General features: G+C 44.2%; 5 protein-coding genes and 1 long non-coding RNA gene across 16 annotated transcripts in view; 2 read left to right on the top strand and 4 right to left on the bottom strand.

Annotated features, from left to right (window-relative positions):
- adamtsl3 (ADAMTS-like 3) overlaps positions 1 to 20,899 on the bottom strand; it is a 184,959-nt gene extending 164,060 nt beyond the window's left edge. The window contains exons 1-2 of one of the 2 annotated variants that reach the window (XM_031812497.1): positions 20,558 to 20,899; positions 19,547 to 19,662 (exon numbers count right to left, since the gene is read on the bottom strand). In XM_031812497.1, the coding sequence (XP_031668357.1) occupies positions 19,547 to 19,615 (69 nt within the window). In that variant the 5' untranslated portion in view covers positions 19,616 to 19,662; positions 20,558 to 20,899. The remainder of the gene's footprint in view (positions 1 to 19,546; positions 19,663 to 20,557) is intronic. The other variant, XM_031812498.1, reaches the window with a different exon arrangement.
- Positions 20,900 to 27,509: 6,610 nt separating this feature from the next.
- Positions 27,510 to 29,898, bottom strand: LOC116359601 (uncharacterized). 3 transcript variants are annotated; one of them, XR_004206709.1, is made up of 3 exons: positions 29,769 to 29,898; positions 28,576 to 28,620; positions 27,510 to 28,195 (listed from the first exon to the last, which is right to left on the bottom strand). It is a non-coding gene; the product is annotated as an uncharacterized LOC116359601 (long non-coding RNA). The 3 variants fall into 3 exon arrangements; XR_004206707.1 differs by lacking the exon at positions 29,769 to 29,898 and adding an exon at positions 29,093 to 29,544; XR_004206708.1 differs by lacking the exon at positions 29,769 to 29,898 and adding an exon at positions 29,161 to 29,543.
- Positions 29,880 to 47,752, top strand: LOC109884223 (lamin-L(III)). 6 transcript variants are annotated; one of them, XM_031812485.1, is made up of 13 exons: positions 29,880 to 30,083; positions 30,460 to 30,850; positions 35,237 to 35,393; positions 35,878 to 36,003; positions 37,080 to 37,250; positions 39,449 to 39,583; positions 39,862 to 39,987; positions 41,875 to 42,095; positions 42,912 to 43,134; positions 44,085 to 44,192; positions 44,348 to 44,464; positions 45,135 to 45,239; positions 46,433 to 47,752. In XM_031812485.1, exons 2-13 carry the CDS (start codon positions 30,486 to 30,488, stop codon positions 46,469 to 46,471), a joined length of 1,893 nt encoding a protein of 630 aa, XP_031668345.1. In that variant the 5' UTR covers positions 29,880 to 30,083; positions 30,460 to 30,485; the 3' UTR covers positions 46,472 to 47,752. The 6 variants fall into 6 exon arrangements, with proteins under 6 accessions (XP_031668345.1, XP_031668346.1, XP_031668348.1 ...); XM_031812486.1 differs by adding an exon at positions 45,424 to 45,493 and having other exon boundaries at positions 29,880 to 30,850; XM_031812487.1 differs by having other exon boundaries at positions 29,920 to 30,850; positions 39,503 to 39,583.
- LOC109884225 (E3 ubiquitin-protein ligase MARCH3-like) lies at positions 46,065 to 56,424 on the bottom strand. Of its 2 annotated transcripts, none has more exons than XM_031812495.1 (5): positions 56,191 to 56,423; positions 54,447 to 54,656; positions 53,844 to 54,048; positions 50,924 to 51,130; positions 46,065 to 49,618 (listed from the first exon to the last, which is right to left on the bottom strand). In XM_031812495.1, the coding sequence occupies exons 2-5, from the start codon at positions 54,629 to 54,631 to the stop codon at positions 49,460 to 49,462; spliced, it is 756 nt and encodes a 251-aa protein (XP_031668355.1). In that variant the 5' UTR covers positions 54,632 to 54,656; positions 56,191 to 56,423; the 3' UTR covers positions 46,065 to 49,459. The 2 variants fall into 2 exon arrangements, with proteins under 2 accessions (XP_031668355.1, XP_031668356.1); XM_031812496.1 differs by lacking the exon at positions 46,065 to 49,618 and adding an exon at positions 49,772 to 50,617 and having other exon boundaries at positions 56,191 to 56,424.
- Positions 56,425 to 62,335: 5,911 nt separating this feature from the next.
- On the top strand, positions 62,336 to 64,341 carry LOC116359600 (gap junction delta-2 protein-like). The gene has a single exon (XM_031812491.1). The coding sequence runs from the start codon at positions 63,089 to 63,091 to the stop codon at positions 64,331 to 64,333; it is 1,245 nt and encodes a 414-aa protein (XP_031668351.1). The 5' UTR covers positions 62,336 to 63,088; the 3' UTR covers positions 64,334 to 64,341.
- An 830-nt stretch (positions 64,342 to 65,171) lies between these two features.
- On the bottom strand, positions 65,172 to 124,540 carry LOC109881711 (endophilin-A3). 2 transcript variants are annotated; one of them, XM_031812492.1, is made up of 11 exons: positions 124,296 to 124,540; positions 95,231 to 95,299; positions 92,700 to 92,772; positions 90,683 to 90,826; positions 89,417 to 89,550; positions 88,958 to 89,116; positions 70,978 to 71,081; positions 70,137 to 70,258; positions 69,933 to 69,971; positions 68,737 to 68,796; positions 65,172 to 68,375 (listed from the first exon to the last, which is right to left on the bottom strand). In XM_031812492.1, the coding sequence occupies exons 1-11, from the start codon at positions 124,338 to 124,340 to the stop codon at positions 68,173 to 68,175; spliced, it is 1,152 nt and encodes a 383-aa protein (XP_031668352.1). In that variant the 5' UTR covers positions 124,341 to 124,540; the 3' UTR covers positions 65,172 to 68,172. The 2 variants fall into 2 exon arrangements, with proteins under 2 accessions (XP_031668352.1, XP_031668353.1); XM_031812493.1 differs by lacking the exons at positions 68,737 to 68,796; positions 69,933 to 69,971 and having other exon boundaries at positions 68,173 to 68,375; positions 124,296 to 124,521.
- Between the last annotated feature and the right edge of the window lie 19,639 nt (positions 124,541 to 144,179).

The following is a 144,179-nucleotide window of genomic DNA, read 5'->3' as shown; positions in this document are numbered from 1 at the left end:
CATGGGGCAATTGACAAAAATCCAATTCCCCTAGAAAGAACACTTGAAAGGGTACTACTAAGGGTACTGAAGGGCTGGCTGGACCCAAAAGAAAATCCCAGAACAGAAGCATAGATTCCAACGAGGCCCGACTTGGCCCAATTGGGACCACTTTGGACCCCTTTGGCCTAGCTTGGCATTATGGATGGACCGTCTTATCTACTTCGCTGTTCAGAGAGGGTAAGGTTTAGGGGGAGTACACACACAGTATTAATAACAGTGCTGTTAAGAGTTCAAAGCGTTCCAATTATATACAGTTGCTTATCAGAACGAAGTTGAAAGCTAAACTAAAGCCACCCCCTGAGTTTAAGAAAATGTAAAGAGCCCCTCTTGGAAGAAACCATTATTTAGAGGTGTTGACCTCTTCAAAGTCATATCTATCTCCCCCCACCTGAAATACTTTGGTTTCAACTGGTTTCAATGGAAATTGTTGCTGCCTAGAAGGCTTCTTCAAGGGAAACACTGCCCCTTGACTATGAAGCATAAGTCTCTGAAGTTGCCATGTAGACAGTCTATGAGTAATTCTGATTGTGGGAAACTCTGGGAGAAACTTTGGAAGAGGGAACGCATTCAGTTCATTAAACAATTTGCTACTTCCATGACGGTTTGTTGGGTGTAGCAGGGTGTGACCATATGAGAGTGTCAACATTTGGAATTGAAAGACTTGTGCAGCAGCTGCAGTACACTCGGACCCAGGCACATGCACAGACAGGCTCTACCTGTGCAGTACACTCGGACCCAGGCACGTCCACAGACAGGCTCTACCTGTGCAGTACACTCGGACCCAGGCACGTCCACAGACAGGCTCTACCTGTGCAGAGCACATGACCCTTTGCCCTTCCTGTCTCCAAAGTGCCCTTTTTGTGGTGTTAGGACTTTTTTGTATAGCTCTTTTTTATTGTTGTTCGGAACCCACTGCCCGCAAGTCATTGTCAAGTTTGCCCCCCCCCCCCCCCCATGCCCGGTTGCCCCTTTTCCCCATTATGGCCTGTACAGAGATTGCGCGTGCTCGCTATCTAAACATGCACAGCTTGAGAGATGCGGTCACCAGTCAAGTGTCTGTCTAGCTACCTAGTTTAAATACAACAGTACTGCCACAGCAGCATAACATTTGATTATCACTTGATAACATTTAATTTAGCGTACATCAATATTCAGTCTGGTTGGCTGATGCGCAGCAGAGAGAGACAGAAATACATAGAGAGGTACATCACAATCAGTCAAATAAATGGAGATAACTAAGTAGCATATTTACATCAATCAACAACATCAATGATCAGCTGATAGCCCATCCTATTTTCCCCATGTCAATCATGTCTTTAGGAGGCACTGTAACTAGATATCTTACACTTTGTGATGATGAGTGAGTGTTGTTGCAGAAATAAATATGCAATGCAACAACAATAAATCTGGTTTGTTATGAATTTCGAATTAATTATAAATGTATTCATTTTTTTCAAGCGGGGGGAGGGGGTTCCTTTTGAGCATCTGCCCCTGAAAGGTCTGTGCACGGCCCTGCACTCGCCGCCTGAGCCGCTATAATCACAATGTTCTTCAACAACCTTTTTCATTCAACTGAACGTTGCACAACGTTGTGCCCTGTTGAACAAAGCCCTGCTGTTTTCCCACGTTAATGCCCTGCTGGAAGTGTGGTATTCCTGATCTGTACTCCCGACTGGCATCCCTTCAGAGCGCTACGTCATCTCTAGCTCATCTCTCCAGAGGCAAATAGCTCAGACATCCACAGATTCCAGAATGCTTCCCTCACCAAGGTAACACTTCCTGTCACTATCGCCGTGATGGATGGTTGTTATGAGAGATAGACCAATAGCAGGGAATGTTAATGGAGTGTGAACCAAAGAGGAAGAGGTTTAATGGCGTGTGTCGCCCATTGCCCGTCACATTTAACGGAAAGATCTGGGTACCAGGGGGAAGAGGGCAAGTTGATAGGAGAGGCATCTACTCCACACCTAACCTAGATGTGACTACAGAGCATGGATATGCAAAGACATTCCAAAAACCAAAGACAAAGTTGTCCTGCAGAACAGGCTACAGGGTGAACAGGGTGATACAGATACCAGTTTGGACTAAAGGCCTCAGGCGAGAGTGATATCATGAGGCATCCCATCCAACCCTATGACAATCGGATTATAAAGGTTTGAGGGACATGTGTCGATCAGATGAGGGGGAAACTCATTGGGAAAAAAATATTAAGAATTACCATAAATAATTAGGGCTGTCAGAGTTAATCACATAACTTAAATTAACTTCTTGTAATTTCTGTGCATCATTTTTTTTTACGCGATAACTTGCATTGCCTGAAAGCACTCAAAATACACTGAAAACATCCCAAATACATAATATATACAGCTTAAAACCAACAAAGCAATCTAAAAACAAGTTGACATTGAGGTTAACAAAAGTGTGCTTTCTCAATTTACCTAATGTTGCTAACCATCACTTCAGAAAAATCAGGACGTCAATATTCTTTTAATGCTTTTTTGTAAGAAAATCTTAAATTACAGCTTAATTCGAGCAAATTAAGAATTTGAACATTGCAAATCCTGCGATTAACTCTATTTTTTTATTTATTTTACATCCCTATAATATATATATATATGTAGTTTTTGTTGTTGTTGACTTTGATCAATTTAAATAAAAACTATTATTAAAAGGTTTGCTTTCTGTAATGACGCCCTACGCTGTGCTCCTCCCAAATGTGTGTTCTGTGCTGATTGTTAGTTGTGGGAATAATACAGTTCTATTCTATTCTACATGATGATACTTCTTTAAAATGTTCATTTAGAAGTTTTAAAGTGGCAATATATAACTTTTTGGGAACACCAACCAAATTCACATAGAAATTGAGTTATATAGCAAGTCTAAGAAGCGGTAGATATGTTCTACGTGTGCCATTTCCATGCTTCCCATTTTGTTTTTGCATTTTTTACTTTCTGTTTTGTACACCAGCATCAAGCAGCTGAATTAACAATATTTTTGGTTATGGAAAATATACTTCACAGCAGTTTAGATGGTACAATGATTATCTACAGTATACTTTGTTATTTTGTCACATAAACTGAAGTGCAACTGTAACTTTAAATCATTGATTTAATCATTCTGGAGATTGCATACGTGGCCGAATCGGTGGAATCGGTGGGGGGGGGGGGGGGGGTAGAGTGAGATAAATCAGATAGACAGTGACAGAGAGGAGAGAGAAACAGATTCCAACCAGCTGATTGGCAGAGAACCCAGAGTGGAAATGGAGCCAGTGTGTTTGCAGCTGAGAGGAGACTGAATGGATACACTGTCCATGTGAATGAAAGAGTCTTTCACACAAGCCTGTGACTTGCTCCTCACACACACACCTCACATACACCACACACCACACACACACCTCACATACACACACACACACACATTGGCCCATGCAGGCCACACACACACACCTCACATACACACCACACACACATTGGCCCATGCAGGCCACAGGGTTGGCCGTAGAGCAGTCCTCAGTAGAGGTTCAGCTGTGGGGTGAAGAGGTGACTGGTGCCTGAGGTGTGAGGACAGAAAGTGATCTTTTCACTCTTTGGTATCACAGCTTTGGCTCAAATACCAGGGCTGCTGACATTGAACCTGCATTAGAGAGAAGATGAGGGAGCAGGCAGAGCAGCCTAGTTTGGTACCATACTAGATGTGCTGTAATAACTATTCTATAGCAGAGACCTGCAAGTAGGGTTGCATAGGGTTGGAAACTTTCCGGGAAATGTTAGGACATTTTCTGGAAATGTTCCCCAAAATATTGCTTATAACAGTGAACCTTTTTTATGGGATACACATAAGGCAATTCTAGGTCTTGTGGCATATTTTGGTTAAACTATCCCTAATTCAATGGAATTTACAACCCTCTGCATGCACAGTGCATTCTTCCATCACATGTGCAGTGCACTCTTCCATCACATGTACAGAGAGCTTATTCTCAAAATCTTGCACACTAATGAGATGCTATTGAACCCACACTACTACACTGTCTAATCCAAGGACTACATGCTTTCTGGTAAGTTTTGATTACAATACTGGGTGGGGTGAATATATTTTATATGACATGATTTTTTGTTATCTAGTAAATAGTAGCCTACAGCAAAGTGTGTTTAAATTATTTCTAACTTGTTAACAATTTCTGCTAGTTAGTTTTTGCTACCATGTGGATTTTAACTTGCTTGAGCTTCTTAACTGAGGAGTGTTAATTCACCTGTTTCCATACATGTTTCATTTTAAAAGATTTATCTTATAAAGAAAGTTGTTAAATCTATCTGCTTAACTATTTATCTGTACATGGAATTTTTTACTTATTTTTTTTTCTTCTAATCTTCACAGGAAAATGCCACGGGCACTATCTGATGTGTGGAGACATTTCACTGCAGCTAATGTAGAAGGAAAAGCTGTGTACATTTGCAAATACTGTGGCAAATAATTTGTGAAGAATGCAACAAAGATGCAGAATCATCTAGCCAAGTGCATAAAGTTCCCTCAGCGCTCACAACAAGCAACCTCTGACAAAAGTCCCTCTACTTCTATTCAAGGTGAAAATGATGAATCAGACACCTTATCGATAGCAACAGCTCATGGTCCTCCTGGAATCAGAAGTTTTTTTGACTCAATGGAGGAACGTAGTCAGAGAAATGCTGATGAATATCTTGCTCGAGCTGTGTATGCAACTGGTTCACCTCTGATGCTCACAGGCAATGTGTATTGGAAGAGATTTCTGAATGTTCTTTGCCCAGCATACACCCCTCCAACAAGACATGCTTTATCTACACATTTGCAGGATGCAGAGTTCAACAGAGTTCAAGTGAAGGTCAAGCAAATCATAGAGAAAGCAGACTGTATTGCAATCATCTCTGATGAGAGGTTGAATGTTCATGGGCAAGGAATAATTAAACAAGTTGACATTGAGGTTAACAAAAGTGTGCTTTCTCAATTTACCTAATGTTGCTAACCATCACTTTCAGAAAAATCAGGACGTCAATATTCTTTTAATGCTTTTTTGTAAGAAAATCTTAAATTACAGCTTAATTCGAGCAAATTAAGAATTTGAAAATTGCAAATCCTGCGATTAACTTTTATTTTTTTATTTTACATCCCTATAATACAGTGCAAATGTGTGTCTTTTTGAGCCTGACAACGAGCCATCCTCAACAAGGTTGGAAAGTGACAGTGAAGATGAGGTCTCAGAGTCTGATGTTCAAGAGGTGGACATTGAGGAGGTCCAGGGAGAAGACAAGGAAGCCTGAGGAAGACAACCAAAGTTGTAGTTCATCATTTTACAAATGTATGTTGAAAACATTTTTGGGAGATGCGATGGATCATTGGGGTTCATTCAATATTCCCTTTCTTTTGTTGTTCAGTGAAATCACCAATGTGAAGAGTCAACTCATTTAATTCAAGTTCAATTCGTAACAAAAATGTTGTTTTTATTTCTATTGTAAGGGTTTAATCATTTTAAATTATGTCTACTTATGATAAGGTAAAAGGTTTATGTGTCGGTCTCTATATGATATGGTAAATATAGCCAGTGCAAAAAAAAAAAAACATTTAAATGGTATTAACAATTAATTTGCATATATTTCTGTTAATTCCCAGGGAAAGTTTCCACCTCTGAATATTCCCCAAAATGTATAACCCTACCTGCAAGGGTATTTTCTTCTTGGAGGAGGCATTTACATACAGTGAGGGAAAAAAGTATTTGATCCCCTGCTGATTTTGTACGGTTGCCCACTGACAAACAAATGATCAGTCTATAATTTTAATGGTAGGTTTATTTGAACAGTGAGAGACATAATACCAAAAAGATCCAGAAAAACACATGTCAAAAATGTTATAAATTGATTTGCATTTTAATGAGGGAAATAAGTATTTGACCCCTCTGCAAAACATGACTTAGTACTTGGTGGCAAAACCCTTGTTGGCAATCACAGAGGTCAGACGTTTCTTGTAGTTGGCCACCAGGTTTGCACACATCACAGGAGGGATTTTGTCCCACTCCTCTTTGCAGATCTTCTCCAAGTCATTAAAGTTTCGAGGCTGACGTTTGGCAACTCGAACCTTCAGCTCCCTCCACAGATTTTCTTTGGGATTAAGGTCTTGAGTCTGGCTAGGCCACTCCATGACCTTAATGTGCTTCTTCTTGAGCCACTCCTTTATTGCCTTGGCTGTGTGTTTTGGGTCATTGTCGTGCTGGAATACCCATCCACAACCCATTTTCAATGCCCTGGATGAGGGAAGGAGGTTCTCACCCAAGATTTGACTGTACATGGCCCCGTCTATCGTCCCTTTGATGCGGTGAAGTTGTCCTGTCCACTTAGCAGAAAAACACCCCCAAAGCATAATGTTTCCACCTCCATGTTTGACGGTGGGGATGGTGTTCTTGGAGTCATAGGCAGCATTCCTCCTCCTCCAAACACGGTGAGTTGAGTTGATGCCAAAGAGCTCCATTTTGGTCTCATCTGACCACAACACTTTCCCCCAGTTGTCCTCTGAATCATTCAGATGTTCATTGGCAAACTTCAGACGGGCATGTATATGTGCTTTCTTGAGCAGGGGGACCTTGCGGGCTCTGCAGGATGTCAGTCCTTCACCGCGTAGTGTGTTACCAATTGTTTTCTTGGTGACTATGGTACCAGCTGCCTTGAGATCATTGACAAGATCCTCCTGTGTAGTTCTGGGCTGATTCCTCACCGTTCTCATGATCATTGCAACTCCACGAGGTGAGATCTTGCATGGAGCCCCAGGCTGAGGGAGATTGACAGTTCTTATGTGTTTCTTCCATTTGCAAATAATCACACCAACTGTTGTCACCTTCTCACCAAGCTGCTTGGCGATGATCTTGTAGCCCATTCCAGCCTTGTGTAGGTCTACAATCTTGTCCCTGACATCCTTCGAGAGCCCTTTGTCTTGGCCATGGTGGAGAGTTTGGAATCTGATTGATTGCTTTTGTGGACACTCTTCAAATAAACCTACCATTAACATGATAGACTGATCCTTTCTTTGTCAGTGGGCAAACATAGAAAATCAGCAAGGGATCAAATACTTTGTTTCGATCACTGTAACAAGTATAGAGATTGTCAGTCTACCATCTGAGGGACCGATGAGTACCATCCCTGCGACATAAACTGTCCACAGATCGGAGGTTGAGAAACAGACATGGGCAGATATTTCAATAAACAGGCAGAGAGGGAGTTAGCTAATCTGCTATGAACTTCTACACCTCCTCACCCACTGATCCATACACAAGCCCTACAAACAGTATGTGAGAACCACTACCTCTGCCTCGCCTCGTATCCCTTCACTATGTGTCTTTTATTAGGGAACATTAGTTTGCTATCCTCCAGAGTTCATAGTTCTTTGCTGAGTCCCAGATGTCACTCTATTCCCTATATAGGGCACTACATTTGACCAGGGCCCACAGGCAGCTGGTGTGTTAACTGTTCCACCACAAGATGTAAAAGCAATCTGTGTCCCACATGGCACCCCAAATGGCATTTTCCATGCATGCAACATTTTTGCACTTTTCGTGACTTGACCTAAATTGCATACTCTATGAATATGAAGGGGGGGGGGGATTCTTATGACATTGCCAGTAGTAAGGTTTGAGTTTCATTATCAAAAAGACAAGTGCTGTAGCTTTTAAATGATATGTCCCTTTCTATTTACCGACTGAAATGAACAGAGTGGGTACCACAGGTGTACTGTACATCGTCCAAAACAACCACTCACAGTTTAACAGGCTACCCCGCTTACCCCTTTAATGTAGGAGGACACATATGCAAATAATCAGAATAATCAGGTGTGATTGTGATGTCATGCTGTGGGTCAAAAATTCCCTCCCCTCAGGAACAGGCTAAAATTCCAGGTGTTTTTCTTTTTAAAGCTCTTACACTAAAAGTGCATTGTCATAATTTTCATGTGTGGAAATATCATTAAAAAACAGGAGAATTGACTGCACTGTCCCTTTAATAACACCCACACGTGAAAATGATTTTGTTCCTTGGCCGGGAAAGAGTTTTGCTAAATGGATGGCTGAAACACACACACACACGTACGTACACATGCACGCACATACACACATGCACACACGCAGGCACACATACAGCTGTGAGAGAGAGTCAGCCGGGGCTGGAGTAATATCAATAATAAACCACAGAAAGGAAATTCACCAGCAAGACTCGTCTTGATAACGACATTCCGAGACGTAATGAATCCACTACCGAAAAATAAACAGGAGCCAAACTGTGAATAAACAAGGACAACGGCGATAACACAAAACACGCTAAGACACGCTAGGCTAGCCGCCGTCACTAGCCCAGCCACATGGTCAAAATTACATTACTCCAGATTGTACTCCAGATTACACTTACTATTATCATCCTGCGCCAGGGTTTTGGGTTTCCCCTTTGAACAGAGCTGTGAAATCCATGCTAATCATTGACACTGAGAGACTGGCTAGCGACGACGCTAGCGCTAATGCTATCGCCTGCAAGGATCTAATGGAGTCCAATTTGTGAAGGACTGGTGCCTGTGGCTGCCAGGGCAGTTTGCATGGCAGAATCAAAGATGGATAGCTTCCAAGGGAATCAAAATTGGGTTATAGGGGCCCCTGTAGAAGATTGACAACATGCTAACACTGAATTGTGGTGTTAGGGGCCTCAGCACAAGATTGACAACACACTCCAAGCTTGCATAGTAACACACAAATACACTGTAGACTAACACACACACTTGTGGTGAATCAACAACACTACACCCTAACACACCCACTACACCAAGTGTACCCCTACTATAAAGAGTAGGTCTTATGGCCCCAGTGCAATACCATGAACCCATGGTAGAATCCACCCAAACCAAGATAAGAGTCACAACAGAGTCAGCTAACAGCACACGCGATGTTTCTGTGAACTGCTAAATCTCCTCATCAGTGAGTTTCCTCCCATGTTAAGAGGAAAAGAGGTAGAGAGGAAGGGAGAGGTTGACATGGTGAGAGAAAAAGTGGGAGGGACGGAGGGATGGAGAGGTTGACATGTTGAGAGAAAAAGTGGGAGGGACGGAGGGAAGGAGAGGTTGACATGTTGAGAGAAAGAGAGGGAGGGAGGGGTTGATATAGGGAGATTCACGCTGAGACTGCTTTGAAAACCTGCATTAATGGATAATAACAAGTTAACATACTATTCCCTCTATAACCCACACAGAGACCATCTCCCTCAGGGATTTCCATGGTTTTTATTGTGAAAGCCATTTCTCCTTTGTGCCTTTATCACAGTATAGAGTGACATCAAATCTACCCCTGACCACTTCCTCTTCCTGTTGACCTCCCAGGTGACTTCCTGTCATCACTCAGTCTGTTGTTTGTAACAGACAGCTGTTCAAACACAATGTGGTTACTGTGTGCCCCCTTAACCCCTCTGTATCCAAACAGGAGCCATGGGAACACCACTCCCACCCCACCCTCCTCTGCCTACAGGGCAGCTACAGTCTCTAGCACACATACTGTGTATCCTTCACTGGATTGCAATGAAAATCTCTGTGGTGCGACAACGTGGATACCTGCTCACCAGAAAGTAGTCTTTGGAGAAAACGCGTTAGCAGTGCTAATACCCTCTGAGTGTTTTGAGTCTCCCTCCACTACAGAGAGAAGGTGTTGATGTCAGGAAGGCTCCTAGAAGAACACCCTGTGATTACGTAGCTGTTACCCCAACACCATCGTCAGAGGGAGATAACAGCCATGTGCCCGTCTATTAGAGGTCGACCGCTTATAATCTTTCAATGCCGATACTGGTACCGATTATTGGAGGACCAAAAAAAGCCGATACCAATTAATCGGACGATTTTTAAAATGTATTTGTAATAATGACAATTACAACAATACTGAATGACACTTATTCAAATGAATAAAATCAATTTAGCCTCAAATAAATAATGAAACATATTCAATTTGGTTCAAATAATGCAAAAACAAAGTGTTGGAGAAGAAAGTAAAAGTGCAATATGTGCCATGTAAGAAAGCTACCGTTTAAGTTCCTTGCTCAGAACATGAGAACATATGAAAGCTGGTGGTTCCTTTTAACATGAGTTTTCAATATTCCCAGGTAAGAAGTTTTAGGTTGTAGTTATTATAGGAATTATAGGACCATTTCTCTCTATACGATTTGTATTTCATATACCTTTGACTATTGGATATTCTTATAGGCACTTTAGTATTGCCAGTGTAACAGTATAGCTTCCATCCTTCTCCTCGCCGCTACCTGGGCTCGAAACAGGAACACATTGACAACAGCCACCCTTGAAGCAGCGTTACCCATGCAGACTCAGAGCAAGTGACGCTATTGAAACGCTATTGAAATGCTATTAGCGCAGACCTCGCTAACTAGCTAGCCATTTCACATCGGTTACACCAGCCTCATCTCGGGAGTTGATAGGCTTGAAGTCATAAACAGCGCAATGCTTGAAGCATGGCGAAGAGCTGCTGGCAAAACGCACTAAAGTGCTGTTTGAATGAATGCTTACGAGCCTGCTCGTGCCTACCACCGCTCAGTCAGACTGCTCTATCAAATCATAGACTTAATTATAACATAATAACACACAGAAATACGACCATTAATATGGTCAAATCCGGAAACTATCATCTTGAAAACAAAACATTTATTCTTTCAGTGAAATACGGAACCGTTCCGTATTTTATCTAACGGGTGGCATCTCTAAGTCTAAATATTGCTGTTACATTGCACAACCTTCAATGTTATGTCATAATTACGTAAAATTCTGGCAAATTAGTACGCAATGAGCCAGGCGGCCCAAACTGTTGCATATACCCTGACTCTGCATGCAATGAACGCAAGAGAAGTGACACAATTTCACCTGGTTAATATTGCCTGCTAACCTGGATTTCTTTTAGCTAAATATGCAGGTTTAAAAAGATATACTTCTGTGTATTGATTTTAAGAAAGGCATTGATGTTTATGGTTAGATACACGTTGGAGCAACGACAGTCCTTTTTTGCGAATGCACACTGCATCGATTATATGCAATGCAGGACACGCTAGATAAACTAGTAATACCATCAACCATGTGTAGTTATAACTAGTGATTATGATTGATTAAGTTTAATGCTAGCTAGCAACTTACCTTGGCTTCTTACTGCATTCGCGTAACAGGTGGGATCCTCGTGAGGCAGGTGGTTAGAGCGTTGGACTAGTTAACCGTAAGGTTGCAAGATTGAATCCCCGAGCTGACAAGGTAAAAATCTGTCTTTCTGCCCCTGAACAAGGCAGTTAACCCACTGTTCCTAGGCCGTCATTGAAAATAAGAATGTGTTCTTAACTGACTTGCCTAGTTACATAAAGATGGAATAAAAAATAAACGTCATCTGCAAAAATCTGCGTCCAAAAATACCGATCTCCGATTGTTATGAAAACTTGAAATCGTCCCTAATTAATCGGCCATTCCGATTAATCGGTCGACCTCTACCGTCTATTCTTCTATTCCTGAGTCTATACACACACACACACACACACACCACACACACACACACACACACACACACACACACACACACACACACACACACACACACACACACACCACACACAGTCTTCTCACTATTTTCTGTTGCCAATGAACACAACAACAAAGTGTTGACCTGTTGACCTGAGCTAAATCTGTCAAAATGGATGCCTGACTAACAGCGCAATACCAGTAGTGAACTTTTGTACTCAGTAACCTCAGAGAGAGAGAAAAAGGGGGAGGGAGAGAGAGAGAGATACAGGAAAGACAATGACAGAGACAGGAAAGAGATTACAGAGAGCGAGAAAGGGGGGATAGAGAGATAGAGACAGGGAGAAACAGGGGAAGGGAGAGATACAGGAAAGACAGAGACAGAGACAGGAAAGAGGTTACAGAGAGAGAGAAAGGGGGGATAGAGAGATAGAGACAGAGAAAGAGTGACACTGAAAGAAGGAGAGAGAGATCGAGAGAGAGATCAAGAGAAAGAGAGAAATTGAAGAGGAGGAAAGCAGAGCTCTAAGTCTTACAGCACCTCTAGAAAACCACGGCAACAATAAAAGCCAATCAAGCGTGAGTCTAATCCCACATCTGCTTGTCATAATCCAGGCGGACACCCAGCCAAGCATGGACCTACTAACTACAGCCCCCATAACTCCCCACCCTTCCCTAACTACAGCCCCCATAACCCTCCACCCTACCAATCCTCATTTGACCTGACTGACTGGCTATCTGGCTGGCTGGCTGGCTGGCTGACTGACTCTACTGTCCAATGCCCAAAACATTCCACCACCAAGTTGAATCTTTCCCTCACGCTTCAACAGAAAAACACTTTCAGTGGACATTCTCCATTGAGTTTACATTATAGTACAGGTCAGGAGTAGATTACAGCGGGCCACACAGAGATTCAGAGATTTTGTATCAGTCACGAATTCCGTAAAAAATGGAGACTAACATTGAGCCCAAGACGGTATGGGGCTCATACGTTGACCGGCAACAGACCATCCGTAATTAGTCTGTTTTTTGTGTGGTTTTTTTAAAGAAAAAAGTTTAAATGAGTTAAACTTTTGAAGGATAAATAGATGCCTTCTTCAATTACTGCAGTGGGCTAAATCAGGGCCACACAGAGAGATTATTTGTAGTGTTACGCAAATCTACTTTGAAACAAAAGTATACACCTCACACACATGGTTATGGACTAATAAAAAATAAAAATAAAAATGTACCATGTCAGATATAGTTGAAATGTATAACATCCCAATATTACACTTTATATAGATCACAGAAGACTGAAATATAACAAAACTGTTTGACATTGACACACCAGATGTCGTAAAAAAAAGTATCTTCAATAATTATGAAATTATGAAAAAGTAATAACATTCCACCCATGAGGCCAAAGAGGGCGCTTTTGGTCATTGACTGCTGGAAAGGGCTACTCTGGGTCCAGGAAAACAGCGTTTAGGGGAGAAAGAGAAGTGTTTTGAGGTCTAACTCACAAATCACTGCAGCATTCTGGAGGCCGGTGCTCTGACTGAGCAAGCTGTGTCCCTTGCTCCTGTCAGCAGCAGTATTTACAGCGACACGTGATCACAAATGTGGTGAAATCAGCACTTTTAAGAGACTTTAAGGAGTTTAGCACGTCGTTTTATGCAGTTAACTCATTACTGGGGCGATATGCAGCTAAGAGAGAGGCACAGTTGGAGTGTGTGTGTGTGTGTGTGTGAGAGATAAAGTGGGGGAATGGACAACTGATATATTATGGAGACATGAACTCAACAGAATTACAAATAAACCTGGACATGCTATCTGCTAAAGCACTCAGCTGATATAATGTGTTCTCCTCCATCTGTTCCCTAGGAGACTCTCTCTCTCTCTCTCTCTCTCTCTCTCTCTCTCTCTCTCTCTCTCACTCTCACTCACTCACACTCACACTCACACACACAGAGCCTGTGTGAGCCTCTGTTCCACTGGTCACAGAGGGAGGCTAAGCCACAGGTGTGGCCGGTGAAAGACCCCTGGCAGCTGTGTGTGAGAGAAAGAGAGAAGAGAGAGAGAGGGAAAGAGAGAAGGAGAGAGAGGGAAAGCCTACCTGAGTGCATGTGCCTGCCTATGTGAGTATGCATCCGTGTGTGTGTGTGTGTGTGTGTGTGTGTGTGTGTGTGTGTGTGTGTGTGTGTGTGTGTGTGTGTGTGTGTGTGTGTGTGTGTGTGTGTGTGTGTGTGTGTGTGTGTGTGTGTGTGTGTGTGTGTGTGTGTGTGTGTGTGAGAGCAGTCATGTGTACATATGTATCTATCCATATTATTATTTTTTATTTAACCTTTAGGGACAACATATTGAGATGTGGGTCTCTTTTGAAAATGCAATGTATTTACAACAACAAATTACACCCAAACTATACACATTCAAATAAAACATCACAAATCACCCAGAAAAAAAAGACATTCCTCCACAATAAGTCCCCAATCAGAACGGCACCAGAACATCAAGATTAAAAGTATTTAGAATTTTGTTCCAGCCATACGGTGCATTAACACTAAAAGCAGATTTACCTCGCTCTGTGGAGACCCTAGGAACCTCAACAGTTAACCAATCACATGAAAGGATTAGGCAACTCAGGTGTCTATACTTCAAAAGCAAAGTTAGATAAGATGGAAGTTTATGAATTTGGGCCTTGTAAACATAAAGGGAGTAATGTAGAGACCTACGGGTCTTTAGCCAAGTCCAGCCAACCTTTTGATACAGGATGATACAGTGATGAGTATTAAAACCTTCACCTGTAACAAAACAAAGGCACTACGGTAGATGATATCCAAAGGTTTAAGTGTAGTAGCAGCTGCATAAACAAGAACTGATAAAAAGGTTGACTGAATGATCTGCTTCCTACTGCTTAGAGAAAGGCACCATCTGTTTCTGTAGAAAAAGACAACTTTAAATCTTAGCTTCTTAACCAGTTCATCTATGTTTTTAAAATTTCAAAGACATAAGTATTTATATGCGGGAACACGTTTGATTGGAGAAACATCTAAAGAGTGAACATGTAGGTCTTCTGAAACATTCTGAGAGAGTTTCAAAACAGTATGTATTTAGTTTTCAAGTTTTAAATCAGCAAGGGATTCCTGCATAGCTCTAAAAGCTGACTGTAGTTTAGATACAGCCAGATACACAGCCAGATCAACAGTCAGATCAACATTCAGATCAACAGTCAGATCAACAGCCAGATCAATAGTCAGATCAACAGTCAGATCAACATTCAGATCAACAGCCAGATCAAACAGCCAGATCAACAGCCAGATCAACATTCAAATCAACAGCCAGATCAAACAGCCAGATCAACAGTCAGATCAACAGCCAGATCAACATTCAGATCAACAGCCAGATCAAACAGCCAGATCAACAGCCAGATCAACATTCAAATCAACAGCCAGATCAAACAGCCAGATCAACAGTCAGATCAACAGCCAGATGAACAGCCAGATCAACATTCAGATCAACAGCCAGATCAAACAGCCAGATCAACAGCCAGATCAACATTCAAATCAACAGCCAGATCAAACAGCCAGATCAACAGCCTGATCAACAGCCAGATCAAACAGTCAGATCAACAGTCAGATCAACAGTCAGATCAAGTCGGGCAGTAGCAGACATAATACTATCATCTGCATATAGATGAAGTTCACCATTTTTAACAGACTGACCAATGGTTTGTATACAGTAAATAGTGAAGAGAGCAGGACCCAAAATCAACCCCTGTGGTACAGCTTTACATACTTCAAGAAATTCAGACTTAACCGCATCAATCACAACATCCTGAGTTCTGTCACTAAGATAATCCTGAAACCATGAACAGGCGACAGAGCTCAGGCCTATTGAGGAAAACGTATATAATAGCATGATCAACAGTATCAAAAGTGTTTGACGGGTCCACAAACAAAGCAGCACATTTCATTGTAGTGTGTAAAGCATTGACAAGATCATTCACTACTAGAGTGGTTGCTGTAATAGTGCTCTGTCCAGGCCTGAACCCTGTGAGGTTTACATTCTAAATTCATTTCTCAGACAAAAAAGAGCAAAGTTCTACATTTACCAAGGATTCAATAATCTTAACTAGAAAAGGAAGCCTTGAAATGGGGTGATAATAATTAAGATCACTACTATCCCTGCCCTTATGAAGTGGCAGCACAAGAGCTGATTTACATACTTTTGGAATATTTCCTGATAACAATGTTAAATAAAAAATGGGGGTTATTGAGCCAACAATGATGGTGCTGCACACTTAGACCAGGATCCAATTGGTCGACTCTGTGGATTCCTTGTTGTCTATTGCATCCATGTGTGTGTCTGTGTGTGTCCATGCGTGCAGGTGTGTGTGTGTGTCAGGGCCGTGGTCACTAAGAGGTTAGGCACCAGATTCAGGGTCTAATTGTATGAGCAGATGAGTGAGAGGGCTGGGAACTAGGAGAGAGCCTTAGCAGACACGCCTGTCCTCACGACACTGGTGGCTTTCATTGTTCTGACTTACTACCCACGCAACGGCTCTACGTGTTACACTCACATACAGACAGAAATGAAATGCAGGACTGGACCTATAAGACAGACACATCTTTCAGAAACCAGACAATTACAAGTGCTGTAAAGGGGCCCTACATTGGGCTATTGGGAAACCTGAATCAACACTAGAGAGGAGAGGAGACTCAAAGTTATTCTAATCTCTATAGGTAATTCCCTTTACTACATACAGACAACATGTAAATACAAATACCAGCATGTTATACAAACAAATCATCAAACAGACTTCCAACTCTATTTTGGTCTCCTGTAGAAGCCTAAAGCAGCGTGTCCAACATCACAGTCAACTAGCAGATTCAGGTTTCAGTGTGCTCCATCTGTTTTCAGACACTAGCTTACTACATGTTAACTAGCAAGCCTTGTCTGCATGCCAAATGGTACCCTATTTTATAAAGTGCACTACTTTTGACCAGTGACCCATTTGGGATGCATCCCTTATCCTAAATAAAGGCCTCACCACTCAGTGGCAGAGCCCAACAGATCTCTGTTATCACCTGGCCCTCAGCAGCCTGTGTGTGTGTGTGTGTGTGTGTGTGTGTGTGTGTGTGTGTGTGTGTGTGTGTGTGTGTGTGTGTGTGTGTGTGTGTGTGTGTGTGTGTGTGTGTGTGTGTGTGTGTGTGTGTGTGTGTGTGTGTGTGTGTGTGTGTGTGTGTGTGTGTGTGTGTGTGTGTGTGTGTGTGTGTGTGTGTGTGTGTGTGCGCGCGTGTATGTTTATGTGTGTGTATTAGACACCACTACAACCCACTAGTATAATCACTATATATATATATATATCAACCTTAGGGCTTTAGAGGGTTGATCCTCATAAAGAGAGGTGACATTCAATTCAGCTGGCTCCAAATAGACACATAGCCAGGCAGACGAACATCCTCCAACTGTCCCATAGCGATGTACTACACACATCTACAATAATATGTACTACACACATCTACAATAATATGTACTACACACATCTATAATAATATGTACTACACACATCTACAATAATATGTACTCCACACATCTACAATAATATGTACTACACACATCTACAATAATATGTACTCCACACATCTACAATAATATGTACTCCACACATCTACAATAATATGTACTCCACACATCTACAATAATATGTACTCCACACATCTACAATAATATGTACTACACACATCTACAATAATATGTACTCCACACATCTACAATAATATGTACTACACACATTTACAATAATATGTACTACACACATCTACAATAATATGTACTACACACATCTATAATAATAGCCACACACCTGTATAGGCTGAAATAGCCAGGAACAAGAGCTTCGAGATGTGACCATCTGTGTGTCCCAAACGGTACCGTTTTCCCTATATAGTGCACTACTTAGTAGTGTAAACTATATTGTGCATTACTAAGTAGTGTAAACTACATAGGGAACGGAGTGTCATTTGGAAGAGAGGCACACCCCCACATAGTTGACAAGGTGCAGACTATATACTGACCATCAATTTGAAAAAACAAAGAAAGTGAGACAATCTACGGGTTAATCTGGTCTTTGCTTGATTTCTCACATCCTTGTCTCCTTTTCAAAACGCATTGCAGAAGATCTGACCCACTGGGCAAGAACTGGTTGAATCATTGTTGTTTCTACATCATTTCAACCTCAAATTGCAATTTGATGACGTTGACTCACACTGATTGGATTTGTAAAAAGTCATGAATGTGGGGAATTTCATCATTTTTTCACCCAACTTTTAACCTAAATACACTGAGTGAATTTGAACATTGAATTGACGTTAGTTGACAACTCAACCAAATGTAAATCAAAACTAGACGTTGAACTGACATCTGTGACCAGGGGGGAGGTTCTCCCCTCAGACCTTCTCCTCCAACATGCTCCGGCCCTTCTTTGGACACTGTGTTAACAACCCTCCAGGCAAGCTTCAATGCCATACAACTCTCCTTCCGTGGCCTCCAATTGCTCTTAAATACAAGTAAAACTAAATGCATGCTCTTCAACCGATCGCTACCTGCACCTACCCGCCTGTCCAACATCACTACTCTGGACGGCTCTGACTTAGAATACGTGGACAACTACAAATACTTAGGTGTCTGGTTAGACTGTAAACTCTCCTTCCAGACCCATATCAAACATCTCCAATCCAAAGTTAAATCTAGAATTGGCTTCCTATTTCGCAACAAAGCATCCTTCACTCATGCTGCCAAACATACCCTTGTAAAACTGACCATCCTACCAATCCTCGACTTTGGCGATGTCATTTACAAAATAGCCTCCAATACCCTACTCAACAAATTGGATGCAGTCTATCACAGTGCAATCCGTTTTATCACCAAAGCCCCATATACTACCCACCATTGCGACCTGTACGCTCTCGTTGGCTGGCCCTCGCTTCATACTCGTCGCCAAACCCACTGGCTCCATGTCATCTACAAGACCCTGCTAGGTAAAGTCCCCCCTTATCTCAGCTCGCTGGTCACCATAGCATCTCCCACCTGTAGCACACGCTCCAGCAGGTATATCTCTCTAGTCACCCCCAAAACCAATTCTTTCTTTGGCCGCCTCTCCTTCCAGTTCTCTGCTGCCAATGACTGGAACGAACTACAAAAATCTCTGAAACTGGAAACACTTATCTCCCTCACTAGCTTTAAGCACCAACTGTCAGAGCAGCTCACAGATTACTGCACCTGTACATAGCCCACCTATAATTTAGCCCAAACAACTACCTCTTTCCCAACTGTATTTAATTTTAATTTATTTATTTATTTTGCTCCTTTGCACCCCATTATTTTTTATTTCTACTTTGCACATTCTTCCATTGCAAAACTACCATTCCAGTATTTTACTTGCTATATTGTATTTACTTTGCCATCATGGCCTTTTTTGCCTTTACCTCCCTTCTCACCTCACATTGTATATAGACTTGTTTATACTGCATTATTGACTGTATGTTTGTTTTTACTCCATGTGTAACTCTGTGTCGTTTTATCTGTCGAACTGCTTTGCTTTATCTTGGCCAGGTCGCAATTGTAAATGAGAACTTGTTCTCAACTTGCCTACCTGGTTAAATAAAGGTAAAATAAAATAAATAAAAAATAAATGCTTTGAGAAGGAGGTGAGGACATCAGACTCAAAGAATTAAGGAAATACAACTGAGATGCACCCTTCATCACTCCCAATCATTTATAACAGAACCAACGTTCTGGAACCCAGGGCCTTTTTCAGGGTTGAACAAGCATCACACTTTACATTAAGTTTTACAACTCCACAGTGGGTGGCCTCCTCGTCCAATTAGCGGGCCCTACCCACAATTTCGGAAACACTGTGCCATATCAAATGGAATCAAACGTTTATTTACATGCCACCATGTGAATGGTACAGTACCTGTGCAGTCGAGTAGAGCAGAGAGAGAGCTATCCCAGTCTCCCAGAGCAGGAACAGGAGTGGTTTCATCTTAGCTCCGCGGTTAAACGTGCTGTTATGTGTTGGTGAGGTGCAGCCTGGGATAGGGAGCACATGTTTCAGTCAGTGTCAAGACAGGGGAGAGAAAGGCAAAAACCCAGAAGGTGCACCGCTCTTCCCATCAAATCAAAATATTATTATGGCCAGTCTAATACTTACACAATACAGTGATGTTGCAAAAACATGTGTGAAAATACAGGAATAGGCGATCAGCTGTCACCGATGATAAAGTTAGATTGTATAAATTAGCCTAAATAGAAGGAATCAGATTGAGATTGAATGTATAGCCTATAACAAATAGAGATATTGGCATATATGCGTCTGTAAATTACTATGAATGACACTAGGTAGGTAATTTCTTTGGGTATCAGGGTTCAATATTGCATGAATGTGATTATAACGATGTACTGAAAAGTTGTTGGATAACTGACACATGTAACAGCACAACCGCTACATGGATGGAATCCTAGGAGAAGCACTTCCCTCCGCTGGAAATAGCATTGGCCAATTATTGATTTCTAGCTAATTCATTCTACTTGTCAGATAGGCTCCCGCTTTCTCGAAAGTTCATTCTAGACAGTGAAGGATGCTCCCGCAGGGTAGGGGTAGCTCTAATGACACAGTTCAGCGATGTCTAAGGCAGTATAGCAGGCAGTTCATGTGTCTATAAAACGTATTTAAAATAATAACGATATTGCCAACAGCGACAGAGAAGGTCTACCGTGTCAAAAAGATGACGCGGAGCATTTCTAAATGTAAACGGTGTTCTGTAAACATAAAATGCCAGAACAACAACAATATTTAGGCTGAAATAATCAACTTGCACTTGGTTAAACTGATTATGTGGCGCGATAGAGACCATTCACAGGCACCAAATATTTCACAGACATCTGGACAGAATGACAGTACGATGTAACAGATATATAATGTTACCTTCTTTCGGAAGAATGCGCTGCGCTCATGTACAGATCAACATATCCCACCGATTCCTCAAACCTGATTTCCACCCGGCGCGACACTCCCCGATTTCAGAACCGCAACCAAAACTCGCAGTCAAATATGATGTATCAAATCGATACACAACTAATTCGCACACAACAACTAAATATCCCGTTGTGCTGTGGCCTACTACGGAGTCACAATAAAAGTCTGAATTCTCTCCCTCTTTCTCTCGCTCTAAATGTAGCGCGACTGGGAAGTAGCGATATGGAGCTCAAATAATGACCCGACAAAGTTAGAGCGCTGCGCAGCTGATTGCCGCCCTCGTCCCATCGCCAATATGGATTTGAGAATCGGCTACAGGAGAATAGGGGTACGTGATTATGTTGATTTGTTCGAGCTTCACGTTTACTCAGTAGATTTCAACATCGTTATCATCATCATGATGATCATAATATTAATCTTCGTCACATTAATAATAACTATAATAACAACAATCCTCCTCCTCACCATCATCATCATTCAGATCATTATCCTAATAATCATCATGGTCATCATCATCATGATTAACAATCATCATGCAGTCATCATCATCTCATTTATTACAAGGGGCAAACAGTAAAGAATGAAGATAATGGAAATATTATCAGTACACCAGTTTCCAACCGTATGAACTGTAACTAGTTCCATAGGTCTTTTTCCTTGCGTACCCCAGGCACATTTTCATTCTCAAACTAATATAACGTTTCAAGACCTCCCTAGTAAACTTGTGTGCCACTGTCACACTGTGATTTTGGGCCTTTAATTAATCAACCCAGATAGGCAAACTCCAGCACAGTTTTGTCTACATCTAAAATGACACCCTATCTCCTATATAGAACACCACTTTTGACCGGAACCCTATGAGCCTTGGCTAAAAGTAGTAGCGAATAGGGTGCCATTTTGGACTCATTTATGCTGTTGCTGTCACCGCTGCTCACTCGCCTGGCCCTAATACAGGCACTGTAGAGAAGTGGTGTATTACAGCCATCCCTCACCATGCCCTGTGGTGTGGCAGATCAAAGTGGCTATTACAACATGCTGGGGAGGTTCTCCTTTATTATGAGGTGAGGAATAGATGTTGGCAAAGCATAGGGGAGATACAGGGGGAGATAGGGCAGTGAGAGGGGGAGGGGGAGGGAGAGATGAGAGAGTGAGGGCAGTGAGAGGGGGAGGGAGAGATGAGAGAGTGAGACGAGTGAGGGCAGTGAGAGGGGGAGGGAGAGATGAGAGAGTGAGACGAGTGAGGGCAGTGAGATGGGAGGGAGAGATGAGAGAGTGAGACGAGTGAGGGCAGTGAGAGGGGGAGGGAGAGATGAGAGAGTGAGACGAGTGAGGGCAGTGAGAGGGGGAGGGAGAGATGAGAGAGTGAGACGAGTGAGGGCAGTGAGAGGGGAAGGGAGAGATGAGCGCATGAGGGCAGTGAGATGGGAGGGAGAGATGAGAGAGTGAGACGAGTGAGGGCAGTGAGAGGGGGAGGGAGAGATGAGAGAGTGAGACGAGTGAGGGCAGTGAGAGGGGGAGGGAGAGATGAGAGAGTGAGACGAGTGAGGGCAGTGAGAGGGGAAGGGAGAGATGAGCGCATGAGGGCAGTGAGATGGGAGGGAGACGAGTGAGGGCAGTGAGATGGGAGGGAGAGATGAGCGCGTGAGGGCAGTAAGATGGAAGGTAGACGAGTGAGGGCAGGGCAGGGCTTTGGACATGGATGAACTGGGGTATTACAAACTCACTTCACTTTCAACCAATGATCCTATTGTCTTTGTAACTCTGGCGTGCTTACCTGTAAACTCACAGCTTGGATAGATAGGGGGATGGATGGATGGACAGACAGATGGATCAAATGGATTGGTAGGTGGATGGATGAATGGATGATTCCACAGTACAGGTGCCCCTTTAGTATTGACCCTAGGCATGACAGTCAGGAGGTAGTCAGCTTGCCAGTAATTGAGAGGTCAGGAATAAAGGCTGAGACAGAATTGGGGGCTTTTGATTGAACTAGGACATTACAAACCCTCTGTTCCTATACTGTATTGGGCTTGCCACAGTTTTTGTGGTATGCTTTTCTAGTTTTTGTGCGAGTCATTCTACTAAGATCACAGCTGGTGCAGGGGGACAATCTGAAACATACTTTCTCCTTTACACTCGATTGCTGCAGAGCTATTTTCTGGAGATTTGTCTCCCTCTGCTGTTTGATTAACCAAATGACCCAGAATTTTCCCACTGTCAAATTATTGTCAAGTGGGACTGTGACTGTTCTCATCCTGTCACAATCTCATAGAAATGATAATGAATGCATAGGTACTATGTCATTGTTTATTGAGTACCGTGGTGTAAGATGTTCAGCAGTGTTTGGAGCTCGAGGCCAGACACATAGTGGGCACACAGTATGTAATGATCAAACTCATTTCACCGATCTCTTGTCCATTATTACAACGACCAACTAATATTGTTTAGAATCGTTATGTTGTGCTCGGTATATGATTAGCTGCGCCACAAAGTTACCACATCAAACTCACCCCAACCCTCATGCTCCTACAGAGCTCCACCCGAATACCAGACTTTTATTAAACAGGCATGACAGAATGGAAGTGACATAATCAAATAATGAAAAACACAGATACTATAAAAGTCTAAATAGTGATATAAATTCTAATTTGGGTTCGTTTATGCAGTTGTGAAATTAGCTAGGTCCATGTTTTCTACAAAAGATAAGAAAAGTTGCCAGATATCATACAATTGAATTGCAGATAATTTTAGGGAATAGTGCCTTTTCTCTAGCTTGAGATGACCATGACTTCCTTTATCCAATGGCTGACAGTGGTTAGAGCATTGGACTAGTAACCGGAAGGTTGCAAGGTCAAATCCACGAGCTGACAAGGTACAAATCTGTCGTTCTGCTTCTGAACAAGGCAGTTAACCCACCCACTAGGCCGTCATTGAAAATAAGAATTTGTTCTTAACTGACTTGCCTAGTTAAATAAAGGTCAAATATAAAAAGATATAACTGTCCAGAGGGGAATCCTGTGGTGCCACTCCCAATAATAGAACAAAGCAGTGGCCCATTGGTGCAGTTAAAGATGAGGGAGATTATACCTTTTTTTATGAACATGGCCTTATTTCTATTACAGCATATTGGATGACTGTTATTCATATTCCATTCACCCAGTTCAATGTAACATCGATAGGTTCAGGCGACTACATGATACTGTTATTTTCCCTATAACGATCATGAGGTTGCTAGAACCTAGCCTGAATCAAAGTTTACAGGTCGATAGTATTTTGAGTAATCTAGGTGACAGAGAGCGACACATTCAATACTGACTTTCACACTCTTGCCTGCATCTAGCTGATCTAGGGTGTAAGCATTAGTCTAACAGTTGCAAACGAGAGTTTCTATTGGACAAATTCAGATATGTTTATCCGGTTTCGTCCTGTTTGCTTCCGTTTAAGAATAGTTTTTCAAAATAATTGGTGCAATGAATACAGCCCTGATTACACGCGAACAAAGTCCACTTTCATAGCAGCCACATACAAACAGCTCATTGTATATATATAATTCCATATATATAATTCCTTCTCGCATCTATCTACGTGCTCTCCTCTCACTTTTTCCCTTCCCTTTTGGACTTTAAATCAGCTGTCTGTGACCAGGCAAAAAAAACTCCTGCTAACCTCTACACACACCCTACATCCATGCCATGTCATAGTCAACGTAGCTCCACTACAATCATGCAGTACAGTGTACAATCAGCAGCAAGCAGTTTAGCCGTTACACCCCGGTGCAGTACAGTGTACAGTTTAGCAGTTACACCCCGGTGCAGTACAGTGTACAGTTTAGCCGTTACACCCCGGTGCAGTACAGTGTACAGTTTAGCCGTTACACCCCGGTGCAGTACAGTGTACAGTTTAGCCGTTACACCCCGGTGCAGTACAGTGTACTGTTTAGCCGTTACAACCCGGTGCAGTACAGTGTACAGTTTAGCCGTTACACCCCGGTGCAGTACAGTGTACAGTTTAGCCGTCACACCCCGGTGCAGTACAGTGTACAGTTTAGCCGTCACACCCCGGTGCAGTACAGTGTACAGTTTAGCCGTCACACCCCGGTGCAGTACAGTGTACGGTTTAGCCGTCACACCCCAGTGCAGTACAGTGTACAGTTTAGCCGTCACACCCCGGTGCAGTACAGTGTACAGTTTAGCCGTTACACCCAGGTGCAGTACAGTGTACAGTTTAGCCGTTACACCCCGCTGGCAATAATAAAACCAAAAGCTTATGTTGATTTGGAAGAGTTCCAGTGTTGGACAGCCATAGCCAACTAGCTAACATAGCCTCCCTCTCTGTTGATTAGCCATAGCCAACTAGCTAACATAGCCTCCCTCTCTGTTGAATAGCCATAGCCAACTAGCTAACATAGCCTCCCTCTCTGTTGGACAGCCATAGCCAACTAGCTAACATAGCCTCCCTCTCTGTTGGACAGCCATAGCCAACTAGCTACCATAGCCTCCCTCTCTGTTGTATAGCCATAGCCATCTAGCTAACATAGCCTCCCTCTCTGTTGTATAGCCATAGCCATAGCCAACTAGCTAACATAGCCTCCCTCTCTGTTGGATAGCCATAGCCAGCTAGCTAACATAGCCTCCCTCTCTGTTTGAGCCTGGTGTTGGAGTAGGCTAAACTAGCTAGCCAAGAAAGTGAAAGTGGAAAAAAAATACACTCTCACTCTCCTTTGATATGGTGGACAACATGTCAGTTTATTCTGCAAGAGCTCTGACCGGTTTGGAAGACCTCCTCCGGGAAGTTGTCATAACTACTGTGTAAGTCTATAGAACGGGGTGAGAACCATGAGCCTACTAGCTTTTGTATTGAAGTCAATGTACCCAGAGGACAGAAGCTAGCGGTCTGCTGGCTATACCATGGTGCTACCCTACAGAGTGCTGCTGAGGATTCTGTAGACCTTCATTGAAAAACAGTGTGTTTTAATGAATTATTTGGTGACGTGAATAAATATTTAGTATTGTCTTATCTAAAAATAATGACTTTTGAAATGTATTTTTATGAAATGAACTGTGGAGGATGGTCCTCCCCTTCCTCTTCTGAGGAGTCTCCACTGCAACAAAGGCAGAAGGTTCTATAGGCCTCTCCAGTACCTTGGAAAACATCTCAGAAATGGACTTACAGAAATCAATACATTTCATGTATGTCCAAAGCATGTGAAATAAGGTAGCAGGAGCCTGCTATAATACATAGGTCACAAGTTTAGACCATTTCTGGTCTAAACTTGGATCATTTTGCCTTTGACCAATGCACCCGAATGACTATTTTAAATTGTATTATAGCATGTCTCAGACATATGAAGAAGAAGAATGTATCTCTGAAGCATACTCTGCCAAATTCCTAAATCCTCATCCACTGGTCTGTCTGTCTGTTTAACAGGGGCTCACATCCTTTCGAGAGGAGTACCTCAAAATCCCTTCTGAAAGAAGTATAATTTCAGCACCCGTCCTGATGCTCACTAGAAGATGGCCGAGTCCATTGAGCGCATGGACCGCTCCATGAGCTCCGTTGAGATGATGACTGTTCTTCCTAGTCTGTGATTGTGGCTACTTCCTCCTTTATTAGTTATAGCTTATACAGTGCTGTTGTCCAGCCCATGATTGTGAAATTATTGCATGTTTCATTGTCACATGTTCCATGATGTGGATGCTACAGTAACTATACAACTGGGCTTGTGTATCATCAGATCCAAGACTGACCCAAAATCTAACTGTCCGTCCATAGCATCAACATCATAGTTGAGGGGCCATGGCTGGTGGATAAATTGAGAGAAAGTGGCAGAGAAGAGGTCAAGGTCATAGTGTACTGCAGATTTGTTGAGTCCAAGGGAACCTACACCCTTTTTGAGGCACTGAAATGTTGTGTTATGCAGCATGCAGTACAGTACATCCACTGTCGTAACTATAAATGATGCAATTGGCAATTCCTTCATGTAAAAAAAGACATGTAGGAATGTATGTAGGAATGAATTATTAACAAATCAGTACCGATATTACTTGTCTTTGATGACTGCAGGACCATTAAACGGGTCACAGAAGTTTACTTCCGCCTTCGGGAAGCACTGGATCCTTATGCCTGGACGACATCAGGTGTGTGGTGGCCACAGTGGCATTCGGTATGGGCATCCAGGTGGACGACATCAGACGGGTGGTGCATTTGGGGGCTTCCAGTGACTTCCTTTCCTACTGGCAGGAAGTTGGGAGGGACCACAGGGAAGGATGTTTCCCTAGGTGAGGAAGGTGATCCTGTCCTTTGGTCTTAACAACAAGGACAAGGGCACGACTCAGCCCCACAACAAGCGTGTTGGCCTTTTGTTCAACACGGTGGCTCGAGTGTTCCCCAGCGCATCAATCTGGGTGCCAAGGGGCCCACTCCAGTCACTTCTGCCTGACATTGGCTCAGATTACTTTACCACGAGGTTTGTCATTTATTCCAACGCTGGGCATTACATGGGGCTGCAAGACACAACTACGCATAGATAAGTTCCTACCACAGACAATAGAAACTGGCTGCATTTTTTGAAGATGACGAAACTGATCTGTCTAACAGGCATCGTTTCATGCCCAAATCCGTCTGGGAACCTCGGTTCAACAAACTACCTCCTGTCATCCTGTGCCTGATTCAAATCGGATAAAGATTCCATATCCAGACTGCCTATCGTTGACAAAGAAACATCACACTCAGGCTGGTTAAAGGGTTATACTTTTCACAAAGTGAAAGCAGCATTTTAGAAACAAGTTTACCATCTGCATGTCTGCTGTTAGAGGTGTTCAATGGTTACACCATAAAGGAGATGAACACTCCAAATAGACATAATGGGACAACACCTGGGATAGTGAAGACAGACCAGAGGGAATGTCAAGCATCATTTATTTTCCTTTTTCAACAGTGTAACCCTTTCTTTCTGACTTATAAGCATCTGCTGAAGAATGTGCTGCATGGCAGCCACTCCCTCCAGCATTGAGGTCTCGAACCACCTTCTCCTCTGAGTTCAAGTGTTATTGTCACATGCACAGGAACAGTGAAATGCATAAGAATAGAGCCAACCATCTCAATTTCAGTATACCGGTAGATGTTTTTCTTGGTCCTGTTCAGACTTTGTAAATCAAACAAATACATGTGTGAACACCAAAACATGTTTTTTTTTGTTTAAACTTTTGTTAGAATAAATAGTGAATGATTTATAAACTGTATGTCATTCATTACCTGAGGGGAATAAGAAATCCTGAAGATCATATTGTGTTAATCATAACCCTATGCACCAGAGAGACATTAACCTCAAAACACAGCCAAGTGGTTCTCCCTTGGCCTGTCTCCCGGCAACGTTCTTTGGCCTGTTTGTAAGTCCTTAGCATGTTTCCCAATTTACGTCTGAACTTCTCAGTTCTTCTCATGGTAACCATGATCCGCAAAGATCCCCTCCATCTTCTTGTAGAAGGCATTTGGAGGGACCCTGAGAGCCAGCATGTTGAGTCAAGTGAGTTTGAGAGTTGGAGGGATCCATGAGAGACAGCAGGTTTAGTCGGGAGAGTTTGAGAGCTGTGACAAATGACAGTAATCAGATGGGACATATTTTCATGTATTTATATTGTACAAGTGCTTGATTATTTATTGCATGAAGCACTTTCAGTGTTTACAACATTGAGACCCTTTTGGAAATAGGCCCCTACCTTACAAGACCTGTTGTGTGAAGTTTGCTCTGCTGAACTTGATATCTTGACATTTGCTGTGCCTAAGCTACATTACTGAATAATTGAATATCTCATGTTACACTGAAATTATTATATCAGCCTTTTGTATTGAAAACACTGAACCTGCCATTCTAAGCCCGCCAGCCCCTACAGCTTATGTACTATTTTAAACATCTTTGTAATAAAATATATATTGTGTGATAATCCTGTGTTGTGTGATTCCATTACCAGCATCCAGGTGTGGTCTCCATTGATCCTGTCCCATCATAAAACCTGTGGATGTTACAATGTTCTATTCAGATTTTTGCATATGTCACAACAGAGAGAAAGAGGAAAGAGGGTTTACTCCGCACAAAATCTGTCCACAAAGGAGGTCAATGAGAGGGTCGAATTTGGTCAGCAAAAAATGCAATTGCTAATTTGCTACATGAGGCTTCTTTGATCGAATAAAAGTTTCGTTATGGTTAGGTTGTTACGAATGCACTGATATAAGTGGACGCATGTGGAATTTCGGCAACTTTGAAAAAAACATGTTATATTAGAGTTGTGCCCGTTGTTCACACACATATCTGCCCTCTCATTGGCTAGAATGGTCCCACCTGATCTCGCCTGCCTTCCATCTTTGAGGACATGCGTTAGAGTGGTCACTCGCCTATATTGTCAATATAATGAATAATAGTTGGTTACAACCATCCGACAGTGGCGTCTAAATAATTACGCTTTTGTACAATTACACAATAAATACCTTTGCTGGCTGTCTCCATGTCCGCACAATTACCAAACACAAGTTGTACTCAGGATAAGACTACTTACAATTAACACATTAACAGAACACAGAGACTGGATAGAAGCCCTGTCAGCTGTGAATCGTCGGATTTGATTATGCTGAGCCGTGGGGCATCGGTCTATGGCCCATGACTTGAACGGGAAAAAGCGGTGAGGGAGGAGCGCCTTTCTCAAATGGAGCAGTATTCTGCGCTGATCGGCCATGATGTCAAAATAAAGGCAGCATGGTGCATCTTCCAGAAACATACAACATATTTTTTCCGTAAAATATACGTTTGAATTTTCAAACTAGTTTTCATTGGGGAGGCACGTAAAGCATTTTTATCAAAACGAATCACTTTTGCATGTGAAAACACAGAATCCTACTCATAATTATGTCACTTTTTTTAGATGACTTCACCGTGGGATTTGAACGGGGCACCTGGCTCACGCCCAGGAGGCAGCTCGGTTCCAAAACGAATGCAATCAACTTTCACTCGAATCGAATCGAATCAATGGCCTTAAAATTCACAATCAGATGACTACAGTAATGGCACCTCCACACTCTTAGAACATTTAATTGTGTAGGATGTCATGTGAAATCTCTAATAAGTGTAATGCACGTTTCTTTTGTCATTGATAGGCTTTACACGTACCTGCGTATTCCACGTTCTTCTACGGATGCCCTCCATTTATTTATAACATTTAACATACACTGATTATTCATTTATTCTCCATTCCTCTGCGCCACCACCTCCAGCACAGTAGGTGTCAGCATTCACCTCAAACGCTTGTTTGCGGACCACCATTATACCAAAGAAGAAGAAGAAGAAGAAGAAGAAGAAGAAGAAGAAGAAGAACTCAGTGCAAACCAATAATGTATAACATCCTGGAATGTAATTCTATCTATTGGCCATTGAGAGCACACCCCAGTAGGAGCAGTCCTCCACAGGAATGAATGGAATTCTACAGTATTTCAATTAATTGTTTCAAGGACAAAATGACATGTATTTAAGTACTTATTTTGTAATGTTGGGGACAGTAACATTAGCTATATCTAAAAAGTATACTTGTTTTACTTGTAATGTTTATATCTTTTTTGTCATGTTTTATTGGTATGTTTAGCTCACATAATAGTAATGTAAACGTATGCATTAAGGTGTATGTAATATAATGAATGTGGCAAAAACGAATGTAGACATTAATACATGCATATCTATAGCTTCCTAAATTTTTACAACGTTGGGGGAGTGCCAAGATGGAGGCACGGTGGCTTCAACACAGCGCCCCCTAAAAGTCATCTAGTTGTATACATAAATTATTGGTGCAAACTCATCCCAAACCCAGCGCATGCAGTCACATGAGAACGCGCCATGGCTTCAGTTACCTCAACCACTCGCTCAACTCGCTCCTCCCGACGAAGCGGCGCCGGCCCGTCCAGCTCCAGCCCAACCCGGCTCTCCAGAAGCCAGGAGAAAGAGGAGCTTAGCCACCTGAACGACCGCCTGGCCGCCTACATAGAGCGGGTCCGCCAGCTGGAGAATGACAAGTCCTCAATGCTGCTTCTCCTGGAGGAGAAAGAGGAGTCCACGACCCGGGAGACGGCCAACGTTCGGCGGCTGTACGAGACCGAGTTGGCCGACGCGAGGAAGAGCTTGGACGTGCTGGCTAACGACAGGGCCCGGCTGCAGATAGAGATGGGTCATCTTTCTGAAGAGCATAGCAACCTACAAACCAGGTAACGTTAGATATAATAACCTACAAACCAATCTATGTTTGTACTGTGTATTCGCGCTGTTGTCATTGAGTGTTGAGATCCATAGTTTAAAAAAAATAAAAATAGCATAAATGGTTAGTTTGCAATTAGGCCTAAATTGTTGCAGTAAAAAGTTGTATATTTTGGGATAGGGTACGAAAGTTGAACTAAGCTAATGATGCATTTCTAAGTTAAATTCTTCAAAAATCAATGTCTAGCCTTTATCATTAATTAAACAATCGCAAATTCTCCATTTAAATAATACTAATTAGGTGGGTGCTTATTTGTCCTATTTCACCTATGTATAAATGTGTATTATACACGTGTGAATTGTTAGTGTTTTTGGCATATCCCAACTCCCCTTAGACACTCTTGGAGTATGTGGTTCCCCATTTATGATCATATTGTTTGTCTTTGCAAGACATGATCTACAGATAGTAATGATTACCTTTTTGAGGAAGAGACCTCAGATAGATTTGGTTTGTCATCTTTCTTTCCTAATAAGAAGCATGAGAATATCCTCCTGTTATTATTATCCTTCTGCTATCTCTTGTTTGAATAACCACAATATCATTATAGTAACCTAATATCATAATAGTAGCCTAATATCAATAGAACCATATGCCGTGTATTAACATCCACAATTAAAGTAACAATTGAATTATACCCAGAATAAAAAACGATCTCTAAAATCACTCCCTTCAGGAAGTGAAGCATATAAGCACTTGACTTCTGTCATCTCTATTCTATCCTAACAGGAACCATAGTAACCATCAGACTTCTGTCATCTCTATTCTATCCTAACAGGAACCATAGTAACCATCAGACTTCTGTCATCTCTATTCTATCCTAACAGGAACCATAGTAACCATCAGACTTCTGTCATCTCTAGCTTACCCTACAAGTAACCATAGCAACCACCTGTCTTCTGTCATCTCTTTTCCTCCCACCAGGTGTTTGTGTAGTAATAATGGCAAAGAGTCGGAGCTAAGATTTAAAGGGCGACTGAACTCAGTGATTCCCTTTGTTTTTCAGTTGCTCATTTAAAGGCCTAATGCAGTCAAATGTGATTTTCCTGAGTTTTATTTACATTTTCACACTGAGGTTGGACTAATACTGTGAATTTGTGAAAATGATAATGTACTTTTAGTGTAAAAGCTGTTTGAAAGACCACCTGAAATGTCGGCCTGTTTTGGTGGGATGAGGGTTTTGTCCGTAGTTACATCACCATGCTGTGAATTAGTTAATATACCAATCAGAAAGAGTTCCAAGCCTCTCTGCCAGTTTTGTCAGTTTTCCCCTCCCCATTCAGACCACTCTGACAGTCCTAGCAAAATTCTTGCTTGAGAAATTACTCTTTGCTAAGAAGCTATTTTAAATATATATATATTTATTTTTTATTTTTTACTGTTTTCAAATAAAATGTTCACAGTAAGGTGCTTAATTGTTACCCAGAAATGATTTGATATTGAGGTAAAAATGGCACCCGTGGACTTGTTAAAAAAAATATATATATATAAGAAAAATTTGATTTCAGTCTTGGGGGTGTGGTTTGATAACACGCCCACATCGAACCACGCCCACAAGACTGAAATCTTGTTTTTCTTAAAAGGTCCAAGGGAGCTGTTTTTCTCTGAAATATTTTCTCTTTTTATTTGTCGCTTTTGACACACCGTAGCAACAACAGAGCCACTAGCTTACCACCTCCCCAAAATAGTCACAATTGATCTAAGATGAATCAAGAAATCTGTAATTAATTTTGATGTTTTTGCAGAGGACATTTTTTGTTGTGCAATTTTACATCCTAGCTAGGTGTTTGGTGCAGTATTTCTCAAGTTCAAAAATGTGCATGAAAACTAGCATTGCAATGCAGATGAATATCCTGTCTGCTGCTGCACACACAGAGCTGTTTATTTGGTATTTTATTCGGATCCCCATTTCACTGTTGCAAAAGCAGCAGCTACTCTTCCTGGGGTCCATACAGAACATGAATAAACAACAGCTGCACAGGACTGATTCGTTCCAACCTTAATCAGCAAGCTGACAAACAATTGTAAATAAAGCATAAGCTACACGCTGTTTATCAGCGCTCAAAATCACTAGCAGGCTAAGTTCCATCTGTGTTTGTCAATGAAGCTAGCTAGCAGGCACATTGAGCAGGAAAGCCACGTTAGATAAATCAGCCTATCAAATCAATGGCGGGTGTGACGTGTGTGCCTCGGTGCCGTTATGGTTTTTTCAACTTTCTCTCTATTAGTATGCGTCTTTCTGGCACTGTTTCATAGTGAATCATGTAAAGCGGCAGGTAGCCTAGTGGTTAGAGTGTTGGACTAGTAACCGAAAGGTTGCAAGATCAAATCCCAGAGCTGACAAGGTATAACAAATATTTTGTTCTGCCCCTGAACAGGCAGTTAACCCACTGTTCCTAGGCTGTCATTGAAAATAAGAATTTGTTCTTAACTGACTTGCCTAGTTAAATAAAGGAAAAATAAATAACAAAGCAAGTCATGGCAGGATACAAGATGCTCACTACTGGGTTCAGAATGTTGACAAGTGGCAGTTGGGATATAAGATGCTCACTACTGGGTTCAGAATGTTGACAAGTGGCAGTTGGGATACAAGATGCTCACTACTGGGTTCAGAATGTTGACAAGTGGCAGTTGGGATACAAGATGCTCACTACTGGGTTCAGAATGTTGACAAGTGGCAGTTGGGATACAAGATGCTCACTACTGGGTTCAGAATGTTGACAAGTGGCAGTTGGGATACAAGATGCTCACTACTGGGTTCAGAATGTTGGAATGTTGACAAGTGGCAGTTGGGATACAAGATGCTCACTACTGGGTTCAGAATGTTGGAATGTTGACAAGTGGCAGTTGGGATACAAGATGCTCACTACTGGGTTCAGAATGTTGGAATGTTGACAAGTGGCAGTTGGGATACAAGATGCTCACTACTGGGTTCAGAATGTTGGAATGTTGACAAGTGGCAGTTGGGATACAAGATGCTCACTACTGGGTTCAGAATGTTGGAATGTTGACAAGTGGCAGTTGGGATACAAGTGCACACATCATCTCCAGTCAATTCTCAGACTGGTTGACTTGGGCAAGAGGTCAACTGCTTGAGTTCCTGCACCTCAAATAGAATATTAGCTCCAAAGTATTATGGAGTTCCTGCACCTAAATATAAACAGTACCTGCACCCAAAAGGAGTAGGCTACCGGCACCTATCAGTCCAAGTCAACCACTACGCAGACTATAGTGATCCCTATCAAACACCTCAGCAAGTGGCCACTTCATAAAGGGCTTCTGGGCCAAGTTTTCTTTCAACATAATAATGGTCAAGTTCATTTTGCTTGGCCCGGTGCCCCCAGGTAGGCAGAGTTTGCTCATTTTAGACCATTCCATTGGTTCTTAATGTGAAATCTCCACCCACCCGGGGCATCGGTCCCTGGCGCCATGCAAAACCAACTCCACCATTTGGCAATGTGTTGTCTTATGTAAACAAGTCCGAGGTGCAAGTCTCTAACTCTACGTGTTCTTCGGTATGATTAGACCGAGCGCAATCTGCACAGCTGTTTCTCGGTGCATGACAATTCGCCATAGGTGCTACAATCCCTTTATAGTGGGCATGATCGAAATCAAAACCCAACCCCAAATAACTCGTTAGACAAATATCCCACTACTTTGTTTTGGAATAATACTGATTTTATGCCCAAGTGTCAATTTTGACATTGGAATAAATGTTTGACTAATGCCACATTTCAACCAGAGAAGTTGGTTCTTGCATTCATTTGCACTTTAACTTCAGTCATGTTCATAATAGAACGCTAGGATGGATAGACAACAATGCAACGTCACATACTCTAGGTGCAATACACATGAAGGCCACTAGATGGGGACCTAGTCCCACTAACAGGTAGTCCCTGTAACACCATAGTTGGCTAACCTGAATTTTGTAGTCATGAAAGGTTGCCAGTTCGTATCCTGAGCTGACTAAATGAAAAATTTGTCGATCTGCCCTTGAGCAAAGCACTTAACCCAAAATGCTCCTGTAAGTCACTCTGGATAAGAGCATCTGCTAAATTACTCAAATTTAAATGTGATCTCTTTTTCCTCCCACCAGGAACAATGGAAGCCATATCTTCTCATCTCTTGTCATCTCTTCACTCCTTCCAGGAATCATACTAACCTCCCTGACCTCTCACTTCTTTCTATCACTTTTCCCTTCTTCCTGGAACCATAGTAACCACCTGTCTTCTCTCTGCTCTCCTCCTTCTAGGAACCATAGTAACCACCTGTCTTCTCTCTGCCCTCCTCCTTCCAGGAACCATAGTAACCACCTGTCCTCTCTTTTTCATCCTACCAGGAACCAGAAGAAGGAAGCAGAGTGTAACATGGCCATGGGTCAATGGAGGAACTTGGAGGCGGTCCTCAACTCTAAAGACGCAGAGCTGGCCAATCAACTGGCAGATAACAGAAGACAAGCGGATGACGTCACTGACCTACAGGCCCAGGTGGCCAATGTAAGGACTAGACTGCCATCTATAGGCCTTCTAGTGAGGTTAATTTAATGTTTTGTTTAAAGTTAAATACAATTAAACCAATACCACATACAGATGTTTTTGCAGCATTTTGACAGTGTTATGCATCAGGTTCTGTGTCGGCTGTGAACGCAGCTCTGAGAAGGAGTGGTTGACAACGCAAAAGGCATTAAACAGCATCAGACAAAACAAAGTATATTCTGCCTAGAGATGCGCTGATTCAACCTTTTGATTCTCATGTTATTTAAAAAAAAAAATCATAGTCTAAAGCTAACTAGTTCGGTTAGCCATAGGTTTAAGCTGGTACTAGTGTAGGGTGGCTAACATTAGCTTGCGAGCATCTACAGAGAAGACGCTTATGGGCTGTTATGAGACGTGGCTAGGTAATTTGAGGGGAGTTGCTTCGTTTTGGCTAAATGTTAAGTCCTTGAATTCAAAAGGTGATCTCTTTGACTCCTTGTCTCAGTTGGAGTGTGCGCTGGCGGAGACTAAGACCCAGCTGAACTCTGAGATGTTGAGGAGGGTGGACCTGGAGAACCAGGTGCAGACGCTACGGGAACAGCTGGAGTTCCAGAGACACATTGGCGAACAGGTAACACACACACACTTGAAACCGGACACACACACACTTGAAACCGGACACACACACACTTGTAACCCGGACACACACACACTTGTAACCCGGACACACACACACTTGTAACCCGGACACACACACACTTGTAACCCGGACACACACACACTTGTAACCCGGACACACACACACTTGTAACCCGGACACACACACACTTGTAACCCGGACACACACACACTTGTAACCCGGACACACACACACTTGTAACCCGGACACACACACACTTGTAACCCGGACACACACACACTTGTAACCCGGACACACACACACTTGTAACCCGGACACACACACACTTGTAACCCGGACACACACACACTTGTAACCCGGACACACACACACACTTGTAACCCAGACACACACACACACTTGAAACCGGACACACACACACTTGAAACCGGACACACACACACTTGAAACCGGACACACACACTGCAGTAACTGCTGCCATAAGAAAGGCCCACTATTGCCACAGAAGCGACACAGAAGTCAGATTGATTGGTTGTTGAAGTGGGTAACTATTTACAAATACTAATAATAGTAAGATATCAAACTCAATGTTGTCTCTGCCTGTTTTTCTAGGAGGTGTGGGGTATCCACAGCATGCAGGAGGGAAGGGGTTAATGAAGTTGCTAGGGGTAGGAGGGTGAGAAGAAATGGTTAAGAGCTGGGGATTGAATTGGAATGTGGCCCATGTCGTTTCCTCCATGTTGAGTAGAAGGGGTGGTGGTGGTGGGAATAGGGTCTGGGAGAGGACTAGGGGTTAGAATGGAATGTGGCCCATGTCGTTTCCTCTATGTTGAGTTGAAGGGGTGATGGTGGTGGGAATAGGGTCTGGGAGAGGACTAGGGGTTAGAATGGAATGTGGCCCATGTCGTTTCCTCTATGTTGAGTTGAAGGGGTGGTGGTGGTGGTGGGAATAGGGTCTGGGAGAGGACTAGGGGTTCGATTGGAATGTGACCCATGTCGTCTTCCTGCGGTAGACGTGTGTCTCTGTTCATGTCTGTGTGTGTGTGCGCACGTACGCGTGTGTGTAGGAGGTCAGGGAGATCCGGAGCAGACATGAGAGTCGCCTGGTGGAGGTGGATTCTGGGAGACAGAAAGAATTTGAGAGTAAGTTGGCTGAGGCCATGCAGCAGCTACGGCAGGAGCACGACGGACAAATCCAGCAGTATAAAGAGGATCTGGAGAAGAATTTCAATGCCAAGGTACACACTCTCTTTCACTCTCTCTCTCCCTCACTCCCTCCCTGCCTCTCTGCCTCCCTCCCTCTCTGCCTCCCTCCCTCTCTGCCTCCCTCCCTCTCTGCCTCCCTCCCTCTCTGCCTCCCTGCCTCTGCCACCCTGACTATTTTTATTTTTTAAATATATACTTCCCCCTAGTTGGAGTAAACTAATGGACAACAACAGTTAGGCTTCTACTTCCAGCGTATTGTTTTTGGGTTAAGTGCTTTGCTCAAGGGCAGATGGTTTTAGTCCCACCCAGCAATCCTCAACCCATCCCATCTATCTGAAGACCATTCCGTTGTGATTTCTATATGCCATGTATTGTTCAACTATGCTGTGATGTTTAACTAAGTTCTGAACCTATGTACATTTTACAGACACAGTATATGTTGGATTATGTTGAGGTTTGTGTGTATGTACAGTACCAGTCAAAAGGTTTTATTTTTTACTATTTTCTACATTGTAGGATAATAGTGAAGACATCAACACTATGAAATAACACACATGGAGTTATGTAGAAACCAGAAAAGTGTTAATCAAGATATGTGATATTCTTCAAAGTAGCCACCCTTTGGCTTGATGACTGCTTTGCACACTCTTGGCATTCTCTCAACCAGCTTCACCTAGAATACTTTTCCAACAGTATTGAAGGAGTTCCCACATGCTGAGCACTTGTTGGCTACTTTTCCTTCACTCTGCGGTCCAACTCATCCCAAACATCTCAATTTGGTTGGGGAATTGTGGAGACCAGATCACCTGATGCAGCACACCATCACTCTCCTTCTTGGTCAAATAGCTCTTACACAGTCTGGAGGTGTGTTGGGTCATTGTCCTGTTGAAAAACAAATGATAGTCCCACTAAGCGCAAACCAGATGGGATGGCGTATCACTGCAGAATGCTGTAATAGCCATGCTGGTTAAGTGTGCCTTGAATTCTAAATAAATTGCAGTGTCACCAGAAAAGCACCATCACAGCTCCTCCTCCTCCATGCTTCACGGTGGAAACCACACATGCAGAAATAATCAGCTCACCTACTCTGCGGCGGTTGGAACCCAAAATCTCAAATTTGGACTCCTCAGACCAAAGGACAGATTTCCACCGGTTTAATATCCATTGCTCCTGTTTCTTGGCCCGAGCAAGTCTCTTATTATTGGTGTCCTTTTAGTAGTGGTTTCTTTGCAGCAATTTGACCTTGAAGGTCTGATTCATGCAGTCTCCTCTGAACAGTTGATGTTGAGATGTGTCTGTTTCTTGAACTCTGTGAAGCATTGGACTGCAATTTGAGGCTGGTAACTGTAATGGACATCCTCTGCAGTAGAGGTAACTCTGGGTCTTCCATTCCTGTGGCGGTCTTCATGAAAGCCAGTTTCATCAAAGTGCTTGATGGTTCTTGCGACTGCACTTGAAGAAACTTTCAAAGTTCTTTCAATTTTCCTCTGACTGATGTCTTAAAGTAATGATGGACATTTCTCTTTCCTTATTTGAGCTGTTCTTGCCATAATATAGTCTTACCAAATAGGTCTATCTTCTGTATACCAAACCTACCTTGTCACAACACAACTGATTCGCTCAAACGCATGAAGAAGGAAATAAATTCCACTTTTGAACTTTTAACAAGGCACACCTGTTAATTGAAATGCATTCCTGGTGACTACCTCATGAAGCTGGTCCTGAGTGGCGCAGCAGTCTAAGGCATTACATCGTTGTGCTAGAGGAATCAATACAGACCTGGGTTCGATCCCGGGCTGTATCACAACCAGCCGTAATCGGGAGACCCATAGGGCGGCGCACAATTGGCCCAGCGTTGTCTGGGTTAGGGAAGGGTTTGGCCGAGGGGGCTTTACAAGTAGGCCGTCATTGTTAATAAGAATTTGTTCTTAACTGACTTGCCTAGTTAAAACATAAAATAAAGCTGGTTGAGAGAATGCCAAGAGTGTGCAAAGCTGTCATCAAGCCATAGGGTGGCTACTTTGAAGAATATCAAATATATTTTGATTTAACACTTTTCTATTGGTTACTAAATGCTTCCATATGTGTTTCATTATTTTGATGTCTTTACTGTTTATTCTACAATGTAGAAAACAGTCAAAAATAAAGAAAAACCCTTGAATGAATAGCTGTGTCCAAACTTTTGACTGGCACTGTGTTGCTGGTGTATAACTGTATGTGTTTCTCTCAGAGAGAGCTGTGTGTCAGGGATTCTCTGTGTGTGTCGTGCACACTGTTAGAGCAGGAGTGCATGATGACGGAAGAGAAAAGAGGAGTGAGAAAGATGCCAGTGCAGATTAGGGAGAGCTTTGTCCAGCTGATCAAGGTATTCTCACCGGTCCAGCCCGTGTTAGGTAGAAGTGTCCTCATATTCTAGCCAATAGCAAACACTTGAGGTACACCTTATTTGGCTTGCTCTGTAAAATGGAACCAACCGACTTGTCCCAAAAGTGCAAACCCAGTTCACCATATGTACTGGTCAAATCAAGTTCACCTCAAGTATTCAACATGTATGCAGTTGACTCTGGTATGTTATGTATCTCCACACATTAACACATTGCTTTTCCTTTGGTGTGTACGTAACATGGGTGTGTGTTTTGACAGCTGGAGAACGCCCATCAGACGGCGCTGAAGAGTAGTGACTTTGCCTCGTCCACCAGAGAGGAGCTGTCTGCCACCAAGCTCCGCATCGAGACCCTCTCCTCACAACTCAATCACTTCCAAAAACAGGTACTTGCTGTATGTGTGTAGGGCTAAGGTTGCCCATAGATGCTGTTCTTGGGTCAGTTTTGCATTTCCCCCACTATGGTTATGCTTAAGATTGGGGAAGTGAAGCTGATCCTAGATCTGTAGCTAGGGAACACTTCACCCCGGCGGTGTGTCTGAGTGACATTCCAGAAACCTGTACCTACCAGGCTGCTGCTAGGGCTTTATTATAGTACCGGAATATTTGACTGGTTTCAGACTGAAAAACAACAGACTAGAGATGTATGTACAGTCGTGGCCAAAGGTTTTGATGATGGCAATTTGCGTATACTCCAGAATGTTATGAAGAGTGGTCAGATGAATTGCAATCAATTGCAAAGTCCCTCTCTGCAATTGCAATCAATTGCAAAGTCCCTCTTTGCCATGCAAATTAACTGAATCCCCAAAAAACATTTCCACTGCATTTCAGCCCTGCCACAAAAGGACTAGCTGACATCATGTCAGTGATTCTCTCGTTAACACAGGTGTGAATGTTGACGAGGACAAGGTTGGAGATCACTGTCATGCTGATTGACTTTGAATAATAGACTGGAAGCTTCAAAAGGAGGGTGGTGCTTGGAATCATTGTTCTTCCTCTGTCAACCATGGTTACCTGCAAGGAAACCAGTGTCGCCATCATTGCTTTGCACAAAAAGTGCTTCACATACAAGGATATTGCTGCCAGTAAGATTGCACCTAAATCGACCATTTATCGGATCATCAAGAACTTCAAGGAGAGCGGTTGAATTGTTGTGAAGAAGGCTTTAGGGCACCTAAGAAAGTCCAGCAAGCGCCAGGACCGTCTCCTAAAGTTGATTCAGCTGCGGGATCGGGGCACCACCAGTACAAAGCTTGAATGGCAGCAGGCAGGTGTGAGTGCATCTGCACGCACAGTGAGGCGAATACTTTTGGAGGATGGCCTGGTGTCAAGAAGGGCAGCCTAGAAGCCACCTCTCTCCAGGAAAAACATCAGGGACAGACTGATATTCTACAAAAGGTACAGGGATTGGACTGCTGAGGACTGGGGTAAAGTTATTTTCTGATGAATCCCCATTCTGATTATTTGGGGCATCCGTAAAAAAGCTTGTCCGGAGAAGACAAGGAGAGCGCTACCATCAGTCCTGTGTCATGCCAACAGTAAAGCATCCTGAGACCATTCATGTGTGGGGTTGCTTCTCAGACAAGGGAGTGTGCTCACTCAAAATTTTGCCTCCGAACACAGGCATGAATAAAGATTGCTACCAACACATCCTCCGAGAGGAACTTCTCCCAACCATCCAGGAACAGTTTGGTGACGAACAATGCCTTTTCCAGCATGATGGAGCACATTGCCATAAGGCAAAAGTGATAACTAAGTGGCTCGGGGAACAAAACATCGATATTTTGGGTCCATGGCCAGGAAACTCCCCAGACCTTAATCCCAGTGAGAACTTGTGGTCAATCCTCAAGAGGCGGGTGGACAAACAAAAACCCACACATTCTGACAAACTCCAGGCATTGATTATGCAAGAATGGGCTGCCAACAGTCAGGATGTGGCCCAGAAGTTAATTGACAGCATGCCAGGGCTGATTGCAGAGGTCTTGAAAAAGAAGGGCCAACACTGCAAAAATTGATGTAATTGTCAATAAAAGCCTTTGAGACTTATGAAATGCTTGTAATTATACTTCAGTATTCCATAGTAACATCTGACAGAAATATCTAAAGACACTGAAGCAGCAAACCTTGTGTAAATTAATAATGGTGTCATTCTTTAAACTTTTGGCCATGACTGTATGTTGACTGGTGTCAGGGAGTCTGAAAGTTGTCTGTGTGGAAGACTTTCTCACAACCCCTATTTCTCTCTGATTCTTCTCTCTGTCTCCTCCCCTCAGAACGGGGCCTTAGAGGGGCGAGTGCGGGAGCTGGAGCGGACCCTGGACCGGGAGCGCGAGGTGTGGCAGCAGCGACTGAGCCACAAGGACGAGGAGATGTCGGCCATGCGGGCCCAGATGCAGAGCCAGCTGGAGGACTACGAGCAGCTGCTGGATGTCAAGCTGGCCCTGGACATGGAGATCAACGCCTACCGCAAGATGCTGGAGGGAGAGGAGCAGAGGTACGTACACCTCAGACCTGGTTCAAATACGTTTTGAAATGGGGAATTCTACTAAATCAAATCTGAGTAAAGCAAATCTATTCTGAATTATTCAAATCTTTGGGGCAACCTTAATTTCAACCCAGGTTTGGCACACACACACACACACACACACACACGGTTACAAGGTCCTTTCACCAAACATAAAAAACTAAGGGGACCAAGACACTCTTCATGTAATTAGTTAAAAAGCCTTTATTTAAACTGGCCTTCATCAGGGAGTAACAACAAACCATCTTCTTAACCCTGATTTGAAGAGGAAGTGGTTACAGAATAGTCATTGGTGGACACAACATAGTAAACGGCATTTCCATTTTAGTCATTTAGCAGAGCTCTTATCCAGAGTGACTTACAGTAGTGAGTGCTTACATTTTCATATTTGTTCGTACTGGTCATCTGTGGGAATCGAACCCACAACCCTGGTGTTGCATGTGCCATGCTCTACCATCTGAGCCACACAGCAGTAGGATATATATATATATATATATATATATATATATATATATATATATATATATATATATATATATATATATATATATATATATATATTCAAAATTGTGATGTAGATATATTATCCAAAATGCATGTTAAGGTTAGAAGTATTAGAAAAGACAAAGTAGTCGTGGTCTTGAATAGGGGAGGGTACATTTAGTGAGAACAAGGGAGTCATACATAAAACAAGTCACTAGATGGCAGCAAAGATGGAGCACAGTAGATAAAACAGAGAAACCAGGGTTTCCCAAACATCTCCCTGACGTTGTTCTGTGTTTCCAGACTCCACCTCTCCCCGAGCCCCTCCCAGCATGGGGCCGTGGCACGCACACACGCACACGGCCCCCGCCGAGTTGTCCGCGGGAAGAAACGCAAGAACGAAGGTGGCACGGGGTCCTCGCCAGCCTACAAGGTCTCGCAGCACGCCAAGGCCCACAGTCACATGATGGTGTCGGAGATAGACCTGAAGGGGAACTACGTCATGCTGAAGAACAACTCTGAGAAGGTACCTACCTACTGCCTTGCTCTGACCAATTAGGAGAGTCTGTGAACTTACCACCCACTCTGACCAATTAAAGATGGAATCCGCAGTAGGGAGAAACTGTGCCACTGGCCGCCCCACCAGCATTGTTGTTGCTGAGCTGAGGAGCGTTGTGCAGCATGGTTATGAAATGCAGTACATATTGTGTTCTTCTATTGTGCAGCATGGTTATGAAATGCAGTACATATTGTGTTCTTCTATTGTGCAACATGGTTATGAAATGCAGTACATATTGTGCTCTTCTATCGTGCAGCATGGTTATGAAATGCAGTACATATTGTGTTCTTCTATCGTGCAGTGCGATGATGTCAGAGATGGAAATAAGTGTTTGTAATTTCTTTGTTGTAATATCACAAAAGGACAAGGCAGTTTGACCATTAATAAGGATTCAATCTTGAAGTACCTACCGCCTGGCTTCGACCAATCAAGTGTTGAGTGAATCTGAAGCTCTACGTCTCTACTTAGTGTACTACTTTGAGACTAAAGTCACCCAGGCCACTGGTTAACCAGTAGAGTACTAGATGAGGGATAGGGTGTCATTGAGAGTCTCTTTAAGTCCAGTGTTTTGTGTTTACGAACCTGTGTTTTGTGTCATTGCAATGCAAATGTATCCTGACAACGATTCCAGTCTCTGAAACTGTGTGAAAGATCTGGGTTGTGTTCAGTAGGGTGAAGCGTTTTTAAACCGGAGGTGCTACTTGAACTTGTCCAATTTAGAAAAGAGACCATTGTTTTCCATTGCAAAACATTTTGCTCCAGTACACCCAGCTGAACATGCCGCTGTCCCCAATCTGAATTTCAACTGGGTTGTATTCATTCGGGCTCACCGCTGTAAATGTTTTGTAACAGAACAAGCAGTCCTTATTGGAAATGCCTAATGAATAAGACCTGGCTGTTTTTTTCTGCTGTTCCAGGAGCAGCCACTAGGGGGCTGGGTGGTGAGGAGCAGTCACCTGGACTCTCCTGAACTGTTCTTCCAGATCCCCCCTTCCTACATACTGGCTGGGGGCAACACCCTCACTGTGAGTACACGCATGCACCTAATACACACATGTACGTATTGGGGGAAACTAATCAGGCCTCCATATACAATGGTCCTCATCTCCAAAACTGAAATAACATTTAAAACATGCATTGTTGCCAGCTGACCGTGTGGGACTGTGATTGTGTGTGTCAGATCTGGGGTTCGGAGGCAGGCGTAGAGGTCTCTCCAGGTGACCTGGTCATGAAGAACCAGAGGAACTGGGGTCCGGTCAACAACGTGATTGTCACCCTACTGAACCCAGATGAAGAGGTGACCCATTCTTACTGGCCACCACGACCCAGTCTACTGGCCCAATCTACTTAATACATTTCTACATTTTTGTGCACCAGGGGAAATCAAGTTAATTTCATTCATATCCTTGTACACGGGTGACTATATAGTTCATTTGATTTCTATCCTTGTGCACTTGTCTAATAGCCATCTTGCAAAGATCTTTAAGCTCCTAAGCTCGCAGAGATGTCTGTTGCATTTCAGGTTGTCTTCAATGCAGCTGTGCTGCGTAGATGGATCTGGGGCCATATGTATCAAACCTCTCAGCCTTTTACATCACAATGAATAAGATGACATGGACAGGGGGGACCTGATCCTAGATCAGCACTCCTACTCTGAGACGCTTGATATCTCACAAGACCCAGAGAAGTGTTTTGTGTCTCACGAACCACACAAATGATTTAAGCACCCTGCAAATAAGATCAACTGGAATGCAACCATTAGTGTAAGGAATTTGCAGCAGAGTGAAGTTTTCTCTAGGATGTTTAGATCTAGGATCAGCTTCCCCTCCACCAGTTCAAATCTTAACCGTTAGTGGGGGAAATGGAAAACTGACCAAAAATCTACGTCTAGGGGGAAACCTCACCCTACTCCAATCAGTACAGCTGTGAGCGGATGTTTGATGTTCATTGGCTGTCATCATCACTAGGAGACCGCAGAGCTGCGTGTGCAGGAGAGAGGAGAGGACGACTCCGATGTGGAGGTTGATGAAGAGTTTATGGAAGGGAGTGATGTTCACTACCTCAGGAGACAGGTACACACACACACACCCCAGGAGATGTGTAGATCCACACTGATCTGTCCACGCATGCATGCATCCCTCCCTCCCTCAGAACACGCTGCTCCTCAGCAGACAGGTAAATGCTGTACCCAGGCCTGTACCCAGGGGAAACTGATCAGTACTGTGTTTTTGATCTCCATTCCCCTTGATGGAAAAGCCCAAGAGAAGGAAAAGGAAGTGCTGTCTGGTGTTGTGAACAGCCTGTCTCATGACACAGACCGATGGAGGTGAGGTGACTGTCTACAGCGCGGCTGTTGACTCCCTGGATGTGTCTCAAATCGCCCCCTATTCCCTATATAGTGCACTATAAAGATGAGGGGGCCATTTGGGTCGAAGCCCCTGTTTGTCTAATCCCTACTACAGCTCTTAATGCTCCATAACCTAACCTGTAGGGTGCCATAGCAAGTCCCATTTGGCATTCTATTCCCTCTATATGACACTTGTTATGGCTTTTGTGGGGTCCAACATTCTTAAATAGCCATTTCTTTTAGACACAAATGCAGGTACTGGAGGTTCCAACTCATTTCCCATTTATCCAGAAATCCAATCAATATGTGTGAGTTCCTGATTGCAATGATCTTCACATGTAGTACACACAAGGTCTGGCTCTTTCACACAGTTCCAGGATTGGGTAATGAAGACATTGCAGGTATTTTGATGATGGCAAAATTATCTTAAAAAATGGCACTAAAATGATCAGAAGCCAAACAAAATGACATGGTTGGAAACTCTGCTTGGCGTCTATCAGCCTATTCCAATGACTGAATGGCACCATACACATTTCTAATACATAATCCATAATCATTTCAAAATGTTCTTTTAATATCAAAATGGTTCTTAAAGCACTAGTTTTGAACAGAGCCTGTGGGCTTAAGTACGGCCTAGGGTGCATCCGAAATGAAGTGGCCTGCAACACCTCATTGCAAATGGTTGCTGTTCCTCCCGTGTGATGACACAGCTTGCTCAGCTTGCTGTGTGTTCCTCACCCCTGCATGAACCATGCTTGCTGTGTGCTGGCCAACGCACACATTATGAGTCTAATTGTTTGTGTGAGGTGTGTGGGTGATCATTGCTGTACTAATTGTATGTTTGAGTGTTTGCACGAGGCATGTGTCAAGAGGCTGAGCGTGTGTATCTCTTCACTGACACTGTTGTATGTTTTCCAGGCTCCGGGGGGAACAAACGAGAGTTGCTCTGTTATGTAACTCCACCTTCCTCCTTTCACAATTCTGACCTGAGAACGCTGCATCCGACCCGGGAATTCCCAGGAATACCACTGGAACGGCTACAACGACATCCTATCCCCTACATAGTGCGTTACTTTGCCATGAACCACAGCGTGGGCACTGCACAGGGAAGTGGGTGTCATTTGACACTGGCCATGTCACCAATGGTATTATTTATGTGCCCTGTGGGAGCTTGATGGTGATTTGGGAGCACTGCTACACAAATGTGTGTGATTTCAATGCAGATTTTTCCTAAACTAATGCAAGAGTTTGGCTGGTTGTATAGTTGCCTGTACCTGGAAAAATAGTGGGTAGCCCTTTAAAATTGCAGATCTGTTAGTGCTGTCTAGTCAACTCCTATGGTCATTTGTCTAAACAGCACAGACAGATCTGGGACCAGGCTTGTATTCTTTAAGCAGCGACATGGCGTTTGTCCTGCTATTCTGGCGTTCCTAACACATCTCTCCTCCCGCTTGCTGCGAGTGACATTCATATGCGCCTTACTGTCTTTAATGCCACATCATTCAATTGTCAAAGTTTTTAAGAAAATCTGTTTCATTTGTCATACAGTATGAATATGCCTTGTGTCCTGACTGTTTCAAATCCTGTTTGGGAAAGTGACCGATTGTTCCACTTGTATGGTGTTACAGTATGTTAGTACTATAACTAACTGTAAGATGAATGTTTTCTGGTGTTTTTACCCTTTAACCTGCAGCACCTTTTGCCATTGAGAGAGGAAGTATGTGGACAGGATGCTTTTCCTGTGTTTGACAGGATGCTTTTCCTGTGTTTGACAGGATGCTTTTCCTGTGTTTGACAGGATGCTTTTCCTGTGTTTCACAGGATGCTTTGCCTGTGTTTCACAGGATGCTTTGCCTGTGTTTCACAGGATGCTTTGCCTGTGTTTCACAGGATGCTTTGCCTGTGTTTCACAGGATGCTTTGCCTGTGTTTCACAGGATGCTTTGCCTGTGTTTCACAGGATGCTTTGCCTGTGTTTCACAGGATGCTTTGCCTGTGTTTCACAGGATGCTTTGCCTGTGTTTCACAGGATGCTTTGCCTGTGTTTGACAGGATGCTTTGGTGGCTTTGCAATATTGTTTCTTATTTTATTTCTGAAACTTTATTTTCTTTCTATTTATAAAAACAACTAACTGTAACATCCTCTGAACGTCCGATTGACGTCCGTAGAAACTCAATGTTGGCTTGTCCTTATGCACCAAAATACTTATGATTTCAATAAAGATTTTTCCTTAACTAATGTCAGTGTTTGGTTTATTGTTGGTGTGGTTTGGTATAGCCTGTGCCTGGAAAGACCATGGATAACCCTTTACATAAAATGGTTCTCTTATACCTCTGTAGTAATGCTGAAGTTACTCTAGTGATATTACAACAGTAATTAGCCACAGTGTTTGTAGTGACAAACTTAGTATAAAGTGGAACTAAAGATTTGTATAAACACCACAGATCATCAAAGCAACATTTCTGACTTTGTGGTCCTCAGGAAAGATTGTTTTCAAATGTCACTTAAAGAGACATTACACTTTCAAGTCAAAGTTTGTCAGACGTTTTCAAACCTCAAAGTAGTCTGATGTAAAAATGTAGCCACATCCCACAACATTGGTTGTTAAGCAGGAAACCAGGAAATTAGACAGTGTTCATCATTGAGGAATATAGCTCCAAATATCTAACAAACCTTTTGAGTGAAATGTCCTTTAAAGATGTTTGCACGTCTAACTATGGTGGTTATTTGCAGGTGTAACAAATCGTGTTTAGTGAACGATAACTAGTCATTCTAAACAAGAGTCCAAGAGGTTTTTTTTCTTCATAGTCTGGGAACAGGGTTGGAAAAAACTCTGGGCCCAACATCAACTGGGAGTGGGACATCAATTTCATTGTCATTAATCTCATCACTCTTTTACAAAACAGTCTTTAGAAAATAGTTATGTTCAACTGAGTAAGTCTCAAAGGCTGGTGTCTATAAATATATAAAAAGTATTCTCCGCAGAGAAAGGTTTGGTCCTCTGAAGGTTCCTTGGTAGAACATTTTCATTGCTGTCTCCTTGATCCAAGTCTTTGTTAAAAAAGTGTAGAGACGGGGCCTTATTCTAAAGAAATGAACCTTGTATCCTTGTTGAAGCAGCATGAGGACTAGGCCCAGTCCCATTACAGCAACACCACTGTATCCTTAGTGAGATCTGGCCTGGTTTCAATCCAGCTACACCACAGTCTCCTTGCTCATGTCATTGTCTCCTTGCTGAGCGTACAGTGGATACTGGGACCAGTCCCACTCCAGCTACACCAAAGTATCCTTGCCCAGGAAACCATATACATTAAAACCAGTATGGTGATAGCGCTGACGTCATCCACGTGTTCCTATGAAAGCTCCCGATGGCGCATGGAATTATTTGAATTTGAAGCGGACCATATTGCTGAATGGCGCCAAAGAATCACTAAGGATCATGGTGAAAGTGGCAGTAACTAGCGAAGGATCACGGTCGATGTAGTCGTTTTCATCCTGCCTGAGAGAGCCTGCTCGTAGCTTTATGGTCCCTGATTGGTCTGAGTCAGCACCTGATCCTGTGTGATGACAAATGTAGCAGTCAGAATGGATCACTATTTAATACAATTTCTCGATTTGTAGCGAACTTTTAAATAATTCACCATCGGGATTGAAATTGATCATAATAAACACATTTTGGAGTCCAAAACGGGCGTAAAAATATATATGTTTGGCCGTTCTGGCGATGGTTGACATAGGCTTTTTAGGGCAGACCAGGGGTTTTGGCACCACTAGGTTGCTATGCAGTAGCCAACCAGCAGAGCTTGTGACTTCACGCTCCAGACCGGACACTGGGGACCTGTTAAATGTGACACTAGAAATGTGACACTAGACCCCGTCCCATTCTGGCAACATCACAGTCTTCTTGCCAAAGTATCGTGGACACTGCACCCAGTTCCACTCCATCTACACCACAGTCTCCTTTCTGGTGGCCTTGCTAAGGAAGCTGAGGTTCAGTGTGTGGTGTGTGTGCATGGTTCGTGCTGGTCGGGGGATCTGTAGCCTAACTCTCTGGTCTGTCTGTTTCCACGTCCTGAACAGGTGGATGTGGTAGCGCAGCGACACCTGGTGGTGGAAGAGAGCAGTTGATTTTTACCAGACAGTGGCTTAAAGGGACGTTTTTTTAAATATTCAACTTCATGTTCACTCCAGCACCACCCCAACATCAACATATGTGAAAACAGAGCATTTCTATGTTTTGTATTAATAAAGATAGAGGAAGATAAGTGTTTCCAATGACATCAACCACTTGGTAGGCAATGCCTACTCATAATTGGTTAAAATCACATGATGCACACAGATGTCATTGGAAACGTTTATCTTCCTCTATCTTTTTTACTACAAAACATAGAAACGCACCATTTTCACACATGTTGATGTTGCGGTGGTGCTGGAGATGATGTGTATGACAAGGGAAAACTGTGACATTTCTCTTTAAGTCAAGGATGTTTGTAGTGGCTGTTCTAAAAAAACAGAACCATGGATTACAATCTCTCCTGGTGCATAGACTACCTTCAGGGTGAGGAACCATCTAACATTAAGTTGTAAAATACTTAACTTCCCCTTTAATTTAAACACTTATGCAAACTGTGTTTGTTTACTTCCCCAACCAGGGCCATGTTGATTAGGCACCAAACTGAAGAAAACGGACAGCAAAGATGGTGGATAATGAAGACGTCGCAAAAAGTCAGTTAATCTTTGCTTCCTGTCTGTGTAAGTAGGCGGTCCCTCTCTCGCTTAAGCATGCTTTCCACGTGAGCGTACATAGGTAAGCATGCTCAAAGATGCTCACTTGAGAGAGGGAACGTCCACGTCCACGTACACATTAAAAAGGTTTTAAATGGGAAACTGCCCAATAACAGCTGGCTTTGGTTTACAGTATCATCTCTGACAGATAGTAATGAATGGAAGTCTATGGGATCAGCTAGCTTTAGCACAATCAGCTAGCTGATCCCATAGACTTTGTCATTGCGCTTAACGCTAGTTAGCATTGGTGTAACTACCTCTAGCTTTCTTTAAACTGGCCACAGAGACTTAAAAATGTGTCCATGAGTTCAGCTGACTCTGGGGAAGTAGAAACAATCTTGCATTAACCCTTTAATAATTATAGTTTTATTAGTCATTCTATTTACTTTGTTCCACCATTACACTATATACCAGTGGAGGCTGGTGGAAGGAGCTATAGGAGGACGGGCTCATTGTAATGGCTGCAACGGAATAAATGGAACGGAGTCAAACATGGTTTCTGTGTGTTTGATACTGTTCCGTTTATTCCATTCCAGCCTGTCCTCCTATAGCTCCTCCCACCAGCCTCCACTGCGATACACAATCCCAATGTAACCCCAACCCACAACAGCCCCAACAACTCACCACAGTCCAGAAGCAGTAGATGGTGAAGAGAGCCAGGGTGAGCACCATGAGTCCAACAGCCTCCATACTGTTACTGAAATACAGGTCCATGGCACCCTGCACACACAGCCATCCTGATAGGCTAGCCAGCGGCGTGATGAACAGGAAGCAGATGACGTCACCGCAGAGCGTCCGTCTCTGGTGCTGCATGGCTGGTGAGCCCAGCCACTGAGGAAGGGAGGGAGGGAGATAGGGGACGGGGGAGGTGGGGGATGTACTGTGATTAGAATGGATAGAATGACGGTAATATCAGTTCAATTCAAAATGACATTAAGCATCGCATGACTTCATTCACTGACACAGAGAGGAGGCCAGGGAACATAAAGTTAGAGTGGGTAGACCAGACAACAGAACAATCTAAATCACTGTTATGTACAAGTACAGTATCTACACTAGATGGTGTTGGCTTTTGGCTTTTGGCTTTTGGATGAGTATCGAAAATCACATTTCACTTTAGAATTTGAGACTTTAAAATGTTAACCACTGAATATTGAACGCTGTGGTGATGGACCAGGCCATATCTCCATTCATCTGTCAGATCAGCTGTTGTTTTGTCTCCTACTCTGTGTGTGTGTGTGTGTGTGTGTGTGTGTGTGTGTGTGTGTGTGTGTGTGTGTGTGTGTGTGTGTGTGTGTGTGTGTGTGTGTGTGTGTGTGTGTGTGTGTGTGTGTGTGTGTGTGTGTGTGTGTGTGTGTCTCGTACATTAGCTCCCTCCATACAACACATGGTTCTTAACAGATTACCCGGTGCCAGTGGCCAACACACATGCGATAGGCTGGGAGGAGACCATTAATACAAGACGACGTAATGTCCTGTCCTGAGGAATCTCATAGAGATGCATTACAAAGCTCATATCTTTGCAATGGCTGCTTCTGTTTCAGCATGGGCAGTGCCATTGAGGGCACTCCATTTGTCTCCATTTAAAGTAGACAATCTCCTCTTTTTCTACTTCTGAGAGGGAATTGCCAGTTTCTAAATAAACGCACTACTGTGCTGGAGTGTGTATAATCTGGAAGTATAGGCTAAAGCCAAGGTTGGTTATTCACTGCCACCTGCCATTATGGAATGTTTTCTCAGGAATATATTTCATTGGCTGACCCCTTCTGCTGACCTGGATGAAATTCTGGGATCCTTCCTTAAGCCATTGCAAGTCCCACCCAGTTGACTACTTCACAATGATGAAAGCCCTTGATATCACTGTGCCCATGCTAAAACAGTGTTTGGGCCAAGTGAACCATCTATCAAACTCTATGGAGCAGCTGCAGCTCAGCTACAGCTAGTGACAGGAAACACCATCTAATCTGTTTCTCAGGCTAAGTGGCTTTACTGGTAAAAGCAGTCAGTGACATCAGACACTCCAATGTGAATCCAGCTAGGGGCTCTGTTCAGGAGGGTGAATTGTTACACAATGACCAGATAGAAATGTATTGAATAGAATAGATAGGGTTATGTGGACTGTAGTATAGGGAATCGTTGCAGTTCTACACATGATATATATCTATCTGCAACCTGAATAATGTTTGTTTTCTTCTGTTCTATGAAGACTATCGTTGAGACAGCAGTTTGTATATTCCTTAATGGGTTTGTGGCACGCCTTGGTCTTAGTATTTTGTGTTTTCTTTAATTATTTGGTCAGGCCAGGGTGTGACATGGGTTATTGTGGTGTGTTTTTGTCTTAGGGGTTTTGTGGGGTGTCTAAGTAGTCTAGGGCTGCCTGAGGCGGTTCTCAATCAGAGTCAGGTGATTATCGTTGTCTCTGATTGGGAACTATATTTAGGCAGCCATATTCTGTGAGTGTTTTCGTGGGTGATTGTTCCTGTCTTTGTGTTTGCACCAGATAGGGCTGTTTCGGTTTTCATTATTTCATTTCGTTAGTTCTGTAGTTTCTGCATGTATAGTTTTTCCTTCATTAAAATATATCATGAATCATCATCACGCTGCTTTTTGGTCCGATCCTTGTTCTACCTCTTCGTCAGAGGAGGAGATAGAAGAGAGCCGTTACAGTTTGAAATTAAGTGACAGGTGGGTTGGGGTAAATTCCATTTCAATTGAGTCAATTCAGGAAGTGAATTGAAAGTGACCTCAGTCCTGATAAATTGAGACTGCATAATATAGTTGATGTACAGTACATACGGAAAGTACTTTTCCCACATTTTGTTACTTTACAGTCTTATTCTGAAACGTATAAAATTGTTTTTCCCCCTCATCAATCTTCACACTAAACCCCATAATAACAAAGAAGAAAGTGTTTTTTCGAATTTTTAGCAAAGTTAATAAAATAAACAAACTGAAAATATCACATTTACATAAATATTCTGACCCTTTACTCATTACTTTGTTGAAGCACCTTTGGCAGCGTCGCTGCACAGCTATTTTCAGGTCTCTGCAGAGATGTTTGATCGGGTTCAAATCCGGGCTCTGGCTGGACCACTCAAGGACATTCAGAGACTTGTCCTGAAGCTACTCCTGCTTTGTCTTGACTGTGTGCTTAGGGTCGTTGTCCTATTGGAAGGTGAACCTTCACCCCCTTCTGAGGTCCTGAGCTCTCTGGAACAAGTTTTCATCAAGGTTCTTTCTGTACTTTGCTCTGTTCAGCTTTCCCTCGATCCTGATAACTCTCCCAGTCCCTGCCTCTAAAAATATCCCCACAGCATGATGCTGCCACAACCATGCTTCACCGTAGTGATGTGTCTGTGCCTTCATGCATGTGAGCGCATATGTCTCCGTCTCACCTAACGCCACAGTAAAATGTCCATGAAGTACAGATCTAGGATCAGCTTCCCCTCCCTTAATCCTAACGTTAACCAATAGTGAGGGGAAATGATAAACTGACCCAAGATCAGCGTCCAGGGGTAACTTCACCCTACTCTTTCTCCCCTACCTCAGTGAGTGGCTTGGGCAGTCTCTCCAGGGCGTACTGGTGGTGGCAGAGTTCACAGCGGCTGCTGTTGGAGGCAGTGAGCCAGTGTTCCAGGCAGCCTCGGTGGACCATGGCCAGCGTCCCTGCACACTCACAGGGGGAGAGCAGCTCCCCGACACCCCCTCCCTCGTGGCAGATACGACAGAAGGGCTCCTCACTGCTAAGACTGCAGGACAACAAAGAGACAAAGTCAACACAGGGCAAAACAGAGAGTCCAGGGATGAGTCCCTAATGGCACACTATTCCCTTTATATGACACCACAGGGCTCTGGTCTAAAGTAGTGCACTATATAGGGAATAAGGAGACATTTGGGACCCAGACAAGGAGGATGTAAGAGAGAGTCAATGGATGTTATTGTACATAATTTAAATCCCCTTATTAAAGGATTCTTCTATGAATAACCTCACATACAACTTCTCTAACCCCCCTCCTTCTTGTACCATGTGTTCTTATCCCCTCTCTTCCTCACTGTGTTTCACTCTCTCCCCCTTGCCTCCCGATGTGGGTGTTTCTGTGTGTGTGTGTGTGTGTTCTGTCTGTTGTCTGTTTGTTTCCTGACCCACCTGTTGGTGCTGGGGCTGTGAGTCATTGAGGGGGAGTGGCCATAGCAGTCCATCACTTCCTGGGGACAGGGGTCAGACTCCTCCCCTCGTTCCTCCTCAGGCAAGACCTTTATTTCCCCTACAGGACTGCATACCTGCGGGCCCAGGAGCTGCTCTGGGGTCATGGCTGCTACAGAGGGGGCCATTCAATCAGACTGGTGTGGAGTTCTGCTACACATTTGGACAATAATATATTAGCATTATATAATATCAGTGTACACTGTGATCATATATCTTGCAATGGTATTTGTTGGCAGGAGAATCAGTTCAAAACAATGAAGCCATGTGGCTAAATCCAGGAGTTTGACCATCCAACTATTTGACTGTGAGGTTGATTATGGCAAAATCAACTCCCAATTTGAATTGAATTATGTCAGGAATACGCTCCCATATACAGTAAGTAGCTTTGACATAGCCACTACCAATGACCTCTAGCCATTTACACTAATACATAAGACTATTATGGAAGGTCTATGTTCAGTATAGTCAATCCCAGTCTCTGGCCAGACTGAGGGCACTCTGCACGCTACAGCGGCTGTGAGAAGAGAGATGAATCACAACTGAAATAACACATCCTCTCTAGGTCCCTTATTTGATTATACGTCCTTCTGTATAAGAGACACTGTTAATTAATGGAATGTAGTTACTACCATGTCAGATATAAAGATGAATTTGTTATTATATCTGAACTGCACATAATGCTTTATGGTAGGGAAACATGTTGACACCAATCAAACTGTAATACCTATTGAAGCAAGAATCTTTAGTTGCTACATCCATTTTTGGATTTATAAACACTTATAAATGCTTCATGAGCTTAGATCAACTGTTGTAACCCATCAGAACCCAAAATATAAGCTTGTTTTACTCCAATGTTTGTCAACAACTTAAACACACACTGTATAGCGTTAAAACATGGTTAAAACTGTCATTTTAATACCATAGATGGTCAGTCTTTGCATCCATAGCTCTGTCTTTGAATTTCAGAGTGGTTACATTTCTCCAGCCCCATCCTTCAGTTTTTTACCAAAACAAAGGCGGGGTTTCTGTTTTGTTATTATATTAACTGCAGATTCTAGCTTTAAGCCTAATAATGCAATGATTCATATAAAACATACAACTAATGTTCAATTGAATTGACTAAATATTTAGTATTTTTTCTAAAGTTGAGTACTTCTTTCACTTCCAAAGCCTTCTTGCAGAGACAGGTATAGCCCACATGTTCAGTATCACAAACAATTTCACTGAATCACCAAAACACTAGCGCCAATACACCAATACCTAAGCTGCCACTGCAGGCACAGCCAAGATAACACCAAACACACATGGGTCATCATTCTATGAGTAGACTGCCTTTAGGGTCATGTCATTCTGTCAATCTATTAATTTCACCTCATTGTAACATTCTGTCATGAAGAGCACGTGTTGAACTTCATAATAAATCATGTTTTCCCAGGTCAAGAGGTTAAATAAAGTGGGTTCAAATCTTGATGTGGGACATGCCAAAATGGGAATTTTCTGAGGAAACAACTAGTTCATTTGAATGTAAACACACTGGTATTGACATTTTTAGAGAGAGAGAGAGCGAGAGAGAGAGCGAGAGAGAGAGAGGGAGAGAGAGAGAGCGAGAGAGCGAGAGAGAGAGGGAGAGAGAGAGAGAGAGAGAGAGAGAGAGACAGTCAGAGAAGTAAACAAGTGATCTTACCATCCCAGTAGAGTTCTTCATGTCACCAGGCCTCAATAAAAAGTGTGAAGCCCTACTCTCAAGGGCTGCTTGCTATTTTTCTGTCTCTCTCTCTTCTCTATATCCCTTTCTGTGTGAGTTTCTGTGTGTGTGAGACAGAGAGAGTGAGAAACTCAGTCGCAGCAGTAGCAGCGTGTGTGTGTGTGGCTGCAGATGAAGTATCCTGAAGGTCGAACGGTCGGCCAGGGGGGTGAAGAGAGAACAGTAAAGGATTATCTGGAGTAGAGGAGGGGAGAGGAGAGTAGCCCTCCCCCATCCTCGGCCCTGATCAGACCAGACACACAGAAATCCTATTCACATCACAGCCAGTTACACCGGGAGCCACTCCTACTCACCATAATATCCCCATAATCCTGTTACAGACAGCCTCAACCAAGGCCCTTTCACTCATTGAGCCCGCGTCTCGGTCCATATGGTAATGCTCCTAGAATAAACCTTCCATGGAGGAGCGAAGGTGGTGGCTGAGGCAAGGCTTTTGGTGTACTCTTTTATTTTGGTTGATATTATTCATTTGACAGGGAAGTACACATGAATTCTTTGGATGAGGGAAGAGAAGTTTTGTTATACTTCATTTATGTATTCTACGTTGACAGAGACAGTGTACTGTATAATGATGCAGTAGTTTTGTTATACTTCAGTGGTGTGTGTGTGTGTGTGTGTGTGTGTGTGTGTGTGTGTGTGTGTGTGTGTGTGTGTGTGTGTGTGTGTGTGTGTGTGTGTGTGTGTGTGTGTGTGTGTGTGTTTGTGTGTGTGAGTGTGTGAGAGTGTGTGTGTGTGTGTGTGTGTGTGTGTGTGTGTGTGTGTGTGTGTGTGTGTGTGAGAGTGTGTGTGTGTGTGTGTGTGTGTGTGTGTGTGTGTGAGAGTGTTTTTGTTTCTGCACTTTAGAGAGCACACTTGCTGTGACCATCTATTCGGCCAGAGGAAATTTGAAGTGGGATAGAGATCTTTTTTACCACATTCCTCATAGCAGATCAACTAAGCCTTGACTATAGAATTCAATAGGTCTGACACTCTGTCATGACTGTCAATGGAGGCAGCAGACTGTAAAGTGTTTAATACGTCTCCCACAGAGCCCACAGCTCAGACCCTCCAGTTGTCTGTGTCTGAGAGCCTACTCAATGAGGCAACGAGGGCAGGATGGAAGAAGTACTTAGGTAGGCAACAGAATGACATCAGAGGGGTGCATCACAAAGCAGGATCCTATAAGTAAGCCAGCTGACTTCGATAAACGTTGATATGTATTTGGGGATTTTCTATTTTATTAGGAAGGAAGCAAATTCATTTGGGTTTATCCAGTAAATCATGCCATTATCATTTCTAGTCAGTATTTTTCTGTGAACTGGGATTATATGAAGTTTTTTTGTTGTTGAATATTTAGGGAAGATAACTGGTTCTTTGATCCTGCCTTGTGACGTCACTTTCTGCCTCTATCACCAAACTGAGTTTGACTTGATAAATATATAAATAGTCAGGGTTGTTTTTCCCTCGGGTTTTGTGCAAGCAGTGATTCAGAGTTTATAAAAAGCCAGTGTTGATTTAACCTGTTATTGTCCATGTTATGGGAAGGAGTTGGTGTCTAAACAATTGTGTCAAGAACATTTTGAAATCATTCACAATAGGGGGAGAGAAACTGTTGCAATATTTTTAATGAAAAGTGTCAGGGAGGAAGATTTTGTAGCCTATAAACTGAGAGAACGTGAGAAAGCATTTGCCACTGTCTGCAAGATTAGAGATTAGTAGCGAGCAGGCAAGGCCAGTAAAAGAGGCCTTTCCATTCATATCTATATGGCTTCTATTCTCATTATACGTTCACACTAAGCTCAGATGAAAGTATTGCTGGAGCACTCTGAAGAGGACTTGTTGGAGTGGAGAGAGACTTACTCTAGGACTGGCAAAACTGGTCTCTGTGAGTTTCTCTCTCTCTCTCTCTCTCTCTCTCTCTCTCTCTCTCTCTCTCTCTCTCTCTCTCTCTCTCTCTCTCTCTTTCTCTCTGTCTCACATGCTCTCCTCCTCTCTCCTCCACCCCCTCCCCTCTCCTTCTAATCCTGTCTGCCATTCATTCACTGGCTGCCTCTTGACAAAGCCCAGAGGTACAGAGGTCCGGACATCCTTGGGCATTCTGTCATGAACAACCGGAGAGGGTGGATAATTCCTCTGACACTCCTGCAGCAGTAGCACACATAACCCCAGACGCAACAGATTACCTCCCAGAATAGAAACACCACAAATTATTCCCAACGTCACATCGCCTTGGAAAAAGGACTTCCTATTTTTAGAAGGGGGGTCTGTCAAGACGGGGCTAGGGTGAAGTTGGGGGCAGGGGTTTAGGATGAGATGGAGTTGTGTCTCGTCGCCACTCTCTCTTTCAATTCAATTTCAATTTAAGGGCTTTATTGGCATGGTAAACATATGTTTACATTGTCAAAGCAAGTGAAATAGATCATAAACAAAAGTGAAATAAACAATACAAATGAACAGTAAACATTACACTCATAAAAGTTACAAAAGAACAAAGACATTTCAAATGTCACATTATGTGCAAATAGTTAAAGTACAAAAGGGAAAATAAATAAACATAAATATGGGTTGTATTTACAATGGTGTTTGTTCTTCACTGGTTGACCTTTTCTTGAGGCAACAGGTCACACATCTTGCTGCTGTGATGTCACACTGGTATTTCACCCAAATTATATAGGAGTTTATCAAAATTGGGCTTGTTTTCAAATTCTGTGTGGGTTTATGTAATTTGAAGGAAATATATGTCTCTAATATGGTCATACATTGAGCAGGAGGTTAGGAAGTGCAACTCAGTTTCCACCTCATTTTGTGGGCAGTGAGCACATAGCCTGTTTTCCCTTGAGAGTCAGGTCTGCCTATGGCGGCCTTTCTCAATAGCAAGGCTATGCTCACTCAGTCTCTATATAGTCAAAGCTTTCCTTAAGTTTGGGTCAGTCACAGTGGTCAGGTATTCTGCCACTGTGCACTCTCTGTTTAGGGCCAAATAGCATTCTAGTTTGCTCTGTTTTTTTGTTAGTTCTTTCCAATGTGTCAAGTAATTATCTGTTTATTTCTCATGATTTGGTTGGGTCTAATTGTGTTGCTGATCTGGGGCTCTGTGGGGTATGTTTGTGTTTGTGAACAGAGCCAGGACCAGCTTGCTTAGGGGACTCTTCTCCAGGTTCATCTCTCTGTAGGTGATGGCTTTGTTTTGGAAGGTTTGGGAATCGCTTCCTTTTAGGTGGTTTTAGAATTGAACGTCTCTTTTCTGGATTTTTATAATTAGCAGGTATCAGCCTAATTCTGCTCTGCATCCATTATTTGGTATTTTATGTTGTACACTGAGGATATTTTTGCAATTTGGTGTTTGTCCCATTTTGTGAATTCTTGGTTGGTGATTGGACCCTAGACCTCACAACCATAAAGGGCAACCTTTTGATGGCATAGAAGGGCCTTATTGCCTTCTCTCTCTCCGACTACCTCTGTCTGTCTGTTTGTTTGTCTGTCTCTCTCTCTCTCTCTCTCTGCCTGGCCCCTGAGTTCACTTCCTTTGTCTAGGGATGGGGCCCCTGTAATCCCCCAAGCGGACGACTTGAGGGGCCACTCCACAGTCACTCCACAGAGTACACACAGAGGGTTAAATCCAATGGATCCCTCCTCTCGTGAAGTGTGAATAATCAGTACCAAACTTTAGAGACATTGACATATTAGAAATGTAAATGGTTTAAATGTTGTTTTTTAAATGTTTTTACAATATTTGTCATTTTGATCACAAGCAGGAGTGTGTTCTGTTGATTGTGTGCGACCCACTCTATTCAGATCATTTTTATTCTGTTAGACTAACATTGTGTGACAGAGTGCTGGCACCAGGACAGACAGACCCATTGATCGATCGACAGGCAGACAGGCAGACTAACAGACAGAGAGAGCAGAGACCCAGACAGACAGACTAACAGACAGAGAGAGCCGAGACCCAGACAGACAGACTAACAGACAGAGAGAGCTGAGACCCAGACAGACAGACTAACAGACAGAGAGAGCTGAGACCCAGACAGACAGAGTAACAGATAGATAGAGCTGAGACCCAGACAGACAGACTAACAGACAGAGAGAGCTGAGACCCAGACAGACAGACTCAGTCATACATGGCTAGACAGCCAGACAGACAGACAGCCAGACAGACAGACAGCCAGACAGACAGACAGACAGCCAGACAGACAGACAGACAGACAGACAGACAGACAGACAGACAGACAGACAGACAGCCAGACAGACAGACAGACAGACAGACAGACAGACAGACAGACAGACAGACAGACAGACAGACAGACAGACAGACAGACAGACAGACAGACAGACAGACAGACAGACAGACAGACAGACAGACAGACAGACAGACAGACAGACAGACAGACAGACAGACAGACAGACAGACAGACAGACAGACAGACAGACAGACAGACAGACAGACAGACAGACAGACAGACAGACAGACAGACAGACAGAGAGAGAGAGAGCTGAGACCCAGACAGACAGACTAACAGACAGAGAGAGCTGAGACCCAGACAGACAGACCCAGTCATACATGGCTAGACAGACAGACAGACAGACAGACAGACAGACAGACAGACAGACAGACAGACAGACAGACAGACAGACAGACAGACAGACAGACAGACAGACAGACAGACAGACAGACAGACAGACAGACAGACAGACAGACAGACAGACAGACAGACAGACAGACAGACAGACAGACAGACCCAGTCAGACATGGCTAGACAGGGCTGTTTGAAGTAAGACAACGGTTCAGGGACTGTTTTATCTGTGGGGTCTCTGTCATTTGATGGTGGCAGACGTTTCAAGGGTCTTTTTTAAAGCACTGATAACAGGATTGGCTAGTGATCAGAGAGGAGCAGCCACAACAACAAGACAGAAGATAAAATATCATTCACTTTATTGTCCGTTGTTTTACCCTAAATCTTTCTATTTTGGTAGAATGTAAGCGAGCTAAGGTTGCACAGTTCCAGTCACTTTTCCAAAATTCCTAAGTATTCTAGAAATTCTAGTTGGAAGACTCTTGGAATAAGGATGAGAATAAGGGGAAATACTCCAGTGAATTTTGCAATCCTAAAGCAACATTCATTTCCCATTGAAAGTGTGTTTCTGTACAAGCTTCCATCTTGTACGCTAAGGGTTAAAAATAGTTACATTTGCTAAGAGACAGAAAAACATTTTATAGTCATTCATAATCTATTTAAATGAAGTTGATATCGCAAACGTGAATATACAAATATAATAAACAATTTGCGTATTCAACTAAATAAACCAACAGCTCCAAGAAATGGACTTCGCACCTTCTTCAAGTCAAAAGTGTAAAAATGCTTTTAAACTTTTCAATCTTTGATAACGAAAAATACCTCTGTTTGGATTCTGTATCAGGGTAACATTTATACATTGATGTTCATTCATGGACAAGCTCATTGCTCATTGCCATGTCTTCAGGCCGCAGAGTAATCTATAAAGAATGTACATCAGCCAGCATTATCAGTCAGCTCTCTAAAGTAGTAGGGAGAGTCTCTTAGAAGGGGGTTTAAAACGGAACCCTGAAGACAAGAGAGAGAGGGAGAGGGCATGCCATGGGAGTGGTGTCAAGTGGCCGTTTGTCCAGCTGGCTAGTGTGTGTGTGTGTGTGTGTGTGTGTGTGTGTGTGTGTGTGTGTGTGTGTGTGTGTGCGTGCGTGCGTGCGTGCAAAAATACATGTGTGCCTTTGTGTCCGTCTATGAATGTGTGTGTGAGACTGTTTTTGTGTGTGTGTCCATTCATTTGTGTATGTGTGTATGTGTGTGTGTTTAGAATCATTCCTTATCTTTGAAGAAGTGCCGGGATGGGATGGCTCACTTGCCGAGATGACTCCACTTCTCTGGTTCAGAGACAGGAGACAGGAGAGTGGCTGCCTGTCTATTTACAGAGGAGCCGGGACTCCAGTGCATCTACAACCAGTGGATATCCTAAGAGTCTTGTACTACAGGACGGCTGGCGTGAGGGGAGGGCTCTACTGCAGGGCAGCCAGTGCTAGAGGAGATCAGTGTATTGCTGTATATTTTAGGGCAGGGGTATAAAGTCTGTATGCTAGTACAATCAAGGTTAGAATGGGTCCAAGACTGGAGTGGGTCCAGGGCTGTAGCCCCAGCTCAGAGTGACGGTCCTCAGGTATTTCCTCCTAAGACAGCCAGGGTTGGAGTGGACCCAGAGGAGTGTTGGAGCTGCAAGTCAGAGCGGTGTATTTCAGAACAGACAGGGAAAAACCATCCAGGGCTTTATTACATCTACAACACAGGAGGGTGGATGAAGGGAGGTGTTGCCCTTCTTTGACCACTGTGTGTTCCAGGCAAGCTATCCAGGGCTACAGTGGATCTACAGCACCTGTTTCCTGTACATCCAGGACTGGCGGAGAGGAGAACTGGATCTGCCTACACTATAATTGATTGGATTTACATAATGCTTTTCAGTGTGCAAAGCGCTTTACATGCCGCTGTAGGCTACACCAGGCAGCTCTCCTTCTTCCCCGAGACGCCAGCGGTCAGAGTGCTGTATGTCAGGACATCCAGAAGAAGAGTGGATCCAGTGCTATATCTGATCTAAAACCAAGGAAGAGCATGGAGGTTTGGATGAGACCGCTGTGTTCCTAGACCGCTGTGTTCCTAGACCGCTGTGTTCCTAGACCTCTGTGCTCCTAGACAGCTGTGTTCCTAGACCGCTGTGTTCCTAGACCGCTGTGTTCCTAGACCGCTGTGTTCCTAGACTGCTGTGTTCCACTGTATTAGAATCCTCTTGACTTTCTGAGAGGAACACGGCCATTATGACGGAGTGGACGCTCCTCAAACGTCTCCTGGACGCCGTCCACCAGCACTCCACCATGATTGGACGCCTCTGGCTCACCGTCATGGTGATCTTTCGCCTCCTCATCATTGCCGTGGCGACTGAGGACGTGTACGCCGATGAGCAGGAGATGTTTGTGTGCAACACCCTGCAGCCAGGCTGCGCCACAGTCTGCTATGATGCCTTCGCGCCCATCTCACAGCCGCGCTTCTGGGTCTTCCACATCATCAGCGTCTCGACTCCGTCTCTCTGTTTTATCATATATACGTGGCATAATCTGTCGAAGCTGCCGCAGGGACACAGCGGGCAGGGCCAGGGGGTTAACCCAAGGGACTTGCCTCGAGACGGGGGGAAGGATGGAGGTCGAGAGGCATTCAACCGGAGCTGTGACTCGGATAGCTGCTCCATCCGTTCACACCGGCACTTAGGTCACAGCTTGGCCAATGTCTTGGAGGGAATCACTGCCCAGAGTCAGAGCCTCCTAAAGGGAGCTGCCACCACTACAGCCACCACCGCCACGTCTCTAACCCAGGCCAGGGCTCGCGTCTACAGAAATAGCCACTACGATGCACCAGGGGGTCCTGGAGGTGGAGGAGGAACCGGAGGCGTCCTCTCCAAGTACTACGTGTTCCATGTGTGTTTCCGGGCGCTGCTGGAGGTGGGCTTTGTCATGGCCCAGTGGTTCCTCTTCGGCTTCCGAGTGCCCGTCCACCTTTTGTGCAAGGCCCCACCCTGCACGCAGCCCGTGGACTGCTACGTGTCACGGCCCACAGAGAAAACCATCTTCCTCCTCTTCATGTTCTGCGTGGGGCTCTTCTGCATCCTCCTCAACCTTCTGGAGCTTAATCATCTAGGATGGAAGAAGATCAGACACTCAGTGAGGCTCAGGGAGGGAGGATCATGGGGGAATTATGGGGTAGAGAAAGGGGGGCAGGAAACCTTTGAGACTTTCTCTCCCGACAGCCCCTCACAGTTGTCGTCTCTGGGCCTTAGGGATGTCACCAGTACGAAGTTGCTACCGAACTTGGATCTGGTAGTCGACCACCGGCCTGACTGGACCTGTGCTGGGAACTGTTCCCCATTTAATAAGGATGCTGATGCTGGTATAGAGACAGAGCTGCAGCTTCCCAACAACCAGGAGCTCCAGAGAGGAGAGACACAGCTTCTGAAGAGCAAAGGGAAGGGCTGGAAATCCAAGCTGCGCAGTACGGAGGTCTGGATATGAAGGAAAGAATTGAAACGCTGTATAGTTCTCTGGCATTATTCCATGACAACTACTAGGGAATGACTTGTTACAGGACGCTGTATTTGCAAGTCCATACAGATGTACTGTGGTACTCATCACTGGTAATGTTGTTTCCCAAGGAAATAGAGAAAATACACTGTGGATATGAGCCAACATTTGACCAAGCTTCCCTCAGCACTGTGCTGTTTAAAACTGTGGTTCTCAAGCATTTATGACGCACAAAAACCTTTAGGAATAGTGGCACATGTTGACTGATTCAACATTTTTGACTAAAGCTAGAATAGAACAAGTCGTTTCAGCCACAACCCAAAAGATTTCAGCCCTCTCCTGCCATTTGGGAATCACTGGTCTATAGACATGATATACTTGGTGAGTCTTAAAACCTGAAATCCACTAAAAGGATGAAAATGTACACTTTCCACCAATGTTGTACTGTACCAAGGTGAGTTCTATGCGTGTTAATTGTCCTATATGTGGGAAATGCTACTTCGTAGCAGGGCTCTGAGCCCTCAATTATGAGGACTATTTATATCCTTTGTATAACTGAAGCTATGGAAGGGCTGAAGTCAATTCCATTTCCACTCAAGTCTATTCAGGAAAGGAATTCATTGTCCATCACTTTCAATACTTATGAGGATTTTTTTATGTTTTTCATTCACTGGGTTGGTCGTTGGAATGGAACTGAGCCCAACCTGCTAAGGTGAGTGTATAGAGACTCATACATACTGGAACTGTGCTGTGTATGGTAGGAACAAATAAATACTGAAAAGGCAAATGTGTTAAAAGTTATTCAACTATTTTAAAACAACATCAAAGATGGCTCAGTATTTGCTTTTCATTTATTTACGCAATATACAGTACGTATGAATATAATCATTTACAACATCAATAAAACACATTTTATATAGATTATGTTCCAGAAAATAAATCAAATCCAAAAAAGAGGTGATGAAGTATGTACAGCCAGTTTCCATGGACTAAGTTTGGGGTGAAGTGACACTGAACAGAGAGGTTTCAGAGCTGGTTAAGTAGAGCAGAGAGAACAGTAACATTGGACATGGACATATAGTCCAGCTGTAGTGTTGGGGAGGTGTCATCTCAGTCATCACACAGTGGCTTTGTCCCAAATGGGACGGACACACACTGTCAACCATCAGACAGACACCTTAAGAAAGCAGCAGGCTATTACAGAACAGAAGGGTTGGGCTTCAGAACTATCTTCTTCCACAGTGAAGGTTTTTCCATTTCTTATGCTGCCTCCTACAAAAATCAGTTTTTTCTCTCACAATCAAATCCATGGCTACAGTCTTTCTTTTTAAATCATGCAAACAGGGGTTTTCCATATTCACTAGCAATATGAAAACAGTGTGTATTATCTTTAGATATGGTCCTACATTTCCCCTGTTGTTTAGTTCGTGTAGTTGGTCCAGAACATGGTTATACTTAGAGAAAGAAGATGCTTAAGAAAGTTTAAGTGTATTTTGGTAGAAATACCCAATCCAGACTTTTGGGTAAAGGGAATGTCCACACACTATACAGTGGCTTTTTAAATACTGTTTTTCTAAATGAAAAAGGGAAACCAATGACCCTCCATGGTGATGATTCAGTTATGGCATTGTTGTTCCATCCTTCTGGAGTTATCCATTCTGTTGAATGGTGAACATATAAAGTCCAGAGCTATATATACACAGTACATAATACTTATTATAGGGCTCTGATGAATTCCATTCTCAGCAGAGAGAGAGAGAGGCTATTGGCAGTTAAAAACCAACTATCAGGCTAAAGAGACGTGTCAAATAGAAGGTCAGGTCAGAGCAACGCTGCACTTCCTAAATAAGCCCAGGGTTATCGGACTTCAGACATGATACTAGACAGGCATATCTCATTAAAGGCACACTTCATTGCTTCTATTTCTGGTCACCTGTGAGGCCTTAGATAACACCTGTTTGTTTTGAAGGCTTGAGAGTCTTTGCAAGTGCAAAGTACAAAGACAAAGAAGAGCCTGACTGATGTGAATCAAACAATGTTAGTTTGGTTTCAAGTGTGTAAGTACTTTGTGGCACTACCACAGGGGAAAGAAAAGTGACAAAGTATGCCTTTAATGTGTATCATTTTGAGACTTCGTTCAATCTACAATGGTGGTCTGACGTTACATGGCAGACAAACTGTTTCATCACATACAGTACATATCGTGGTCCATATCAATCTATTTATTCACCATCAGACGGTACTGTACTCTCATGGTGAAGGACATAGAAAGTGCAGTGCTTGAGGAGAAACTAGAAAACATACAGTATGTGCATGTCTGGAGGTGTGCGTTCGGGTCTAAAGCTTCAGTGCAATACAGACAACATTTTAAAAAGCACTTAAACGGTCCAAGTGGGTCAAGGCATTCACCCCCGTCTGACACAGAACAGTGGTACAGTCCTTAGAGGAGTCTTTACGTCACAGTAAGACCAGACCATGTAAACACAGAGAGAGAGAGGGACATTCAGAGTTGTAAAATCAGTTCCGTACAGTTTAAAAATATGTGTTTGGGATAACACTTAAGAGCACAACAGGCAGACAAGCAGGCAGACGGACAACAGGAACAACTCTGGGCACATGTTAAAGCCTATAATAACCTAGAACTAGGGACTAGAGTTTGTATTGGTCAGGTAACATGGTCAGGCATAACTCCTGGCCCTACAGATAACAGCAGAGAAAAGGAACAAAAAGACCACTCCTAACTCAACATCAACACTTGAAGAAGAGTTACACAGGAAAACCCTAACCAAACGGAGATGCACAGTAGCAATGTGGATTTTTCCAGGAGACTCCATTTTGTTTTCTCATGGCAGATCATGAGAAAAGCATCATCTTTGATAACCTGGAATTACTTTTCTTCAGTTAGTCCACACCTGTTACACAGCGATTTTCAGGTGATTATTTTAGTCGTCTTGTCTGATGGCGTCACCTGTAGCTGCTCCAAATGGAACACAGTTTGGGGGAGGAACCCTGATTTTCACATTCCACAAACCATGAAAAGAACAATGTAGAAAATAAATATTGTAAAAGACAAAGAGAAAAGTAGTACACTTATTGAATGTCTGTGGCGAAAAGCAAGGCGTGGTCATCTGAGGAGGACTTTGATGAAGTGTGTTGTGATCAATTTCATATGACGATTTCATGGAGTTTGTGGTTTGGGTTAGGGGCTGTGTGGGTGCTGGGGTATTGGAGGGTTGGAGTCTGGGACTAGGGATTACATGTCGTTTTGACAATAAATTAGACATAGGTTTGTGCTAGGAGTTGTTGTGCTAGGAGTTGTTGTGCTGAGAGTTGTGCTGAAATCCCAAATAAACCCATATCCCCTCTAACCCCTACACACTCCTATTGATCTTAAAGGAATGGTATTAACACGATCAGATTAGCTTCACTCTGCCTTCTGATAGACTGCTTAGAATGTCCACTTCCTTCCTTATACCTGTCCAATCTTTTCAGATCTACAAAAGTGTCTAGGGTATAGGGTCGATTTGCGATTGAGTACTGTGTTTCTAAGGCTGAGGGTGTAAGGGTAGGGACTGGAGGCTGGGGGTTGATGACAGGAGGCTTGAGGGTGGGGATTGAAGTCTGATGAAATGGACACTGTGTATAATCCCAAATCGACACCAAGACCCTGCACCCTATGCACCTGTGGAGATCTGAGCGGATCAGATCAAAATAACAAAATCCTCTCAGATCTCCACAGGTGCATAGGGTGTAGGGACCAGGGGAGGCTGTGTGGAGGTTGGGCTCTGGAGATTGGTCCCTGATTGGGTGGTGTCCTGTCCGTTCCTGTCTCACTGGGGCAGGGGTACGATAACCTCCACATAGTTGATTGGGAAGAAGCCAGAGTCTCCGTTTATCATGCCTTCGTACCAGTTGTCATCTATCTGGTTGGTGAGGATGATGATGTCACCCTCCTTAAAACCCAGCTCACCATCGTTCTCTGGCTCAAAGTCATACAGGGACCTGGCACACGGCTGGTCCAGCACCTCTGATTCTGGAGGGAGGGAGGAGAAGGGGTGGGGGGAGAGGGAGGATAAGGGGTGAGGGAGGAAGGAGAAGAGGTGAAGGGGGAGAGGGAAGGAGAGGGGGATGGGGGTAGGAGGAGAGGGGGTAAAAATAGAGAACTGTCAAACACCAGCATGTATCGTCTTCTGTTCCCTGTTCCCTCTTCCTCTGATAAGGATCTGATGTGGGTTGGTGCAGCAAAACAAATCCAACACATTAAGACAAACAGACAGTGGTGTGATAGTGACAGTATGGAGGAGTAGAGGACAGTTACAGTAGACTGGGTTGTTGTTGGACCAAGGTATGAGGGTGTGCATGTGTGTGTGTGTGTGTGTGTGTGTGTTACTCACGGTGGCCGTTGAAAGTGGGACTCTCTGGCCAGGACAGAGGGACGGTGGTGAAGGGATCAGCTGGGTGAGAGATGGATGGAGAAACATGGAGATGGAAGATGAGACAAGCACCAACAAACACAATGCCTGCAACTTTCCTGAAATTCCCAGGTTTTCCAGAAATCCTCAAAGGATGACCCCCGGTTTTCCTGCTTTTTCAATCCCGATTCCAGGAATCTTCCAACACAATTTTTTTGCTGTTGAAATATACGTGAATTTTGCGACCCTTACCCTACTCATGACATGATTACTCCTGCCATGGTTGAAACAGCAACCAATATCTGATGAATGAATAATAAATTGACTGATGCCTCCCGAGTGGCGCACTGCATCGCAGTGCTAGATGTGTTACTACAGACCCGGGTTTGATCCCAGGCTGTGTTGCAGCTGGCCGCGACCGGGAGACCCATGAGGCGGCGCACAATTGGCCCAGCGTAGTCCGGGTTAGGGGAGGGTTTGGCCGGACAGGATGTAATTGTCCCATCGCGCTCTAGCGGCTCCTTGTGGCGGGCCAGGTGCATGCACGCTGACTTCGGCCGCCAGCTGTACAGTGTTTCCTCCGACACGTTGGTGCGGCTGGCTTCCGGGTTAAGCGAGCAGTGTGTCAAGAAGCAGTGAGGCTTGGCGGGGTCGTGTTTCGGAGGACGCATGGCTCTCGACCTTCACTTCTCCCGAGTCCGTACAGGAGTTGCAGCGATGGGACAAGACTATAACTACCAATTGGACATCACAAAAATAAACTGACTGACAAACTTTAATCTGAAGGGATAACAGCTTTTATCTTAATATGTTAAACCTATTACAGATGTGATCTTTTCAGTGTGCTATTTGTAACTGCTCTTAGCGGTGTAGGGTGAAGTTGACCTTAGACGCTGATCCTGGGGCAGTTTTGCATTTCTCCCACTAATGGTTTAACCCAGAGCAATTTTCATGGAGGTTGTTACACCCTCTAACCACATGAGGGCAGAAAACTGATTTTTTAAAGTCACATTGATGGAGCCAGAGAACTTGCAAGTTATTACTTGGCTAAAAATGATCATGACTTCACAGGAGTTTTGATTTGTCTCAGATTATCTCTAGAGAGGCAGAATAAGTCATTTTTAAGACTATGTATGGGTGCGACACCTGTTTGATGTGATCAGTCCAAGTATACCTACTTTTCCCATTTCCATTTACTGTGTGGTTGATCTGGATGTCTGCAAAGAACCACAGACACATATAACATGACTTATGACTTGGGAAAAATAACAGTGGGTGAAAGGATAACATGGACAAACTGATGGGGCTGATCAAAACAAATATGAGCAGAATTGATACACAAACACACAGACAAACACACACACTACCGTACAGTACAGTACCTGAGGACTTGAGTGAGGAGCTATATGATCCATTGTGTTGAGTGTTGTCTATGGTCTCAATGCTGCTCATGATGGACTTTGGTTTAAATTCTCTCTTCGGTCGACTGCTGGCTGAAGATATCCTGTGGGAGGCATTATGATGTTATCCACTGTGGCCCAACAACATGTGTACATTACTGGCTGAGGATACCCTGTGAGAGGCATTATGATGTTATCCACTGTGGCCCAACAACATGTGTACATTACTGGCTGAGGATACCCTGTGAGAGGCATTATGATGTTATCCACTGTGGCCCAACAACATGTGTACATTACTGGCTGAGGATACCCTGTGAGAGGCATTATGATGCTATCCACTGTGGCCCAACAACATGTGTACATTACTGGCTGAGGATACCCTGTGAGAGGCATTATGATGCTATCCACTGTGGCCCAACAACATGTATACATTACTGGTTGAGGAGACCCTGTGAGAGGCATTATGATGTTATCCACTGTGGCCCAACAACATGTGTACATTACTGGCTGCATAGTCTAAAGTGGTTTCCTCCTGTCCTTGTCCTGTTTCCTTCAACTGGTTGGTTTTCCTTCAATTTGGTTTTCAATTTAGTGCAATTAGAATATGAACTGAGGATGATTTTTTTATTCAGGCAGTGAATTTCAACTTGAATCAGAATTACTGAATTGAAAACTGAAAAGGTGAAAGCAAAATGGCGGATGCTCACTAGGGAGTTGCTTTCACGTGTCCAGCTCTTTCACATCAGTGCAGAATAAGGGAAGGAGACGAGGAGGCAGGCTGTTTAGGGACTGTGGAGTGTGATAGCTGTAGTTAGTTAGTTGCCTGTTTTGTAGTTGGGTGTTGAGGTCTTCTAGGATCTCCAAGGACTGACGGTGGTAGTCTAACGCCGCTTCAACCAACGCTGACAGCTGACTCACCTGCTCCACCTACCAAACACACAACACAAGAATATTATCCATCTTATCAAGCACTTTATCTTGTATGAAGAACATGTAGTGAACTATTTCTTGGTAAGATTGACATTGCGATTGTACTGTAAAGTGCTGCACTTTGTGACAACTGTTGTTGTCAATACGGGATAGACAACTGGTTCAACAGGTGTGGACTAACAGTGAAATGCTTTCTGATGGGAAAGAAAATAGAGAAATAATAGAAAAGTAAAACACGTAATAATAAAAGCAATAATAGATACATAATGAGTAACTATAACTTGTAACTTATAGACAAAAGCTACCAGTACTGAGTGGATGATAACTTACTTATATACAAGAGGTACCAGTACTGAGTTGATGTGCAGGGGTATGAGGTAATAACTTGGCTACATACAAGAGGTACCAGTACTGAGTTGATGTGCAGGGGTATGAGGTAATAACTTGGCTACATACAAGAGGTACCAGTACTGAGTTGATGTGCAGGGGTATGAGGTAATAACTTGGCTACATACAAGAGGTACCAGTACTGAGTTGATGTGCAGGGGTATGAGGTAATAACTTGGCTACATACAAGAGGTACCAGTACTGAGTTGATGTGCAGGGGTATGAGGTAATAACTTGGCTACATACAAGAGGTACCAGTACTGAGTTGATGTGCAGGGGTATGAGGTAATAACTTGGCTACATACAAGAGGTACCAGTACTGAGTTGATGTGCAGGGGTATGAGGTAATAACTTGGCTACATACAAGAGGTACCAGTACTGAGTTGATGTGCAGGGGTATGAGGTAATAACTTGGCTACATACAAGAGGTACCAGTACTGAGTTGATGTGCAGGGGTATGAGGTAATAACTTGGCTACATACAAGAGGTACCAGTACTGAGTTGATGTGCAGGGGTATGAGGTAATAACTTGGCTACATACAAGAGGTACCAGTACTGAGTTGATGTGCAGGGGTATGAGGTAATAACTTGGCTATATACAAGAGGTACCAGTACTGAGTTGATGTGCAGGGGTATGAGGTAATAACTTGGCTACATACAAGAGGTACCAGTACTGAGTTGATGTGCAGGGGTATGAGGTAATAACTTGGCTATATACAAGAGGTACCAGTACTGAGTTGATGTGCAGGGGTATGAGGTAATAACTTGGCCATATACAAGAGGTACCAGTACTGAGTTAATGTGCAGGGGTATGAGGTAATAACTTGGATATATACAAAAGGTACCAGTACTGAGTTGATGTGCAGGGGTATGAGGTAATAACTTGGCTACATACAAAAGGTACCAGTACTGAGTTGATGTGCAAGGGTATGAGGTAATAACTTGGCTATATACAAGAGGTACCAGTACTGAGTTGATGTGCAGGGGTATGAGGTAATAACTTGGCTACATACAAGAGGTACCAGTACTGAGTTGATGTGCAGGGGTATGAGGTAATAACTTGGCTATATACAAGGGGTACCAGTACTAGGTTGATGTGCAGGGGTATGAGGTAATAACTTGGCTATATACAAGAGGTACCAGTACTGAGTTGATGTGCAGGGGTATTAGGTAATAACTTGGCTATATACAAGAGGTACCAGTACTGAGTTGATGTGCAGGGGTATGAGGTAATAACTTGGCTATATACAAGGGGTACCAGTACTAGGTTGATGTGCAGGGGTATGAGGTAATAACTTGGCTATATACAAGAGGTACCAGTACTGAGTTGATGTGCAGGGGTATTAGGTAATAACTTGGCTATATACAAGAGGTACCAGTACTGAGTTGATGTGCAGGGGTATGAGGTAATAACTTGGCTATATACAAGGGGTACCAGTTCTAGGTTGATGTGCAGGGGTATGAGGTAATAACTTGGCTACATACAAGAGGTACCAGTACTGAGTTGATGTGCAGGGGTATGAGGTAATAACTTGGCTACATACAAGAGGTACCAGTACTGAGTTGATGTGCAGGGGTATGAGGTAATAACTTGGCTACATACAAGAGGTACCAGTACTGAGTTGATGTGCAGGGGTATGAGGTAATAACTTGGCTACATACAAGAGGTACCAGTACTGAGTTGATGTGCAGGGGTATGAGGTAATAACTTGGCTACATACAAGAGGTACCAGTACTGAGTTGATGTGCAGGGGTATGAGGTAATAACTTGGCTACATACAAGAGGTACCAGTACTGAGTTGATGTGCAGGGGTATGAGGTAATAACTTGGCTACATACAAGAGGTACCAGTACTGAGTTGATGTGCAGGGGTATGAGGTAATAACTTGGCTATATACAAGAGGTACCAGTACTGAGTTGATGTGCAAGGGTATGAGGTAATAACTTGGCTATATACAAGAGGTACCAGTACTGAGTTGATGTGCAGGGGTATGAGGTAATAACTTGGCTACATACAAGAGGTACCAGTACTGAGTTGATGTGCAGGGGTATGAGGTAATAACTTGGCTATATACAAGGGGTACCAGTACTAGGTTGATGTGCAGGGGTATGAGGTAATAACTTGGCTATATACAAGAGGTACCAGTACTGAGTTGATGTGCAGGGGTATTAGGTAATAACTTGGCTATATACAAGAGGTACCAGTACTGAGTTGATGTGCAGGGGTATGAGGTAATAACTTGGCTATATACAAGGGGTACCAGTACTAGGTTGATGTGCAGGGGTATGAGGTAATAACTTGGCTATATACAAGAGGTACCAGTACTGAGTTGATGTGCAGGGGTATTAGGTAATAACTTGGCTATATACAAGAGGTACCAGTACTGAGTTGATGTGCAGGGGTATGAGGTAATAACTTGGCTATATACAAGGGGTACCAGTTCTAGGTTGATGTGCAGGGGTATGAGGTAATAACTTGGATATATACAAAAGGTACCAGTACTGAGTTGATGTGCAGGGGTATGAGGTAATAACTTGGCTACATACAAAAGGTACCAGTACTGAGTTGATGTGCAAGGGTATGAGGTAATAACTTGGCTATATACAAGAGGTACCAGTACTGAGTTGATGTGCAGGGGTATGAGGTAATAACTTGGCTACATACAAGAGGTACCAGTACTGAGTTGATGTGCAAGGGTATGAGGTAATAACTTGGCTATATACAAGAGGTACCAGTACTGAGTTGATGTGCAGGGGTATGAGGTAATAACTTGGCTACATACAAGAGGTACCAGTACTGAGTTGATGTGCAGGGGTATGAGGTAATAACTTGGCTACATACAAAAGGTACCAGTACTGAGTTGATGTGCAAGGGTATGAGGTAATAACTTGGCTATATACAAGAGGTACCAGTACTGAGTTGATGTGCAGGGGTATGAGGTAATAACTTGGCTATATACAAGAGGTGCCAGTACTGAGTTGATGTGCAGGGGTATGAGGTAATAACTTGGCTATATACAAGGGGTACCAGTACTAGGTTGATGTGCAGGGGTATGAGGTAATAACTTGGCTATATACAAGGGGTACCAGTACTAGGTTGATGTGCAGGGGTATGAGGTAATAACTTGGCTATATACAAGAGGTACCAGTACTGAGTTGATGTGCAGGGGTATGAGGTAATAACTTGGCTATATACAAGAGGTACCAGTACTAGGTTGATGTGCAGGGGTCTGAGGTAATAACTTGGCTATATACAAGGGGTACCAGTACTAGGTTGATGTGCAGGGGTATGAGGTAATAACTTGGCTATATACAAGAGGTACCAGTACTAGGTTGATGTGCAGGGGTATGAGGTAATAACTTGGCTATATACAAGAGGTACCAGTACTGAGTTGATGTGCAGGGGTATTAGGTAATAACTTGGCTATATACAAGAGGTACCAGTACTGAGTTGATGTGCAGGGGTATGAGGTAATAACTTGGCTATATACAAGGGGTACCAGTTCTAGGTTGATGTGCAGGGGTATGAGGTAATAACTTGGATATATACAAAAGGTACCAGTACTGAGTTGATGTGCAGGGGTATGAGGTAATAACTTGGCTACATACAAAAGGTACCAGTACTGAGTTGATGTGCAAGGGTATGAGGTAATAACTTGGCTATATACAAGAGGTACCAGTACTGAGTTGATGTGCAGGGGTATGAGGTAATAACTTGGCTACATACAAGAGGTACCAGTACTGAGTTGATGTGCAAGGGTATGAGGTAATAACTTGGCTATATACAAGAGGTACCAGTACTGAGTTGATGTGCAGGGGTATGAGGTAATAACTTGGCTACATACAAGAGGTACCAGTACTGAGTTGATGTGCAGGGGTATGAGGTAATAACTTGGCTATATACAAGGGGTACCAGTACTGAGTTGATGTGCAGGGGTATGAGGTAATAACTTGGCTACATACAAGAGGTACCAGTACTGAGTTGATGTGCAGGGGTATGAGGTAATAACTTGGCTATATACAAAAGGTACCAGTACTGAGTTAATGTGCAGGGGTATGAGGTAATAACTTGGCTATATACAAGAGGTGCCAGTACTGAGTTGATGTGCAGGGGTATGAGGTAATAACTTGGCTATATACAAGGGGTACCAGTACTAGGTTGATGTGCAGGGGTATGAGGTAATAACTTGGCTATATACAAGGGGTACCAGTACTAGGTTGATGTGCAGGGGTATGAGGTAATAACTTGGCTATATACAAGAGGTACCAGTACTGAGTTGATGTGCAGGGGTATGAGGTAATAACTTGGCTATATACAAGAGGTACCAGTACTAGGTTGATGTGCAGGGGTCTGAGGTAATAACTTGGCTATATACAAGGGGTACCAGTACTAGGTTGATGTGCAGGGGTATGAGGTAATAACTTGGCTATATACAAGAGGTACCAGTACTAGGTTGATGTGCAGGGGTATGAGGTAATAACTTGGCTATATACAAGAGGTACCAGTACTGAGTTGATGTGCAGGGGTATTAGGTAATAACTTGGCTATATACAAGAGGTACCAGTACTGAGTTGATGTGCAGGGGTATGAGGTAATAACTTGGCTATATACAAGGGGTACCAGTTCTAGGTTGATGTGCAGGGGTATGAGGTAATAACTTGGATATATACAAAAGGTACCAGTACTGAGTTGATGTGCAGGGGTATGAGGTAATAACTTGGCTACATACAAAAGGTACCAGTACTGAGTTGATGTGCAAGGGTATGAGGTAATAACTTGGCTATATACAAGAGGTACCAGTACTGAGTTGATGTGCAGGGGTATGAGGTAATAACTTGGCTACATACAAGAGGTACCAGTACTGAGTTGATGTGCAAGGGTATGAGGTATAACTTGGCTATATACAAGAGGTACCAGTACTGAGTTGATGTGCAGGGGTATGAGGTAATAACTTGGCTACATACAAGAGGTACCAGTACTGAGTTGATGTGCAGGGGTATGAGGTAATAACTTGGCTATATACAAGGGGTACCAGTACTGAGTTAATGTGCAGGGGTATGAGGTAATAACTTGGCTATATTACAAGGGGTACCAGTACTAGGTTGATGTGCAGGGGTATGAGGTAATAACTTGGCTATATACAAGGGGTACCAGTACTAGGTTGATGTGCAGGGGTATGAGGTAATAACTTGGCTATATACAAGAGGTACCAGTACTGAGTTGATGTGCAAGGGTATGAGGTAATAACTTGGCTATATACAAGAGGTACCAGTACTGAGTTGATGTGCAGGGGTATGAGGTAATAACTTGGCTACATACAAGAGGTACCAGTACTGAGTTGATGTGCAAGGGTATGAGGTAATAACTTGGCTATATACAAGAGGTACCAGTACTGAGTTGATGTGCAGGGGTATGAGGTAATAACTTGGCTACATACAAGAGGTACCAGTACTGAGTTGATGTGCAGGGGTATGAGGTAATAACTTGGCTATATACAAAAGGTACCAGTACTGAGTTAATGTGCAGGGGTATGAGGTAATAACTTGGCTATATACAAGAGGTGCCAGTACTGAGTTGATGTGCAGGGGTATGAGGTAATAACTTGGCTATATACAAGAGGTACCAGTACTAGGTTGATGTGCAGGGGTCTGAGGTAATAACTTGGCTATATACAAGGGGTACCAGTACTAGGTTGATGTGCAGGGGTATGAGGTAATAACTTGGCTATATACAAGGGGTACCAGTACTAGGTTGATGTGCAGGGGTATGAGGTAATAACTTGGCTATATACAAGAGGTACCAGTACTGAGTTGATGTGCAGGGGTATGAGGTAATAACTTGGCTATATACAAGAGGTACCAGTACTAGGTTGATGTGCAGGGGTCTGAGGTAATAACTTGGCTATATACAAGGGGTACCAGTACTAGGTTGATGTGCAGGGGTATGAGGTAATAACTTGGCTATATACAAGGGGTACCAGTACTAGGTTGATGTGCAGGGGTATGAGGTAATAACTTGGCTATATACAAGAGGTACCAGTACTGAGTTGATGTGCAGGGGTATTAGGTAATAACTTGGCTATATACAAGAGGTACCAGTACTGAGTTGATGTGCAGGGGTATGAGGTAATAACTTGGCTATATACAAGAGGTACCAGTACTGAGTTAATGTGCAGGGGTATGAGGTAATAACTTGGCTATATACAAGAGGTGCCAGTACTGAGTTGATGTGCAGGGGTATGAGGTAATAACTTGGCTATATACAAGGGGTACCAGTTCTAGGTTGATGTGCAGGGGTATGAGGTAATAACTTGGCTACATACAAGAGGTACCAGTACTAGGTTGATGTGCAGGGGTATGAGGTAATAACTTGGCTATATACAAGGGGTACCAGTACTAGGTTGATGTGCAGGGGTATGAGGTAATAACTTGGCTACATACAAGGGGTACCAGTACTAGGTTGATGTGCAGGGGTATGAGGTAATAACTTGGCTACATACAAGGGGTACCAGTACTAGGTTGATGTGCAGGGGTATGAGGTAATAACTTGGCTACATACAAGGGGTACCAGTACTAGGTTGATGTGCAGGGGTATGAGGTAATAACTTGGCTACATACAAGGGGTACCAGTACTAGTGTAACGGCGTTCGTCTGTTGAAGGAGAGTCGGACAGAAATGCAGCGTGGTGGTTACTCATGTCTTTTAATGAAGATATAGCGATACACGAAATAACTTAAATACAAAAACAACAAACGAAACGTGAAAACCTATACAGCCTGTCTGGTGCTAACTAACACAAAGACAGGAACAATCACCCACAAAATACACAGTGAAACCCCGGCTACCTAAATATGGTTCCCAATCAGAGACCACAAGAATCACCTGACTCTGATTGAGAACCGCCTCAGGCAGCCAAGCCTATGCTAGACACACCCCTAATCAGCCACAATCCCAATGCCTACAAAAACCCCAATACGACAACACAATAAGCCCATGTCACACCCTGGCCTGAACAAATAATTAAAGAAAACACAAAATACTAAGACCAAGGCGTGACAGAACCCCCCCCCCCCCCAAGGTGCGGACTCCCGGACGCACCTCAAAACCATAGGGAGGGTCCGGGTGGGCGTCTGTCCATGGTGGTGGCTCCGGCTCGGGACGTGGACCCCACTCCATTAATGTCATAGTTCCTCCCCTTCGCGTCCTGGGATAATCCACCCTCGCCGCCGACCATGGCCTAATAGTCCTCACCCAGAACCCCACTGGACTGAGGGGCAGCTCGTGGCTGAGGGGCAGCTCGGGACTGAGGCAGCTCGGAACTGAGGGGAAGCTCGGGACTGAGGGGAAGCTCGGGACTGAGGGGCAGCTCGGGACTGAGGGGCAGCTCGGGACTGAGGGGCAGCCCGGGACTGAGGGGAAACCCAGTACTGAGGGGAAGCCCAGTACTGAGAGGAAGCCCAGTACTGAGAGGAAGCCCAGTACTGAGAGGAAGCCCAGTACTGAGATGAAGCTCAGGCAGGTAGTTGGCTCCGGCAGATCCTGGCTGGCTGGCGGATCTGGAAGAGTCTGGTTGACTGGCAGATCTGGAAGAATCTGGTGACTGGCAGATCTGGAAGATCATGGCTGACTGGCAGATCTGGAAGAATCTGGTTGACTGGCAGATCTGGAAGAATCTGGTTGACTGGCAGATCTGGCTGCTCCATGCAAACTGGCAGCTCTGGCTGCTCCATGCAGACTGGAAGCTCTATGCAGACTGACAGCTCAGGCTGTTCCATGCAGGCTGACGGCTCTGGCTGCTCCATGCAGGCTGACAGCTCTGGCTGCTCCATACAGGCTGACGGCTCTGGCTGCTCCATGCAGGCTGACGGCTCTGGCTGCTCCATGCAGGCTGACAGCTCTGGCTGCTCCATGCAGGCTGACAGCTCTGGCTGCTCCATGCAGGCTGACAGCTCTGGCTGCTCCATGCAGGCTGACAGCTCTGGCTGCGCTGAACAGGCAGGAGGCTCCGGCAGCGCAGGAGAGGAGACAGGCTCTGGCTGCGCTGAACAGGCGGGAGGCTCCGGCAGCGCTGTAGAGGAGGAAGGCTCTGGCTGCGCTAAACAGGCGGGAGGCTCCGGCAGCGCTGTAGAGGAGGAAGGCTCTGGCTGCGCTAAACAGGCGGGAGGCTCCGGCAGCGCAGGAGAGGCGAAAGGCTCTGGCTGCGCTAAACAGGCGGGAGACTCCAGCAGCGCAGGAGAGGAGGAAAGCGCTGGCTGCGCTGAACAGGCGGGAGACTCCGACAGCGCAGGAGAGGAGGAAAACGCTGGCTGCGCTGAACAGGTGGGAGGCTCTGACAGCGCTAGAGAGAAGGATGGCTCTGGCTGTGTTGAACAGGCGAGGCGCACTGAAGGCCTGGTGCGTGGTGCTGGAACTGGTGGTACTGGATCGAGGACACGCACAGGAAGCCTGGTGCGGGGAGTTGCCACCGGAGGGCTGGTGTGTGAAGGTGGCACAGGATGGACCTGACCGTGAAGGTGTACTGGAGAGCCTGAGAGCAGGGCTGGCACAGGACGTGCAAGGCTAGGTAGGTACACAGGAGGCCTAGTGCGTGAGGCTGGCACACTCTTCACCAGCCGACTAACACGCACCTCAGGACGAGTATGGAGCGCTGACCCAGGTGCCATCAAATCCCTGACACGCTCCGTCGGACGAATATCATATCTAAAGCACCAAACTAGCAACTCCCTCATAACTCTCTCCTCCACTTTCCCCATTAACTCCTTCACAGTCTCTGCTTCGCTCACCTCCAACACCGGCTCTGGTTCTGGTCTCCTCCTTGGCTCCTCACGATAAACGGGTGTGGTGGGTGATTCTGTAACGGCGTTCGTCTGTTGAAGGAGAGTCGGACCGAAATGCAGCGTGGTGGTTACTCATGTCTTTTAATGAAGATATAGCGATACACAAAATAACTTAAATACAAAAACAACAAACGAAACGTGAAAACCTATACAGCCTGTCTGGTGCTAACTAACACAAAGACAGGAACAATCACCCACAAAATACACAGTGAAACCCCGGCTACCTAAATATGGTTCCCAATCAGAGACCACAAGAATCACCTGACTCTGATTGAGAACCGCCTCAGGCAGCCAAGCCTATGCTAGACACACCCCTAATCAGCCATTATCCGAATGCCTACAAAAAAAACAATACGACAACACAATAAGCCAATGTCACACCCTGGCCTGAACAAATAATTAAAGAAAACACAAAATACTAAGACCAAGGCGTGACAACTAGGTTGATGTGCAGGGGTATGAGGTAATAACTTGGCTACATACAAGGGGTACCAGTACTAGGTTGATGTGCAGGGGTATGAGGTAATAACTTGGCTATATACAAGGGGTACCAGTACTAGGTTGATGTGCAGGGGTATGAGGTAATAACTTGGCTATATACAAGGGGTACCAGTACTAGGTTGATGTGCAGGGGTATGAGGTAATAACTTGGCTATATACAAGGGGTACCAGTACTAGGTTGATGTGCAGGGGTATGAGGTAATAACTTGGCTATATACAAGAGGTACCAGTACTGAGTTGATGTGCAGGGGTATGAGGTAATAACTTGGCTATATACAAGAGGTACCAGTACTAGGTTGATGTGCAGGGGTCTGAGGTAATAACTTGGCTATATACAAGGGGTACCAGTACTAGGTTGATGTGCAGGGGTATGAGGTAATAACTTGGCTATATACAAGGGGTACCAGTACTAGGTTGATGTGCAGGGGTATGAGGTAATAACTTGGCTATATACAAGAGGTACCAGTACTGAGTTGATGTGCAGGGGTATTAGGTAATAACTTGGCTATATACAAGAGGTACCAGTACTGAGTTGATGTGCAGGGGTATGAGGTAATAACTTGGCTATATACAAGAGGTACCAGTACTGAGTTAATGTGCAGGGGTATGAGGTAATAACTTGGCTATATACAAGAGGTGCCAGTACTGAGTTGATGTGCAGGGGTATGAGGTAATAACTTGGCTATATACAAGGGGTACCAGTTCTAGGTTGATGTGCAGGGGTATGAGGTAATAACTTGGCTACATACAAGAGGTACCAGTACTAGGTTGATGTGCAGGGGTATGAGGTAATAACTTGGCTATATACAAGGGGTACCAGTACTAGGTTGATGTGCAGGGGTATGAGGTAATAACTTGGCTACATACAAGGGGTACCAGTACTAGGTTGATGTGCAGGGGTATGAGGTAATAACTTGTCTACATACAAGGGGTACCAGTACTAGGTTGATGTGCAGGGGTATGAGGTAATAACTTGGCTACATACAAGGGGTACCAGTACTAGGTTGATGTGCAGGGGTATGAGGTAATAACTTGGCTACATACAAGGGGTACCAGTACTAGTGTAACGGCGTTCGTCTGTTGAAGGAGAGTCGGACAGAAATGCAGCGTGGTGGTTACTCATGTCTTTTAATGAAGATATAGCGATACACGAAATAACTTAAATACAAAAACAACAAACGAAACGTGAAAACCTATACAGCCTGTCTGGTGCTAACTAACACAAAGACAGGAACAATCACCCACAAAATACACAGTGAAACCCCGGCTACCTAAATATGGTTCCCAATCAGAGACCACAAGAATCACCTGACTCTGATTGAGAACCGCCTCAGGCAGCCAAGCCTATGCTAGACACACCCCTAATCATCCACAATCCCAATGCCTACAAAAACCCCAATACGACAACACAATAAGCCCATGTCACACCCTGGCCTGAACAAATAATTAAAGAAAACACAAAATACTAAGACCAAGGCGTGACAGAACCCCCCCCCCCCCCAAGGTGCGGACTCCCGGACGCACCTCAAAACCATAGGGAGGGTCCGGGTGGGCGTCTGTCCATGGTGGTGGCTCCGGCTCGGGACGTGGACCCCACTCCATTAATGTCATAGTTCCTCCCCTTCGCGTCCTGGGATAATCCACCCTCGCCGCCGACCATGGCCTAATAGTCCTCACCCAGAACCCCACTGGACTGAGGGGCAGCTCGTGGCTGAGGGGCAGCTCGGGACTGAGGCAGCTCGGGAACTGAGGGGAAGCTCGGGACTGAGGGGAAGCTCGGGACTGAGGGGCAGCTCGGGACTGAGGGGCAGCTCGGGACTGAGGGGCAGCCCGGGACTGAGGGGAAACCCAGTACTGAGGGGAAGCCCAGTACTGAGAGGAAGCCCAGTACTGAGAGGAAGCCCAGTACTGAGAGGAAGCCCAGTACTGAGATGAAGCTCAGGCAGGTAGTTGGCTCCGGCAGATCCTGGCTGGCTGGCGGATCTGGAAGAGTCTGGTTGACTGGCAGATCTGGAAGAATCTGGTGACTGGCAGATCTGGAAGATCATGGCTGACTGGCAGATCTGGAAGAATCTGGTTGACTGGCAGATCTGGAAGAATCTGGTTGACTGGCAGATCTGGCTGCTCCATGCAAACTGGCAGCTCTGGCTGCTCCATGCAGACTGGAAGCTCTATGCAGACTGACAGCTCAGGCTGTTCCATGCAGGCTGACGGCTCTGGCTGCTCCATGCAGGCTGACAGCTCTGGCTGCTCCATACAGGCTGACGGCTCTGGCTGCTCCATGCAGGCTGACGGCTCTGGCTGCTCCATGCAGGCTGACAGCTCTGGCTGCTCCATGCAGGCTGACAGCTCTGGCTGCTCCATGCAGGCTGACAGCTCTGGCTGCTCCATGCAGGCTGACAGCTCTGGCTGCGCTGAACAGGCAGGAGGCTCCGGCAGCGCAGGAGAGGAGACAGGCTCTGGCTGCGCTGAACAGGCGGGAGGCTCCGGCAGCGCTGTAGAGGAGGAAGGCTCTGGCTGCGCTAAACAGGCGGGAGGCTCCGGCAGCGCTGTAGAGGAGGAAGGCTCTGGCTGCGCTAAACAGGCGGGAGGCTCCGGCAGCGCAGGAGAGGCGAAAGGCTCTGGCTGCGCTAAACAGGCGGGAGACTCCAGCAGCGCAGGAGAGGAGGAAAGCGCTGGCTGCGCTGAACAGGCGGGAGACTCCGACAGCGCAGGAGAGGAGGAAAACGCTGGCTGCGCTGAACAGGTGGGAGGCTCTGACAGCGCTAGAGAGAAGGATGGCTCTGGCTGTGTTGAACAGGCGAGGCGCACTGAAGGCCTGGTGCGTGGTGCTGGAACTGGTGGTACTGGATCGAGGACACGCACAGGAAGCCTGGTGCGGGGAGTTGCCACCGGAGGGCTGGTGTGTGAAGGTGGCACAGGATGGACCTGACCGTGAAGGTGTACTGGAGAGCCTGAGAGCAGGGCTGGCACAGGACGTGCAAGGCTAGGTAGGTACACAGGAGGCCTAGTGCGTGAGGCTGGCACACTCTTCACCAGCCGACTAACACGCACCTCAGGACGAGTATGGAGCGCTGACCCAGGTGCCATCAAATCCCTGACACGCTCCGTCGGACGAATATCATATCTAAAGCACCAAACTAGCAACTCCCTCATAACTCTCTCCTCCACTTTCCCCATTAACTCCTTCACAGTCTCTGCTTCGCTCACCTCCAACACCGGCTCTGGTTCTGGTCTCCTCCTTGGCTCCTCACGATAAACGGGTGTGGTGGGTGATTCTGTAACGGCGTTCGTCTGTTGAAGGAGAGTCGGACCGAAATGCAGCGTGGTGGTTACTCATGTCTTTTAATGAAGATATAGCGATACACAAAATAACTTAAATACAAAAACAACAAACGAAACGTGAAAACCTATACAGCCTGTCTGGTGCTAACTAACACAAAGACAGGAACAATCACCCACAAAATACACAGTGAAACCCCGGCTACCTAAATATGGTTCCCAATCAGAGACCACAAGAATCACCTGACTCTGATTGAGAACCGCCTCAGGCAGCCAAGCCTATGCTAGACACACCCCTAATCAGCCATTATCCGAATGCCTACAAAAAAAACAATACGACAACACAATAAGCCAATGTCACACCCTGGCCTGAACAAATAATTAAAGAAAACACAAAATACTAAGACCAAGGCGTGACAACTAGGTTGATGTGCAGGGGTATGAGGTAATAACTTGGCTACATACAAGGGGTACCAGTACTAGGTTGATGTGCAGGGGTATGAGGTAATAACTTGGCTATATACAAGGGGTACCAGTACTAGGTTGATGTGCAGGGGTATGAGGTAATAACTTGGCTATATACAAGGGGTACCAGTACTAGGTTGATGTGCAGGGGTATGAGGTAATAACTTGGCTATATACAAGGGGTACCAGTACTAGGTTGATGTGCAGGGGTATGAGGTAATAACTTGGCTACATACAAGGGGTACCAGTACTAGGTTGATGTGCAGGGGTATGAGGTAATAACTTGGCTATATACAAGGGGTACCAGTACTAGGTTGATGTGCAGGGGTATGAGGTAATAACTTGGCTACATACAAGGCGTACCAGTACTAGGTTGATGTGCAGGGGTATGAGGTAATAACGTGGCTATATACAAGAGGTACCAGTACTAGGTTGATGTGCAGGGGTATGAGGTAATAACTTGGCTATATACAAGGGGTACCAGTACTAGGTTGATGTGCAGGGGTATGAGGTAATAACTTGGCTACATACAAGGGGTACCAGTACTAGGTTGATGTGCAGGGGTATGAGGTAATAACTTGGCTACATACAAGGGGTACCAGTACTAGGTTGATGTGCAGGGGTATGAGGTAATAACTTGGCTACATACAAGGGGTACCAGTACTAGGTTGATGTGCAGGGGTATGAGGTAATAACTTGGCTACATACAAGGGGTACCAGTACTAGGTTAATGTGCAGGGGTATGAGGTAATAACTTGGCTACATACAAGGGGTACCAGTACTAGGTTGATGTGCAGGGGTAATAGGTATGGAGGTAGATAGGTACATATAACTAGGAATAAAGGGACAGATAATAAACAGTAGCAGCAGCGTATGTGATGCGTCAAAAAAGTTAGTGCAAAAAGGGTCAACGCTATTTGGTGAACTATTTAACTAACTATTTATCAGTTTACGGCTTGAGGGTAGAAGCTGTTCAGGGTCCTGTTGGTTCCAGACTTGGCACATCGGTACCACTTGACATGCAGTAACAGAGAGAACAGCATATGACTTGGATGGTTGGAGTCTTTGAAAAAATTTTGGCCTTCCTCTGACATCGCCTGGTATAGAGGTCCTGGATGGCAGGGAGCACGGCGCCAGTGATGTACTGGGCCGTCCGCACTATCCTCTGTGGTACCTTGCAGTTGGATGCCAAGCTGTTGCCATACCAAGTGGTGATGCAGCCAGTCAAGATGCTCTCAATGGTGCAGCTGTAAAACGTTTTGAGGATCTGAGGGCCCATGCCTAATATTTTCAGCCTCCTGAGGAGGTGTGTTTGGACCATGATAGATCCTTATCGATGAGGACACAGAGGAACTTGAAGCTCTCAACCTGCTCCACTACAGCACCGTCAATGTGAATGGGGGCGTGCTCGGCTCTCTGTTTCCTGTAGTCCACGACCAGCTCCTTTGTCTTGCTGACATTGAGGGAGAAGCTGTCTTGGCACCACACTGCTTGATTGATTCTGCTAGCAGGGTGTTTAGGCCTCAGAGCTCCAGCGAGTGTCACAGACAGAGAGAACGTGTTTACAAAACCCTATAACTTTAATCATGAAACCCTCACTGCACCCTCTCTCTGGTTCGGACATAGAGATAAACTCTGTGACTTTTCAGCTGCAGCAGAGGCTACCATCCCCCACCTCAGCCTCAGGCCTGTTAGGGACCAGGTTGCCAGGGAACACAGTCAGCTGACCTGGTCAGCCAATCACAGGTCCTATCTGGTGAGGTAACAGACCTATTCAAGCCTGTTCTTTAGTTGGACACAGGGGGTGCAGAGAGACAACAGGTCAGAAGAACTCTGCACCACCTCAACACAACTGAACACTGGGCCCTTCCTACAAGGACAAGAACTCTGCACCACCTCAACACAACTCACCCCTTCCTACAAGGACAAGAACTCTGCACCACCTCAACACAACTGAACACTGGGCCCTTCCTACAAGGACAAGAACTCTGCACCACCTCAACTCACCCCTTCCTACAAGGACAAGAACTCTGCACCACCTCAACTCACCCCTTCCTACAAGGACAAGAACTCTGCACCACCTCAACACAACTCACCACTGGGCCCTTCCTACAAGGACAAGAACTCTGCACCACCTCAACACAACTCACCCCTTCCTACAAGGACAATAACTCTGCACCACCTTAATGTTTATACAGTGCCTTGCGAAAGTATTCGGCCCCCTTGAACTTTGCAACCTTTTGCCACGTTTCAGGCTTCAAACATAAAGATATAAAACTGTATTTTTTTGTGAAGAATCAACAACAAGTGGGACACAATCATGAAGTGGAACGACATTTATTGGATATTTCAAACTTTCTTAACAAGTCAAAAACTGAAAAATTGGGCGTGCAAAATTATTCAGCCCCTTTACTTTCAGTGCAGCAAACTCTCTCCAGAAGTTCAGTGAGGATCTCTGAATGATCCAATGTTGACCTAAATGCCTAATGATGATAAATACAATCCACCTGTGTGTAATCAAGTCTCCGTATAAATGCACCTGCACTGTGATAGTCTCAGAGGTCCGTTAAAAGCGCAGAGAGCATCATGAAGAACAAGGAACACACCAGGCAGGTCCGAGATACTGTTGTGAAGAAGTTTAAAGCCGGATTTGGATACAAAAAGATTTTCCAAGCTTTAAACATCCCAAGGAGCACTGTGCAAGCGATAATATTGAAATGGAAGGAGTATCAGACCACTGCAAATCTACCAAGACCTGGCCGTCCCTCTAAACTTTCAGCTCATACAAGGAGAAGACTGATCAGAGATGCAGCCAAGAGGCCCATGATCACTCTGGATGAACTGCAGAGATCTACAGCTGAGGTGGGAGACTCTGTCCATAGGACAACAATCAGTCGTATATTGCACAAATTTGGCCTTTATGGAAGAGTGGCAAGAAGAAAGCCATTTCTTAAAGATATCCATAAAAAGTGTTGTTTAAAGTTTGCCACAAGCCACCTGGGAGACACACCAAACATGTGGAAGAAGGTGCTCTGGTCAGATGAAACCAAAATGTAACTTTTTGGCAACAATGCAAAACGTTATGTTTGGCGTAAAAGCAACACAGCTCATCACCCTGAACAAACATCCCCACTGTCAAACATGGTGGTGGCAGCATCATGGTTTATGCCTGATTTTCTTCAGCAGGGACAGGGAAGATGGTTCAAATTGATGGGAAGATGGATGGAGCCAAATACAGGACCATTCTGGAAGAAAACCTGATGGAGTCTGCAAAAGACCTGAGACTGGGACAGAGATTTGTCTTCCAACAAGACAATGATCCAAAACATAAAGCAAAATCTACAATGGAATGGTTCAAAAATAAACATATCCAGGTGTTAGAATGGCCAAGTCAAAGTCCAGACCTGAATCCAATCGAGAATCTGTGGAAAGAACTGAAAACTGCTGTTCACAAATGCTCTCCATCCATCCTCACTGAGCTCGAGCTGTTTTGCAAGGAGGAATGGGAAAAAATGTCAGTCTCTCGATGTGCAAAACTGATAGAGACATACCCCAAGCGACTTACAGCTGTAATCGCAGCAAAAGGTGGCGTTACAAAGTATTAACTTAAGGGGTCTGAATAATTTTGCACGCCCAATTTTTCAGTTTTTGATTTGTTAAAAAAGTTTGAAATATCCAATAAATGTCGTTCCACTTCATGATTGTGTCCCACTTGTTGTTGATTCTTCACAAAAAAATACAGTTTTATATCTTTATGTTTGAAGCCTGAAATGTGGCAAAAGGTCGCAAAGTTCAAGGGGGCCGAATACTTTCGCAAGGAACTGTATATATATTTACCTTTATTTAACTAGGCAAGTCAGTTAAGAACGGCCTACCAGGGAACAATGGGTTAACTGCCTTGTTCAGGGGCAGAACAACAGATTTGTACCTTGTCAGCTCAGGGATTCGATCCTGCAACCTTTTGGTTACTGGCCCAATGCTCAAACCACTAGGCTACCTGCCACCTCAATACAACTCACCCTGGACCCTTCCTACTTCCTGTGTGTGTGTGTGTGTGTGTGTGTGTGTGTGTGTGTGTGTGTGTGTGTGTGTGTGTGTGTGTGTGTGTGTGTGTGTGTGTGTGTGTGTGTGTGTGTGTGTGTGTGTGTGTGTGTGTGTGTGTGTGTGTGTGTGTGTGTGTGTGTGTGTGTGTCTGTTTGGTGTATGGAAATGTGTGAATTGTATCCCTGCCTCCTACTGGTCATCTCCATCCTCTAACCGGGGTGCTTGGACAGTTCACCTATAATGGAAACAGACACCTCTATTGCAGACCACCACATGGTGGCACTCTTTTTCAGAGAGAGAGAACGAGAGAGCGAGAACCGTTACAACAGGTAGCGTATGCCTCTACTATTCACTCACATCGTTCTCCAGGAAGTTGAACATGCTCCTCTCGGCCAGCTCTTTGCTCTCCTCAAACTTCTCAACTGCCTGACGGATCTCCTCGTCAGGCACCTTCCCCTGACGCTTCTTCTTATAGTCAAAGTCCAACCGCCTCCCCTCCAGCTTCTTCAGGTGATGCTGCACACAAAACAATCAGGAGAGATCATTGACAAGGGGCAATATGGGGCAGTACAGAGGCTCTTCCCAGGAGGAATTGACGACGGCCCTCCTCAAAACCTTCATGAAACTTATAAAATAACATACAAATTAAACATTGCAAAATACAACTTTACAAAATTGCAAGTATACAACTTTTATGCACATCCCATATGGGCCCTGGTCAAAAGTAGTGCACTATAAAGGGAATAGGGTGCCATTTGTGATGCACACATGGAGTTCTGAAAGCTAATAGACACTGAGATGTAATATACCACTGACCGTGATCTCCTTGAGGTCTTTGTCCTGTAAGTTCTGGAGTGGGTCAATAAAGTTTTGTTTGACACTGATGTCCAGAGAGTCTTTCACGTCGGCCATCTGCCTCATGGCCTCACCGATGTCCACCAACGCACCGCCTGCAGACAAAAAACACCTGGGTCTTATTCACAAGGTACCAAACAGGCCAAAACTGGGAGGGACCTACCCGAACTTGTCCAATAAGAAACACTTGTTTTAATTTTCTTGTTGCAAAACCTTTTTCTACAGTTTAACATAATACGACCCTGCTGTCAGATACGAGCGAAACACGTGAAACAGAAACATGGTGGTTCTGACGGTGAGTGGGTTTGAGAGTAAGATGCTAGCAAACACCAGGGTTGAGTGTTTGATTCCCGCATGGGCCACTTTCACTGAATTCATGTGTCGCTAACAACTTACAGCAAGAAGGTGATGCAGGATCAATTAATTAACTATCTAGCAATTCTATATAGAATTCCATATCAGTGTGCATTATTCAATGGAATTGCAAAGTTAAAATCGAGATCCCTGAGAAATAATGATTTGGTTTCTAGATAGTTGATAACTGGATAATGTAACACCTGTTTGAAGTTTGTATTGAATATTAAGGTCTGGTTTTCAAGACACAGATGAAGTCTAGGCTGGGATTCATTCACAGAGCAGCACACTGTTGAAGGTTATTCATGCTTGAACCAACATTCGCAGCATTTATTATGAATGTGATCTCCGAATTTATTTTAAAAGGTGAATTGTCTGCTGTCAAGTGTACTGCTCTATAGCACACCTTCCATTGAGTCCTGGCCTTAATCTTTCACTAAGATGGGAACATGGGCTTTAGTCTAGAACTACCCTTAATTTGTGTCTGGGAAACTGGGCCTTTACTAATGATATTATCAAAACCCATGTTCAGAGTAAGTACGTTTTGTAGCCACCAGGTGTCAGAGTTGAGACGGGAAGCAGCTCAACAAAGCCACAGGTTTTCACAGGCGGAAACACAGTACAGACTAGCTGGCTGCACACAGGGTGTGTGTGTGTGTGTGTGTGTGTGTGTGTGTGTGTGTGTGTGTGTGTGTGTGTGTGTGAGCGAGTGAGCGTGGGTGGGTTGGTGGGCGTGTGCACAGTCAGGTTAGGATGAAAAGCTTTTCAAAGGCTTCCTCTCGTGCTCCTCACAGCCCTCACATAGCACAGCGTGTGTGTCTGTGTGTGTGTGTGCACGTATGTGGGCTGAACGTGTGTGTGTGTGATTCATACCGAAGGAGGACTGGTCTCCCAGATCATGTCCATAGCGCATCATACAGTCCCCCAGTAGGCCCTCGGTCTGTGGGTATCCTGTGGTCTTCACCTGTCCTCTCATCTTTGACACTGTGTTTAACATCCCCAACTTGGCTCTGGAAGCTACAGCAAAACACATGGACTGATCACTTTTTATTTGTGTTTGTTTTATTTGTCACCAGCAGCATATCACCCTGCATCACACTGCTGACTTGCTTTCATCCATCCATCCACCCACCCACCCCCTCCATCCATCCACCCCTTCCATCCATCCAACCACCTCTTCTATCCATCCATCCACCCTTCCATCCATCCATCCATCCAAACCTTCCATCCATCCATCCACCCATCCATCCATCCATCCATCCACCCCTTCCATCCATCAAACCACCTCTTCCATCCATCCAACCCTTCCATCCATCCAACCACCTCTTCCATCCACCCATCCATCCATCCATCCATCCGTCCACCCCATCCATCCACCCATCCATCCACCCATCCATCCATCCATCCATCCGTCCACCCCATCCATCCATCCCTTCATCCATCCATCCATCTGTCCACCCCATCCGTCCTTTCATCCATCCACCCCTTCCATCCATCCATCCATCCATACACCTCTTCCATCCATCCACCCCTTCCATCCATACACCTCTTCCATCCATCCATCCATCCACCCCTTTCATCCATACACCTCTTCCATCCATCCAACCCTTCCATCATCCAACCACCTCTTCCATCCATCCACCCCTTACATCCATCCATCCATCCACCTCTTCCATCCATCCATCATCCATCCATCCATCCCTTCATCCATCCATCCATCCATCCATCCGTCCACCCCACCCATCCATCCCTTCATCCATCCATCCATCCATCCATCTGTCCACCCCATCCATCCATCCATCCAGCCCTTCATCCATCCATCCATCCATCCATCCATCCATCCATCCATCCATCCATCCATCCATCCACCCCTTCCATCCATCCATCCATCCATCCATCCAACCCTTCCATCCATCCACCTGATCCATCCATCCATCCACCCCTTCATCCATCCATCCATTCATCCCTTTCATCCATCCATCCATTCATCCATCCATCCATCCATCCATCCATCCATCCATCCATCCATCCATCCACCCCTTCCATCCATCCATCCATTCATCCCTTTCATCCATCCATCCATTCATTCATCACTTCCATCCACCCATCCATCCATCCATCCATCCATCCATCCGTCCACCCCATCCATCCATCCCTTCATCCATCCATCCATCTGTCCACCCCATCCGTCCTTTCATCCATCCACCCCTTCCATCCATCCATCCATCCATACACCTCTTCCATCCATCCACCCCTTCCATCCATACACCTCTTCCATCCATCCATCCATCCACCCCTTTCATCCATACACCTCTTCCATCCATCCAACCCTTCCATCATCCAACCACCTCTTCCATCCATCCACCCCTTACATCCATCCATCCATCCATCCATCCACCTCTTCCATCCATCCATCATCCATCCCTTCATCCATCCATCCATCCATCCCTTCATCCATCCATCCATCCATCCGTCCACCCCACCCATCCATCCCTTCATCCATCCATCCATCCATCTGTCCACCCCATCCATCCATCCATCCATCCAGCCCTTCATCCATCCATCCATCCATCCAACCCTTCCATCCATCCATCCATCCACCCCTTCCATCCATCCACCTGATCCATCCATCCATCCACCCCTTCATCCATCCATCCATTCATCCCTTTCATCCATCCATCCATTCATTCATCCATCCATCCATCCATCCACCCCTTCCATCCATCCATCCATTCATCCCTTTCATCCATCCATCCATTCATTCATCACTTCCATCCATCCATCCATCCACCCCTTCCATCCATCCTAACCATTCACCTACATAGTAAAGTTCTTTAACTTCTGCATGTAAGTTTAAGTAAGTTCAATATTCTGTAAAGTGTTGTCTCACCTGGGTTAGGTTGTAGGTATTCTGTTGTTTTGGTCAAGAGGTCCAACACTGATTTGTTTGTGACATCGATTTTCTAGAAACAAGACGATCATGTTAGCTCAATAGAGAGGGTCTTTATTTCAGCACGTATTGGTTACAAGAAGACAACTGTTCTTCCACCTTGGTCCTGGAGACTAGAGGTCGACCTCTACTGGAGACCCTTCCAGCCTATTGTAGGTCTGTGTTTCAGCCCAGTACCAACACAGCCGATCCAACAACTCAAACACTTGATGGTGAGTTGAGAAGTTGAATTCGTTTTTTTTGTATTGAGCTGGAACAAAAGCCTGCACCCCCTGCAGGAACCTGACTCAACCACTTAAACACTCAATGAAAGGTTGATTCAGGTGTGTTTCCACTGGGCAATTACTGGTTAATCAAGGTTGTTTCCATGTCATTTTACCTCAAATCATCAATGTAAGGGCATTTCGCCTTTTTTTCACCCAACCTTTATCCCAAATCCAATGACATGGTGAATGTACAGATGAAGTCGGGAATTTACATACACCTTAGCCAAGTACATTTAAACTCAGTTTTTCACAATTCCTGACATTTAATCCCAGTAGAAATGCCCTGTTTTATGTCAGTTAGGATCACCACTTTATTTTAAGAATGTGAAATGTCATGTTTCTTTCATCACATTCCCAGTGGGTCAGAAGTTTACATACACTCAATTAGCAACTGTGTCAGGTTTGTAGGCCTCCTTGCTCGCACACGCTTTTTCAGTTCTGCCCACAAATGTTCTATAGGATTAAGCTCAGAGCTTTGTGATGGCCACTCCAATACCATGACTTTGTTGTCCTTAAGCCATTTTGCCACAACTTTGGAAGTATGCTTCGGGTCATTGTCCATTTGGAAGATCCATTTGTGACAAAACTTTAACTTCCTGACTGATGTCTTGAGATGTTGCTTCAATATATCCACATAACTTTCCTTTCTCGTGATGCCATCTAGTTTGTGAAGTGCACCAGTCCCTCCTGCAGCAAAGCACCCCAACAACATGATGCTGCCACCACCATGCTTCACGGTTGGGATGGTGTTCTTTGGCTTACAAGCCTCCCCCTTTTTCCTCCAAACATAATGATGGTCATTTTGGCCAAACAGTTCTATTGTTGTTTTATCAGATCAGAGTACATTTTTCCAAAAAGTACGATCTTTGGCCTCAAGTGCAGTTGCAAACCGTAGTCTGGCTTTTTTATGGCAGTTTTGGAGCAGTGGCTTCTTCCTTGCTGAGCGGCCTTTCAGGTTATGTCGATATAGGACTCGTTTTACTGTGGATATAAATACTTTTGTACCTGTTTCCTCCAGCATCTTCACAAGGTCCTTTACTGTTGCTCTGGGATTGATTTGCACTTTTCGCAACAAAGTACGTTCATCTCTAGGAGACAGAACACGTCTCCTTCCTGAGCGGTATGACGGCTGCCTGGTCCCATGGTGTTTATACTTGCGTGCTATTGTTTGTACAGATGAACGTGGTACCTTCAGGCATTTGGACATTTCTCCCAAGGATGAACCAGACTTGTGGAGGTCTACAATGTTTTTTCTGAGGTCTTGGCTGATTTCTTTCGATTTTCCCATGATGTCAAGCAAAGATGCACTGAGTTTGAAGGTAGGCCTTGAAATACATCCACACGTACACCTCCAATTGACTCAAATGATGTCAATTAGCCTATCAGAAGCTTCTAAAGCCATGACATCATTTTCTGGAATTTTCAAAGCTGTTTAAAGGCACAGTCAACTTAGTGTATGTAAACTTCTGACCCACTGGAATTGTGATACAGTGAATTATAAGTAAAATAATCTGTCTGTAAACAATTGTTGGAAAAATGACTTCTGTCATGCACAAAGTAGATGTCTTAACTGACTTGCCAAAACTATAGTTTGTTAACAAGACATTTATGAAGTGGTTGAAAAACGAGTTTTAATGACTCCAACCTAAGTGTATGTAAACTTCCGACATCCACTGTATATAAAAAAATGTTTAACGTTGATTTCACGTCAGCTGACAACTCAAACAAATGTAAATCAACACTAGACGTTGAACTGAAGTCTGTGCCCAGTGCTGGGCTTGAACAAAAGCCTGCACCCCTGTGAATACCCGGGACCACAGAAGAACACCATCGTGGACAGTAAAAGAGCAGTAGTGCATCCATCCTGAGGTCTGGTAGTTATTGTCTCTGTCATAAATGGCATAAATGGCCTATAAAGTGCATTACTTTTGAAAAAAGGCCCATAGGGCTCAGGTCAACAGTAGTGCACTACATAGGGAATAGGTTGCTATTTGGGACGCAACCATTGGGAGGAGTAGAGTGAAGTTTCTCTTAGACACTGATCTTAGTTCAGTTTAGCATTTTCACTACTAATGGTTAAGTTCAGGATAGGTGGAGGGGAATCTGATCCTAGATACCTAGGGGACACTACAGCCCAGAGCCAGCCATTGTGTATACTACAAGGATGTTTTGCGTTGCTAATAGCGCCGTCTCTATCATCCTTACCCTCTCCATCTCCATGAAGTCTTCATCCAGCTTTGTCCCTTCAGCACCACTTATCTTCTCACTCAGCAACTATAGAGATGGAGGGGAGGGAGAGAGAGTGGTGGGGAAAGACAGAGAGAGAGGGGGGGAGAGAGAGAGAGAGGTGGGGAAAGACAGAGAGAGAGAGGGGGAGAGAGAGAGAGAGGTGGGGAGAGAGAGAGAGAGAGAGGATGGAGGGAGAGAGAGAGAGTGGGAGAGAAAGAGAGATACAAGAGGGAGAGGGGATGGAGAGAGAGAAAGATAGGTGGGGGGAGAGAGAGGTGGGGAGAGAGAGAGAGAGAGAGGATGGAGGGAGAGAGAGAGGGGGGGAGGATGTAGGGAGAGAGAGAGAGTGGGAGAGAAAGAGAGATAAAAGAGGGAGAGGGGATGGAGAGAGAGAAAGATAGGTGGGGAGAGAGAGAGAGAGAGAGAGAGAGAGAGAGGTGGGGAGAAAGAGAGAGAGGAAATTGAGTGAGAGAGAGAGGGGGGATGGAGGGAGAGAGAGGGGATGGAGGTAGGGGTAGGGAGGGGATGAGGGAGAGAGAGGGGATGGAGGTAGGGGTAGGGAGGGGATGGAGGGAGAGGGGGGAGTTGGAGGTAGGGGTAGGGAGGGGATGAGGGAGAGAGAGGGGATGGAGGGAGAGAGAGGGGATGGAGGTAGGGGTAGGGAGGGGAAGCGAGAGGAAAGACAGGGAGATAGTATTAGTGTCATCACTTTTCTTGTTGTTGATGTGCTCTCACTGACAGAGACAGACACATTTATCATGCAGTAACACTCATTAGATTGATTAGTGTGTGAGAAAGACATCAGATCAGGGATACTGGGGGAGTAATGGCAGTGTATGTGTGTGTGTGTGTGTGTGTGTGTGTGTGTGTGTGTGTGATGACACTGGTAAACTCCTCATGGAATTGCACAGCACAGTGGCACTCTGGTGACGCTCAGAGGTCTGGGAGAGAGAGAGGTAATAATCACCAGGCTATTAGGTTTCATCTCTCTCTCTGGCTTTCTCCATTTCATTTATCCTCTACCTCTCCTCTTCTCTTTATGTCTTTCTCCCTCTCTCTCCTTTGCCCTCTTCAATATCTATCTCTCTCTCTGCCTCTTCATTCATTGTATCCACTACCTCTCCTCTTCACTCCCTCTTTCACTCTTTTACCTTGTATCTTTCCCTCCCTCCTCTCCCTTCATTTACCTCCCTCATTCATGTCAACAGTGTGATAGTGGGCCCTTCAGAGAGATGACATCTACAGAGGCAATCGCAACTTCTCTTTCTTACTCCCCCCCTGCAGCAGGTCAGAGTGTATCAGTCTGAATCTACATCACAAGAGGCTGCTGAGGGGTGGAGGCTCATAATAATGTCTGGAACTGAACAAATGGAATGGCATCAAACACATAGTAGTTGATACCATTCCACTTATTCTGCTCCAGCCATTCCCACGAGCCCGTCCTCCCAAATTAAGGTGCCACCAACCTCCTGTGATCTACATGTACCTTGTCTGATGGCTCACAAATTGAATCGGGAGATGGTCATTCTTAATGGGCTGTGTTTTACTGAAACCATTTACATAAAACATGCTCAAGTGGTGCCATATATGACTCTATAAAGAAAGATGTGTTGGTTGGTAGCAGATACATGCTATGGAAGCACAAACAACACAATAATACTGTAATAAGATAGCCGATTACAAACCCCAGAGGAAACTGTTTCACCATTTGGTTTTAACGTGGTCTCCTACTGTACATAATTTAGCCAACTCTTTAATCATCGTCAAGTCATACAGCACACCTTTGGCATGACAACCTACTAAATAGGTCCCATATTAAAGGTCATCAATCAGTGAATGACCACACACTGAGAGGAATAAAGCACAAACAGACAGGGACACTACCAGGCAGGCTCATTTGTTTTAAAAGACTGTCCCAGATAACACTAAACGTTCCCATAGCATTGCCTAAAGGTTCTCCTTTGGTTATTTGAAAAACAAATTCCCTGTAACGTTGTGGGAAACAAAATGTGTTAGCTTGGGTGTCAATCTAAGGAGTTAAGTTCTGAAGCAGAGAGAGACCATTCCTTTGGCAGTGATAAGAACATTTAGGATGGATTTAGAAAAATTTGGATGGATGGAAATTTAGTACAGTACAGTAGGCTAATTCCTTAAAAAGTAGTCTAACAGCTGAGCCACGAAGGTCAGAGAGAAGTCCAGAACTTTGAGCTCCTTGAAGACCAGTCAGAGAGAAGTCCAGAACTTTGAGCTCCTTGAAGACCAGTCAGAGAGATGTCCAGAACTTTGAGCTCCCTGAAAACCGGTCCAAGAGAAGTCCAGAACTTTGAGCTCCTTGAAGACCAGTCAGAGAGAAGTCCAGAACTTTGAGCTCCTTGAAGACCAGGCAGAGAGAAGTCCAGAATGTTGAGCTCCCTGAAGACCAGTCAGAGAGAAGTCCAGAACTTTGAGCTCCCTGAAGACCGGTCAAAGAGACGTCCAAAACTTTGAGCTCCCTGAAGACCGGTCAAAGAGAAGTCCAGAACTTTGAGCTCCTTGAAGATCAGTCAAAGAGAAGTCCAGAACTTTGAGCTCCTTGAAGACCGGTCAAAGAGACGTCCAGAACTTTGAGCTCCTTGAAGACCAGTCAGAGAGCTAAAAACCCAGGCGCTGCTAAAGGACAAGACACACCAGTATGCATCACTGCAGAAATATCCCCCTGACTCTGTTCTGCTAAGACACTAAGGGGTGAATCCTAACACTTAGGTGTAATTGTAACTTATCCATGCAGGGAGGGAGGGTTAGTAGGCTGAGGAAAGGACAACGTCTACGTTTGTCACTAACCAATAATTCTACGTTTGTCACTAACCAATAATTCTACGTTTGTCACTAACCAATAATTCTACGTTTGCCACTAACCAATAATTCTACGTTTGTCACTAACCAATAATTCTACGTTTGTCACTAACCAATAATTCTACGTTTGTCACTAACCAATAATTCTACATTTGACACTAACCAATAATTCTACGTTTGACACTAATCAATAATTCTACGTTTGACACTAACCAATAATTCTACGTTTGTCACTAACCAATAATTCTACGTTTGTCACTAACCAATAATTCTACGTTTGTCACTAACCAATAATTCTACGTTTGTCACTAACCAATAATTCTACATTTGACACTAACCAATAATTCTACGTTTGACACTAACCAATAATTCTACGTTTGACACTAACCAATAATTCTACGTTTGTCACTAACCAATAATTCTACGTTTGTCACTAACCAATAATTCTACGTTTGTCACTAACCAATAATTCTACGTTTGTCACTAACCAATAATTCTACGTTTGACACTAACCAATAATTCTACGTTTGACACTGACCAATAATTCTACGTTTGTCACTAACCAATAATTCTACGTTTGTCACTAACCAATAATTCTACGTTTGTCACTAACCAATAATTCTACGTTTGACACTAACCAATAATTCTACGTTTGTCACTAACCAATAATTCTACGTTTGTCACTAACCAATAATTCTACGTTTGTCACTAACCAATAATTCTACGTTTGACACTAACCAATAATTCTACGTTTGACACTAACCAATAATTCTATGTTTGCCACTAACCAATAATTCTATGTTTGCCACTAACCAATAATTCTATGTTTGCCACTAACCAATAATTCTATGTTTGCCACTATCCAATAGAGGTGATATGTGTTGGAGCATGTGAATGTACTACCATGCCAAATTATTTTAGGTTGAGAGGCAACAGAGCTGGAAAAACCTTTCTTCTCCTTTTTGTGAAGACCGGACACTGATATAGATGTGAGGAGGGTAAGTACTGTAGCCTGAGGACAACTTCCACTCAGGACACTATATACCTGACCCCTGACCTCTGGAGGTGGAACACAGCACCTAGAACAGCAGATAATGGAACTTTGATGTAACATGGGTTTTATGGAGAAGAACTGTGTAATGGAGGTTTTATGGAAAAGACACAGACATTTAGGGGAGAGTGGGGGTAAGTAAAAATGTATTTATTTATTTTTTTACCCCTTTTTCTCCCCAATTTCGTGGTATCCAATTGTTTAGTAGCTACTATCTTGTCTCATCGCTACAACTCCCGTACGGGCTCGGGAGAGACGAAGGTTGAAAGTCATGCGTCCTCCGATACACAACCCAACCAAGCCGCACTGCTTCTTAACACAGCGCCATTCAACCCGGAAGCCAGCCGCACCAATGTGTCGGAGGAAACACAGTGCACCTGGCAACCTTGGTTAGCGCGCACTGTGCCCGGCCCGCCACAGGAGTCGCTGGTGCGCGATGAGACAAGGATTTCCCTACTGGCCAAACCCTCCCTAACCCAGACGATGCTAGGCCAATTGTGCGAACCCAGAGTCTCTGGTGGCACAGCTAGCTCTGCAGTACAGCGCCCTTAACCACTGCGCCACCCGGGAGGCCAAGTTTAAAAATAATTACATTCAGCATCACTCCATCAAGGGAAATATAGCATTCTTCCTAACTAAGATATATACACATACTGTATTTCTGGATATATATTCATGTGAACATTAGTTTTGAAAACATAGCTTGTCCAAAAAAACTGTTCACTTCACAAAAATGATCCTGGGTATGGGGTAGGTTAAGCCATGGGACAGGGTGAGTTAAGCCATGGAACAGGGTGAGTTAAGCCATGGGACAGGGTAGGTTAAGCCATCGGACAGGGTAGGTTAAGCCATGGGACAGGGTAAGTTAAGCCACGGGACAGGGTAAGTTAAGCCATGGGACAGGGTAAGTTCAGCCATGGGACAGGTTAAGTTAAGCCATGGAACAGGGTAGGTTAGGCCATGGGACAGGGTAGGTTAGGCCATGGGACAGGGCAAGTTAAGCCATGGGACAGGGTAGGTTAAGCCATGGGACAGGGTGAGTTCAGCCATGGGACAGGGTAAGTTAAGCCATGGGACAGGGTAAGTTAAGCCATGGGACAGGGTACGTTAAGCCATGGGACAGGGTAGGTTAAGCCATGGGACAGGGTAGGTTAAGCCATGGGACAGGGTAGGTTAAGCCATGGGACAGGGTAGGTTAAGCCATGGGACAGGGTAGGTTAAGCCATGGGACAGGGTAGGTTAAGCCATGGGACAGGGTAAGTTAAGCCATGGGACAGGGTAGGTTAAGCCATGGGACAGGGTAGGTTAAGCCATGGGACAGGGTAGGTTAAGCCATGGGACAGGGTAGGTTAAGCCATGGGACAGGGTAGGTTAAGCCATGGGACAGGGTAAGTTAAGCCATGGGACAGGGTAAGTTAATCCATGGGACAGGGTAAGTTAAGCCATGGGACAGGGTACGTTAAGCCATGGGACAGGGTAGGTTAAGCCATGGGACAGGGTAGGTTAAGCCATGGGACAGGGTAGGTTAAGCCATGGGACAGGGTAGGTTAAGCCATGGGACAGGGTAGGTTAAGCCATGGGACAGGGTAAGTTAAGCCATGGGACAGGGTAGGTTAAGCCATGGGACAGGGTAGGTTAAGCCATGGGACAGGGTAGGTTAAGCCATGGGACAGGGTAAGTTAAGCCATGGGACAGGGTAAGTTAAGCCATGGGACAGGGTAAGTTAAGCCATGGGACAGGGTAAGTTAAGCCATGGGACAGGGTAGGTTAAGCCATGGGACAGGGTAGGTTAAGCCATGGGACAGGGTAAGTTAAGCCATGGGACAGGGTAAGTTAAGCCATGGGACAGGGTAAGTTAAGCCATGGGACAGGGTAGGTTAAGCCATGGGACAGGGTAAGTTAAGCCATGGGACAGGGTAGGTTAAGCCATGGGACAGGGTAGGTTAAGCCATGGGACAGGGTAAGTTAATCCATGGGACAGGGTAGGTTAAGCCATGGGACAGGGTACGTTAAGCCATGGGACAGGGTAGGTTAAGCCATGGGACAGGGTAAGTTAAGCCATGGGACAGGGTAGGTTAAGCCATGGGACAGGGTAGGTTAAGCCATGGGACAGGGTAAGTTAATCCATGGGACAGGGTAGGTTAAGCCATGGGACAGGGTAAGTTAAGCCATGGGACAGGGTAAGTTAAGCCATGGGACAGGGTAAGTTAAGCCATGGGACAGGGTAAGTTAAGCCATGGGACAGGGTAAGTTAAGCCATGGGACAGGGTAAGTTAATCCATGGGACAGGGTAAGTTAAGCCATGGGACAGGGTAGGTTAAGCCATGGGACAGGGTAAGTTAAGCCATGGGACAGGGTAGGTTAAGCCATGGGACAGGGTAAGTTAAGCCATGGGACAGGGTAAGTTAATCCATGGGACAGGGTAGGTTAAGCCATGGGACAGGGTAAGTTAAGCCATGGGACAGGGTAAGTTAAGCCATGGGACAGGGTAGGTTAAGCCATGGGACAGGGTAAGTTAAGCCATGGGACAGGGTAAGTTAAGCCATGGGACAGGGTAAGTTAAGCCATGGGACAGGGTAAGTTAAGCCATGGGACAGGGTAGGTTAAGCCATGGGACAGGGTAAGTTAAGCCATGGGACAGGGTAAGTTAAGCCATGGGACAGGGTAAGTTAAGCCATGGGACAGGGTAGGTTAAGCCATGGGACAGGGTAAGTTAAGCCATGGGACAGGGTAAGTTAAGCCATGGGACAGGGTAAGTTAAGCCATGGGACAGGGTAAGTTAAGCCATGGGACAGGGTAAGTTAAGCCATGGGACAGGGTAAGTTAAGCCATGGGACAGGGTAGGTTAAGCCATGGGACAGGGTAAGTTAAGCCATGGGACAGGGTAGGTTAAGCCATGGGACAGGGTAAGTTAAGCCATGGGACAGGGTAGGTTAAGCCATGGGACAGGGTAAGTTAAGCCATGGGACAGGGTAGGTTAAGCCATGGGACAGGGTAGGTTAAGCCATGGGACAGGGTAAGTTAAGCCATGGGACAGGGTAAGTTAAGCCATGGGACAGGGTAAGTTAAGCCATGGGACAGGGTAAGTTAAGCAGCCTACAAATGTATGTACTGAAGATAATACCATACACATAAAGCAGTCAGTACCAGTGGAGGTTTCTGAGGGGAGGACAGCTCAAAATAATGGTTGGAATTGAGTTAATGGAATGGTATCAAACACACTTTTTGGATACCATTCCATTCACTCCATCCCAGACATTATTTTGAGCCGTCCTCCCCTCAGCAGCCTCCACTGCTCTGTACCTTACACAGTAAAATATAAACAAATACTATGTACGCCACACTGATGGGGGACCCTGTTTCAATTCCAAAACCAGCATGTCATAACATGTGGGGTGATGCTGGGGATCCTAGAAGTGTAGAATGTATTTTGTCTTAAGATTCTAACCCATGTCGACTCTGACATACAGTATGTGTACCGGGATCAGAGGCTCTAGCTGCTGTACGACACAGACCACAAGATGCCTTTCTCTGTACATCTACATGACTGAGGAAACTGTGATAGCCTTTACTCCTTACCACACAATGGGAAGGAAATGACTACATCGTCACACTCTTAGAAAAAGGGTTCTTCGGCTGTCCCCATAGGAGAACCCCTACTCTTCTCTTTATGTCTTTCTCCCTTTTTGGTTCCTTCTGTTGAATGGGTCACACATGGAACCCAAAAGGTTTCTACCTGGAACAAAAAGGGTTCTTCAATGGGTTCTCCTATGGAACAGCCGAAGAACCCTTTAAGATTCTAGATATAAAAAAAGGTGCTAAGAGGTACTGTCTGGCGTGTAGCCTTGCTTCTCAGACATCCTACCTCTGGAAGGAGTAGGCTACTGCAGACCTGGGTTCAAATGCTATTTGAAATAGTAATACTTTTAGTGAAAGCCAGGTGGGTGAGGTTTGCACTTTTGGGACTTTCAATTGGTTCCATCGCACCAGGCAAGCTCAATAAAGAACAGCTAGAGTATTTGGAATTATTTCAAATATTATTTGAACCCAGGTCTCACTATAACAAGTGCTACAGAAAAACCTACACTAGCTAACTGCAACAGTGTAGGACTAAAAGTGTGAACATCAACCAGCAGTGAAATGCTCTTTTACCAGAGAAGTGCACGCTCCTCATCCTCACATACCATTTTTTGAGTTTCACTTCAGAGCACTAACATTATCTGAAACAAATACAGGGAAATAAACCTTGAACTTGGTGTTTCTTTTTCCTAAAAGTAGGCTGGTTTCACACTAACACTGCGAATGACGAGTGATGTCACACAAATTAGCGAGGACAAAAAGCAGCATGCCACTCTGTCATCAGGTGGCTAAATATAATGGTGCTAATGTGTCCTACAAGGCACAGGCACGACGCCACAGCACTGGCTAATAACAGATAAGACAGATGGACAGACAGACAGACAGACAGACAGACAGACAGACAGACAGACAGACAGACAGACAGACAGACAGACAGACAGACAGACAGACAGACAGACAGACAGACAGACAGACAGACAGACAGACAGACAGACAGACAGACAGACAGACAGACAGACAGACAGACAGACAGACAGACAGACAGACAGACAGACACTAACCAGAGACATATGGCAGAACTGGCCTCCAAATCAATGTCTTGATTTGTTGAATCAGGTGTGTTAATGCATGGCTGGAACAAAGGCATGCACAATCGTAGCTCTTCATGGCCAGAGTTACTGAACTGATCCTCAGAGTTCACAAAACTATGTGCCATCGATAACACCTGACAATATCCCAGTTGAATTTGTCAGGCTCTGGACATCAGAGACTGTGTGCATCCCGAATGGCAACTTATTCCCTATATAGGACGCACTGCTTTTAACCAGACCCTATTGGGCCCTGGTCAAATGTAGAGCACTAAATAGGGAATAGGGTGACATTTGGAAGGCAACCACTGATTCACACCAGCTTGTGTCCTTTTCTTGGGTGCAGAAGTTGGTGGCTGTGAGTCAGTATTCAGGGCTGAACTGTGACACTGTGGCTGTAGTATTTATGCAGTACAGGGCTGAACTGTGACACTGTGGCTGTAGTATTTATGCAGTACAGGGCTGAACTGTGACACTGTGGCTGTAGTATTTATGCAGTACAGGGCTGAACTGTGACACTGTGGCTGTGGTATTTATGCAGTACAGGGCTGAACTGTGACACTGTGGCTGTAGTATTTATGCAGTACAGGGCTGAACTGTGACACTGTGACTGTAGTATTTATGCAGTACAGGGCTGAACTGTGACACTGTGGCTGTGGTATTTATGCAGTACAGGGCTGAACTGTGACACTGTGGCTGTAGTATTTATGCAGTACAGGGCTGAACTGTGACACTGTGGCTGTAGTATTTATGCAGTACAGGGCTGAACTGTGACACAATGGCTGTAGTATATATGCAGTACAGGGCTGAACTGTGACACTGTGGCTGTAGTATTTATGCAGTACAGGGCTGAACTGTGACACTGTGGCTGTAGTATTTATGCAGTACAGGGCTGAACTGTGACACTGTGGCTGTAGTATTAATGCAGTACAGGGCTGAACTGTGACACTGTGGCTGTAGTATTTATGCAGTACAGGGCTGAACTGTGACACTGTGGCTGTAGTATATATGCAGTACAGGGCTAAACTGTGACACTGTGGCTGTAGTATATATGCAGTACAGGGCTGAACTGTGACACTGTGGCTGTAGTCTTTATGCAGTACAGGGCTAAACTGTGACACTGTGGCTGTAGTATATATGCAGTACAGGGCTGAACTGTGACACTGTGGCTGTAGTATATATGCAGTACAGGGCTGAACTGTGACACTGTGGCTGTAGTCTTTATGCAGTACAGGGCTAAACTGTGACACTGTGGCTGTAGTATATATGCAGTACAGGGCTGAACTGTGACACTGTGGCTGTAGTATTTATGCAGTACAGGGCTGAACTGTGACACTGTGGCTGTAGTATTTATGCAGTACAGGGCTGAACTGTGTCACTGTGGCTGTAGTATTTATGCAGTACAGGGCTGAACTGTGACACTGGCTGTAGTCTTTATGCAGTACAGGGCTGAACTGTGACACTGTGGCTGTAGTATATATGCAGTACAGGGCTGAACTGTGATTTTACAAGGTTTCCGCTCAGGAAACACTCTGTGTTCTACAAGCCTGGGGGTTGTCAGCTGAAACGACTACGGTCATTCATTACAGGAACAATAACAACCACTGACTGGTTCAGTTCTTGAAAGCGAATGTGTGTGTACATGTGTTTGTGTGTTTTTGTGTGTGTACATGTGTTTGTGTGTGTACGAGTGTTCGTGTGCATGCAAGCCTTGACCGAGTCATCTGAATGAGTTTATCTACCACACTGCAGAAGAAATCTGTGGGAGAAAGGCTTTTCTTTCAAGAACAGCTCAAAAGCTAAGTCAAAATTGTCAAAGTGGAGTCTTGGCCTAAAGGTCAACAGACAGCTGTGTGCTTATCATTCAGTTGCCAGTTTCCTGAAAGCCTTGTAGCTAATATGGTTCTCAATTTATTTTGACGACCCAGACTACCCACATCTCCTGTAGAACAACAAAGTGCTTCATTTCACACATATACATTGCCCACCAAACAAGGTTTTCAGGAAACTCACCCAGATTGGTTGATGACGAAACACCGTAGGCCTATCACGGCTGTAGTGCAAACTTAGTCACAGTTTCCTTGTTAAGTGAAACCAACCGAAACATTGTGCAATCAGCCCACTCAGCAATCAACTGCAAAAAATCTATTTGTCTCACAGTTCACGCTCAGGCTTGGGTAGTGTGTTATCCCCTAGGCAAAATTAATACTGTGTCATAGCTGTGTCAGCTGGGGGTCGATGGGTGTAGGGAGAAGTTACCCCTAGACGCTGAGCTTGGGTCAGTTTTGCATTTCCCCCACTAATGGTTAATGTGAGGATTGGGGGGGGGGAAGCTGATCCTAGATCAGTAGCTAGGGGAAACTTCACCCTCGAGCACTGGGGGTTGATGACAGCGTAACATCAGCGAAGACGGAGACAGAGGAAGCATGGCCATAGACACACCAGCTGCTGCTAAGCTCCCAGAATAGCAGAAGCTACTGTACAGTAGGGCCAACCACAGCAGCAGCATAGAACAGGGTGAATAGGCCCCCAAAGCAACATCCAAGCCCTTTGGCACAAAAACTATCCACTCTCTACCGATGATTCAATTTGAGGAGGAAGATTCCCGTCATCAAACGAATGGACTTCACATCAACCCTGACATTTTGAATACTGTTCCAATTTCCACACATATTAGTCACAATACACTGGCAGTGTGTATTTGTCATCACTAACCATTATGACAACACCGTCAATGACAGTGCCGTAGTCTGTATTCACACAGTACCACCCACCAACCTTATGCAACCAATGGGCCAGTATTCACACAGTACCACCCACTAAACTTATGAAACCAATGGGCCAGCAAATCAACACAACAATGTACAGTAGCAGGGGGGCGGGGGGTAGACAGGACACAGAAGTGACTCTGTGTGCTTAGTGGAGACACCATAGTTCGAACCAAATGGCACCCTATTCCCTATATAGTGCACTGTGTAGATATTTGGGACACAAAACACACAGCGCTGCAGTCAGCAAAACTGCTAGATCAACAGTGCTGTCGAAGACACGGCGTGTATCACTGTTGCAGTAGGAGTGAAATCTAAGGGACTGCAATGAACCAATAAGCTACCACAGACCCACTTTCTCAAAGGAAGTTCTGCCCATTGAGTTTTCTAGTGCAGACTTTGCTGCATGGCACTGACTGTGTCTGTGTCAGTAGGGTTAGCTAGCCTACTTTTCAAACATGCTTTCAGTTAGGCCCTCTACAGTATTGGTGGTGGACAGGGTACAGAATGTTACCTTGCCATAGAGTATCTTACATACTGCTGTTCACAAATGCTCTCCATCCAACCTCACTGAGCTCGAGCTGTTTTGCAAGGAGGAATGGGAAAAAATGTCAGTCTCTCGATGTGCAAAACTGATAGAGACATACCCCAAGCGACTTACAGCTGTAATCGCAGCAAAAGGTGGCGCTACAAAGTATTAACTTAAGGGGGCTGAATAATCTTGCACGCCCAATTTTTCAGTTTTTGATTTGTTAAAAAAGTTTGAAATATCCAATAAATGTTCTTCCACTTCATGATTGTGTCCCACTTGTTGTTGATTCTTCACAAAAAAATACAGTTTTATATCTTTATGTTTGAAGCCTGAAATGTGGCAAAAGGTCGCAAAGTTCAAGGGGGATGAATACTTTCGCAAGGCACTGTAACTGTGATCCATTATTAGTTTAGAAGCTCGTTCCCGCACTACAAAGTTTCTCCCTGCAGTCGGTCACTGAGTCTGAGGTGCTAAAGGAGCTCCCTAAACTTGACCCCAAAAAAACATCTGGGTCAGATGGTTTAGATCCTTTCTTCTTTAAGGTTGCAGCCCCTATCTTCGCCAAGCCTATCTCTGACCTTTTAATCTGTCTCTCCTCTCGGGGGAGGTTCCCATTGCTTGGAGGGCAGCCACGGTGCACCCTTTATTTAAAGGAGGAGATCAAGCTGATCCTAACTGTTATAGGCCAATTTCTATTTTAACGTGTTTATAAAAAGCGTTGGAAAAACTGTCAATAATCAACTGACTGGCTTTCTTGATGTCTATAGTATTCTCTCTGGTATGCAATCTGGTTTCTGCTCAGATTATGAATGTGTCACTGCAACCTTAAAGGTGTTAAATGATTCTAAGTGTCACGCCCTGTATTCGTTGTTTTCTTTATATATTTTGGTTAGGTCAGGGTGTGACGAGGGTGGTATGTGTGTTTTTGTATCAGCTAGGGTTTTTTGTAATGTCTAGGGGTTTTGTAGATTTATGGGGTTGTTTACCCTCTAGGTGTTTATGTAGGTCTATGGTTCCCTAGATTGGTTCTCAATTAGAGGCAGGTGTTTATCGTTGTCTCTGATTGGGAACCATATTTATTAGGCAGCCATCTTCTTTGGGTATTTCGTGGGTTATTGTCTATGTTATGTTGCACGTTAGCAGTCACGGTCGTCTTGTCGTTTTGTTTAAGTGTTCTTCCTGCAATAAAGAAGAATGTATTCTAACCACGCTGTGCTTTTGTCTACTCCATACAACGATCGTGACACTAAGTAATGTTGTGCTGCTATTTTTATTGACTTGGCCAAAGCTTTGATATGGTAGATCATTCCATTCTTGTGGGCCAGCTAAGGGGTATTGGTGTCTCTGAGGGGTCTTTGGCCTGGTTTACTAACTACCTCTCTCAAAGAGCGCAGTGTATAAAGTCAGAACATCTGCTGTCTCAGCCACTGCCTGTCACCAAGGGAGTACACCAAGGCTCGATCCTAAGTCCCACAGTCTTCTCAATTTACATCAACAAAATAGCTCAGGTATAGCTCAAGCTCTCTAATCCATTTATATGTAGATGATAGTCTTTTACTCAGCTGGCCCCTCCCTGGATTTTGTGTTAAACATTCTACAACAAAGCTTTCTTAGTATCCAACAAGCTTTCTCTGCCCTTAACCTTGTTCTGAACACTTCCAAAACAAAGGTCATGTGGTTTCGTAAGAAGAATGCCCCTCTCCCCACAGGTGTGATTACTACCTCTGATGGTTTAGAGCTTGAGGTAATCACCAAGTACTTGGGAGTATGGCTAGACGGCACATTGTCTTTCTGTCAGCACATTTCAAAGCTGCAGGCTAAAGTTAAATCTATACTTGGTTTCCTCTATCGTAATCACTCCTCTTTCTCCCCAGATGCCAAACTAACCCTGATTCAGATGACCATCCTACCCATGCTAGACTACGGAGATCGGCAGGTAAGGGTGCTCTCGAGCGGCTAGATGTTCTTTACCATTCGGCAATCAGATTTGACATCAATGCTCCTTATAGGACACATCACTGCACTCTATACTCCTCTGTAAACTGATAATCTCTGTATACCTGTTGCAAGACCCACTGGTTGATGCTTATTTATTTAAAAAACTTAGGCCTCACTCCCCCTTATCTGAGATAACTACTGCAGGCCTCATCCTCCACATACAACACCCGTTCTGCCAGTCACATTCTGTTAAAGGTCCCCAAAGCACACATATCACTGGGTCGCTCCTCTTTTCAGTTCGCTGCAGCGAGCGACTGGAACGAGCTGCAAAAAACACTCAAACTGGACAGTTTTATCTCCACCCCTTCATTCAAAGACTCCATCATGGACACTTACTGACAGCTGTGGCTGCTTCACGTGATGTATTATTGTCTCTACCTTCTTGCCTTTGGGCTGTTGTCTGTGCCCAATGTTTGTACCATGTTTTGTGCTGCTACCATGCTGTGCTGCTGCCTGTTGTGCTGCTACTATGTTGTTGTCATGTGATGTTGCTGCCATGCTGTGTTGTCAGGTGTTGCTGCCATGCTATGTTGTCTTAGGTCTCTTTATGAGTGTTGTGGTGTCTCTCTTGTCGTGATGTGTGTTTTGTCCTATAATTATATTTTTATTCCCAGCCCCCGTCCCCGCAGGAGGCCTTTTGCCTTTTGGTAGGCCGTCATTGTAAATAATAATTTGTTCTTAACTGACTTGCCTAGTTAAATAAAGGTTAAATAAAAAATAAATACAAATAAATAAATAGTGATAGTCAAATCAGAGTAGGATAGCCATCGACACACCTGACAAAGCATCACAGGTGCAGAGGAATGAAACACTCCACAAAATTGGACATTCGGTCCAACGCAAATCTACAGGTCTCAGACAAGGATACATATCATGTAAGCATGGTTCCAAACCATTTCCATTATACCAGCACACCACCTACCCACCTACTTACCTAATACAGTCATATCACTCCAGGGGGGAGCCCACATGGCTTTCCCCCATTAGCTGGTCTGTCCCCTGGGCTGGCTGCCTCAAATCTGTCCCTTTTCTTTCCCTTCAACACTGTGCCTCTACTACAACCAGTCTGCCACTGAACGCTCAACACCCCATCTAGGCCACCGGGTAAAATTAGCCATCTCTGACGGAGGATATTAGCCCAATACGGTTGCCAAACATTTCTAGGACAACGGAGGGGGTGAATCGCAGAGAGATGTGAATGAAATGTACTGTGGAGAAATATAACACAGCTAGGCCACAGAGCAATGTGTCAAATATGGAATTGCAACCACTTCAATGACTAGAGTTTCTACCTGCATGAATATTGGCATCCCACTGGGTACACACTGGTTGATTCAATGTTGTTCCCACGTTATTTCAACAAAATTACGTTAAACCAACATGGAATAGATGTTGAATTGATGTCCATTCCCAATTGGATGGACCTTTTGAAACAACATAGAATCAAACTAAATTAAGATATCTTAGCATAGCCAATGTGCAGTGTTGGGGGCCATTGGCCTGCTGCTATAAGAGAGAAAGAGAGAAAAAAAATGCTGAGAAGAGAGAGAGAGAAAAAAAATTTGGGATAAAGAGATTAGCTGGGTGGGGGGGGGGAAGAGAGAGAGAGAGAGAAAGAGAGAGAGAGAGAGAGAGAGAGAGAGAGAGAGAGAGAGAGAGAGAGAGAGAAAATGTTGAGATAAAGAGAGCAGCTGTGGGGTGACAATGATTGTCTCCAGCTGGCTACAGCTGCTCCTAATTCACCATTGAGTCACCGCACCAGATTACAGGGCAAAACCATGGCAGCTCTTAATCCAGATTGACGTAACCTGATGTACATTGGAGGTGTAATTATCCCCCAGCAATTAACTAAAATTACCACTGGGGGCAAGAGCCTTGGACTTCCAAATCTAATCAAGGAAGAGTGACTTCGGAGACTTCGGGAGTGAAGTTAGTTAGATGCTGTTGGGCTCTACGTTGAACATTTGGGAACATTCTGAACTGCGTGAAGTGAAACTGATGACGAAGTTCTTAAAAGGTTTTGGACGGTGCAACCACTTCTATTTTTTTCTATTCCATTCTACTCAAAAGTAAATTCAGTTAGACACAGTTGGCTCTTCTTTGAGCATTCGGGAAAGTTCTGGGCACGTATTAATGCAGCGTCTCAAGAAAGAGTGCTGGTCTAGGAACTGATGTGCCTTTTAAATCATAATGAATAAGATTTATATGGACAGGGGGGACCTGATCCTAGATCAGCACTCTTATTCTGAGAAGAATCATGAATATGGACCCAATATTGCTCGTGAAGGGAAACTGAGGAGAAACGTTTGTCAAATGTGTTACTCTGCGAGTGTTACTCTGCGAGTGTTACCCTGCGAGTGTTACCCTGCGAGTGTTACTCTGCGAGTGTTACCCTGCGAGTGTTACCCTGCGAGTGTTACTCTGCGAGTGTTACCCTGCGAGTGTTACCCTGCGAGTGTTAACCTGCGAGTGTTACTCTGCGAGTGTTACTCTGCGAGTGTTACCCTGCGAGTGTTACCCTGCGAGTGTTACTCTGCGAGTGTTACCCTGCGAGTGTTACTCTGCGAGTGTTACCCTGCGAGTGTTACCCTGCGAGTGTTACTCTGCGAGTGTTACCCTGCGAGTGTTACTCTGCGAGTGTTACCCTGCGAGTGTTACTCTGCAGTTTCCTGTTCTTTGAAAAGAATGCTGTGGCAACAATATAAAGAGGATTCAGAAAGTCCAGGGGGGAGTTTTCACATGGACCCTTTTCCTTCCACAGGGATATAACAGGACAAATCCCTGGGCTGTGATAACACACAGCCAACACACCTTTACATTGATTTGTGTAAACAAACAACTAACCGACAATGAATCAACAACAGTTAAACAAGTGTGCAGGAAACCATACTGAAACTGCTCCCTGCTATCACGACAACAGTTAAACAAGTGGGCAGGAAACCATACTGAAACTGCTCCCTGCTATCACGACAACAGTTAAACAAGTGGGCAGGAAACCATACTGAAACTGCTCCCTGCTATCACGACAACAGTTAAACAAGTGGGCAGGAAACCATACTGAAACTGCTCCCTGCTATCACGACAACAGTTAAACAAGTGGGCAGGAAACCATACTGAAACTGCTCCCTGCTATCACGACAACAGTTAAACAAGTGGGCAGGAAACCATACTGAAACTGCTCCCTGCTATCTAGACAACAGTTAAACAAGTGGGCAGGAAACCATACTGAAACTGCTCCCTGCTATCACGACAACAGTTAAACAAGTGGGCAAGAAACCATACTGAAACTGCTCCCTGCTATCACGACAACAGTTAAACAAGTGTGCAGGAAACCATACTGAAACTGCTCCCTGCTATCACGACAACAGTTAAACAAGTGGGCAGGAAACCATACTGAAACTGCTCTCTGCTATCACGACAACAGTTAAACAAGTGGGCAGGAAACCATACTGAAACTGCTCCCTGCTATCACGACAACAGTTAAACAAGTGGGCAGGAAACCATACTGAAACTGCTCCCTGCTATCACGACAACAATTAAACAAGTGTGCAGGAAACCATACTGAAACTGCTCCCTGCTATCACGACAACAGTTAATTAAACAAGTGGGCAGGAAACCATACTGAAACTACTCCCTGCTATCACGACAACAGTTAAACAAGTGGGCAGGAAACCATACTGAAACTGCTCCCTGCTATCACGACAACAGTTAAACAAGTGGGCAGGAAACCATACTGAAACTGCTCCCTGCTATCACGACAACAGTTAAACAAGTGGGCAGGAAACCATACTGAAACTGCTCCCTGCTATCACGACAACAGTTAAACAAGTGGGCAGGAAACCATACTGAAACTGCTCCCTGCTATCACGATAACAGTTAAACAAGTGGGCAGGAAACCATACTGAAACTGCTCCCTGCTATCTAGACAACAGTTAAACAAGTGGGCAGGAAACCATACTGAAACTGCTCCCTGCTATCACGACAACAGTTAAACAAGTGGGCAGGAAACCATACTGAAACTGCTCCCTGCTATCACGACAACAGTTAAACAAGTGGGCAGGAAACCATACTGAAACTGCTCCCTGCTATCACGACAACAGTTAAACAAGTGGGCAGGAAACCATACTGAAACTGCTCCCTGCTATCACGACAACAGTTAAACAAGTGGGCAGGAAACCATACTGAAACTGCTCCCTGCTATCACGACAACAGTTAAACAAGTGGGCAGGAAACCATACTGAAACTGCTCCCTGCTATCACGACAACAGTTAAACAAGTGGGCAGGAAACCATACTGAAACTGCTCCCTGCTATCACGACAACAATTAAACAAGTGTGCAGGAAACCATACTGAAACTTCTCCCTGCTATCACGACAACAGTTAATTAAACAAGTGGGCAGGAAACCATACTGAAACTACTCCCTGCTATCACGACAACAGTTAAACAAGTGGGCAGGAAACCATACTGAAACTACTCCCTGCTATCACGACAACAGTTAAACAAGTGGGCAGGAAACCATACTGAAACTGCTCCCTGCTATCACGACAACAGTTAAACAAGTGGGCAGGAAACCATACTGAAACTGCTCCCTGCTATCACGACAACAGTTAAACAAGTGGGCAGGAAACCATACTGAAACTGCTCCCTGCTATCACGACAACAGTTAAACAAGTGGGCAGGAAACCATACTGAAACTGCTCCCTGCTATCACGACAACAGTTAAACAAGTGGGCAGGAAACCATACTGAAACTGCTCCCTGCTATCACGACAACAGTTAAACAAGTGGGCAGGAAACCATACTGAAACTGCTCCCTGCTATCATGACAACAGTTGAGAAACTAAAGAGAGATATTTAGGTCGGGATTCAAACAATCACACATTAACAACCTGTGCTATGCTGTTCCCTTTATAAAGGCCATTTCTCCCTGAGTCAGCAATCGTGGATTTGACAGCGAATGTGATCTCCTCAAACATCAGGGAAATGCCCTTTAATTGGTATCGCTGTGCGCAGGCCTTTAATCTGCGTTGGATCAAATTCCGTCCGGAGCTTATTGTAGGTAACAATCTTCAATAGCATGAGGAATACAGGCCTAAATAAGCCTTGCTAAAGTTTCTAACATGTTGTTCTTGGATTAGTTAGATACAGTAGGGCATCTAGTACTAAGTCTACATCCATACTAATGTAAGAGTTGATACCTAACATGTTGTTATTGGATTAGTTAGATACAGTAGGGCATCTAGTACTAAGTCTACATCCATACTAATGTAAGAGTTGATACCTAACATGTTGTTCTTGGATTAGTTAGATACAGTAGGGCATCTAGTACTAGGTCTACATCCATACTAATGTAAGAGTTGATATCTAACATGTTGTTATTGGATTAGTTAGATACAGTAGGGCATCTAGTACTAAGTCTACATCCATACTAATGTAAGAGTTGATACCCACCAGTACAGTGCAGTAACAGTATAGGCCTACAGCACTGTTTTCAAAACAATCAGTTCTGAGAGTTCACCCTGTCATTTCCCATTGATGCTGCTACTGATACTAACTGAGACAACTGAACACTGATAAGCTACTACATTTCCTTTGAAAAAAACAGCTGCTTTCAGTATTTCCCCGGCTTTCCTGAATCTCCCCCAGGAGAGGTTCTAGTGGGAATTCAGCAGGACTTTGGAAGGGGAGAGATGGAACAGCAACAACTGGCCAGAACACTATGATATACAGCTGCTATTGAAAGTCTACACACCCCTTATACAGTCTTCACATTTTGCTGCTTTAAAACGAGAAGGGATACATTTCAGGGAGTTTTACTCTACACATCTCCACACCCTCCTCCACATTGTCATGGTGAAAGACAAATTATAGAAAATTTTCCAAATTAATCAAATAAACTAAGATGTCTTCACGCCTAGTGGTTAGAGTGTTGGACAAGGAACCGAAAGGTTGCAAGTTCAAATCCCCGAGCTGACAAGGTACAAATCTGTCATTCTGCCCCTGAACAGGCAGTTAACCCACCGTTCCTAGGCCGTCATTGTAAATAAGAATTTGTTCTTAACTGACTTACCTAGTTAAATAAAGGTTAAATAAAAAAAATACTTGGTGGAAGCAATTACAGCCTGTCATCATTTTAAATAAGATTCTATCAACTTTGCACAACTCTTAGGGCAACAGTCAAAATTACACAAGCTCAGTACATTTTTGGGGAAACCATTGCTGGACTACAATATTCAAGCCTTATCTCTGAATATGTGGAGTAAGTTGTGTACATCTGTAGGAAATAAATCAAATGTAATACATGTTTTATGTCATTTTAAGGCAGGAAAATGTGAAGATTGTGTAAGGGGTGTATAGACTTCCATTTGCCACTGTATCACTAAGGCCAGGACATGGTGAACATCATAGATCACCATAGCCACACTCCACACCAGCGAAAGGTCAGAACCCATTATAAACAAAACATCTCAGGCATGAATATTTTAAGGGCCTGTCAAGAGGAATGATGGTGCTTATTTAACAGAGAGAATTATTTTGGGGAGAGAGAGAGAGAGAGAGAGAGAGTGAGAGAATGTTCTTTTGAGAGAAAGAGCTAATATTATTGTTGGAGGGAGAGAGAGAGAGCTACCGTTCTGTAGGGGAGGGAGGGAGGGAGGGAGGGAGGGAGGGAGGGAGGGAGGGAGGGAGGGAGGGAGGGCTAACGTTCTTGTATGAGGGAGAGAGAGAGAAATAAGGTATAAATACAAATATTGAAAAATGAATACTACAGCAGCTGGCTGTAACCAACTTGATAGTGCTTTGAAAGTGAGTAGACTAGGACCAGGGTGAAGTCTGATGGGTTTAAACTACGAGTGAATCAGATTCAGGGTTACAAAATGTAGGTACTCAGGAAGGAAAACGCAGGATATATGGAAAAATCTTACAATTCTATCTTAAAAAATAGAATTGGTGTCGTACCACAAGGTCATGAAAAGGTCAACCACTGTCCTGGGAACAACTGTTAGGTGGACCACTATGCCATAAGACGCACACACGCACGCACAAACACACACCTACAACTACACACACACACACACACACACCTACTGATGACCTGGTTGAAAATCTAAAGTCCCTCTTGACCGATGATGAGCACCAACATCAAGCTTATCAATAATCATGAATTACATTGCAGACCCAGTAGGTCTGTGGCGGCAGGGTTGCCTAGTGGTTAGAGCGGTTAGAGCATTGGACTAGGAACCGAAAGGTTGCAAGTTCGAATCCCCGAGCTGACAAGGTACAAATCTGTCGTTCTGCCCCTGAACAGGCAGTTAACCCACTGTTCCTAGGCCGTCATTGAAAATAAGAATTTGTTCTTAACTGACTTGCCTAGTAAAATAAAGGTAAACATTTCTTTTTTAAAGGTCTGAGTACATTATGTAGCTGACACACGGACACACATTCAGCAGATCAGATGTTTATCTAGTCACACACACAGGGTCTCAGATGTAGTTACAGTACAACACTTTAGTTCTGAGCTCCAACAGTGCAGGTGTGAATTCAAAATAGAATTAGAATCATAATATATATTATATACAGCCTTCAGAAAGTATTCAGACCCCTTGACGTTTTCCACATTTTGTTACGTTACAGCCTTATTCTGAAATTGATTACACACAATACCCCATAATGAACGAGCAAAAACAAGTTTAGATATGTTTGCTAATTTATACAAAATTATTAAAAACTGAAATATCACATTTACATAAGTATTCAGACCCTTTACTCAGTACTTTGTTGAAGCACCTTAGGCAGCGATTACATCAGAGACTTCTTGGTTATGACGCTACAAGCTTTGCACAACTGTATTTTCTCCCATTCTTCTCAGCAGATCCTCTCAAGCTCTGTCATGTTGGAGGGGGTGCGTAGCTGCACAGCTATTTTCAGGTTTCTCCAGAGATGTTCGATCAAGTTCATGTGCCTTTGTCACGCCCTGACCTTAGAGATCCTTTTTATGTCTCTATTTTGGTTTGGTCAGGGAGTGAGTTGGGGTGGGTATTCTATGTTTTGTGTTCTATGTTTTCTATTTCTGTGTTTGGCCGGGTGTGGTTCTCAATCAGAGGAAGCTGTCTATTGTTGTCTCTGATTGAGAACCATACTTAGGTAGCCTTTTCCCACCTGGGTTTTGTGGGTAGTTGTTTTCTGTTTTGTGTCTTTCTGCACCAGACAGAACTTATTCGGTTTTGTTCGTTCTCTTCATGTTTTTTGTTTGTTAATCAGTGTTCAGTTCCAATAATAAAGATGAACACGTACCACACTGCACCTTGATCCTTCACTCCTTCCAACAGCCGTTACAGCCTTCTGTCTTGCCACTCTACCATAAAGGCCTGATTGGTAGAGTGCTGCAGAGATGCAAACATTTCTAAAAACCTGTTTTTGTTTTGTCATTTTGGGATATTGTGTTTAGATTGCTAAGGACATGTGTTTTATTTAATATATTTCAGAATAAGGCTGTAACGTAACAAAATTAGGAAAACGTCAAGGGGTCTGAATATTTTCCGAAGGCACTGTATATAGTGCATTCGGAAAGTATTCAGACCCCTTCCCTTTTTCCCAGTTCTTCCATGGCCTGCATACACACCAGACATGTCACCCACTGAGCAGGTTTGTGATGCTCTGGATCGACGTGTTTAGAAATACTAAAATCAAATTGATTCTGCAGGTTGAAAATCCAGGAACAAGGTGTGGAGACCAAACATGATTATTTGTATTATTATTATTTTATTAAGCTACAGCCTTGATTAGCAAATGTTCTTAGGCAGATATTTAATGAATGCCTAAATCCAATCCACTGGTGTGCAGGAAGTGTGTGTGTGCTGTGCACTTTGCTGGCTCCTCTGTACAAGGCCTCACAACACAACAAGATAAAGTGACGGAACAACTGGTCAGGGTCCACTGGAGATGGCTGGTCAAAGCTCAATGGACATCCTGCTTCTGCCTGTCTGTCTGTCTCTCTTTCAATCTGTCCTGGCTGCCTGTCTGTCTCTCTTTCAATCTGTCCTGCTTCTGCCTGTCTGTCTGTCTCTCTTTCAATCTGTCCTGCCTGCCTGTCTGTCTCTCTTTCAATCTGTCCTGCTTCTGCCTGTCTGTCTGTCTCTCTTTCAATCTGTCCTGCCTGCCTGTCTGTCTCTCTTTCAATCTGTCCTGCCTGCCTGTCTGTCTCTCTTTCAATCTGTCCTGCTTCTGCCTGTCTGTCTGTCTCTCTTTCAATATGTCCTGCCTGCCTGTCTGTCTCTCTTTCAATCTGTCCTGCCTGCCTGTCTGTCTCTCTTTCAATCTGTCCTGCTTCTGCCTGTCTGTCTGTCTCTCTTTCAATCTGTCCTGCCTGCCTGTCTGTCTGTCTCTCTTTCAATCTGTCCTGCTTCTGCCTGTCTGTCTGTCTCTCTTTCAATCTGTCCTGCCTGCCTGTCTGTCTGTCTCTCTTTCAATCTGTCCTGCTTCTGCCTGTCTGTCTGTCTCTCTTTCAATCTGTCCTGCCTGCCTGTCTGTCTCTCTTTCAATCTGTCCTGCCTGCCTGTCTGTCTCTCTTTCAATCTGTCCTGCTTCTGCCTGTCTGTCTCTCTTTCAATCTGTCCTGCCTGCCTGTCTGTCTGTCTCTCTTTCAATCTGTCCTGCCTGCCTGTCTGTCTCTGAGGATGACCGTGAAGAGGGAGCACAGCATAATAAGTGATAGTGGAGACTGGAGAGAGAGAGAGTGGTAGGAGCTTTGTTAGGACATTCAGAGACATCTCCTGGGACAGCTAGATTACACAAGCACTCCTACATGTCAGTGGGGAAATGAATTCCATTCCTTAGGCCTTAATGAGATTTCTGACAGAAGACAGGATAGCCCTGTCACTGTGCTGGGCTTGGCATTGAACAGAAGCTTTTACGGTCTGTGTGTCGGAACTCAGAATACAACAACAACAAATGTTTTTTTTTGTGTGTGTTCATATTTCTTCAGTGAATCTTTATTGTCCCATAAGGGAATTTGGTGTGCAGGCAGGATGACACACAATGACACTATTGTGTGTAGAATGTTGGGCTAGATTATGTTGTCAAAAACAGTGGAAATGGAACATTGTTTGATAGAGACACTCAATGGAAGAAGGAAGCAGTCTGGTTTCCAAAAGACCCTTACACACACACACACACACACAAGCCAATTTCAGCTACACAACACAGGATATGAAACATTGTGACCTTAGACTTCAGAATGTCACCTGTCACACCACAGTGGATTACATGACTTGCTAAATTCAGCTCATGGCTCCTTATAACAGTTTTATAACAGCCACACGTAGTGATGATCTTGGGTCAGTTTATCATTTTCCCCACTAATGGTTAAGGTTAGGATTGGGGAGGGTAAACTGATCCTAGATCTGTACCTAGAGGAAACTTAACCCCAGAGCCCTATTTACACAAAAAGAATGGCTGCTGGATTTCCCAATGGAACTCACAATAGACAACTGATAAACTGCCAAAATGTTAATGAGCTGAAAACCTGCCACACAGTTTGGCTGAGTCCTCTTTAACATGAATGATTCATATGTTTTTTTACGGGGGTGTTAGCCGCATTCAATACCGTCATTACACAATAGCTTCCTTTAGCTACTGTAATGGATTTCATGTTCCCCAGCTAACGTGCTGAAACACACCATTAAAAAAACACATTTAAACCCAGTGATAACATCGCACTCACACACACACACACCTTGTATACACCACACACAACTGCACTCACACACACACCAAGATGAAGCAGCATGCACCTTGACCTCCATTGATAAACACACACGCAGACAGGCTAAACACGGTCCCCTGATAACACACAGTATTTCTGACTGACAGGGACTACTGTATGTACAGAGTGGAACAGGTATTGTCTTTTACCTTGAAAGAGAACCGTCTGGCATTGATGGTTTAATACTACATATGTACTTTGAACTTCTACTCATGCAGACCATTGTGTCTAACTAGAGGAGGAAGGCCTTCTACTTATGACTCTGGTTCCTCTCGAGGTTTCTTCCTACCTGGGTAAACTGACCTGGCCAAGAGGCCTTGGCATCCACCACTGGAGGGGACACGCTACTGTGTTACATACTGTATATAATGGTTGGTGTGTGATGTTGGGTGGAAGGTAGCCTAGCGGTTAAGAGGGTTGGCCCAGTAACTGAAAGGTTGCTGATTCAAATCCCGAACTGACTAGGTGAAAAATCTGTTGATGTGCCCTTGAGCAATGTACTTAACTCTAATTGTTTGGGATAAGAATAAATGTATTTATTTTTAAATGACATGTCCCTAAGTATTGACTACCTTGTTTTACAGCCTGTTAGAGCCTGACTCAGGTCAGTAAGTTTACTCCACTCAGATACATAAAAAATGTACAAGATAAAGGAGGGGGCGACAGATACCCATAAACCTTCTCTCAGACAATGGCTTCATCTTTCACTCTGAAGGAGTGTAACCAGGGTAATGAGAGGACTTCACACCGTAAACAGAGTCGTGGAAGGTTAAGAGACCACCACCGCACATAACAGAACCAATTATCACGGGGAAGATATAGGGAGGGGAGGGGAGAGAAGGCTACAGTATTGTGTTTGCTGTCAGTCACAGGTTGCATCCCAAAAGGCACCCTACTCCCTATATAGTACACTGATATTGACCCCTATATAGGGAATATGGTGCCACTTGGGACACAGCCACACTGTTGTCACAGTGTCAGAATGGATCACACTTTGATGTGATCAAGTAGAGGTGGCTTCATAAACACTACTGGGTGTGACTGTGAACACACACACACACACACACACGCCTGTTTGTTCATCTAAGGCCAATATTCCATTCCGCTTCCCTTTAGGTGAATAACAGTGGAAAATCACGCCGATTGAACCGAATAACAGGAATGAGTTTAATATCTTTGGTGGTACATTACCAGACAGGAACCAGATAAAAACATGATCTGCTGAGGCAGTAAAACCAGACAGACGGACGGACAGACAGACAATACAGTTACAATGTTCAGATTATTGGAAACATGTTGACATTTACCACTAAATGAATCATTTTTAATAACTTTTACCCAGCTGCAGAATCAGATAATAATGCATATATTCAACCTCATGGTCCCAAGCAACAACTGAATGACAATGTTCTACCGTGATGAACACAATCCATTCTCAGAGCATGGTAATGTGAATCCACACACACGTACACACACACACACGGTCTATCATGAGTCATTGTCTCCTGAACCCTCCTGTCTCAGCCTCCAGTATTTATTCTGCTGTAGTTTATGTGTCGGGAGGCTAGGGTCAGTTTGTTATATCTGGAGTACTTCTCCTGTCCTATTCTGTGTCCTGTGTGAATTTAAGTGTGCTCTCTCTAATTCTCTCTTTCTCTCTTTCTTTCTCTCTCTTGGAGGACCTGAGCCCTAGGACCATGCCTCAGGACTACCTGACATGATGACTCCTTGCTGTCCCCAGTCCACCTGGTCGTGCTGCTGCTCCCGTTTCAACTGTTCTGCCTTATTATTATTGGACCATGCTGGTCATTTATAAACATTTGAACATCTTGGCCATGTTCTGTTATAATCTCCACCCGGCACAGCCAGAAGAGGACTGGCCACCCCTCATAGCCTGGTTCCTCTCTAGGTTTCTTCCTAGGTTTTGGCCTTTCTAGGGAGTTTTTCCTAGCCACCGTGCTTCTACACCTGCATTGCTTGCTGTTTGGGGTTTTAGGCTGGGTTTCTGTACAGCACTTTGAGATATCAGCTGATGTACGAAGGGCTATATAAATACATTTGATTTGATTGTTCTGATATGTCACATTCCAGCGCCATGCTGTCTTTTCGTGCTGAGTAATTGTGGTGGAAGATTGGCAACAATGTACGTATTAGAAAAGGGAACTGAATTCTTAATGAGAATGTATAATAGACTGATTATACAACCAGTGTGACATGTTTGTACTTGCTTGGACCAAAACTACCCTAGTTGGTCTACTATATGGGAATAAATAGGTTGTGTGCCTAGAGACTGAGCCATTTTCTTTGTGATGTGTGCTGTCTATTCAGTGTGCACGTTATCTAGGTTGTCTGGTAACAAGTTAACTATCTCCACAGGTGAAAATATATATTTTAGCCTACACAGCATGGCATCAGAATGTGACTTCGAACACAACCAGGGGTTTCCTGAAAACAAGTGGGAAAAGATTCTGACAGACAGACAGGCAGACATACAGTTGAAGCCGGAAGTTTACATACACCTTAGCCAAATACATTTAAACTCAGTTTTTCACAATTCCTGACATTTAATCTGAGTAAAATTCCCTGTCTTAGGTCAGTTAGGATCACCGCTTTATTTTAAGAATGTGAAATGTCAGAATAATAGTAGAGAATTATTTATTTCAGCTTTTATTTCTTTCATCACATTTCCAGTGGGTCAGAAGTTTACATACACTCAATTAGTATTTGGTAGCATTGCCTTTAAATAGTTTAACTTGGGTCAAACATTTCGGGTAGCCTTCCACAAGCTTCCCACAATAAGTTGGGTGAATTTTATCCCATTCCTCCTGACAGAGCTGGTGTAACTGAGTCAGGTTTGTAGGCCTCCTTGCTCCCACACTCTTTTTCAGTTCTGCCCACAAATGTTCTATAGGATTGAGGTCAGGGCTTTGTGATGGCCAATACCTTGTTGTCCTTAAGCCATTTTGCCACAACTTTGAAAGTATGCTTGGGGTCATTGTCCATTTGGATGACCCAAGCTTTAACTTCCTGACTGATATCTTGAGATGTTGCTTCAATATATCCACATAACTTTCCTTCCTCAAGATGCCATGTGCTATTGTTTGTACAGATGAACGTGGTACCTTCAGGCATTTGGAAATTGCTCCCAAGGATTGCTCCCAAGGATGAATTGCTCCCAAGGATGAACCAGACTTGTGAAGGTCTACAATGTTTTTTTCTGAGGTCTTGGCTGATTTCTTTTGATTTTCTCATGATGTCAAGCAAAGATGCACTGAGTTTGAAGGTAGGCCTTGAAATACATCCCCAGGTACACCTCCAATTGTCTCAAATTATGTCAGTTAGCCTATCAGAAGCTTCTAAAGCCATGACATCATTTTGTGGTATTTTCCAAGCTGTTTAAAGGCACAGTCAACTTAGTGTATGTAAACTTCTGACCCACTGGAATTGTGATACAGTGAATTGTAAGTGAAATAATCTGTCTGTAAACAATTGTTGAAAAAATTACTTGTGTCATGCACAAAGTAGATGTCCTAAACGACTTGCTAAAACTATAGTTTGTTAACAACAAATTTATGGAGTGGTTGAAAAACGAGTTTTAATGACTCCAACCTAAGTGTATGTAAACTTCCGACTTCAACTGTACTTTACAGGCAGGCAGACACACTTTACAGGCAGGCAGACAGGCTTTACAGGCAGACAGATGGACAGACAGACCAATTGTATAATATAAATAGGGAAGGGAGCAACACTTCTGAAACAAGATAGCAAGATATCTTCATCAACTCACAACTGAGGCTACATGCACATTGGGTGCTACCATGAAAGATCATTGCCTAAAACTAGGCTAAAGGACAGCAAAGCAGGTGGCTGGCAAGCTAGCTGGGAGCCCGTTGAGAACATGACCAAAAGGAGGTGGACAGCTTGTGGTACTGCTATGTCTCCATTGTATGTTGGAGTCTTTGTTAAGCCTGCGAGCAAATGCATATCAGTCAGGAACCCTATTCAGAGAAAAACACCATCTGGCAAATGAATGATAAAATCGCGCTGGCAAGCAAAACAATCCCAAATTTGGAAAAAGGACCTGCTGCACTTTCTACTAGTTGCAGGTCGCCTACATGTTTTTCTCTCTCTAGGCTCAAGTAGGTCGCTCGCTCCCGACCATACATGCACATTCCTGACAGCACTGGAGGCACGGGGACAGAAAATACACAACACAACAATGATGTCGACTCGCTACTTGTAAGCTTGATTATGAAAGAGTGGATTGGAACTAATAGACCATGACGTCAAGCCAGAAATATTGCTTTATTATATTGTCGTTGTTTGTCTAACAGATAGATCAATGTCATGTTTAGATAGGTTCATTAAAATCATAACATTATGATGAAACATTACCACTTATTGTGATATAACGGGGCGTCTCCTGCTCACCTGACTGGCTTTGTGAAATTGCTTCTTCAGCCCTGCCACCGACATTCTCAATTGTGTACCGATTCACTTTTCAGAGAGATCTGGCAGAATACGATCTAGATGGGGCAATCACAACAATATAACGGGGTCTATTCCGTGGCGCTCCCCTCGTTGCTTCCCGTCCGCTGGCGTTTCTCCGCTACAATGTTGCCGCTGCTTGCGTTGGAGGAGCGGGTTTCTGTATCGCAGAGATGTCGTGCGTTCTCAATCCTGATTGGTGGAAAGCGCTAAGTTTATGTAAATTTGATCGAGCGGTGGAAGCCCACGCTTAAAAACAGCATACGACGGAAAGAGAAAGCGAGAGTACCCTATTTGTGAGTCGTGATGTCGTTGATTTTCATAAGTATTGATTGATGATTTCTTACGTACTTTCTGCCAAGGAAGTCCATGCTATTGGTAGGGCTACAGAAGGGAAAGGCCTATATCACCAACTCAAACTGCAGGTGCAACAAAAACATTGTCTTTTGGCCATACTTATGTTTGTTATTTATGTTGTTTTATTCGGGCCCCGTTACAATGTCTAGGCCTAATTATGAAATATGTTCTGAAAGACTTTGCTGCCCCCTGCTGTAATGGAACAGAATGTGCAGCAAGTTACGGTCACTGGTCAGCTGGTTTGTTGTGTCCATTGGTTACAGTATGGGGAACCTTTGCGTGAGTAGTGTTCTATAGCTACATCAGGCCAGACCCGAGAATTTAGATAAATACATGGTTCTGCTTCAGGGTATAAAGCCTTTCATTATACATGTTCTACATTCATTCTAACTATGCTACATTGGCAACACTTTACTCAGGAACCTTCTACAAGGCCTATATCTGTACAGAATAATGACATAGCAGATTGTAGCCAGTTAGGTTATGAGTTACCCAGCAGTGCTTCCTGGAAGCCCTCAGAGTATTTACACTCATTAAAACATGCATTGTCTTCTATTAGCTCTCCTAGCGGCATACCCTGGGCTGTATTCATTAGGGTGTACCATAGCAAAACATTTTGCAACAGTAAACGAAAACAAGTGTTTGTTATTGGACAAGTTTAGGTAGTCCCTCCCTGTTTTAGTCTGTTTTCTTCTGTTTGGTGCCTAATGTCTACATGCTGTTTGCTGATTCACATGGGTCCTGACACATACATCCAAGGACTACCAAGAGTATGTTCACCAAACCAGAGCATGCAGAAAGTACAAATAATGTATTTGAATGGGGTGGATCTACACTGTACTTAATATTAACTTTCAGAAAAAACTCAAGCCAGAATGTGTGGCTAGCAACATAACTTCCAGTACAACAACCCTAATGATTGTACTACACTTTACTATACTACTACACTACTACAATACACTACTATACTGCCTATACTTTACTACTATACTATACTATATTGTCTATATTATACTACTATACTATACTATACAGTCTATACTATACTAAATTATACTGTCTATACTATACTTACCTATACTACTATACTATACTGTATATACTGTACTATACTGTCCATACCAGAGGTACTCAACTCTGACCCTACGAGGTCTAGGGCCTTCTGGTTCTGTTCTACCTGATAATTAATTGCGCCCACCTGGTGTCCCAGGTCTAAATCAGTCCCTGATTAGAGGGGAATCACCCACCTGGTGTCCCAGGTCTAAAACAGTCCCTGATTAGAGGGGAATCACCCACCTGGTGTCCCAGGTCTAAAACAGTCCCTGATTAGAGGGGAATCACCCACCTGGTGTCCCAGGTCTAAATCAGTCCCTGATTAGAGGGGAATCACCCACCTGGTGTCCCAGGTCTAAATCAGTCCCTGATTAGAGGGGAATCACCCACCTGGTGTCCCAGGTCTAAATCAGTCCCTGATTAGAGGGGAATCACCCACCTGGTGTCCCAGGTCTAAATCAGTCCCTGATTAGAGGGGAATCACCCACCTGGTGTCCCAGGTCTAAATCAGTCCCTGATTAGAGGGGAACAACGAAATAAAACTGCAGTGGGACTGGCTTCCAGGTGCAGAGTTGAGTTTGAGGGGTCTATACTAAACTATACTAAATTAAACTATAGTACTATTATATACAGTCTATGCTATACTTGACTATACTACTAAACTATACAGTCTATATTATACTAAATTAAACTATACTACTATACAGTCTATACTATACTTTACTATATGACTATACTATACAGTCTATACTGTACTTTACTATACTACTATACTATACAGTCTATACTATACTATACAGTCTATACTATACTATACTATACTGTCTATACTATAGTTTATTATACTACTATACTATAATATACTATACTGGGGGAAAATCTCAATGTATGTGTTATGCCCAGATTTATTCTATAGCCTCTCATAATTACTTAACCTTTTACTGCAGTGGGCTAAATCAGGGTCACAGAGAGTGTTTATTGGTAGTCTTAAAAAATCCAAATCTACTTTGAAACAAAAGTATACACCTCACACACATGGTTATGGGATCAAAAAAAAGAAGACACCTGTACCATGTCAGATATAGATTTGAAATGTATTAAATTTGGAGTTTGCATCCCAATATTACACTTTAAATACATCACAGAAGACTGAAATATAACAAAACCGTTTGACATAGAAACACCAGATTTTCTGTGTTTTCTTGGAAATAATAATGGTTAATGATGACATTATGAGAAATATTGATACCATTCCACCCATGAGACCACTAGGTCATTTGAATGCAGGAAAGTGCTACAGCTAGAATCCGCAGTTGAAACAATAACTTAGCGCTGTCCCACCTCTGTTTTGGTAAAAAGCTGAGGCATGGGCCTGGAGAAATGTAACCATTCTCAATTTCATAGACTGAGCTGTGTATACAAGGACTGACCATCCAGTATATCAAAATTATATTTGAACCATGTTTTGAGGCTGTACAGTGTTTGTTTACATTTATATTGTTTACAAACATTGGAATAAAACATATAACTTATATTTTGGGTCCTGATGTGGCACAACAGATGAACTAAGCTCATGAGGCATTTATAAATTATATTCTTCAAGAATCAATGGATTTATATAATTAATTTACAAGTCAAAAAATGTATGTAGCAACTAAGGAATCAAGCTTTAACTATACTTATGAGATATCAATATAAAATATGTGATGAGGAAATCACTTTTACAAGTGTTTGATGTTGTTTCCTCCAACATTGGTCCTCTAGGGCAACAGTTGTCTCAAGAAAAACAAAACTGATACTTGGTATAATTCAATTGTTATTGATTGATTTGCTTCTGTTGAGTTATAAATTATAAACTGTTATAAACTGTGTTCATTGTACACAATTATGTACCACAAGGAGGCGCCATAGCCTTAGAACAAGATCTCAAACCTCACAGACACAGCTCCTATTCACCACAAGGGGGACAGACTAAGAGCGGTTTTTACACTCCCATTCATTGCATATGAAGTGAACATACACATTAAGTTGTTCATCATGTTTTGGATTAGGAATTGGATTAGAAATTGGTCTGCAGGTATACCCAGAAGAGTAGAGGTGGTCGATAGATGAGGCTGAGAAAAGGATTTTCGCACACACGATGACTTCTCTGTCTCTCTAAAGCCGAGCTCACCTGATGTTTAAGGTGACAGTATACCTGCAAACGTAGAGGTAATGCTGGTTGCGAACTACAGTACCAGTCAGAAGTTTGGAGACACCTACTCAATCAAGGTTTTTATTTTTTACTATTTTCTACATTGTAGAATAATAGTGGACATCAAAACTATGAAATAACACATGGAATCATGTAATAACCAAAAAAGTGTTAAACAAATCCAAATATATTTGATATTTGAGATTCTTCAAAGTAGCCACCCTTTGCCTTGATGACAGCTTTACACGCTCTTGGCATTCTCTCAACCGGCTTCATGAGATAGTTACCTGGAATGCATTTCAATTAACAGGTGCATTTGAGCCAATCAGTTGTTTTGTGACAAGGTAGGGGTGGTATACAGAAGATAGCACTATTTGGTAAAAGACCAAGTCCATATTATGGGAAGAACAGCTCAAATAAGCAAAGAGAAATGACAATCCATCATTACTTTAAGACATGAAGGTCAGTCAATCTGGAAAATGGCAAGATCCGGAAAATGTTACGTTTCTTCAAGTGCAGTCACAAAAACCATCAAGCTACATGATGAAACTGGCTCTCATGAGGACCCCACATGAAAGGAAGACCCAGAGTTACCTCTGCTGCAGAGGATAAGTTCATTAGAGTTACCAGCCTCAGATTGCAGCCCAAATAAATGCTTCACATAGTTCAAGTAACAGACACATCTCAACATTGACTGTTCAGAGGAGACTGTGTGAATCAGGCCTTCGTGGTCAAACTGCTGCAAAGAAACCACTACTAAAGGACACCAATAAGAAGAAGAGACTTGCTTTGGCCAAGAAACATGAGCAATGGACATTAGACCGGTGGAAATCTGTCCTTTGTTCTGATGAGTCAAAATGTGAGATTTTTGGTTCCAACCGCCATGTCTTGTGAGACGTAGAGTAGGTGAACGGATGATCTCCGCATGTGTGGTTCCCACTGTGAAGCATGGAGGTGTGATGGTGTGGGGGTGTTTTGCTGGTGGCACTGTCAGTGATTTATTTAGAATTCAAGGCACACATATCCAGCATGGCTACCACAGCATTCTGCAGCGATCGCCATCCCATCTGGTTGGCAATGACCCAACACACCTCCAGGCTGTGTAAGGGCTATTTGACCAAGACGGAGACTGATGTAGTGCTGCATCAGATGACCTGGCCTCCACAATGTGAATGTTTGGGATGAGTTGGACTGCAGAGTGAAGGAAAAGCAGCCAACAAGTATTCAGCGTGTGGGAACTCCTTCAAGAATGTTGGAAAAGCATTCCAGGTGAAGCTGGTTTAGAGAATGCCAAGATTGTGCAAAGCTGTCATCAAGGCAAAGGGTGCCTACTTTGAAGAATCTCAAATATATTTTGATTTATTTAACACTTTGTTGGATACTACATGATTCCATGTGTTATTTCATAGTTGATGTCTTCACTATTATTCTACAATGCAGAAAATAGTCCAAATAAAGGAAAACCCTTGAATGAGAAGGTGTGTCCAAACCTTTGACTGGTACTGTATTTATGACCATGATACTGCTAGAATTATGGTATGGGAGCTACATTAACTGTTAGCTTTATAATATATTCTCATCACATTTTATTATTTGTCAAACGGAGTCTAATAAACCATTCAGAATAAGCTTACTTTTTAGTGTGTGGCTTTAGTCTTTTTAAAAACGGTTCTTGTGATTTTTTGGGGGTTTGTATTTAATTTATGATGCTATATGATAAAGATACTGTATGACAGATAACACTCTATGTAGATGGTATACCCTATTTATTCAAATATAAGTGCTTGTTGATGTGTTATATATGCTGTATTGTAGGCTATAAAAATCATTACTGGTTGAATTCTTTTGGAATGAGTGTGTTCATTACTCCATCTTACAAATTCACCATGTGACTCCAAATCATTCAGCTATCAAGTTTTTTAAGATGTCTGGCTCTGGGGTGAAGTTTCCCCTAGGTACAGATCTAGGATCAGCTTCCCCTTCCCCAGCCCTTACCCTAACCATAAGTGGGGAAAATGTAAGGGGCAACTTCACCCTACACCAGATGTCAGCAGGTCTTCCAGCAGAAAGGGCTGATCTCATACATACTGTGAACTTCAGTGATTAAATAACTAATCAGTTTATGGTGTAGATTTATGCTGTACAAAAGCAATGAGAAAATCCACACTATGTTCCTTCTATCTGTCTCCCAGTCCCACCTCATTTCTGTTTATCCCTTTCAATAAAACTCAATGCAAAGTAACAATGCAAGAACCAAGTGGATAAGCAGTTCATGCTGTCAGTGTGTACTGGTATGTGCCTGGTGGGCCTGTATCCTGAGGGTGGCAGTAGAATCCTAGAGGGATGATTCCACCCTTGTCACAGAGACGCTCTGGCGCCTGGTTCCCATCTCCCTCCTACAGATGTTTCATCTCAAGTGCTACCTCTGCTGCTGATAACAACACTGTAGAACCCTAAAGAGCACCGGCCAATAGGGAGGAATGTTACAGAGGCGCTGTTTATTCACTGCTCTGAGTTGAACTGTTGGGAAACAACATCTCAGGTTACGGTAAGTACACACCAATTTGTAATTCCAATTGGAGATGAATTTCAACACAATAAAAGCACATGAGTAAAACACAACAAAGACAAAGTAAGTGTCACATGTCAACGGTAAACCCTTATATTGGAAGAGCAGAGAATAGATATCATTTAAACATGTAACATTGGGACATAGTTAGACACCATCTTTCATACTGGGTCTGTTTTAGTTCATTGTTTTTCTCTCTGGCAGCTCTGTGGCTGTTGTTCACAAAACACACACAACTCTGCCCCTCTATGGCCACCAGTACTGCCCTGTCAACTCCCATGATACTAAACAGCCAGAGTCATAACAATGCCTGTGACCAGCGCTCACAGTTCTTCACATCCGTACTGTACAACCACCGCCGGCTCGGTCAATTTATAATACATTTCACAGTTTCACACCACTCGTTGTCAGCCCTTCATGTGGCATTAATGTTACTCTGTGAAAAGGCCATGTGACACACGGGTTGAGCACCTACAATGGCCCGCGTCCCTCGCCAACCTGAGGGGAGAGGTTGAGGCGAGTCCGAGTGAGGTGAGAGGATGACCGTTGCGGCGACACAAACGCGGCTGGCAATTTGGCTTGTGGCTGACACCCGGCTCTCGGGAGTAAACGATCTAAACGCTCAGCGGAGATTGTTTTGCCACGCCCCTCAGCGATGACACCCCCCACATCGCCCTTCCAATGATGCCTAGCCAGGATTAATGTAGATAACTGAGGCAGACAGCCTGTTAATAACTGTTGCCGTTGTGCCCCTCAGCAGCGGTAGGGCTGGGGGAGAGATGGTGGAGTGGATGGGGGAGAGATGGTGGAGTGGATGGGGGAGAGATAGTGGAGTGGATGGGGGAGAGATGGTGGAGTGGATGGGGGAGAGATGGTGGAGAGGATGTGGGAGAGATGGGGGAGAGATGGTGGAGAGGATGGGGGAGAGATGGTGGAGTGGATGGGGGAGTGGATGGGGGAGAGATGGTGGAGTGGATGGGGGAGAGATGGTGGAGTGGATGGGGGAGAGATAGTGGAGTGGATGGGGGAGAGATGGTGGAGAGGATGGGGGAGAGATAGTGGAGTGGATGGGGGAGTGGATGGGGGAGAGATGGGGGAGAGGGTGGGGGAGATATGGTGGAGAGGATGGGGGAGAGATAGTGGAGTGGATGGGGGAGAGATGGTGGAGAGGATGGGCGAGAGATGGTGGAGTGGATGGGGGAGAGATGGTGGAGTGGATGGGGGAGAGATGGGGGAGAGGATGGGCGAGAGATGGGGGAGAGATGAGGGAGAGATGGGGGAGAGATGGGGGAGAGATGGTGGAGTGGATGGGCGAGAGATGGGGGAGAGATGAGGGAGAGATGGGGGAGAGATGGGGGAGAGATGGTGGAGTGGATGGGCGAGAGATGGTGGAGAGGATGGGGGAGAGATGGGGGAGAGATGGGGGAGAGATGGTGGAGAGGATGGGGGAGGAACGGTGGAAAAGGCTCCACATGATCTGCCAGGCCCTGACATGGCACCCAGAACCCCGAGCTGTCAACCCCGCGGAAACATCCCCCACGCCTCCACAATTTGTGCACTTAACACTCCACTTGGCACATGACAGGTGCTTATTTCCCTGTGCTGGCTCGATGGGCCTTTTCCCCTCATAGGGATGCCTCTGATGCCCTGGGCACCACTCGGCATCTGGTGTGGTGTCTGTCCTCTGTGCCCCGGCCCGCAGTGTGTGTGACTGGGTCAGTGATACGTTTCACATCCGCTCACCCTGCGTTCGCAGTCCACTGAGCACGGCTGCAGCAGACATGGTATGTTTCGCTCTGTGTGTGTGTGTGTCTGTGTGTGTCTGTGTGTGTCTGTTTGTGTGTGTGTTTGTCCGTGTGTGTGTTTGTGTGTGTGGACAGGGGAGGTGTCATGTTCTCACAGCGTAGAGGGAGAATGGGAACATCTCATTTTGTGGACAGGGATTTAGACGTTCTCTAACGCATGGCAGAGTAGATCTTTATCGTTCCACTGGGCAATTTGTTTTGCTTCACGAAGACAGTAGAATATACGTAGGACAGTCACATACAAATAAACACAGGATGACATCATAGACATCAAAACATTCTCCGTTACCAACAAACATATAAACAACGTTATGTACTATTCACCATATTCTTAAAAAATATAAAGAATGTGGTATATTTCATGAATTGTAATGACTGGAATTCTTACGGACTGTGACTTTAAGCTACGTTAGAATAAAGGATTGGGCCACACATTAGGAATTATTGCTGTTAACTCTTTCTTTAATCCTGGAACGTTCGTCGTCTTCCTCTGATGAGGAGTAAGAGAGGTCGGACCAATTTGCAGCGTGGTAAGTGTCCATTTTAATAAGACAAACTGAACACTACAAAAATACAAAATAACAACGTGAAACAAACTAAACGGTCCCTTGTGGTAACAAACACGGAAAATAATCACCCACCACTCAAAGTGAACCCAGGCTACCTAAATATGGTTCTCAATCAGGGACAACCAGGCTACCTAAATATGGTTCTCAATCAGGGACAACGATAAACAACTGCCTCTGATTGAGAACCATACCAGGCCAAACACAGAAATCCCAAAACATAGAAAAGGGAACATAGACAACCCACACAACTCACGCCCTGACCATACTAAAACAAAGACATAATAAAGAACTAAGGTCAGAATGTGACAAATCCGAACAATTGACTTATAAATAAATGTTTATTTCTGTCTATATTTGTATATACAGTGAAAGAAAGTCAGACATTCTACATGTGGTCCCAACAATTTAATTGTGAACCTGTTTACCTTTTAGCCTTTTACTGTCTATATTCTTATTGAATAATGTCATGGCTTTGGTGTCTACTTTCGTCAGGGAGACCTCATCTGGCCTCCGTTAAAACCAATGAAAAGTTACAAATGTATAAAATCACAGAGACCTCTCTTAATCTAGTTTTGTAATGGACATCTGTTATACTGTATTGGCTGAAAGAAATTGGCAGAAAGAGAAGAAGAATTTCTCCCATTTCAATGTCGGCCTCCTCAGCTGGAATCTCAGACAGCTAAAGGAAGGAGCAGGTACTGTGAAGGGATATGGATTCTATGCTACTTCAACCTGTAAAGCCACACAGATGTTAAATGTGTTTCTGATTACTTTGTGAACCTGGGAGAAACACAGCGTGGGGATTGGTGGAAAGAATGCGCTGTCCGAGTGAGCTTTTCTCTGCACATACTGACCGTGAGAGAGAGAGAGAGAGAGAGAGAGAGAGAGAGAGAGAGAGAGAGAGAGAGAGAGAGCGAGAGAGAGAGAGAGAGCGAGAGAGAGAGAGAGAGAGAGAGAGAGAGAGAGAGAGAGAGAAACAGAGAGAGAGAGAGAGAGAGAGAAACAGAGAGAGAGAGAGAGAGAGAGAGAAACAGAGAAACAGAGAAACAGAGAAACAGAGAAACAGATAGAACCAGACTCACAGAGAGAGCATGGCTGTCGATTCTCTACAGACTTATCTTAAAGAGCCTTGAACGGTTCCTTGTCCCTTGGCCTCCCTGGCTCAGACCTCAGGAACGCCATGGAACTTTCTAGAACAGACGAGCCGGGGTAAATTGGACCCATATGGAAGAATAAGGCCTGGAGAGTCTGACCTGTGTGATGAGTGACACGCTCAGTGGAGGCCTGGAGAGTCTGACCTGTGTGATGAGTGACACGCTCAGTGGAGGCCTGGAGAGTCTGACCTGTGTGATGAGTGACATGCTCAGTGGAGGCCTGGAGAGTCTGACCTGTGTGATGAGTGACACGCTCAGTGGAGGCCTGGAGAGTCTGACCTGTGTGATGAGTGACACGCTCAGTGGAGGCCTGGAGAGTCTGACCTGTGTGATGAGTGACACGCTCAGTGGAGGCCTGGAGAGTCTGACCTGTGTGATGAGTGACACGCTCAGTGGAGGCCTGGAGAGTCTGACCTGTGTGATGAGTGACACGCTCAGTGGAGGCCTGGAGAGTCTGACCTGTGTGATGAGTGACACGCTCAGTGGAGGCCTGGAGAGTCTGACCTGTGTGATGAGTGACACGCTCAGTGGAGGCCTGGTGTGTTGGAGGCTGTGATGGGTCCACAGAAAAACAGCATGGCTGCTGAATCAATGTGTCATACAGGACAGTATATGACAAAGTCTACAGGTCAAAAAGCTGTATGGGTTTTGTGTTCTGGCTCCTCATGTAAAAAGGTGGCTTTGCAATGCATCATGGTACAGTGTGTCACTGTTACTTTTCAACTACTCAGGATGAACCTGAATCATAGCTTGGATAATTCGATTTCATCTGATATGGCCCCAGAACATGACCCAGATACTAGCACCGTTAGAGGGTGTGTGTGGGAGCAGGTATCTGTGGGTTTGATGCACACATCCTCCACTTAACGGTTGCCCTCATACAGGGTCAAGTACGGAACCATCCACCCATGCAGATACTGTACCGAACCAGTTATTTCTGGGGGATCAGTCCGAGGATTTGATGGTGATGTTCAATGTGAGGCTAATTATGAGGACAGGAGACAGATAAATTAAAGTAGTGACATTTCAGGTTTCAGATTCAGTGATTGGCTGGAATGAATGAGTTATATGCAAGAATGAGATGGACTTGCTTCAGGATTCATTTAGCATATCCAGTTCTCCAGAAACTACTGGTGTCAACCACCAGAACTAGATCAAATATATCCAATTAATGTGCATTGTAAACTGACAGGGTGGTAGAGACACTTTTCTCCAGTCATAGAGGGTCAAGTCTCCAACTTTCATATTTATGGGTCCTGCTACTGTTGTATACTGGTGACAAATGGACAGAAGACTGGATTTAGTAAATGTATACCCTTTTCACACTATACCATAATGTATTGGCCTGGACATTGTCCTTTCCAGCACGGTTCCAGCAACTATGGTGGTGTGTAACCAGTCCAGAACAGTGTCTTATGGCCTTTTTTCCCTCAGTCAAACAGAACCTGGTCTTTTTCTGAGTAGTGATGTCGACCATGCCAAACTACCTGTGACTAAACACCCATCTTTAACAAGCTGTGTAAGCTGCTGCTGCTACACAAATACGTTTGGCCTTGAAAAACTCCCAGCTCCTCTGTCCCAGTCCTCATCAATAATGGAATGTCTTATGGAGATGGTCTCTCTCCTACCTCGACGCCCTATGTGACTTTCTGGGGATATTTTAATCACACTTGTCATGTTTAAGTTCTTTACCTCTTCTAGTCAAAGTCACGGTTTCATGCGGTTCCTTTTTCAAATCCCACGGCTGCGGTTGACAATTCAACAACATGAATGGGATTTGTCTTCTTTTTTGTCCTTGTCAATCACAAGGAGCCGGGGCTGCTTCACTCCGGGCCACTGCCAAGACTGCGGGGAGCGATTGTCAGGTGGCATTACTGTCCCGCAAGCGCAGCTAAAAGCCATTTTTTTTACATAACAAAAACCCCTGCATTGATGCATTATTTAGCGAGGCAGATCAGCCACAATTTCTGGCGAGATTTTGAGTCCTAAAACGCTGGTTTGAGCAGCAGAGAGTCTCAGGGTGTGAGAGAGGGGCTGCGGAGAGACGCTGCTGTGGTAGTGCCGGAAGCTTCACACTCACATGCACACACTCACATACACGCACACACACTTACACACACACTCCTTTTACACACACACCTTTAATAACCCATGCCAGCTGAGTATAGGCTCCACACACTTGCCCTGCCTGTACAGCAGCACCATGGGCCTGGCCCTGACAGGTGTGTGAAGGAGAGGCCAGATGTGGGCTGTGGCCAGGTGGTCCCAGTCCCAGAACCTTCCTGCCTGCCTGCACACCTCATCACACCGCTGGCCTGATTGGCACTAATTGGCAGGCAGGGCTCACCACTCAACCTCAGACTCAAAGAGAGGAGGAGGACAGGGGGATGGACGGATGAGAGGAGGAGAGAAGAGGGAGTGGAGAGATAAGAGGAGGAGAAAAGAAGAGGGAGTGCAGGGGTGAGAGGAGGAGGAGAGGAGAGGGAGTGGAGAGATAAGAGGAGGAGAAAAGAAGAGGGAGTGCAGGGGTGAAAGGAGGAGGAGAGGAGAGGGAGTGGAGAGAAGAGGAGGAGGAGAGGAGAGGGGGTGGAGGGATGAGAGGATAGAAGAGGAGTGGGGGATGGAGGGCTGAGAGAAAGAGAGAAGAAGAGAGGGAGTTGAGGGATGAGAGGAGGAGAGGAGAGGGGGTGGAGGGATGAGAGGAGGACAGGAGAAGGGGATGGAGGGATGAGAGGAGGACAGGAGAAGGGGTTGGAGGGATGAGAGGATAGAAGAGGAGTGGGGGATGGAGGGCTGAGAGAAGAACAGGAGAAGGGGGTGGAGGACTGAGAGGATAGAAGAGGAGTGGGGGATGGAGGGCTGAGAGAAGGACAGGGGAAGGGGGTGGAGGGCTGAGAGAAGGACAGGAGAAGGGGATGGAGGACTGAGAGGATAGAAGAGGAGTGGGGGATGGAGGGCTGAGAGAAGGACAGGGGAAGGGGTGGAGGGCTGAGAGAAGGACAGGAGAGGAAGATGGAGGGATGAGAGAAGGGCAGGAGAAGGGGGTGGAGGGATGAGAGGAGGAGAGGAAAAAGAGAGATGGGAGGAGTCCTCAGTGCTGGCTATCAGTGAGTCTCTCCAGTGCGATAACTGACCTTGGGGATTTCCTACAATATCACTGTCCTCAGATCAAAGGAGAGGAAAACAACTGAGAAATCTCTCACACGCCACCTCTTTCTCTATTTAATTCCTAATTCGTAACAATGTACATATTGCCAAAGCGTACTTTGGAGATTAAGGGATTCATTTACAATATTAACATAATTAAAATGATAAAAATCAAGATTGTCAATGGGACAATCAGTAACAACAATAATCATCTCTCTCTCTCTCTCTCTCTCTCTCTCTCTCTCTCTCTCTCTCTCTCTCTCTCTCTCTCTCTCTCTCTCTCTCTCTCTCTCTCTCTCTCTCTCTCTCTCTCTCTCTCTCTCTCTCTCTCTCTCTCTCTCTCTCTCTCTCTCTCTCTCTCTCTCTCTCTCTCTCTCTCTCTCCTGTCGATAAGGCCTTCAATGAAGTGTGTGTCTGTGTTTGTGCGTGTTTCTCAGTGAGTTGGTGCTGGCCGACTTGTCAGGGTTCTGTTGTAATGTCATGTATTGTAATGACTCTACCCATCCACCATAATGACTCTATGCTAGCGGCAGTAGTTTTTCCTGGAACACAGGAAGCTGCTGATCTACAATCTTTTTTCCTATGAAAAAGTGTATTTCATATTGCTTTTTACACCACAGGTTCAACACTACAGTATAGTCCAGTCCCCAGGCAACAACAGGTATAGTTGGAGTCACTTGAAGGAATGGTTTGGTGTTTGGGAAAAGTTTAGCAGCATCACAAATAAAGGTCGACCAAGCAACTAATTGTGTCTCCATGGGGATCTGAGGCAGTGCTCTGGACACCTGCAGGGCAGCTTCAAACAGCGAGCGAGAGTCCGTCGTTCAGCCGACAGAGTCCTACTGACCACTTAGTGATGCGTGACGGAGATCAATATACACTGTGCTACTGCAGGGGAGTCAGGGAAACCAAACAGACATGCCACTTCAGTTCATCATCGCTTTTATGTGAACAAACCTTTTGCGACCCTGATTTTGAAAGGTAAACACAACCCCAAGGCACCTTGGGATTGTTTGTTGAACCATTCGACGGGGCCGACCGGCTGATTGAATGAAAGGAGGCCTTCCTAAGTGTCTCGCTGTCAGTCGCTGTGACAGTTACACGGGTGGACTGATAAAAAGCTGTTTTTCTCCACAAAAACCTTTCTCCTCATATCCCCCCCTTCTTCTTCTCTTTCTCCTGAACCCAGGTGACTTGTTCCTTTCTGTCTTTTCTTTCCTTTGGGCTGAATTGATGGCTGTGGGGGAGTTAATTGTTCAGGCATGTATGGGGCTTCCTGGTGGAGAGTGGAAGTGGAGATCAGGGGTCGCAGCGACATGTTTTTAAATCTGAGAGACGGAGAAACAGGAGAGGCCATGGTAGAGTGTCAAACACCCAGTTGAATTGGAGCCTCTGCAAAGGCACTTAAAACCTGGCTTTTACAACACACAACAAAAGACTGCATCATCTTATACCAGAAGATGGTAACATGTCGGCTAGAGATGTCGCTCTTCAGAACTTTAAAGTGACTGATGCGTTGTTGTATTGAGAAAGAATATGAAAGATCGAAAGATGCAATTTTCTGTATCAATGAAGGGAAAAGACTGGAGAAAGTAGAAGATGATGGAGAGAGTGAACACTACTCATGATATCTACTGTAGTAGTGTTTCAGATAGACCAGAGCCCTGCTGCAGTGGTACCACTCCCCTGCTCTCCTCACTGGAGACCAGGGTTCATCCCCGTGTCTATCCTTCCAACTGTTTCTCCCTCTTGCCTGACTCCCTCTCCGATTTCCTTACTGTGTGAATAAAGTGTTAAAGCATCTAAAATGGTTAGTGGTCTGAGGAGACAACAGTTAAACTACTGTTTGGTTGATGTCAGATGACTGTGTTTCAGAGGTTAGTGGTCTGAGGAGACAACAGTTAAACTACGGTTTGGTTGATGTCAGATGATGGTGTTTCAGAGGTTAGTGGTCTGAGGAGACAACAGTTAAACTACGGTTTGGTTGATGTCAGATGATGGTGTTTCAGAGGTTAGTGGTCTGAGGAGACAACAGTTAAACTACTGTTTGGTTGATGTCAGATGATTGTGTTTCAGAGGTTAGTGGTCTGAGGAGACAACAGTTAAACTACTGTTTGGTTGATGTCAGATGATGGTGTTTCAGAGGTTAGTGGTCTGAGGAGACAACAGTTAAACTACTGTTTGGTTGATGTCAGATGATTGTGTTTCAGAGGTTAGTGGTCTGAGGAGACAACAGTTAAACTACTGTTTGGTTGATGTCAGATGATGGTGTTTCAGAGGTTAGTGGTCTGAGGAGACAACAGTTAAACTACTGTTTGGTTGATGTCAGATGATTGTGTTTCAGAGGTTAGTGGTCTGAGGAGACAACAGTTAAACTACTGTTTGGTTGATGTCAGATGATTGTGTTTCAGAGGTTAGTGGTCTGAGGAGACAACAGTTAAACTACTGTTTGGTTGATGTCAGATGATGGTGTTTCAGAGGTTAGCGGTCTGAGGAGACAACAGTTAAACTACTGTTTGGTTGATGTCAGATGATTGTGTTTCAGAGGTTAGTGGTCTGAGGAGACAACAGTTAAACTACTGTTTGGTTGATGTCAGATGATGGTGTTTCAGAGGTTAGTGGTCTGAGGAGACAACAGTTAAACTACTGTTTGGTTGATGTCAGATGATTGTGTTTCAGAGGTTAGTGGTCTGAGGAGACAACAGTTAAACTACTGTTTGGTTGATGTCAGATGATGGTGTTTCAGAGGTTAGTGGTCTGAGGAGACAACAGTTAAACTACTGTTTGGTTGATGTCAGATGATTGTGTTTCAGAGGTTAGTGGTCTGAGGAGACAACAGTTAAACTACTGTTTGGTTGATGTCAGATGATGGTGTTTCAGAGGTTAGTGGTCTGAGGAGACAACAGTTAAACTACTGTTTGGTTGATGTCAGATGATTGTGTTTCAGAGGTTAGTGGTCTGAGGAGACAACAGTTAAACTACTGTTTGGTTGATGTCAGATGATTGTGTTTCAGAGGTTAGTGGTCTGAGGAGACAACAGTTAAACTACTGTTTGGTTGATGTCAGATGATGGTGTTTCAGAGGTTAGTGGTCTGAGGAGACAACAGTTAAACTACTGTTTGGTTGATGTCAGATGATTGTGTTTCAGAGGTTAGTGGTCTGAGGAGACAACAGTTAAACTACTGTTTGGTTGATGTCAGATGATTGTGTTTCAGAGGTTAGTGGTCTGAGGAGACAACAGTTAAACTACTGTTTGGTTGATGTCAGATGATGGTGTTTCAGAGGTTAGTGGTCTGAGGAGACAACAGTTAAACTACTGTTTGGTTGATGTCAGATGATGGTGTTTTCTACCTCACTCAGCTTGACATGGTAAAACATGTTTGACTCAATCCATTGTGACACAGATTTGAATAATAGAACTACATTGTTTCGCCTCCATGGAGCTCTCAAAAAGGAAATCATCTTTTATTAACATTTTATTTATCATATCAAAAATGTAATCCTACATTTCTTTCTATTAGCTGTGATTTCCTGAAGGAATATTTAATGTAATCAATATTTAATGTAACCGATAACATTTAACTGATGAGGATGTAATTCATCCAGAGAGGTTGTGTTGATCATGTACCTGTACATCAGCAATAGGTAACTCTTTTAGGATACACATTTCATATTTCATATCTACTTATCTGATAATAAAAATATATTTCAATAGTTGTATTTTATTTAACCTTTATTTAACTAACCTTTATTTAGTTTCACAATGATCTAACTTTCCTATTTCATTTCCTCTTCTTAGCAGGATAATAATAAAACCAGTCCATACTTCAAGTCTAGGAAATAGATCATAAAAATATGACACCGAATTGACAAAGAGAGAAATATTAGAAAAAGTACATTTCACTCATTTCATAATGACAATATAAATATCCTATTAATAAAAAGACACATGTGAGTGTTGTGGCATTAGTAATACATTAACCACTGGCATTTTCTGTTTCAAATATGGTACAAAATTAACTGATTCATACAGTGCTTTAATATCATTTTTTAAAACGTGTGTGTGTCTCTGTTTGTTTTCGTTTGTGAATGTGTATGCATGCGTGTGTGTGTGTCTCTGTTTGTTTTCGTTTGTTAATGTGTATGCATGCGTGTGTGTGTGTGTTTGTGTCTGTTTGTGCATGAATGTGTGTGTGTGTGTGTGTGTGTGTGCGTGTGTGTGTGCGTGTGTGTGTGTGTGTGTGTGCGCGTGTGTGTGTGTTTGTGTCTGTTTGTGTTTGTGCATGAATGTGTGTGTGTGTGTGTGTGTGTGTGCGTGTGTGTGTGTTTGTGTCTGTTTGTGTTTGTGCATGAATGTGTGTGTGTGTGTGTGTACGTGTGTGTGTGTGTGTGTGTGTGTGCGCGTGTGTGTCTGAAATGGCGTCAGGCTGGACCTGCCTGGTCCCTGGGCAGAGAGCGAGCGAGGGAGCGGACAGGATGAAAGGAAGCATCCTACTGAGTCGGCAGCACAGCTATGTGGTTACTGTGAAGGAACGCACTCAGGCATTATACACATACCCCTAATCAGCCGAATCAACCCTAGCCCCCTGATACACACACACACACACACACACACACACACACACACACACACACACACACACACACACACACACACACACACACACACACACACACTCACTCACTCAGTCACTCACAGGCTCATATAACCCACATAAACAACTTCGACCAACACAAAGCCACAGCATACTATATGACTTCAGCACATCAACACAAGAAACATCCATATATATATAATGTTTCTCTTTGAAGGGTCATTGTCTACCCCTCTTCCATTTTGAACTTCTCCTCCTAATAGTCCAGAGTGAGAGAGGGGGCAGGAAATCAGGGAGGCCCATTAACCAGGCCTGGTGTAATTGATTGTGGCAGATCCCTGCCAGCGAACAGCAGGTCTGGGGCCCTTGACTGAGCCCAGCAGAGGGCCCCGCATTGATGTGGATAAGGGAATTATCTACACTCTGGTGGCTCTGACTGGAGGACACTGGAAATTCAATTAATCCAATCTATGTTCTCCATATACAAGACTGTGTGACTGACTGTAGTGGGCAGATCTGACACAAATGTATCCAGCGCAGGTTAAAGGTTGAGACGTGCAGTGTGTCGATTCAAAGACAAGGAGGTGAAGTGGAAATATTTATCAGTATACAGTACAAACTCTTATTGTTGTGAAGTTAATTTAGTAATACACTGCCAAAATGTATTTTTATATTGGGATTTTTCTATAATTTTTTCCTCCTATATTTTCTGTTGTTGTTGGGGAAGTGAAATGACAATCAATCCCCTGATTTTATACCCACTGTATGGATGGATGTTTTTGAAATAGTATTGTGCAATAACACTGTCTGTATTTTATCACGAGGGAAGCCTTCATAGAAATAGCAGTCATTAACACACACACACACACATTAACAACTCCTCCCTGGGCAGAGGCACTCAGTGATACTGCAGAGTACAGACAAGTTAACCACGAGACAATCAGGTGGGGGGACCGCTGCTTTGTGCAACACTGGAGAGCACACAGAAGAGCGAGCAGTGGAAACATTCATGACCATCTCTGAATTTCCCAGAGTTGTCGGCTTTGAGAGAGCGGTCAGGCAGAGAGCAGCATGAGATGATGAAAGAAAGACCTGAACTTCATTGCGGAATCTTTGAATTGAACTGAATGATTTTTAATGTGCAACACTTGTTGTTATTTGACAAAAGTAAATTCAAGGAAGTCAAGGAAATTTGAAGGAGAGGAAATAAAAAGAGAAAATAAATGAAAGGATAAATAAGGTTCAGTCTGAGAAGAGCATTTTCACTGTGGATCCCTTCGACACCTGTCAGAAAACTCCAACATTTTTGGAGCCTGTTTGACCTTTAGGAGCTGTGAAGTTATTCTGTCTAGTCAAGCAAGGCTTTTGTACGTGTTTGCGCTTGGCTGTGTCAGCCTGTATTTGTTTGTTCATTGTTTTAATCATTTGTATTACTTGACATGCTGTGTCCTGTCAACAGACAACGGAAGAGTCATATTCCATCTAGTGCTGATGCTTTAAACCTCACACCAATAGTGTCTGCTGGAACACTGACTAGATCTGATTGATTACATGACATCAATACATACATGACTCCACTGCAGGGCGGTGATAATAAGATAGTGTTTGATTGCACTTCTCTCTCTCTCTCCCTTTCTCCCCTCTCTGTCTCTCTTTCTGCCCACTCTCTCTCTCTCCCATTCTCCCCCTCTCTCTTTCTGCCCACTCTCTCTCTCTCCCTTTCTCCCTTTCTCTGTCTCTCTTTCTGCCCACTCTCTCTCTCTCCCTTTCTCCCCCTCTCTGTCTCTCTTTCTGCCCACTCTCTCTCTCTCCCTTTCTCCCCCTCTCTGTCTCTCTTTCTGCCCACTCTCTCTCTCTCCATTTCTCCCTTTCTCTGTCTCTCTTTCTGCCAACTCTCTCTCTCCCTTTCTCCCCTCTCTGTCTCTCTTTCTGCCCACTCTCTCTCTCTCCCTTTCTCCCCCTCTCTGTCTCTCTTTCTGCCCACTCTCTCTCTCTCTCCCTTTCTCCCTTTCTCCCCCTCTCTTTCTGCCCACTCTCTCTCTCTCCCTTTCTCCCTTTCTCCCCCTCTCTTTCTGCCCACTCTCTCTCTCTCCCTTTCTCCCTTTCTCCCCCTCTCTTTCTGCCAACTCTCTCGCTCTCTCCCTTTCTCCCCTCTCTGTCTCTCTTTCTGCCCACTCTCTCTCTCTCCCTTTCTCCCCCTCTCTGTCTCTCTTTCTGCCCACTCTCTCTCTCTCCCTTTCTCCCTTTCTCTCTCTCTTTCTGCCCTCTCTCTCTCTCTCTCTCTCTCTCTCTCTCTCTCTCTCTCTCTCTCTCTCTCTATCTCTCTCTCTCTCTCCTTCTCTCTCTCTCTCCCCCTATCCCCCTCTCTTTCTGCCCACTCTCTC

This window comes from Oncorhynchus kisutch, unplaced genomic scaffold, assembly GCF_002021735.2.
Source record: "Oncorhynchus kisutch isolate 150728-3 unplaced genomic scaffold, Okis_V2 Okis03b-Okis08b_hom, whole genome shotgun sequence".
Taxonomy (NCBI): domain Eukaryota; kingdom Metazoa; phylum Chordata; class Actinopteri; order Salmoniformes; family Salmonidae; genus Oncorhynchus; species Oncorhynchus kisutch.
The sequence above is the reverse complement of the archived record's forward strand: the minus strand, read 5'-3'. Positions and strand labels throughout refer to the sequence as shown.

Excerpts from the sequence above, each read along its gene's own strand:
- LOC109884223 (XM_031812485.1), top strand. The coding sequence starts at position 30,486 with ATGGCTTCAGTTACCTCAACCACTCGCTCAACTCGCTCCTCCCGACGA. Across the intron at positions 37,251-39,448 it reads AGAAGAATTTCAATGCCAAG|AGAGAGCTGTGTGTCAGGGA; the intron begins GTACACACTCTC and ends TGTTTCTCTCAG. Across the intron at positions 42,096-42,911 it reads CTGGAGGGAGAGGAGCAGAG|ACTCCACCTCTCCCCGAGCC; the intron begins GTACGTACACCT and ends CTGTGTTTCCAG.
- LOC109884225 (XM_031812495.1), bottom strand. The coding sequence starts at position 54,631 with ATGGCCCCCTCTGTAGCAGCCATGACCCCAGAGCAGCTCCTGGGCCCG. Across the intron at positions 51,131-53,843 it reads TGCCCAAGCCACTCACTGAG|TGGCTGGGCTCACCAGCCAT; the intron begins GTAGGGGAGAAA and ends TCCCTTCCTCAG. Across the intron at positions 49,619-50,923 it reads TCTACTGCTTCTGGACTGTG|GTGTCGCTGCGCTACCACAT; the intron begins GTGAGTTGTTGG and ends TTCCACCACCAG.
- LOC109881711 (XM_031812492.1), bottom strand. The coding sequence starts at position 124,340 with ATGTCGGTGGCAGGGCTGAAGAAGCAATTTCACAAAGCCAGTCAG. Across the intron at positions 89,551-90,682 it reads GGGAGACCAGTCCTCCTTCG|GCGGTGCGTTGGTGGACATC; the intron begins GTATGAATCACA and ends TTTTGTCTGCAG. Across the intron at positions 89,117-89,416 it reads AAGACCTCAAGGAGATCACG|CATCACCTGAAGAAGCTGGA; the intron begins GTCAGTGGTATA and ends TTTTGTGTGCAG.
- LOC116359600 (XM_031812491.1), top strand. The coding sequence starts at position 63,089 with ATGACGGAGTGGACGCTCCTCAAACGTCTCCTGGACGCCGTCCACCAG.